Raw genomic sequence first — 125,911 nt, forward strand, 5'->3', positions numbered from 1 at the left:
CAGAGGGAACAGGAGGCTTGGGAGAAAACCAAGATCTTGGCTTGCATACCAACACATCAGCTTTCTCCTTTCCTAACCCAAGTGTAGCCTTTTGCAGCTCGCTCCTGGCTCAGACGGGAGGAGCTGCAAGCCCTTCTCCATGGCAGGAGGCAGCGCGCCTCCTCTGAGAACGTCTGCTTTGAGTTCAAACCTGTGTCTCCTCCAGCTACGCATCTCTTCTCATCGTGTAGCTAACTTGAGCCTTCAGAGCAAACCCAACTGTGAAAATCCTCCAGCTGCGAATGCCCCCACGGCAAAGGCTCATCTGAGAATTTTTCTGGTTTGTGAGAACAACAGCAGTTTCTGTACAGGAAAGACCAGGAAAAGGAAAGGTCTAGAAGTCCAAACTGGACCTGGCCACTTGGTAAAGATGCACAGACAGTGGCTTGTTTAATGCCTACAGTAATAAAGTCCAAGCAAAAATACTTTCCAAAGGAGAGGCAGGGTAGGGAGATGGCAAGATGTTTCTCTCTCAAACTTTTTTTCAGTGAAGTAGAAGTCCCAGTGAAATTTCTGTTCTAAAGGTCAAATTAGAAGGCTTTCATCCCCAGACTTGTAAACTATTTGTGAAATTGGTGACTTCAAATATTATTCATTAGAACCTCAGCTCTTAAACTACAATTCTATTAAGCTCCGTATCAAAGGGGGTTTTATTCCGAGCTGCGTAGCCTACTGTGTAGTCTTGACACAGCAGCAAGGACATTGGCAGAAGAAGTGTATTTGTGAAAGGGATGACATAAAACCCTGCTTTTAAAAAGTCAGGCACAGGTTTTATAGAGACAGTGTTTAGAGATATTAGAGCCATAAATATCAGGAGGCAAATCTTGTCAAGTGTTTCGAGAGCAAAAAGCTCTAATGCTTTTGTGGGTGCTAGTCATCAGTTAAAGTGCTTTCAGCCTGCCTTCCTATAGACGGGCTATGATTTCTTCAAGCCAACGTCCTCTAAAATCTGAAATTGATTGAGATGCACTACAATCTCATCTTCAAGATTATTTTATGGGCCAAATTAGCATAGTTTATAGTCTACAGCCAATGAAGTCATATTATTCCATGGGCAGTGATGCAAATGACTTCTGTCTCCATCTGGTTGTGTGTTTTGTCCAGGACATGAAAGTATGCTGTGTTGTATGTGGAGAGTAACGCAAATGTGATGAAAACAATTTGGAAGAGGGCATACAAGCTGTCTCTTGGTAGAAGGTTCTTTATTCAGTCTGAACCAGGAAGACTTGGCCAAAATCTGGTCGCTTTTCTTTGTTCAACAAGGTGTCATTGCTAACCTATTCAGAATATCCTTTAGATAAGTCATATGGCCTTTAATAAGAAAAATATGCCGTTGACTTTGATTCAAGGACTGCATATGACCTTAAACATCATTCTAAATCTTAAGTTGCTGGGATCATCTGGAAATTATAGAAGGGTTGTGAGAAGGCAAACCCCATTATGCTCCATAAATCTCTTTAAGTCATGCTAGAAAATTGACTTTAATTTCTTGGCTGTATCTGTGTACATAACTGGATCGTGGTTTTCACATACATGAAGAGGTAACTACCCCTTGCCTCATGACTTTAACTTCCTATCGTATGGGTGCTTCGAAGTTCATTTAATATACGTAGTAAAGGTCAATTCTTACCAAATTCATTTTTAGCCACTCAAGTTTCTTGTATCCAAATTACAACCAAGCCTCAAGGGTGAAATACCAAACCAAAGACGCCATGCAATTTACAGGGGCTAAAAAACCCCTTTTTTAAAAATCCTGATCAAAGGATTTGTTGCTAATCTACCTGAAGTATTAGTAACCTAATGGAAGATGTATTTTTAGTAGAGTTACGATGATACTAAGGCTAGAGTGCATAGTGTCTAGTTACTGCTAATTCCCGGTAATTACACCGTTGCAGCGGTGCGCGCCGTCTAGCATGTGTGGGTACAATTGACCCTTTTCCCTTCCTGTGCTCCTCCCGGACGTAAGCCGGGCAGTGTGGGCCTTCTCAGGAGGCAGCGGTTACAGCCCCTTGCCTGCCTCTGACGTTGCGTTCTTTGGAGAGCATGATGGTGTGTGTGGGGGGGGTTCTTCCCCCTGGCTGGGCCTGACCGCGGATATTTTTACACATTTGCTACCACTGCTGTATTAACTGCTCTTTCTTCATTGATTCCTGCCTCTGTTATGTCGGAGTTTTACTATACGTGTTTTATATAGGTTGTGTTCTTGCTTGTGGTTCTCTGCGTTCCACCTCAACCCACTTTTGCTCGCTCCCGGGTTGCGTTCCGTTGGCGGGGAGGAACTGCGGGTTGTGCTCGCAGCTTGGAGGCATCTCTTCCCATCCCGCGGCTGCACCAGCACGGCCTGTGCGGTTATCTTGTGGTTGGATTCTCAGGGTCCCATGCTACAAGCCCTCGTTTTTCCTTCAGGCACATATGTCCTCTGTCAGGGTTCATTGAATAGCTCACTCTGTAGGGATAATGATCCACTTGAAGATAGAGATAGACACACAGATACAGGTATTATGCTTTGGGAGCTACTTGCTATTAACATCGACTCAATAGAGGAATATCAGTGATGTGTTATCATATTCGTTTTACAAAAGTCTCTAGAGATAGACTTTAAGTAAAATATAGCAGCATAAAAGCCACTAACATTTTTTTTTCCTCTAAGCCTGAGTATTAGTCACGTTTTCTTTTGGAAATTAAAATTCAGTGGTGTATAAAGAAGTTATTGATGTATGTATGTTTTTCTTAGAATATAGTAAAAGGAGGAATAGTTTCATATCAGTTGAACAAGAATAATAGATAAAAATAGCATTGACACTGCTTTTCTCATCATCATTAAAAAAACCCTTAAATGTAATGACAAAGGGTTCACTAATGGTGTATGAGTTTTTGACAGTATGCCATTCAAGGCAATGTACAGCAGTGCTTCCTTCGACATGGCAGAGTCACATAAATTGGCTTTCTAAAAGACATGCAGACACCTGTCACCATCCATTTGAATCATTTACTATTCATGCAATTTTGTATAATATTTTGGGGTTTGTTTAATAGTTCTAAAATAGCCCTCTTGCATAGAGAGTTCTCTCTTAATTTCAGAACTGGCATAATTACGGATTTTGCATTCTAAAAATATGCTACGCATTAAAAAAAAAAAAAAAAAGCAAACCATGGAAACCCTCCTCCGGCAAACAAAGGCAGGCAAAACAGAGCTTAGCTCTCATAAAAAATAGGGATCTCGCTGTCAAATCACCAATGACCTGAGACTCGCAGCCTCCCGAGGGAAGCCTCCTTGTTTCGGTCTGGTTTCCAGGGCACGCCAAGTTCGGCAGCTGAGTTATTTCCACGTTGCAGCCAAGGACGGGACCCAAGCGGGCCTCGTGTACAAACGCTGTAGCCACTCTGCTTGGGCAGAGGGCTTAACAACGGAACGAGCAGTGGAGCTGTAAATGAGAGCGGGTGTAACTACAAAAAGCAGACGTCAAATCTTACGCTGCCCCGCCAGTGGGAACTGGCGGGCAAGTGAGCTGATCTGGTCTTGCTTGCTTGTACTTCCATGTCATCTGTGAAATATTGCTTTTAAAGAGCAGACTTTGGTTTCCAGGACTTACCTAGTGGTCACTGAGAAAAAGGATTACCAAATTTGATAAATAAAGTACAAACGTGAGTAGGTCCTAATAAAGGATAGAAGGCTACAGCTCTTCTGTTTTGCTTAGAATTGAATCTTCTTTGCTTTAAAGACTGATTTTTTTTTTAAATTACATAAAACTTGAGGAAATTTTTCATTACTCTAGCCAAAGTTGGTTAATTGTAACTGCAAAAAGCCATATGTTTTTGATTAAAATTTCCATATGCCATTTACTGAGACAAACTACCCAGTCTTAAGGGGCTTTGGATCGTTTCATTTTGTTTAAGCTTTTATTAAACCACATTCGAGGTTTTGGAAGGAGGACATTCAATGCAGTACCCTACCCAAACTGAAAAGCTGATGGGATTGACAGCTGCTGCTGGCACATTCTGGGCTTTTGAGCGTTTTTGAGGAATAAGCATCTGTATCAAACTGGCATCACTTACCGGTACCTGCGTAAGTTGTGTCAGTAAACATCCAGGCAGAGTTTTAATGGAGGCTTCAGAAAAATCTAGTAATGCAAGAAAAGACGTTCAAGTTGCTGTTAAAGGGTGGGTGTTAGTGTGCACATGCTAATAGCGTATTGCACTCTGTGCGTTTCAGCATCAGATGTCAAGGTTCTGTGCAAATATTAGCTAATAAAGTCTCATTTGAGACACACAGTTTAAGTACTCATCCTTAGAGATGTGCAAACTTTGACACAGAGAACTTAAATGACTTTCCCAGAGTCATGCAATCGCTAGCGCAGTGGCGTCAGTGGTAGAAATCGATGTATTTTTCACAGGTTAAATGCTTCATACTCACGTGGGTCTGTTAAGTCTGGTTTAGAATTGATACTGTGGAGATGATGAAGATTAAATGGCGCCATCACTCATTCGTTAAATAAGGTCTGAGTAACAGTGTTAATCATGATGGCCTGTCTGCGTTCCTGTTAAACCTCCCTCTTGTATTTTCTTCTTTGCACTGAAAACATTACTAATCGCATCCTCAGGTGATGCTGGAGTTACTGGAGCTCATACAATATTCTTCTGTTTTCACTGGAGTCATTGGTTTAGTATTGTGGGCTCCTAATAAGCTTTGGCAGGACATTGACCTCCAGAATTGGAAAGCATTAATATTTTCCTCCTCAGTGGTTTCTTGTAATCAATTTTGACAATTGCTTTCTAAATAGAGAATGTCCAAGTTAAACAGGCCAAAAACTAATACGCAAGTGTATTCTTTTCTTAACAGTCACACAAATATCTGATCTTGATTATTTGAAATAAGGCATTTAAAATAAAAGCCTGATCAGCGAGTTACTCATTGGTGCAAGTGACCTAGGATTTCTCGCGCAGATCTATGCTGCTTTGGTTAGTTAGGCAAAGTTTACATCCTTCTTGCATCCGCTATCCTTTTTGATTCTATGAATGGAAACGGTATTTTTTTCCACAGCCATATACTGCCTGGTGCCACGAATCCCTGAGCTGGTGCCGTATTTTCACCAAAAGCATGTGCAGGGATCCTGGCTCCAACAAGAAGCAGCTTCTGTTCCTATAAGCAATCCTCAATTCTGGTCATGTTTTGTTTGGTTCATGTATAAATATTTTTATTGAAATTAAAGCTCCTTTCTCTTTTGATCTGTGCAATGATGGATCACTGTAATTGAAGCAATTCACACCCTAAAAACTTTAATTAAGTCACGAAGATGCCTGCATGCTAAAACTTAATGAACTTATCACTTCCAGGCATTGTTTTGCTTTGTCTTGTTCTCTCTCTTCTGTTTACCAATGCTCATTGCATTATATCTTAACATTTAACCATAAACTCCTTAAATGACCGTGTCTTTTATTTCTATCGTAAGGTATTTAGTACCCCACGGGGTACTTAATTAATCATGATGTGATTATTTTCAGATTTCTTACATACTATGTTGCCGGGTCCCAGGAAGCAAAGCTCTGGCATCTCAGGTCTGTTAGTGGGCATCAGGCCACCAGACTGTCACACTGGCTTCCAGACCTCCTCCTCCTTCCCAGTATTTCCTGCATCTGAAGGCTAGATGGGTGCAGCGCTCTGTAACGTGGCTTCTTGTTTATCACGGTCCGTATTTGCCACCAGTTTATCCCTAACTGAACCTGGCTGCTTAAGTGTGATTAAAACACCGTTAGTGTTTGTACATGTTCTCGAAAGGTGGTCTTGATCTCCAGGCACCAAGGAAGCTGAACCCACTGCTCTCTGTTGTAGGTTGTTCCAGCAGCTGATCATCATCACTCATAGTAAGTGTAATTTCTCATCTCTGTTTCCATGACTTTACCTTCATACCACTGGTTTTTGTTACGTCCTCCACTGGGTTAGCAAACACTCCAAGAGATGGCATTGTCTCCTCGTGATGGTGCTTCTACAAGGAAACCAGAAATGTCTCTCTTCTGTTTGAGGAAGTAGTGACCTGTTTGAGGCTTTCGCTGCCTCCTCCCAAATCTGAAATTGTTTTCTTTTCTTTCAACCTACATCCTCAGCTGTTTTTCAAGAACTTGTGGGGCGTTTTTGTTGTGGGGTTTGTTTTTCAAAATACAAAAAAGTATTTGTGTTGGGCGTCGGTGATCTCATGGACAACATGTGCAGGAGAAATGGATGAACAGTAAAGCGTGGAAGAATATAACAAGGAGTAGGAAACAAACAAAAAAAAAGGTAAAATATGGTGCAGTGAGAAACACGTGAGTAGAGGCCAGCCCTGTAGCAGCACACGCAGAAGAGCCATGCCGTGTCGTGGGGGTCATCTGCTCGGGCGCAGTGGCAGGTGCAGCAGCCGGCCACCTGCAAACCTCAGATTTCCAAGGTCACCCAGTTCTGCTCAGGTGCAATTTCTGGTGGAAAGAGAGCTGGTATCGAGGGAACATGGAGGTATGATAGTCCTGCTTCAAACCTTCTTCCGAAACAGTAAGTGTGCCAAGATATAGTTGAGCTTGCTGGCTTAATAAGTCTTCTGGCGTTTTTGTGGGTTTGGGTTTTTTTTATTGGCAAATAAGAACAAAAATCCTCGTACGTTAGCCAGGGTCTTGGGCTTGGGGGCAAGGCAAAGTGGAACTTAATGCTCTCGTCAGGGAAGATGCAAACAGCCAAACCATTTATGCTGCAATTCGGAGTCATTCTGCAGCTGTGAGGGTTTTTTTTTTTTCCTTCTTCTTTTGCTGTCACATTGATTTCTAATGTCAAAAGTATAGAGAATAATTTCTTACCTACTCTCCGAGCTGGGGTAGAGGGGCACTAGACAGCTGTGTTTCCCTTGGAGGAAGATAACGAACATGGGGAAGGAAGTGTTAGAGTGTTACTTCTGTGTTAAGCTTCCCGCGGGGTGGTTTTCAGCAAGTGTGTGTAACTCTTGTTTAGCAAGTGGTCTTACTCCATGTATGGGGAGTTGAGCGGTACAAAATTTCAGTGCAATATTCTGCACCCACTTGAGCAGAAGTTTATAGGAACGGGTTTTGTCCACTTTGCACAGTGTATGAAAGCAGAGAAGAACCTCTCGAATCCACACATCGCTAATCTGTATGCTTTGTAACCGTTCAACAACACTAATATTGTTCCTAATTTCTTGGGAAAGATTGCAAGGTGCTGTTTAAATGAAGTTTCTTATTAATAAAATCTTAACGGTACTATTGTTAATTCAAGTTACTATTTAGGTATCTCAAAAATAAATTCCAAGTGTGGATTTCAAGAATGCATGAGCATAATCAGCCTAATCAGTTTGATGAGGCACTAGCCTTTCTTATAATTATCTTAATCTTGTTGGTTTACTCAGAGCCAGATTTTAAGCGCATGCATGGGGCTTTTCAGAATTGACAGTTGACTTTCAAAGCTTGATAGTTTGCGCTACGAGCAACAGTGATGAATGCTCTGCTTTGTTTGCTGCCTCCAATTGATTTTCACCATTATTCCATCATTTCCTGTTGCTCATCCAAGCAGAGACTTCTTTTCTGGGTAGCAGTCCTTTTCTTGTCATAAATACATAGCTATCTGTTTTGTCAACAAATAGGGTTATTTCCTCCTTGCAAGAAAAGCTAGAGGACTAGATTTGCATTTAAACCATTGAGTCGTGCACTTTCTCTCCGTACTGTCGTAATCAAGAGTTGCTGGGTCACCAAGCAGGTGGCTGTTTCTTAGGATTAGTAATGAAAGACCTTTCCCATTCCCTCCCCTGTGATTAAGAGAAGAAATCCCTAGAGCGCTGTATAAGTAGGCTTAAACACGCAGGCTCGGAGTTGATGCAATTTTTCTTTCCTGTGTTCCAAAGCAGACCTACATATGATTTTTTTTAGGATTCGGGCCTGAAAAGTGGATTCTATATAATCTCTAAAATATTTTGTGTATGTATGGATGTGCATATGGCATCATGTATTAGTTCTGTCAACGTGGAGGAAGATATAAATACTAAATAGAGATCATGAAGAAACTTCCATCATATATGGTTTGAGAGTCTTACAAATACTTCTCCAATTTTTTTCTAGCGCATCTATATGTGTATGTGTGTGTATACATGTATAGAAAGCATCTGCTTTGGTGATCAGGACTTGTTTCGCTTTTACTTTTTTATTTATTGGAAATAATACTCATATAAAAATGTTTCCTAATACCACATTTATTCCTCCAGGCATCATTTTGGTTTTAGGCTGTTAGTCCTTACGCAACTGTCCTCCGTGAGGATGAGATCCAATCTTGTGCCTCTTGTGCAGTCAAAATATATTTAAATCTATGGGACTGGCAGGTGGCCAGAGGAGCGTAATAGTGGTTCCTGAGAAGTGCCATTCCACCGTTTTTATAGAACTCAGGACAGAAAAATTATATCTCTCTATTTTCACTGATAATAGGTTTTCTTTTGGTTTCCTTCTGTCTTTTCTCCTAGGCCAAAAAAAGACAGAAGGACAAAGAAAATCGCCCTGCTCAAAGTTGTAGACTCAAGACTATGACTTGAGGCTGGGAAACTCCATGCTTTCTTGTCTCCCTGTACCGACACAGAGTCTGAACAAACAGCTCACACTGGTGAACCTGCTGTTAAATTCATACCTGGGTTAAATTTGGACCGGTTTTAAACTTGGGTGTAGTTTTGAACCTCCTGTGCGAGCCCGTTTTGCCCAAAGGCTGTGATAATGCACCGGCCTCGGCACCTAATGGCAAGGTGGGCTCGGTAGGCGTCGCTTCTGTCCGAGGGTGGCAGGTTTGGACTAGGTTTGTCTTCACAAATAATTCACTTCAGTGCAGCAGGCTTTCGCAATATTTATCCACCAAAATGTAAATCAAAAAACTGAAATAATGTAATCATAAGGTCCTGGAACTGATGTAACGTACAGCGTAAGGGTATGGCTGAACTGTGCTGGAAATTGCACAATGACTGCTAGCACTGCAACAAATTGGTACTCGCTACTTCCACTGTAGTTCCCCTTTTGCCTGGATTTTGTCCTGAATTTGGCTTTAGCAGGAAGGGTCTGTGAAGATTGTTTCTAAAATGAAGCAGTGACTTCTTCTGATTTTATTTATTTCATTTTTTTTAAGTATGCATGCCAGTGCTTCCAGAAAACATTTCCAAGAGAGGATAAAAATCAAGGCTTAATTTTTCATCCTTGTAACCTTATAATGATGTTCCTACTAGTTCCTGCTGTTAAATATTTATCACCTGTGTGTTTTCTGTGGTTCCCAACTGCACTGACAACAGGTTTGTAATCACCAAACCATGGCTCAGCTACACTGAAAGCAAAAAAAAAAAAAAAAAAAAAAAGAAAATTGAAATGCAAGGGACTGTTAAAGATAAAAGGTTCAGTGTATCTGAGCTCCCGTGTAGCAGCCACTGGTGCTGATCAATACCTGGTGCCGCTGTTCGGCTCGCAGAGAGGCACCTCATCACTTCATAGCAACTTTCTTGAATTCGGTGCGCAAGGAGAGAAGAGAGGGAGTTGCGTTTTTGCAGTGCATGGCCCCTGAAGGAGAGGAAGAAGAGAGAGGTGGAAGGGGAAGTTTAATTCAAGCGCTGCGTGGCTAACATACAGCTACTACAAGAGACTTCCTTATGGGAAAGGAAGGGTTTCTACACATGGGTTGCAAGGGCATCCGTAACAAGTCTCCGAAAGGGAAACAGACTGCGTTATAGCATAATTAAGGCAGTAATTCTTCATAAATTCATAAAACAAAGCTCTATCAGCATTACAGGTTGCTGGAGTTTTCTCTGTCCTGGGTAAATCAGCACCTTCTCCCCCTTAACAGCCTTGCAGCCCGTGGAGACATTTACTGATCCTTTTGCTGCTTCTGATGCACGCCTGCCTCCCGCTGCCCTGCATTCCACCCAGCTCCCACCAACCCACCCTCACTTTGTTTCCGTGTCATGCAGCAAAGTCCTAATGACCCTTCTGTCCTTCTCATGAGGAGAAACCATTAAACTCCCTTTAACTGAGTTCCTTCTCTCTTGGCAGATCTTGAGAATTTCAAAACCAGAACGAGAAGCACGGTGTCCGTCCGCCAGGGCCAGGGCATGGTGCTGCTGTGTGGACCACCACCGCATTCTGGAGGTAAAGCAGTTTCTTTCTCTTGCTTTCAGCACTCAGCAAGAATTTTGCAAGGTTTTCCTTCTCAGGGTATATTTCAGGAAGTTTAAAATGGCACACCTTGGAGGGGAAGGCTGTGGCGGTGCCAGCGGTGACCAATGGGTCACGCTGGCTGGTCCGATTGACTGAACGCACTGGGAGATCTCCAGTTGGGTATAAATGCAGAGAAAGAGCCTAATTTTACCGCGTACAAGTATGCACTTAGGAGATGAACTGATAGAAACTAAAGGAACGTGTGCATATATGGAAGACATGGCCAAGGTCTTGTGCAACTTTTAGAAGCCTTTCTCTATGTGGCCTGGGTGTGTCTTGTGCAAAAAGGTTGAAGATCGCTGACAGAGCCACTTCTGTGCATCATCTTTTCAGGGTTTTTTTTTGGTTTGTTTTTTTTTTTCCAAACAGTCATTGTCACTATTTCTGTCTCCTGCGTACTTGGGATCCGTTAGCAATTGTCCAGGTCTCATACGGTGATTTATTGCTGGAACGGCAATACATATTCTTCCTACTATTTTTATGGAAGGGAGAGGCAAGGGACAGTGTTTTAGGAGCGGGGGAAATAACGTGCCAGCAAGTTACGTAGGGATGCTGAAGACACCACTGTATTTTCTGCTGGTGTTCACACCTACGCCTAGTTTTCTGGAAACCGTAATCTGAAGGTCCAGATGCAATGATGGAGAAACTCTGCTTCCAAAAGTCCCTGAAGGTTTGCCACTGTGTGCACTATTGGTTTTGTCTGGCGATACATGTAAATCTGTTGTTATTACAGAGATGGGTACTAATTGTAACTTGGGGTTCTTTGAGTGTCCAGAAATACAGACTGTGCAGAAAAGGACATAACCTGTCTTGACAGTCACTGGTATCTCTGACGCCTCAGAAAGAGGCAGATTTCTGACTTTCATGGAGAAATGGAAAAGCTGTGGTAGCAGACAGGGGACAAAAAAAACCAGCTGTGGTGTTAGAGTGGTCTTATCGGTGTGTAGTCTGTAGAGCATACTATAGTTGTATTATAAAATGATTGATCCTCTCTTAAAATCTTACTAATTTGTCGTTTTTGCACCTGTCACATGTTCTACTCGCTGCTTAGAGCAGAGGCAATGGCATGGATGTCCCCGTAGGGTTATGGAAACTGGCACCCCTGGCAGTTACTGCATCTGTCCCACCCCGTGCCCGCCCACGGCGGAGCTGTGCAGGTATCTTTGCCTTGCGTTGCTCCTGCTCCTCGGTCGCTGGCCCAGGAGGCACCTCGGGTCTCAGACGGTGCTGGAGCAGGTAGGAGCTGGGGAATGTGCTGCAGACACCCAACCGGCTCATCGAGCGTCGCCTGCGGCTCAGCGAGGGGTATAGGCTTCAGACCTAGCCAAGCTGGGCTGGATCAGCCCTGAATCTATGATCCTATGAATCCTTCATGCATTTGTGTCACACTTGTCTGTATTCCCTGGGCATTTTCCGTAGCCACATTGCTAACCTATGTTATCCTGGGGAGCGGAGAGTCAGTGCACAGTGCACCCACCCAGGGGAGGGAGGGTTGGGAGGGAGAGGAGGTCAGCTCTCATTGACATGAAGGATATTTGCAACCTTTTACTCTAGATTGTCTTAAGATTCTAAGTACAGCAGCAGGACTGTACTATATTCACATAGCTTCTGAATTTTAACACCAAAGTGTTTCGTGTTCTCTGGATTCTCACTCTATTTCTTCATGTTACGAAGTAGTTATCGAGATGAAGGGGAAGACTACGATAGCTGCTGTCCGTGTCTGCCCTGCAATGGTCTCTTCTGGCAGCGCATGGTACCTGCCAAAGGTCCTTCTCTGAGAAGAGCCAGCATCATTGGCTCCGGTGTTCGCGTGAGGGGGTTTACGAGTGATTTGTATTAATGGCACTAAGAAAGACAGCATTTTCTCAGTGGCAAAGGCAAAATTTGGTAGGAAAAAAGCCAGATTCAAAGGAGAGCTTACAAGTAGCCAACTGTAATAAGTATTGTAACAAGTACTTTGGTGCAGTTCGCTTCAAAGAGGCTGGTATAAATGTTTAGAAAATACAAAACAATTCTTTCAATTTAGCACAAATTTGTTTTAAATGCGCCAGTCCTGCATTTGTTGGCTGACTTCCCGAACATGTGTTGCACCGTTATATTTACATTAAAAAAAAAAAAAAGTTAGAAAGGGATTCAGGCCATTAGTCGTCTTTGCCGGACGCCGTTTCAGTCGCGGCCCGTGTGTGTCGTGCCGCTCACCACCGCGATCGACAGCCAGCCGTTGCGCTGGCTTTTTCATCGGGGGGCTGTTTGGTACGTCACGAACAAGCGGTCGTCTTTTATGGATCTGTGTCCTGTTTAAAGAAATTGGCAATCCTGCTTTGAAATCTGTCTGTCCTCATCAGCGGGATGAAAATTGCCTGGTGGGTCGTTTGCGGCTAGGCTGCTTTTACTGCTCGGATGGGAGGAGACAAGTGCTTACGGAGCTGCTTCTGCTTGCGTCTGAGCAGCCGGAGGGCAGACCGGCAGGAAACCTTGCTTTTACGTGCCGTGGGGAAGGAGCTATATCGCAAACGTACCTACCCGCTTAATTTATTCAGCTACGGCCTCTCTCACCTTTTGGCTTCAGATGCCATTTTTCCTTTTAGTGCAGAGATTATCATGAGAGTTTCAGTATCTCAGATTTCCAGTGTTCATTATGTGAAGGTGATTCTTGCACCTGCCGTATCAAGCTCACAAAGTTAGTCGTTATCACAGCGTCTAACTTTTTTGAGAGTGGTTCCTATGGTGTTAACTATATCCCAGAATTACGTGCCCTCTGATCTGCATGGGTGGAGCTCACCCCTCAGCCCCTGAAGGGTCTCACTGTCATATCTGATAAGGACACTGCCAAAGTTAGATATTAAAAACCACTGAAGATGGGTTGTGGATCAGCCACGAACTCCTTTGCAGTCTGCAGTGCTATGGGTGAAGCATCATTTTTAGTTTCATTTCCATAGCAAAAAAAAAAAAAAAAAAAGGAGGGGAGATTTGGAACAGAAATGATTCATGATCCTTAAACCCCATTCATCCCAGTGCCTTGAACATGAGGCTGAAGAGCGGTGCTCGCCCTCATCCTATCCCAAATTAATTGTGCTGCGCGAAGGCGGATGGTGTCAACATGCTGAGCTCAGGAAGGCCTGGGGTGGCTGGGTACCGAGCTGCACTGCTCTGAAGCGCCAAGGCATGAGTTTTGACGCCCTTTTCCAGCTAGAAGAGCTAACCCCCCCCGCACAGCCCGCTCCTGCTGGCACCGGTGGCCATGGGGTGCTGCCTCCTGTTTCCCCCCCAGTGAGTCTCCTCGACGGACACAGGGAGTGCGCAGACAGCGCAGAGGTGGGGCAGGAATCACGCGCCTTTGTCTCCTTAGCAAAGCTTCGCTCTGTGCTTTGAGAGTTTTCTGGTTTGCCATAAGAAGCCTTTGCAGCATGGACGCCTTGCGTGGGGATGCGGCGGCCGGCGGTGGTTCGTGTAAGCAGCGAGAAGGAAATTGTGGTACGTTTGTTCAGGTGATTCGGGGGAAAGTTTTGGTGTGGGTGTATGTACTGATGATATAAAAACATTCCAGAAAGGTGCTGGCACTATTTCCAGTTTGGGTTCAGTATGTGGGAAAGAGCATCTTATGGTGACCGGGGGGTAAGCGTGTTTCTGGTGGCCAGGAAGGCAGAAAACTGAAGGGTGCCACTTCCCTCGGTCATTTGGATGAGAGATGACTTCCTACATGACCACCATCTATGACCTGCTCTATTCCAGCTAGAAAGTGATCTTAATTGTAGCCAGATCCGCAATTAGTCTAAATTGATACTATTACAGTCTTGTAACTAAGCTGGGCTGGAGTCACGCTGGTTGTTGTTTTCTGGTTTGCATAGAACATATTTAATGGAAAGTCAAACTAGGTCCAGTTAATTCAGAGTGAGACCCTTGTTCTGCAGGAATTCATCATCTCTGTGGCAATATTTTCCTCTACGTTTCCTTCCTCCTAAGGTGAGAACGAAGGATGAGTTTTAAAAAGTTGCAACTGCGACGTTAATGCTTTTCAGTCGTGTGCCTCGCCTTTCCGTTAGCCAGCTGCATGTCTCCCAGCGTAATGGAAGCTATTTGGTCTCTAGCAGTCGCTGCACAATTACCACAGCTATCTCCTCTTCCAGCTCTGGGCAGATGGAGGTTCATAAGAGAATATCAGATATCGCTGGGAAGTAGCTGCACGTCAGAAAACCGCCGTGTTTCATGGGCAGCTTCCATCCCCAGGGTCCAAGGCCGTGTTTGCAAAGCAAAGCTGTAGAGATCGGTTCCTTCCAATACCCCACTATGCCACCACTGGGATGTAACATTGCAAGTATTTAATGTTGTAGTGCAACAGCAAAAAAACGTTCAGGTTAGACGTGAAAAACAATACATCTCGTTGAAAGTGCGAGTGGCGTTAAGATAGAGAAAATGCAATTACTTATTTTGGAATTTGATTAGGATAGAAAACCTAACTTCATCATCCTTGCAAAAAGTGCCTGGGGGCATTAATGACCAATGCTGATGCATAGGTCTGTCTGGGGGGGGGGAAAAAAAATATTATCATTGGTTTTTACTTTTGTTTCTGATCTGCATTGAAAATGAAATCTTAAAAAAAATTGTTTTAAAAAAGCAAAACTATTCAATCTGAGAATAGCTGTTGGTTTGATGATGAGGATATTCACTAGAATAGTAGAAGCCTGGGAAAAAAAAAACCATCCAGGCCAGTTCCTGAGCACAGAGCTTAGGATATCCTTCGGGGTGTCGGGGACACGGGTTGAGAATTTTTGCCTGATGGGGAGGACTTCCCAAGTGCCTGAGGAGTGCTCAGTGCCAGTGTCTCCTCCATTTTGAGGTGCCTCAAGTGGCAAGGCTTAGACCCCCCCTTAACTGAAGAGATTTGATAAAAGAAAAATAGTAAATTAGAAGGGAATTATTTCCTGTCCACTGTTGTGTCATTGGTCGTCTTGGTCTTAAAAATTGTGGATCTGACTAAAAAACAAGTCGATCTGCATCCAGACCTTTATCCTTTCAGCTGTAGTTCACTCTAGTACTTTGCTACTTGGAAACATCCATATTTAAAGAGCTGGCAGCTACAAGTGAAATTACGTTGGCCTACATACATTAGTTGTTGAGGGTTTCTTTTTTTTTTTTTTCTTCTTAATGATGCCAAATAAAGCGCTTCCTACTGTTCAAATGTTGCAAGTAATTCATTCTGAAAATGAGTCCAAATGATTAACAAGTATTTGCAGCATCGTAAAATGGGCTGCGTACAGCTTGCACAGACCAATTTGGGCATCACCGTATATTGTCCCAATTTTTAGTTTAGATGAGTTGGAGATTCAGCATACGAATCTAGGCTTCCCCCCCTCCAGTCCCCCAAGATGAAAATGAAATGTGTATTTCTTGCAGCATGGTTTCAGCAGGGAGTCGCCATTTTGTCAGGTCAGTGCGTCCTGGTGTTACATTTTGTTAAGCAGCATAATGATGCAATTGCCTCCTGTGATGAAGTGCTTGCTGAGTGCTGGAAATTTGGAAAATAAATGTTCATCTGGAGCTCAGGAAGTCACTGGACTGAAAACCAGAATAAATGCAAATCAAACATTTGCTTCTGTCGTATTTTCTGCCCTTGGAGCAGTGAATGCCTGAGCCCCCAAAGCCAGTCCTGCCTTATTTATGGTGCCTTATCTGTTAGTTTTCAGTTCTTTTTCTTTTTTGTTCTTTCCCCTTCCCCATTTGTTCTCTTACTTGCACTAAATCAGTGTAAGAACTAGTAGAAACCTACCTGGCTTGTTAGCGTTTTTCTGAGATAATTACCCTGCGCTTGAAGGGTTTTTCCTTATTATTTCCACTGCTTTTTTTAATCAAAGGCGTAATGATGAACATGCGTCGACCATTCTGTCTGTGAAACTCTACAGAAAAAATAATGTAAGAGTGAACATTGCTGTGGGGACATGGCATTCGGGGCCATGTAACAGCACGATGAGCAGCTGTAGGTATTTAAGTGGGCAAGAGAGAACAGTCAAAAAAAGTATGTACGTAGCTAAAATTTGGCTTTGGTTTTGTTGCAACAAACACACAAGGGTCCCCATCGCAGCCGCTGGCCGCTGCCGCAGTGTTAACTGGGCAGTAATTGAATGACAGTAACAGGTTTGGAAATGGGAGGAGCATCAGAAAAGTTTTCATGACTTTTTGGATGAGACTAGTTAAGGCATCTCGGCATGTCTTAGGATGAGCTCTAGCATTTGGATGCTGTAAAACCAATGCTATCTTGCTTTACATTTTCAAAGCCCTGCTAGATCAATACCATCTGCTGTCGCTCTTCGGAAGAGCTGGAGGAGTAATCGATTGGGGGGGTGCAAAATGAAAAAAAAAAAAACCAACCACAACCTTTGGTTTGTCCGACGTATTTCATTCCATTGTATTTTTAAGCCTTTTTATTACATTTAGATATCTTTAGAAACCATGAATCATTTCAGAACATAAAATAGCATTCAATTGAAGCTGTTGGGGAAAAATGTTTTCCTTTTGAGAGGAGCTTTACAGGGCAGTCAAATTTGGCAAGATACAGTTAGTCCAAAACAAACAAACAAATATCCCAAAAAAATTAAGCAAGCACTCGCTTGTGTTTCTCAGGGCTCTGAATATAAGTTGTCTTCCATAGGGGATATGCCTGGGAAGTATTTGGAGGTCGCTGTCCTTTTAACTTTCTTTCCAAATTTTAAGACCAAAATATTCCTTTGTGCCAAATAGTTCTTTTCTTTTATGTTTGTGGGAACAGAGTCATTTAACTGCCACTTGTACTAGATTTATTTGATAGTCAGGGCAGGGTTGCTTAATATTTTAACAACTACAGTTTCCAAATACCTTCTAACATCCCTGGCATTGCATTGTGAGTCTAGAGATTAAAAAAATACAATCCTAGAAAGGTATGCACGTTTCACTTGATGGGTTGGTAGCACACCCATAAACATGCAACACAAACGAGTCTGTAAATGCTTCCCCCCTCCCTTCTTTGGGAAGATAGATGAACTTTCTTAGCATTTCCTTCACTCCCCTACTCCCCGCCCCGATTTGCTCTTGGTTCATCTTTAGGAAGATCTATATACACGATGTTCTCATGACACTTGCCTTCCTGCCCTCATGGGAAAACCCTATAGAGTTAGAGATTGAGATTTCCAAGTGCTGTGAGAAATGGTGAATGTACACAGAGAATGTGAAAATGATCTCTCAAGTACTTGATTATTTAAATTTCACGTTCCCTTTGCGTTCCCTAGAGGTATGTCTTATTCTGAGATCTCTCTGTCCATAGCCCATACCACCACTAATCACATCCGTAGCGTATTTAGTCTCACTCCTCCTAATTTATCTCAGTAATCTGTGGAAGACACAAGTCAGCTGATAGCTTTTTTAGATAGCAAAGTGCTTAGATACACAGATGGAAACCTGCTGATATTTCTACAGGACGTGTCTCCTCCTGCCCGCTTGCTTAGGGCTACCAATGACGTTCCTGGTGACCCAGGAACTGAACCTTCCCAACACGATTTCTAGTCATGAACTTCAGTTCCCTGGACACTTTGTCCCTCTGCTCCTTGCTACAGTCAGGCGACCTTCCTGAGCGTCTGAGACCCACGTCTCTGACTGAACAAAGGCAAAAGTTAAAGGAAAATAAGTTTTCTGTCTCTCTGCAGTGCCCATGTTCTCAATGCGCTTGTAGAAGTCCATCTTCCCGAAGAGGAGGGGATTCATTAAAGCTCAGTTGTTCAAATAACTCTTTCCCATCTGATGCCATCACTCCTGTTGGAAACACAGCCGTGTAGTCTGTGTCTGTGAGCTGAAATGTTGACAGAGAATTATTCTCCCATCTTTTCACATAATGGATGTGTTCAGTTTTTCTCATTCTCTCCTGCCTTTTTTTTTTCCCAGTAGCTGGGAGAACTTTTAGTTCTGTTGCACAGCTTAATCAAGTAGAACTAACTAAATTTTAGCATTTGACAGAAGCGATGGCAATTCTGATTTCATCTCAATCTCAGCCTTTCATGCTGTATGGTAGGTAGTGAAGTGTGGACACCAGACATGTTTTCAGAAAGCACTTTACTGATTACAGTGGTGCTAAGACCGCTTCTGTGCTCTGCAGACAAATGATTAGTGCGTGCTTACTCGTCTGGTCAGTTTTTCTCTCCTTTTATTATTTTTTTTTTTTTTTTTTAAAGCGATGATGGGCACTTCATGGGCTGGAAACAGTGAAAATGTTTTGGCTGTAAGTGCGGCTGATGGCCTCTATTACGTGATGAATGGTTTGAGGGGTTTGTCTCGTAAATAATCTATCACATAAATCACATCTCATATTCTGTCGTGCTTATACAGGCCCCACTGCACAGTACAAAGGAGGAAGGGGAGAAAAACTGGGAAAATTAGTCAGAACAGCGCAGAAGGAAAAAGGCAATTATCAGGCATTTTCATGCCATCAGAGGATCAACGTATGGGGCTTTCGTCCCCCGAGCAGCGCTGCTCAGCAGGGAGTGCTTTGGAACAGAGTTTTCTTTAGTTGCTGTCAAGTATTTGTGCCCTCTTACTCCCCGTCCTGTAGTGCCAACCTTACAGTTGTTTGCGTCTCCTCTTTGAAAACTGTCATGCTGCCTTTTCATTTGTCACTTATGAGGAATTAGTACATAAATACATGTTTAGAGCTGTGGTTGCAACAATGGGAACAAACATTTGTAATACTCTCCTTTGGTACCCTTACAGTCAATGTTAAGCAAAGTTTTATATTAAAGCGTTGGAAAAAGTCAGCCTTGAAAGATGTAATGGAAAGGGAAGAAATTACTCTAGAAACAGCAGATAGCCAAAGAGGCCAAGGACGTTTCCACCTAATATCTACCTAAAACCAGATTGTTTCATTCTGTCCAGGCAGCATCAGCCTGTTCTGCCTACTCGGCAGCGTTTGTGCCGCTGCGTGAATGCATCCAGCGTTTCTGCTGGATGGCCAGTTCAGAATGGCTTTGGGCAAGAGCCGTGAAGCACATGTTCCCCTAAGTGTTACGTCAGCTTCTTAGTACCAGCTCTTTTTCTTATGGCGTGTTCCCATTAGTATGAAATCTTTAGAGCAATGGATAGTTGAATCCTACCAGTTCTATTACTCCTCTGTATTTGTTAGGATGAGAATGCTTCTCCTGCCATATTTCGTACATAGCAGGTGACCTGGAACATTTTATGTCCCCACCCCTCTTCACTACAGTAACCTTAATATTTGGCCTTTATTTTCCTGCAGTTCCGTCCAGTGTAGTATGCCCAGAACTTTTTAAAAACATGCTTCTTGCACAACACATGTGCCCAGGGCTGGGCAGTTGCCTCTTGCTGAGCAGATTGCCAAAGCGCTGAACTACCCCTGCCTTCTCCTTATTGAGGCATTAATAGTTTCTCCTCTTCCTCTCCTATCTTAATGTCTCCATAAACCTTTGCTGCTTGGTCAGATTTGGTTCCAATTAGTGAGAAGCTAATTTAGAGACGAGTATCTCACAGATGGGTGGGCAACGTCGTTGTAAAAGTTCCATTTCTCTAGGAAACGAAGCAAAAAATCTGCTAAGCTGGTTGCAAGTTGGTTCAACTATTTGTCAAAATGCTGCAAGGTCATTGAGCAGCCTTTCATGGATCGCTCCAAAGGTTGGAGCAAAAATATGAGCAGGTGAGCTGTCCCTTGGAGCTGGGAAAGGAAAAGAAGAAAGAGTCAGAGAAGTGTTTTGCGTTACCACTTGTCAGCAATGCTCTCAGCGTGTTTGAATGCGGCAATGGTGCTGGGGTCGGTGTTGGCAGACATGGTACGTGCAGCACCAGGAGGTGGTGCAGACCTCTCTGGGTCACGGGGCAGGAGTTAAACCATGTTCTCCGCAGTTGGTTCCACTTGCAGGGTGCGGGGAATGGCGGAGGGAAGGCTCAGTTTCTGAATAGACTGGAAAATGCCACGTTAGGGTGGTGTTTCCCACGAGCGGGGGCTCAGCAGCTCACAAGTGTCTTTCCTGGAATAGGAAAAAATTAAATTCAAACAGGATTTGTCTAGGTATCGCTCACTGAAGGAGGATGCATTGCATGTATTGGAGATGCGTGGGAGATGGAGAAGCGTGCAAGGAGAGCAAACAGTGTAGCATCAAAAACTATCTGAATCTATTATCAGTTTCTCCTCCTAATAGTGACTGCCACTCACACATCCCCTTACAGTAGCCAAATTCCCATGTCCAAAGAAGTGTGAACATTTTAAAAGTGGTTTCCAGACCATAAGCTGTTGAGCTTGAAAAGCCTCCCAAGTGACTTATCTCAGGCCAGGAACCAGAAAATAGCTTCCCCAAACCTGCCAGTTCCCCGCGCCTTGCAGCGTAACTCCGAGACGAGGTCCTCCGCTCACAAGAAGTGGAGTGACGCTCCTGAAACCTGCGGCCAGATCTAAGCCGCCTGGCAGCGTTTCTTCTCGACAGCCTAAAATTCATTCAAGGTATTTCTTTCCCTGGCAGCATTAGAGAGAGCAGGTGAGTCAGACGTGGGGCTTCCTCGCCGGCTCGGGGGGCTGCAGGAGAGCGTAGTTCTTCTGCGTCTGGTTCCACGTGTTGAAGATTATTACGGTTCAGCAAAAATGGGTTTCATTAAACTTAAAGTCAGGCATATGAAACTCTCATTTAAATAAGAACTGATTGAGAGTTGTAACTTCCACCTAAAGTGCATCTCCCATCATTTCTTTTTTACACTATGCCACAGTCACTGATTAAATTATTAGAAGGAAGAAGTAAAAAGCTGCTCAGGAGATAGAAATGGATTAGATTAAAATTAATCTGACATAATCCTTTCTCTAAAAGTGCTGATTCAGTTTGTGCACAAGTTTATCTACCTATTTGAGGGTAAAGGGATAAGGATAAATTCTTCCCTAATTTGGGAATGCTTTGGCTTGATATTTCTGGCAGCACAGAGAACACGCAGCACTGTTTTAATTGAGAAATATATGAAGTTACAACTATTTCCAATAATACAAATGCCAAGCTCATTTTACATTGACACTCATTTAAGCGCCAGAGTTGATGTATGTGACCTGCCTCGTTTCAGCAGGGCTGGGTTTTGTGAGCAGGAGTTGCAAAATAAGGTCGCAGTCCAGAACGGACTTTGGCACAGGCGTTCAGACCCAAATTTTCAACTGGCTTGTGTCATTTATCACCTTCGGCGTTGGCACCGCTGCAAGCTTCCTACCAACCACCTACCATGACACGTTCGTGCCCCTGGGCTGTTGCGGACAGGCAGTGAGGTGGGACATCTGGGGTTTGTAACGCGTGCTGCCCTCCCGCAGAACTGGAAGGGAAGAGGCTCAGCTCTCCAGTAAAGACCTTGGAAATACAAAAATAATAAGGAACATGATGTTAATGGATTTTTTATTTATCAGTGACAGCCCATGACATCTTTAAGAAGAAATCATCTGCAAGCTAGTCATGTGGTTTATTCCCCTGTTAGTTGCAGTCACCACTAAATGAAGATTGAAATGGTATTGAAGGGGGGTAGAGCCGGCAGGGGCTGGCTAAAGATGAGTGAAATCTGTCGTCTGACAGAATTCAGTCAATAGGCATTTATCAAAAGTTGAAACATCGTGTGATCTCTTCATAAAATAAATTAGAGATCTGAGTCTAGCTCCTAGGCTGTGCTAACTGCTTTGCAGCCGCCCTGACCCTCCAAACCCAGCCTTAGCTGGCCTCTGCGGACTTCCCTTCGGAAGTGTCCAGGGAGGCTGATCTACTTTCAGCTCCCTTGAGATGGTCATAGCAGAAAGTGCGTTGTTGACGCAAACACAGCGTTGACGTATCGCCGCTTTTGCAATCAAATTTGGGTTTCTGGATCCCTGAATGCGTACACTGCTTCGTGTAAGTCAACAGTCCTGGCTGCATGAGCACTGCTTCCTATGGCGGTGACGTTTTGTTGTTGGAAAATAAATGGAGATATCGGGTTCGGTATTTTCTGTTGCCTGATACGTATGTCTAAATGTGCAACCGTGATGTTGTTTTCAGCTGATATATATCAAAACACTGTTTATCTATGAAGTATGTGAACAGAATGGTTTTTTCCCCGTGTACTACAGGCCAGTGCTACGGCATCCCGTAGCAGTGCCTGTCCGTGCAGAGATCTCCCCTAAAGGACATACCACCCGCGCTGCGTGGCCAGGTATTTCAACCTTGGAGTTGCTCGTAATACTAATTCACTGCAGTAAGAAAATTCTCCGCAACCAACTTTCTTTTTTTAACGGTTTGATCTAATCTCTTATACCTACAGTAAGAGCCTGATCAAAGGTAGTGAAAGCTGGTATTAAAGGATTAGCTAGGTCACATTGAAATATGTTTTAAAACAAGCCCAGGGACCTTTAGCTTTACTGAAGCAAGTGCACAAAAAAAAAAAAAGCTTTTTAGGCTAACTCTGTCTGACTTTAAACAGAAAACAAACTGACAGATTAAATCTGTGAGTCATTCCTTAAGGTGATATGTGTAGCACTTTACATAGAACAAGCCTGGAAAATATAAGCAATGATTGACTCTCACAGAGCAAAAATACAGTGCAGAATTAAAAATCACTGTAAGCATCATTTGTGCGCGTGCCCAGCTTACAGCGTATTTATTCTCATTTGATGTTTGCCCATAAGTAATTAGCAGCATCAGTCCAGCCCCCTTTATCTTTTTTTCTGGCTGATCTCTCCTCTCTCTGCTTTCCATTTGCTACTGACAGTATCTGCCACGCAGGTGCTTTATCTCTGGCTGTCAGGTGAAGATGAGTGTTTCTTTGGAAGGATGTTGATGCCACTCTGTGGACCGTGTCAAGCTATTATTCTTTTTTTTACTGGAATTTCCTCATTGAAATCAACTTACAAACAGAGCGCGCATCATACAGCGCAACCACTGTACGTTGCTTGGTGGGAAAAGCTGTGAAATCATCTAGGCTTGAATCAGTGTCACAGGAGACCAAGCATGCATCTCCTGGCTTCCAGAAGTACAGTGTTGTGTGATGAGTAGGGGTAAAGGTTGTCGCAAATATATAGCTATTTACCCACTTGTGAGCACTTTCTGCATTGTTGCTCTTTTTTAAGGTTGGCTTGATGTAGTTATATGGCACAATACATTGCATGCTCGGTAAGATTTTTCCATAATCTTTATTTCACCATGAATCAGCTGCCACGACTACCATGGGAACTCCTTTTTGCCAGGGGTGGTGGTGTTCATTCCAGGATTGCCCATTTGGTAATTTCCCATTCCTTAGCAGAAATAAGCTTCCAACTCACAATTTTCTTCCTCAGTGGACCAGTATCTCTCTTGGTGGGCCCAACAACCCAACTTTTCGAGTGTCTGGAGCATCATCTTTGGTTGGTGCAGTTCCAGGTTGCATCTCCGTTGGGAAGGGGCATGGCTGGGGAAACTGGCCCTTTCCACAGAGTCCAAGAGCAGCTGGGTCACTACTGGGTTGAGCCTGACTCCAAAAATTTAAATTTAAACCAGACGTGCATGAAACTGGCATCAAATCTAATCCTGGGCAAGGTTCACCAGTTTAACTAAACACCGAACTTGGTTCCCCAAAGGTATCATAAGACCTTTTGACGAAATACAGGTTGGGTTGGGTTGTGGGTTTTCTTTTCAGGCAAGTCCAGGCTGAGGTGTAAATTTCTATAAGACGGTTTATGAAGTTTGTCAGGCAAAAAAACCCATATAGTTTCTTCCAAAACCTGCCAGCCTGCATGCTAGACTGGTGGGGGCATGGGAGGGTGTCTGCTTCCCATCAGACATTTTTGAAATAGGTTTTTGTATTTAACAGTAGTAAATACAACAGCACGGGTCTCTCCATCTCGTAACGTTTTCCATTCAGTCATAGATAAAGGCTGCTGTTGATTTTTCTCCCTAAGGGAACTTCAGGTTAAAATTTCATCAAAATCCCCAACGGCACAGTGCAGTAGTCATTAATGTTCCCGGTGCCACGGCAGCTGGCATAGCCAGCCATCGACTGGCTCTGGAAGCTGTTTGCAAGAGATAAGCCAGGTCAATTGTGTACAGCCATCAAATATTTAACTATTTTAGAGATACAGAAAAATGGAGATGCAGCAGATGCAGGTGATTATTGATTAGGCTTCAGGTAATGAAGACCTCTCACCTTTTTAATTACCCATACAGCAAGCTCTACATACTGGGCGAGCATGGTGTCGAGGGGCTGGGAAGCAACCGCAGCCCTGCATACATTGCAGATTGCTGTGAGGATGAGTCTGACACAGAACTTGGCTGATTTGTACATCGTCCGCATTCTTACACACTTCTGACTCATTCATGTACATGCCATGTACATACCGTGTACATGTGTATCCAGCTTTTTTTCTGGTACCGTAAACCAGCGTTAACAAACACATGGGCACGGTTACGTTTACAAGACTAATGATCCCCCCCAAGTAGAAAGGGGCCACTTGCCGTTCCCGTTAGTGCGTGGTCAGGAGATGCCAGCACTGCAGCCTGTGGTACAGTCCCATTCCTCCGCTGGTGTGTGTTGCACCCTGTTAGACCGTATCAGAAGTTGTACACTGTCATCATTGGAGGTTTGTAAGAAAGTTTGAAAAACCTCAGAGATGTTGTAGTTATCATGCCTCAGGTTGGAGAGATGACCTCTCCAAGTCTGTTCATTGCCTTCCGCCATTTCACATCGTTACGATGATTGCTGTCGTCACCATATTGCCACTGACAACACTGAATAGTGGCACTTCCGTACCGTTCTAAGTTAAATTCTGCAAACCGAGTCGCTAACGTTAGCAAAGACGAAGGGCACGTGCTTTTTCCCCGTCTCATCTGCCAGGGAGAGCACATTTCTTTGGGTGCATATGGTTGACTGGCTGGCTGCTGAGTAACTGCATTGTCAAGTTTAGCATAGATGAGGGTTCATGCAAAAATGAATTATTAACTTTAGATTAATCTTGTTCATTTTTCGTTATTCTTTCTATTAAAACTTGCATTCGAGGCACAGAAGCTGTGGGCTGATGTAGCTGGGCAGCCCTCTGTGATGGAGAGGGCAGAGCACGGAGTCAAGGGGAGAATCGCTGAGTGATTGCATCCAAGTTGATTCCTTTAAATTATTCGGCAATTATTTAAGAAGAGAAGATAAAAAATTGATCCAAAGTGCTAGCAGGGCAATGCAATGGTCTGTAGGCCCACAAAAAAATGTGTACAGTGCATAATTCATGTAGCTTTACTATTAAAATAAAACTGTGAAAGAGAAAAATGGTCAAAAACTCCAAAACCCGCAGTGCACTTGCCAGCAGACAACTGGTATGGGTGGAGAGGAGCCTCGGGGGCTTGGGTAGGGCCACGTACATGGTATATTGTGCCAGGAATTTGTCTTTCCCTGATAATCCTCTTTCCTCTTCCCCATTGCCCTCTCAGACAGCATGTTGTGCTGTATTGAGCCTCCTTTCCAGCTCGTGTTATGTTATTCATGGGGCTACGGATGTTGATTGCTTAATCAAATCAGAGTGAAATTTGAAATTATGAATATCCCCTACAAGCAGTCAGCAAAATTTAGTAAGCAAGATGAGAATACAGAATGAATTCACAGGACACTCATCAGATAATCAGTTATGCTTTATCATTGCCCAAATTTACTGTAACCATCAAAACACCCTGTTAGTACCACTTAAGAGAAATTTGGACACTAAGGAATGCAAGCAATCTGAGAAAAAAAAAAAAAAAGAGAAGTCTTCAAATTATTCACCAAAAAACGGTCTTTTATGAAGTTTATACAGCATTGCTATTGACAGAGCCATTACCCACTCAAGCGCCTCACGGGGTGCAGTCCCGGAGGCGTACGAAGGTGGTGTAACGGGCGTTAGCTGCGTGTGCCGGGGCTTGCACCACAGTCGTGTTCTGCCAGGGTGAAGTCTTGCACCAGGCTTCATCACAGGCGACTGAAGCTACAGACGGCCAGGTTCTTCCCTCACTCCATGCAGGGCAACGTTATCCTAGAATCATAGAATCGTTTAGGTTGGAAAAGACCTTTAAGATCATCCAGTCCAACCATTAACCTACTCTACCAAGTCCACACTAAACCAGTCAAGGGTAGGCTAGACTGAACCATGTCCCCAAGTGCCACGTCTGCCCGTTTTTTGAACACTTCCAGGGATGGGGACTCCCCCACCTCTCTGGGCAGCCTGCTCCAATGCTTGACTACCCTTTCCGTCAAGAAATTTTTCCTAATACCCTGTTTCTGCATAAGTGAAAATTATGTCTTGGCCAGATTTAAATATGGCATTGCAAGGTCAATGGTTTGTATGAACTGGATGGTGGGGGGATATGGGGTATGGCTGGGGTTTTGTACAGCAAAATGTTGTTACAGTGTCTGAATACATGAAATAAATAGCAGGCGTGAACGTTTGGCGCTTCCTAGCCTGGAGCGCAGCCAATGCTGGAAGAAGGGCTGGGCTCACGCATCCCTCAGCTTCTCTAATGGAAACCTGGATTGCGGCAGGCACGGACGGTAACCCACACGGTAACACACACGGAGCCAGGAAACACGTGTCTCTACTAAATCATATAAAAGCATAATGCTACGTCCAGTTCCTTGCTGCCACCGGTTGCACTGCGGTAGCTGAGGGCTGAAGGGAATAGCTCCTCTCCAGGAAAAGCTTCCCATGACTTCGCTGTTGCTGTATCTGGAAGGGCCCCAGCTGTGACAGGGAAAGCAGAGGTATGGAGTAAAGTAGATAGCAAAACTTCAGCACTTCCCGTAGCTAAGGAGAAATTGCAGTTGAAAAAATAAGAAAGCAGTCGTAATTTTATAGAACTGCATGATCAAAGAAAGTGCAAACCTAACTCATGGAGCTGTGTTCACCACATCTGGATTTAAATTGTCGTTGTTTATAACATACCGGGATGAGCCTCACCTTTCATTTCAAAATGTCTCCAAATTATATACTGCTCTTCCAAAATGCTCTACTACTCCAATTATAGTTTGGGTTGCTTGGCACTGTTACAAAGGGAGGATTTTCTTTGTTTCCTTAATTTCGTATTTGTTTCTTGCCATGCGTAATGAAGCCTAATTTTTGTGCATCAAGATTTACAGGAAATGCTGCAAATCTTTTGTTTCACACTGAAAAGCAGTTCCCGCCTCTCCAAGTTGAGAGTGACATAGTAGGTGATAATATAGAAATTATAGGAATCATTAAAGATTGGATTAATCTCTGTAACTTTCAGTAAAGCCTATAAAAAATAATAGTGTATTGTACCACACTGTTCTTATTAAAAATGATAAATGATCCCCATTTTTTGGCTAATGCTAATTTCAAAATTTCATTCTTCTATTCAGCTTTATGGTTACCATAATCTTGATGTTTTAATAGCTTTTCCCATAATAGCTACAGAGACCTTTTTAAGTGGCAGCCCTGACTTTATGGAAGGTACTTTTAAAAAAAAAAAAAAAAATCAAGAAAAGAGTTTCTTGAACTAAAAGGCAAAGACAAGGCAAAGACAAAATAGTATGCATGTGACAAGACAGAAGACCAGAGAACATTATTTTGGCAAACCATGTGGTCTAATTATAATAATTACTCATAGCAGAATTTCTGTTCAGCTTTCAGTAACCTTTTTTCACCGCTTGCTATCATTCAGACGAAGTTTAAAATCTATAGTGTCTTTAGCTTTGTTTCTTGTCTTGAGCAGAGTGTTCTGGGGGCAGCACAGGAGAGACTTGCGCTTTAATAGAGTTTATCATCGCACGCTTCAGAAAAATGACGAGATCTGACTGTGATCAGAAAAAGCAGACCCAGGAGGGCTGCGTGCTTGGCCAAGCAAAAAAAAAAAAAAAGAAAAACGCAGACAAAAACCATACAACCAGGCAAAGCGATGCAACTTCTACTACTTTGCGTCTCTCATTTTGCCCGGGGTGAGCGAAGGTGCCAGGCTGTGCAGCAGCACCCGGCAGGCTCAGCTTCTCCAGAAGCTTCTCCCTGCGCGGCACAGGGCTGCCCGGCTGCTCTGCTGCTGCAGAGAACAGTTCTTCTCGGGAGGAAAAAAAAAAAAAAAAAAGAGTTTGTCTGCACTCTGGTAATAAAATTGAAAAGGCATATCTTAAACATTCAAAATCTATATTCAGGTGGCTTGAATAATTTCTTTCCTTTTTAATTGCTAAACTTGATGGCAACTGCCGGCTTCTCTAAATTTTGTTAAACCATGATATTTAGCCATGCAATAGTGGCAGAGGTCTTGGGTTCTGTTTTTAAAAATTCATTGGTATTTGTATGTGATACAGGGTACGTGTTTGTGGTTAGTACTCTTGGTCCTGACACTCAGAGCTGGCCTGAGCTCAGGGTTGACTGTAGAGCATGGGGGGAGCAACTGGTGTGCGAGAGTCTCTGAAACGGGTAAAAGGAGCGAAGAAAAAAGGCTTCAGGCTTCTTTTTTGGTATTACTGCCGGACACATCTAAGTAAAACAACTTTGCAGATAGCAACCTGAGTAAAAGACTGTCAGTGGAGCTTTGAATCAAGACTGTTGCTGTCTGATGCTGCATAGGTGGATGTAGTTAGCGATAGGACGAGAGGAAATGGGCTCAAGCTGCGCCAGGGGAGGTTTAGGTTGGATATTAGGAAAAATTTCTTCCTGGAAAGGGTGGTCAAGCATTGGAACAGGCTGCCCAGAGAGGTGGTGGAGTCCCCATCCCTGGAAGTGTTCAAGAAATGGGTAGATGTGGCACTTGGGGACATGGTTTAGTCTAGTCTACCCTTGATTGGTTTAGTGTGGACTTGGTAGTGTAGGTTAATGGCTGTCCCTTCCAACCCAAAGCATTCTATGATTCTATGACTGGATGATCTTAAAGGTCTTTTCCAACCTAAACGATTCTATGATTCTATGAGGCGTATAGCCTGCCTGCCACGTACGCCTGTCACGTTCTGCCAATCGCTAGCCCAGAGACATAAATATCAATTGTCAGTGTACAGTGTTATCTCTGTGCACTTGAGCTTCTCCTGAAAGTATCTGCTGCAGTGGCAGGGGAGGGAGCATGGAGAAGAGGTTAATGGTGTGCTGGTGCGCGGTGGGCTTTCCTGCCACGTGGCTGCTCTGGGAGCCACTCGCAGCTCTGCATGTTTGTGTCCGTCGTTTCCACCATCCATCTCAGCTGAAGTCAAATCAAGCTTCTGCTAACATGCCTGTGTGCTTCCCACCTTGACCTCTGCTGCTCTTCACGAGCCCAAATTTTCCATAGGCTCCTTTGCAATAGGTGAGTGATGCTCACTAATTTAGGACTTCCCTGTCTCTGTCGTCTTTGCTCTGGACCAGTAGAGCAAACACTTAGCAACTTGGGAGCTTGGGCACAGAAACCTGCATTCTTTTGGCAAAAAGAAATCCACTTCCCTTCTTTTAGCATGTGCCTGCGGTCGTAGTGTGGGTATTCCAAATACCCAAGTGCCTGTAACCTGTCAGCATGGGTTTGTGTAGAGAAAAAATGCTCTTTATGTAGTTGGTAGAGCAAGGAAAGATTTGGGGTTGAATGGCTTCCATCTGGTCATGGCTTGAGCCAGGGTGCATAGACCATCTGTACCAAAAATGTACAAGTAACTTCTCCATCCTCCTGTCCTTGCTGATGATCATTACAGAAGTGAAGATTTGCCACCCAAAAATCTTCATCTCATTCTGATCTATCACGGAAACCCAGGCCATCAGGGCAACGAAGAGAAGTGCAGAATCAAAGTACAATAGCGGTCTTTGCAGTGGATAGCCGGTGCTCTGCTGCGGGCGGTGGGATTGCAGCTAGCGGAGTTTCTGCTTGTCTTTAGAAACAGCAAATGTGGGTCAGAAATCTTCTGATAATATTCTGTGTTTGAGAGACCTACTTGAATGTGCTTTAAAGGGGAAATTAAAAGCGTTGTACATTAGGCAAAATTACATGAAAAGGGCCCCAAATTAGAAAGAAGAAGTTTGTAATAAATTCCTCAAGGATGTAGAGTCTAATGTGTAATTAGAGAACCATGAATTGCCTGTTACTGCTTGTTCTTTGTACAGGAAGATTCTGTGTCTGTAACTTTGGTAAACGTTTCAATCGCGTGCCGTCACCAGGAGCCATCTCGGGCTGTATTTTAAGTGTCTGTTTACATGGTTGTTACAAATTGCCTATGGGATGTGAACTGTCTATCACTTCCAGAGCAATTAGTATGTGCAACCTTATCAAAAGAAATCCGTCAAGTTTGAAAAGCCATAAATATTGCACTAGGATCTCTAAGGAAATCAAAGTGAGTTTGATATAGTATTTATTTACATCTTGCTACACAAGCAAATGCACTTACAGATGCTCCAGTCTGCCTTATTCCCTGTGCTCTATATTCCATCAGTCCCATGTTATTTGAGAGAGAGAGAGAATTATCCAGTTGTGTTAAATATTTTACAGCAATAATGGACTGCTCCTAATATCTAAGGCTATGTAAGTCGGGCAGTTGTATTTTTCTGGACAATGATTTGTTGTAATGAAGGGAAGGCAGAGCTGTAACAGCAGATCTTCATTATGTTCCTCAGTTTTATGTATCCATATTAATAGAGTTTGAAGATGGCTTTGGGCGAGATTTTGATGTTTCGTGCTCTAGAAATCGGTCTCCTTTAGTACCCCCTGCGTCGGGTTCCTCTGTGTGGAGGAATCCCAGTTCATCACCGTTTGGTGCTCTCTTTGATCAGACCTCTGTGCTACGGCACAACTTTACATTTGCTTTCTGCTCTCCTGTGACCTGCTTACCCAGGATTTCCAACCTAGCGCTCGGCTCAAATGGCACAAATATTCAAGACTTTTAACTGAGGCAAAGGCTAGGAAAAGCTACTACAACGATCGTTAAGATTGGAAAGCCTGTCTTGAAAATGAAGGCAGAAGGGCTCTTGATGGCTCTCACCAGCGAAGAGGCAAGAACTCTTTAAGCTAAAGGCATCATTAGCCCAGAAGCACATAGCTATAGACTAGTAATGAAAATATTTAACCTGGAAATAAGAGGGTTCTTAGCAATTAAAGTAATACCAACTTAGAAAAGTAGGAGCCAAAAACCTTGCTGCTTCTAGGGTACATTATGAATAGGACTACGTAACCTCCTGGGGAAGGATAGGGTGGGAAGGGGGTTGTTGATCCAGAAAGACCCTCCCAGTTCTGTGGTTTTCTGAGGAATGTGTGGTCAATTCGCCGCTCCACAGTCAATGCAAAATGTTGTCGTATTGCAGAGCTCGGGCAGCTTTGGTGGAAACCTGCTGTGTGAAGATTCACTCAAATTTAAATGCCTCTGTGCATTCCAGGGCAGTGATGTTTATTTGCCTATTGCTGGATGCTTCTGGAGGAACAAGATAATTGTTCACCAAGAGTAAATTAAAAAAAAAAAATATAACTACTTGCAGAAAATAATAAGCCAGCTGAGAAGTGGTGCCTTGTTTGCTCTGAGTATCCTCTTGACATCAGCATGAGGTTACTTATAATTAGATGCACATGTGTAAATACGATGATTAGATATTCCCACATAAACATAATTACCATATCTTCCTAAAAGTCTAAGCAGGCGTTTTATAATCCTGTTTTAAAAATAAATAAATAAATTAAAGCCCACAATCTGCATTCAGCCTCTTATATGTGTAAACAGTGAAACATGAGGGCAGAATATATTTTCCGAAGTACCTAATGGTAGTTGAGGTCAATTACAGTTATGACTCATTAGAGTATTAAACTAAGAATACACTTTTTAGTATAATTAGTGTTCCCTTAGAAAACTACAGGAATCTTGTATTCACTTTAGTTCTTCAAGCGTTTTCAGGGTGTTTGGGCATTAGTCTTAGGCAAATATAATAGGGTTATATTGCATTAACCTCACTTACAAACTCTGCGACCACTTGCGGCATTTCTCTCGCTTATTTTTTTTATGGCTCAAATAACTTCCAAAGACGCCTTATGAAACACAGAGTACTATCTAATTAGTCATATAGAAGATTACAGCTGCTTAATTTAGTGTTCAGTTTTTTGCTGATTCAGAAATTCCAAAGGAATGAAGCGTACAGTGTGTGATAACATGGCTCAGCAGATCCTCCTCTGAACTGTCTTTAAGGGAAAAAAAACTAATAAGAAAGAATAAAAGAAAAGTCATGAGTCAGGCTGAAATGTTCATGATAAAAAGGTGAGATTCTTGTAAAATGCATTATATTCTGGGCTGGAAGGACTTGAAGGAGCAACAAGAATATTAGATCCCTGTGCAGGCTTGGAAGTGTCACAGCTGGAAATTTATATTTGTAGCCGTAAAGATGAGATCTTGCAAAATGTTAGCCTTTTTGTCATTTCGTGGGCTGTGATATATCCAATTTCCCTAACCAAAGGGGGCAGGGGGGAAATTATTTTCAGGGTTTTAGCTCCGACTTGAGATGGAGCCCAGCACCAGACAAGCCCCATGGGGATGCGCACCCTGTCGCTAACGCTGGTGGTACCTTGTGCTTCCAGAGCTCACCTACGCCTGGATCTTCAACGAGTACCCGACCTTCGTACACCAGGACAATCGCCGCTTCGTTTCGCAAGAGACTGGGAATTTGTACATCGCGAAGGTGGAAGCTTCGGACGTGGGCAACTACACGTGCGTGGTGACGAACACGGTGACCAACAGCAGGGTCCTGGGTCCCCCCACCCCGCTCGTCCTCAGGAACGACGGTAGGACTTGGAGGAGGGGTATTGGGGGCTGGGGTTGGAGAGGTGGTTTTGTTTTCTTTGGCTGTCACACAGAAATTCAGAAGTGGCCTGAAAGATTTATATCGGAGCAAAGGGAGAGAGTTTCCCCTTCGCAGAGGTTCAGTGAGGCTGAAGACCTCTGCTTTAGCTGTGGTTCAGTCACAGACAGTGGTGGGGTTGCTGATGCTGTGCCCAAGGTTGCTCTTCCCACCACTGGAACCACTCCCAGTATCAAGCTATAATTATAAAAGAAAAACCTGGCGACACTTGGCCAAAGACAGGAAATACAATAGATTTTAGAGTTTGGATATACCATCATTTTGCTCATTTAATGCAGCCCAAAAGTGAACAAAAGCACTTTGTTGTTTCGGTAACTGTTAGCTCAGGCTGTATTTCCGAGCAGAATTAGTGCTATTTTTAGTAGTCTGTGGAATGATACAAAAAAGCGAGAAGAAACCAAAAGAGGATTTCTAAATTTATACAAACAATTGATTTGTATCGCCGTCATTTTTGAGTAGATAAGAAAAATAAATTTGCATGTTAATTTGCCATCAAAATTAATTAAAATTTGTCTGTTTAAAGGATAACAGTTAGGACATTTGTTCCAGGAATAGAAATGCGTTATTAGAAACTTCTTCTAGAAGAAGATCCATTGTCACCTAGTGGTATTGGACAAAAATTCCTTGCTTGTAAAATACGGGCTCGTTGCTGCCAGCCTCCTGCCCGTAGCCGTCCCCTTCACACGAACACGGTTCCTGCGGACGGGGAGCTTGGAAACGCTGTCGGCGATGAGAAAGCGGCGCGGTTAGGCTGGGAGGGGTGAAGATGACTGCTCTTCCAGGTCTGTGCCGGATCTGCTCTCTGTTACGGGGGAGGCTGCATTTCTGTAAACACAGTGGCAGTAAATCTGTCCCTCTGAGTCCCGAGTAAGTCATCTAACGTATGAAAGATAAAGAGGAATAGTTAAATTTGTCTCATACTAACGTTTTCAGCCTTGAAGAAGAAATATTTTTAAGTATTACATTAAGAAGACTTTCACGCAAAGCTTACCTAGCTGAGAGTGCTTCCATTTCTCCCAGTCAGGCTCGACGCCTGCTGTTTGAGACGGGGCGGGCGCTGGGGTGATCGCCCGGCAGCCTGGTTGCGAAGGCTTCGCCCCCGCGCCGCGCTCCTCCGCGCACTCCGCTTTATCTACAGGGAGCGATTGCCTTCCCGAGGGGATTCGCAGGAGCGCTCTCCCATGCCTTTGAAGTGCGCTCTGCTGTTCATTAAAGATACGGAACTGTAATTGAACCTCTGAGGGGCTGGGGAACACGTTGCTGAGTTGAACAGGAGACATGCTGTAGGATCTGTAGAGCCAAAGACGGCTGTACTGGAAAGCCGAATATGGGCTAAATGTGTGTTTTAAATGGGATTGCACTAAATGTGGATTCTAAAATGGGATTGCACTAAATGTGTGTTTTAAAATGGGATTGCACTAAATGTGTATTTTAAAATAGGATTGCACTAGTATTACAGGCAAGCTTCATTTTAAAAATCAGCGGGTCTCAATTTTTCATGCCACATAGAGTAACCCTATAAAATCCAAACATAACGCACCATCACACTTGAAAAGAGAAATTACATATGTTGCTTCAGAAGCAAGCAACGGAGCAGCAGAAGTAAAACGCGAGGCCTATCATATTTCCGCTGGCAAAGTTGTCTTGTTTATCTTTCGTATTCGTATGTGACATGTCCACTATATCTTAATATATGTGACATGTTATTCTCCTTACAACACTTTATCATTAAATTAGTAGGCTCGGAGGCTAGCTCATCAACAATTAATGTTTCAGTTCCATTTAATTTCAATTAGTGAGTTAAGTGGGGAAAAAAAAAAAAATCATAATGTACCTCTCCCGATTGATTTACATGTACCGAGCTGCTCCTCTGGCTGTCACCAGGGCAGGCGGTGAGGAACCGCGGCTGCGGGGGCCTTTGTGCAGCTCGGAAGGGGTGGGGGGGTCCCCGTCCCCCTGGCAGCTCCCGAATTACGGAGGGGTTGATGCAGCTCTGCGGCCCCTCAGCCCTGGGCTGGAGGGCTGGCGTCCCAGCCGCGACAGTCCAACCTCCTCCAATTCATCCTTCATAAAATTGTCTGTTGCTAAAAGTTTCTAAGTTATTGCCTGGTTGGCTTAATGTTGATAAACTTCTTGTGAATCCTGAAAACATCCAGGTACTTGACAGCAATCTCCTTGGGAAATTTCTGGCTTTCTCAAAAATCAAAGTTATTTTTAAATTGCAAAACATTTTTCTGTCAAGGACAATTAATTATGGGTCCCTGTAGTTTATACATAGCCCCATTACTTTGAAAGGAACAAGTAGTGGAGTAAGATACTGTCCAAAAGGAATACTGGTCCCACAGAACTAAGACTAGCACCTATATTTGTTTTTTAATTATTTCACACTGAGTTGAAAAGCAAAAGAGGAGAATCCTTCCTTTTGTGCTGATGCTAAAAACTTTAAAAATTCCCAATTCTGGAGCTGTAGGAAGAAAACAGAGTTTGGATGCTCACAGTTTGGCTCACCCTATGCTGTTCGATATCGGGAATTTCCATTTTTTTAACAGATATGTGTACAAATTACGTGGTGGGTATTCTTACTGTAGCCACCGTTCAGACTGCCCATGGAGCTCAGGAACAGTCCTCGTTCCCCTGGAGCAGCTCGCCGCTGCGGATCTGGGCGTGCAGGACAGCACGCACTGGGCTGAAATCTCACCCGCGAGAACCCCGAGGTTTCTTTTCACATTCCTTCTTCAATTTATGGCAGTAATTTTTCTAGACTCGATTGTGAATCATTTAGGCTTTTTATGTCAAAATACCTGCCATCTTTGTTGTAGTTATTTTACTTGAATGTAATCATCCCAGAAAAACAGCTTTTCAGCATGTTTTTTTTTTTTCAAGTGCGGCTTGCTTTACAATGCCAGGCTGTTGAGCTGTAATCTGTAAAAGGAAAAGATACAGGTGTAGGGGATGAAATCAGATCCTGTAGGCAGATTGCTTTCCCCACCTGTGCCTTTTGTGCCTCTCTTTTGCTTGTTTTCAGCTGCGAGGTTGTCGGGGTTCAGCCCCAGGCAGGAGCTCAGCCCCACGCAGCCATCGCTCACTGCCCCTGCCCCCATGGGATGGGGGAGAGAATCGGAGGAGTGAGAGGGAGAAACACTCCTGGGCTGAGATAAGAACAGTTTAATCATTGAAATAAAGTGAAATAGCAATGATAATAATAACAGTATAATAATGATAATAATAATAATACACAAAGCAAGTGCTGCCCAATGCAATTGCTCACCACCCGCCGACCGATGCCCAGCCAGTTCCCCAGCAGCGATCGCTGCTCCCCGGCCAACCCCCCCAGTTTCTATACTGCCCATGACGCCGTATGGTATGGAATGGCCCTTGGGGCAGTTGGGATCAACTCTTCTGGCTGTGCCCCCTCCCAGCTTCTTGTGCCCCTGGCAGAGCAGGGGAAGCTGAAAAGTCCTTGCCTGGCATAAGCAGCGCTGAGCAACAACTAAACCATCAGCGTGTTATCAGCGTTATTCTCCTACTAAATCCAAACCACAGCACTGTGCCTGCTACTGGGAAGAAAATTAACTCTATCCCAGCCAAAACCAGGACAGAGGCTCCAGAGTTACAGATCTCCTGATGTTTGCAGCAACTTTTTGTAACCCGCAGTACCCGCTCTTGTTGACAGAAATGGGGTTCCTTCCCCGTCGCTGTGCTGTGGAAGCAGAAGGTGCCTCTTATCCCATTAGTTATCCTCAGACAGCTTTTACTTCTTGGAGAGATAAATATCAAAGAGGGTTATGGGGCGGTGGTAGGAGCAGACGGTGCTGAGGCGGCTGGCGCGGTCACTGAGAGCTCAAGCCCCCTGCTTCTGCGGACAGAGGTTATCTGATGGTGATAAACACGCTGTACGAAGCACAGTGTGTGCTGGGAAAAGGATATTTTTCCTCTGTCCCTCTTAAAAATTCCCTGCCACAAACGCATGCAAGCACCCCCTATTTAAATATTTTCACGTAGGTGTATGGATTTGTGGCAGCGAGGATGCTTGCAGTGCAGGTGGATAAAAGATTTAAATACAATACTATGGAAGCGCAGCAGTCCCCAAAACCACTCATTTATGATTTGGGACCTGTCCTCCTGAAATGCGCACCCATATTCCAGCACAGGGCTTCAGGAATGACAAGCAGCTCTCCCTTTCGCGTTGTGTAAGTGCTAGTGTAGAAAAGGGAAAAATAAAAGATGTTACGGTTTTCTGGATTTCCCAAGGTATTGAGGTTTGGTTTCGGCTTGGGTTCTGCAAGGATGGGAGTTGGTCCTGACGCTACCAGCTGGTACGTCCCATTGTGGAGACAGGGCTCTCTGAGCTATTTTCATGTTGGGAAATATAATAAATATCTAAATGTGCATGGCACTGAAGAATGAGAATCATCTTAAAGCCTGAAGTAAGGTGTCCACTAGGATTGTAGCACTCACTGCAGCTCAGAAGAAAAAGGATTTCAATTTGAATGCCGGGCAAGCCTTCTGGCAGCTCGCTGAGGGATATGGACTGCAAGAGAGGAGGAAAGGGAACAAACCTGCAGCACGGTCTCCTTCATTTCATAAAAACACGTCTGGCTGCTCCTGGCTGCCCCATCCCCATGGAGGCCACAGTCTCCGCACCGTGCCCCCCGGAAGGGCAGCGGGTACCCTGGGTGCCATCCCCACCGCAGCACCTTTGGGACCCTCTGGGCCATCCCCACCCTGCAGCCAAAGCCCCGTAGGAGCACCCAGGTGTCCCCAGCCGCCACTCCTGCAGTACTTTACCACTTCTCTTTAACATGCACTTTGGATTTTTTACGTCAGAATTAAAACAGTAGGAAAGAACTGAAATAGTCCTGGAATAAAATTACCATCAGCAGCAGCTGTATGGGCCAATTAAACTTTAACATTTCACAGGTGTTGTCAGGAAATGCATATCATCTCCTCAGACAAATTAGCTTGCTTCTGAATTCCTGGGACTTTCATCCAACGGCACGTTTTTAAGCCTCGAAATTGGAAGAAAAATGCGGAAGCCTCTGAAATGCAAACACGCAGAGCATCTGAGGTGCCATGACACTGGAAGCGTTCTGCAAGCTACAAACCCGGTGTCTATTTTAGTCTTTTATTTTCTCCCCCAGCCCTTCCACCTGCGCGGTTATGTTAGATGTTAAATCGCCCAGGAACAGCAGGAAAAATAAGGACTGTCTGCGTGGAAATGCTCTTGGATTCGGGATGGAGATATCTCAGCTGCACTGATGTTTCTCCTATAAAGCGCAGACGGCAGGACTCACAGCACATCCTATATATATGTATATATATATGTAGGTAGGTTATAATTGCAGTGGCAGCCTTGAGATTTTTCCACCGATACGAGTCCTGATTTTTAAGCGGTTTGAGTTTGCAGTAGTGTGGGTAAAACAGCTGCCCTCGCGGTTTGTAGGAGGCGGCAGCGGCTGCCAGCGCTGCGGGGCCGTGGGTGACGGTGGCTGGAGCCCATGTGCCGTGGCCGCAGGTAGCTTGCCCAGCCTGGGCTTTTGGCAGCCGTGCGATTACGCCTCTCCAGTCCCAGCCCGAGGCAAGGAAACTGGAACAATGAATGGAATGAGTGACAAGAAGGCAAAAAAAGCCATTTTTCCTCCCTCCCATTCCTGTCTCCTGCTCTGTCAGGTGAAGAACGTATTAATAATACATTCTGCCTTAATTTCCTAAATAGCCCGTTAGTGTCACGGGGTGCTTTACAGCCTGCTCTGCCTACGGGCACCGAGTTCCTGCTGCAGGAGCGGAGGCGGCGCAGAAGGAGGAACCGTTCCCGTGGATTTTGCTTGTTGAGGACTGGTTTGTAGCTGGCCCGTCGGCGGGCAGGTGGCTCCTCGGACCGGCTCCCTTTCTCCCATGTTATTTGGCCGACGCGTCATCTCCCACCCTCCGGCTGGCTGCAGGCAGAGCCTGCGGAGTGTTTTTGGGGGAGCCGCATCCCCTGGGCTGCGGTGAGGTGGGGGGTGGCTGGTGCCACAGGCACCGAGGAGCTCTTCAGCCACCTCGGGGAGGGTGACGGAGACCTTAACTTCATAGAATCATAGAATCGTTTAGGTTGGAAAAGCCCTTTAAGATCATCCAGTCCAACCATTAACCTACACTACCAAGTCCACCACTAAACCAATAAGGGTAGAGTAGCAACCCCATGCCTCCTGGCTTGGTGGCTGGATCATTTATAATGAAAGTAAAAACTAGGAATCATTAAGGTTGGAAAGGACCTCTAAGATCATCAGTCCGACCATCACCCCAACACCCCCATGCCCACTAAACCATGTCCCCAAGTGCCACCTCTGCCCGTTTTTTGAACGCTTCCAGGGATGGGGACTCCCCCACCTCTCTGGGCAGCCTGTTCCAATGCTTGACCACCCTTTCCGTGAAGAAATTTTTCCTAATATCCAACCTAAACCTCCCCTGGCGCAGCTTGAGCCCATTTCCTCTCGTCCTATCGCTAACTACATGGGAGCAGAGCCCAACACCCCCTCCCTGCCCCCTCGTGTCAGGCAGTTGTGGAGAGCGATCAGGTCTCCCCTCAGCCTCCTCTTCTCCAGGCTGAACACCCCCAGCTCCCTCAGCCGCTCCCCACCAGCCCTATGCTCCAGACCCTTCCCCAGCTCCGCTGCCCTTCTCTGGACACGCTCCAGCACCCCAATGTCTTTCTTGTAGTGAGGGGCCCAAAACTGGACACAGCATTCCAGGTGCGGCCTCCCCAGCGCTGAGTACAGGGGCACAATCACCTCCCTGCTCCTGCTGGCCACACTATTCCTGATACAGGCCAGGATGCTGTTGGCCTTCTTGGCCACCTGGGCACACTGCTTTTCTCCAGGTAAGTCTCTGATCTGAAAACCAGTGTCTTCCCAAGTGAGGCAGCAGCCTGAATCCGGTCAAGCTTTCGTGAGACACTTAGCCTCAAAAGCTCTTCCTCTGCCAAATTTGCAGTCTTCGTTGCAGAACGTGGAAATACTCTTCTCGGAAAAGATCTCAGTAAGTCCTAACATCAGCAAAACAGTGCTGCTGTTCCCAGACGTTCACAGCCAGCCTTGCCCTTGGACACCGCTGGGCAGTAGCTGTTCTTGGCTTGGCTGAAGCTCGCCCAGCAAACGTTTAGCATGGAGTCTGGAGAAATTTAGGCAAGACTGCAAAGATTTGGCAGTCACAATTGGGAGAAGAGAGGATTTTCCATGACATGAACTGTAACAGCCCCTTCCAGCCTTGCAGGGCCGCCGTGTTAATGTGCAGAGGACTAATGAGTGCCGTGCCCCCTAATTCTTGTTTGTAGAGTATGTAAATGCTGGAGCGGTGACACAGACTCGTGGGTTTCCTGCTATATGTGCTGGCCAGGACACGACTGTGGAGGGAGTATTCGTATCATTCGTAAATGCATTTCATTTTGGTGACTGATGTTGTGCAGCAACTGCTTTTTACATAATGTAGCAGCAATGCTTATTTGCAATTAATGGGTTGGAAGAAAGATGGTGTAACCTGCTGTTGCACCAGAACAGGTAATGTACGGGTCAACAAGTAAGGGTAGACTTGATGTAAGCCTGACACGGAGCATTTGAAACTCTTTAAGTGTGAAAAAGTAAAGAAAAGAAGGCTTTTCTCGCATCCTCTTTGCAAAGCAGGGGGACAGAAAGCAGCCCTGCAATCACGGGCCGCCCTAAGCCGCCCTGTCTTACCTGAATATCCCTGCGAACCCGTGCTCTCTCATTTCGGCGTTACTCGTGCGAACTCCTGCCCGTATTCGCGCGTACCGGTGGCATTCATCCGTCTGAGCCAGCGCCGCTCCCGCCCCGCAGCCCACGCCGCGCCTCGCCTGCCCCGCGCTTGGCCGACATCCAGGAAGCGCCGCGCAGTTAAGATTTAAACTGCAATCATCAATTAGCCGATAATCACTATTGGTGAAATTATATGTGCCGGTTTTAAGACAGTACAGCGACTGGAAATGTAGCCATTTATCATTAATGTAATGGCCTTTTTATGTGCACAAATTTTTAAACACAATTTCATAAAGAGGGCTGCCACGATACGTGATTTACTGGGGCAGTAAAAATAAAGAAATTACCCAAAGAGTATATGATCTCTGCGCATCTAAATCCTTGAAGTTAATAGAAGCCTTGATTAGCTCCAGTGCTTTTAAAACTTTTTCTAATGGCTGTTTGTTCCGCATTTCATTTTCTAGAAGGTGCTGAACCTCCCTTATTATTGCTTTCCTTATTTCACAAGTTACCTGCAAAAACCCTGAATATTCAAAAGCAAAAAGGAACAGAGCCATGAAGAAATTTTAATCTTGGGCAGATGGTGTGGAGCACTGGTTCAGATTTTCCTCTGGCAGTAAATGGGAAAAGAGCCCACACTACACGGCTGTTAGAAACAGGCCGTGTTTAAAATGAATGGATTAATTGGGCAAGTAATGATGTATAGAACAGCTCTGTGCTAGCACGGGAACAGTTGCGGATTTATTGCGAAAATTCAACCGAGCCTTAGCATCTATTTTATGTTCACAGGGGTGATGGGAGAGTATGAGCCGAAAATAGAGGTGCAGTTCCCAGAAACGGTTCCATCTGCAAAAGGAACAACGGTGAAACTGGAGTGCTTTGCCTTGGGGAAGTAAGTTTTGATCCGTTATTATCATTCCTCCAGCTTCTCCCTTTCCTAGTGCTGTGTTGTAGAGTTTGCAGACTTGCTAATCCTTCACTGGCCTCAGCAGAAGTTACTTATTCCGAGCGTTCATAACAGACAAGGGACTTGGGGAGCAGGGGCTTTGCTCACCAAAAATATAAACTCCCAAGGAAGAGAGAAGATGTAACTTATTTTGTAAAGATGTGTTTGTGCATCTCCTGTTCTGAGGTCTCATGCAACACTTAAAACGCATCTCTTGTTTCTAAAGGAAACCCTGGCAATGCTTCCAAAATCAAAATGTGGGACTGGTAGGAAAATGGACTTACTGTCACAGCAGAACCCCAAATTCAACTTTGTCAAAATGGCATTTTTATAATATAGAGTCTCGTGCTTTTAAGACTATGTGAGCGATACACCATTGGTATGCATATGTATATTTACATTATATATAAGCCACACATAATAAAATTGCTCCAGATCCTACACAGAGTCTTCAGACTGACCAGGTCCTCATCAGCCTCAAACATGAAACAGTGCTATGTTCGTCAGACAAGAGCTTATCAGGACAAGACTCGTAGCTTTTTGTACGACTCTTATTTTGCTTTATTTTTCTTATTTAGCCCAGTTCCTACAATTAGCTGGAGGAGAGCGGATGGGAAACAGATACCCAGAAAAGCCAGGAGGCACAGATCGAGTGGACTTCTTGAAATCCCAAATTTTCAGCAAGAAGATGCTGGGCTCTATGAGTGCGTAGCTGAAAATGTGAGAGGGAAAAATGTTGCACGAGGACAGCTGACATTTTATGGTAAGCAGTCTGCTTGCTTTCAGGGGGTTTTATTGTATCAAGTGCAATATGCAGTAAATATTTTGTGAGAAAGTAATTTTGGGGGGTATTTTTAAAATTACTTTCTTTTACAAACAGCACATCTCAAAAAGGGTATAGTTTGCTATAAAGCCTGGCTGAATGGTGCATATTAATTGAGAATCAGAGCAGTTGGAACAAAAGCACTTTGCTGGGAGGACATTGGCATGGTAACATGCAGAAAGCACTTGCAAACAGCTCATTTGCCTTCTCGCGGCGGTGAGGGTAACGCAGGTATTCCGGTGGAGCATCATTGCAGTTACGACTGGGGATTTATTATGTATGTGTTGCCCCAGCTTGAGTTAATAAATGTTAATTGCTTATAACCAATTAAGGATTGCTTTCAAGAAGGGTCAGTGGTTGCACAGCCTGGTAAGTTGGGATTTAACCCTGTTGGAGCTGGCAGAATCCTCTCGCTCAAAGACTTTGTGCACCTGTGTCGTGGTTCAGCCCCAGGCAGCAGCTCAGCACCACGCAGCCATCGCTCACTGCCCCTGCCCCAGTGGGATGGGGGAGAGAATCGGAGGAGTGAGAGGGAGAAACACTCCTGGGCTGGGATAAGAACAGTTTAAGAATTGAAATAAAGTAAAATAGTAATGATAATAATAACAGTATAATAATGATAATAATAATAACAATACACAAAGCAAGTGCTGCCCAATGCAATTGCTCACCACCCGCCGACCGATGCCCAGCCAGTTCCCCAGCAGCGATCGCTGCTCCCCGGCCAACCCCCCCAGTTTCCATACTGCCCATGACGCCGGATGGTATGGAATGGCCCTTGGGGCAGTTGGGATCAACTCTTCTGGCTGTGCCCCCTCCCAGCTTCTTGTGCCCCTGGCAGAGCATGGGAAGCTGAAAAGTCCTTGCCTGGCATAAGCAGTGCTGAGCAACAACTAAACCATCAGCGTGTTATCAGCATTCTTCTCCTACTAAATCCAAACCACAGCACTGTGCCTGCTGCTAGGAAGAAAATGAACTCTACCCCAGCCGAAACCAGGACAACCTGCTCTTCTTAGACTCACGTTACAGCCATGGATCCGGGCGCAGTACGAATGTAAAACTTCAGCTTCATAGGCCTTCTGCGTTAAGTAGAAGGTGCGTTGGTGCCTCTAATCCCGACACAAGTGTCTCCCCACCTCCAAACTTCTGCTGGGAACAGCCCCGTCTTGCAAAGCAAATTAAATGCTTCTAGGAAATGAGCCAAGCTTGCAGGGGGAAATTTTTACCTGTTCTGAGTAACTGTGGATTTACCTGCGTGGAGGTGAACGAGAGTCACACAGAGGGGGTTTAGAGGTACGAACGGGCTGTTGGTTTGGGACTTTAGTTTCTGTTTGATGTTTTTTGGAGGGGAGAAGACTGCAGGTTACATACCCCACACACAGGCGTGCAGAGACCTCCCCACCGTCATAAAAATCTTTCTTTTGCTGCTGCCCTGTTATCATCTTCAGGAGCATAATAGAGTCGTTCTTTATCAAACACGTGGAGAGATATTCAGTGTTTTCTCCCCCAAATGCTCCTGAGGGCCCGGCTTCTGTCAGCAGGGAAGATTGGGCTCAACTCCAGAGATGAGAAGAATGTTTTTGATTTATAGTAAATTTGCCACAGAAAAAGAGTGTGGGAACTAACCCTCCTGGCAAAACTGCATTCAATTTGGTGAGTAATGTATTTTTTTTTTAAGGCATATAGAGGGGTGTTTTAAAATCAGAAATATTTCTAAAAGAGGTTTCATTTAAAAATCAGAATTTTGGGGGCTTCCATTTCAAATGAACACTTCTCCTTTTAAAATTGAGTAAAATATAAAATGAGAAAACATGAAAAAGGAGTGAGATAGCAAGAACAAAGGGGAAAAAAAAAAAGAACAAAAGGAAACATAAAAGTTAAGGAAGGAATCTGGTGTTGATTCAAACTGGTTTTTTTTTTTAATTAAAAGATTTGAAGATTTCTTTTTCTGTTCATCAGACACTGCACATTTCTCCTGATTTTTCCCATGTGGACAGTAAATGAAAAGACTCAGCACTTGTAGAGTTTTGCTCAACCCACGGCCAAACCTGCCTTCCTTGCAAAGCAGTAAATCGAGCCTTCGGTATACTCCCACCGTAGCATATATTAAGTTATAATCTAATTACTATAATGATTTTACCAGTCTGGATCCCATTCCTGGAGGACTGCAGATCCTACACAAAAGCTGCCACCATGCCTAGTGCTGGCTTTCACACTTAAGATGGGATTTCAGCAAAGCAGCTCGAGATTTTATGGGAAGAGGAGCATCCTCCTCTCGCTCTGTGATGCCGGGAACTATCTTTGCATCCACTTTCCTTCATGTGAGCAGAGGAGTTCCTTACGGAGAGGTGTTAGCCTGCCACCTCTGCTGGTTACTGGTTTTAAAGATAATTGAAATATCATCCTTGTTGTCTTGAGGATGACGAGTTACTAGTTTACGAGTATTCAGTTTTCAAGGACAGCTTGTGGTAGGCAAGTATTTAGTACTGAAAACAGATCTCTCAAAAAAACCCTTGCTTTCTCTAAGCTAAGCTCTGGAGTTTCATGTGGCACTGAATATTTTTTAGGGAAAGTAACTTACCGTAAACGTTTAATACAAATAGTTGAAACTGCAAGAAAGTCATTTGCCTTAATCGTTTTTCTTTTTAAAGCTGCGAAGTGTTATGTCGTTACTGAAATACAGCTGTAATGTTGGCAGAGCTTCTCAGGTTGCTTTCGGCGGGTCGGGGCTGGTGCCCGGAGAAGGGAACGCTCCGGAGGATGCGATACGGGTGGTCGGACATGCCGCCTACGCAGGGTGACATGCTCCGTCACGACGCGTGCCCTGGAGATCGTAATCTGGCTCTAATGGCGAGACTCTTTTAAACCCAGTTATCTGCCTCTCTGCATGGTATAAAATAAAAAAAAAAGAAGAAAAAGAAAATGAAATTCAAATTTGCCTGCTCAATGTAGATAACCCAGCATTGCTTCCATTGTCAGGTTCTTTCAGCGCTCCTGGAAGTTGTCAGGGAAGGTTGACTTTTGCTGTATTTCATTCTTGTATCAATGTTTATTTTTTCCTCTGTTAGCATATCAGTGACACTGAAGTTGTTTGACATGCTCCTTGCAGCAGGAAAGGTTAATTAAACGTGCAAGATCTGTTCTTCCTCTGTTTTCTGTGCTTTGAGCTCCTGCAACAGGCTGTGTTTTATTGCTCTCCAAAAGCATTTGTTCTGAGCGCTGTATGTCCTAGTTGATAGATAGACCAACACGGTAGAAAACATGTTAATGTTAATGCAATTACAGTGACTTATACCTGTTTCCTTGACTATTATAACTCTGAACGACATTTCGCTTGTTTTCTTGCCGTAAGTCGCTTGTTCTGTCTGTGGTTCCTAACCGGATACCACGTACCTCAAATTAGCTCCTGAGAACTAGCAAATTAAATTGCAAAACCTCTTCTTTTCCACCCCCACTGAGCAGCCATAAATGCATGTCGCGCTGCGTTCCTGACTTTGCAGCTCGTTCCCCGCAGACCCTGCACGGGAGATCCCCGGCGGGAGCCGGCGTCGGCATGGCCGCAGCACATCGCTGCCCCGGCGCTGGCTGCACCCGCGCCTCTGCTGCCAGTGCTGCTTCTCCACTGAGCTCGGCAGCGAGGGCCCGCCACGCTATCCATCTGTTTTGATCCCCAGCATTTCGGAAGCACTCCCATCGACCTAGTTCTATTTTTAATCTGGCGGCTCATAAATTTTAAATTTGATAACCCTGCATGAGGGCTAAGGTTTATAACCCGAGCTAAAAGCAACACTAGCAATTTTTATTTTTTTTTTTTTTGGCAGAAGTACAGTAAACAAATTACCTTAGCTAGCTAATTTTAAAAGAAACTGCCTTTTCGTTCATAAAACCAACATCAAGGAAATGCTTGTTCATTATCATCATGGATGTTGCTTCATTCATGTTAAGTTTAGACGCTGTTTCAGTCAGATCTTCCTTTGTCAGACAGACAGGCGCAGCCCAGAGGTTGTCCTGAGCATAGGACAAGAGGCAGATAGACGCACGAGCACGACGAACTCGTAAGGCGTTGTTGTGGCTGCTCATCCCTGTGCTCAGATCCTTCCCGCGACGGACGAGAGCCTCGCACCCCTCTACAGCTCTGCTGATGTGCCTTGGCCGGGTTCTCCCTGCTGACCGTCATCAAAGGTCTCCGTACCACCACACCAGCATATTGTTTGTCTGGGCTTTTTTAGAAATATGAGAAATATTTTTTTAGAAATACGAGAAATATTTTTTTTTTATGCAGCGTGTGAAATGAGATCGTTGTGCCGGTGCTTACTGCTTGGGCTCCACTTCAGCGTGCGTTTAGGCTTTCCTACAGTGACTCTGGTGAGATGATGCCGCACCTCGATATCCCCCATCCCAACGACATGTATAGTCTGAATAACAGAAAAGAGGAAAAACAGCTGTCAGTCAAGGTGATCCAAATATAAGCACGTTCAGTGGGGCTGGCAGCGGTAGCAGTAAGGAAGCGGCACCGGGGGAGGCTGCTCCCCAGTGCAGACGGGGAACGGGCACCCCGGTACAGGCAGGGGTGCTTGGGGCTGAGGAGCTGCACCACCACCGGCAGCATTTGTCTGCCACAATTAGGACCAAAACCGTGCAATTTGGCATTGGCCTTTGCAGTCAGATCAACACTGTCTGACATGGCCTGGAAGAGAGGGAAAATATCCGAGTACCGAAACGGCTCGGTTTTGGCCGGCACGGGTGCGGGTGCTGACTCGGCGTCACCTGTGTTGCTTCGGGGTCCTCCAGCATCTCTCTCGCCCGAGCTCGTCCGCTCCCTGCCCAGCACCCCGCCGGCAAGCCAAGGCAAGGAGGAAAAAATTGCAGTTAAAACGGTTTCTAGAAGCGTCAGCGCAGCAGCATCCGCATTAGCAGACAGACAGACTTATTTGTAACTAATTACAGTTCTTTGCAGCGTTTTGTGAGATATACAGCAGAAGCCGTGTAATTGGCTGGACCGCTTTTCAGATTAAATACTTCTCAAATCAAAGTCCCACCAGGAATTTATGCGGCTCCTTAATTTTGCGGTGGACAGACTCCCTCTTTCATCAGCGGGCCTGTGTTTTATTTGTGCAAAAGCTACTTTATGCCGCTCTGTAAACCGACCTCAAATGTAAATCATATTATGCTCTTCATTATGATTAGAGGTCTAAAAAGGAAATTTGCGTAAGTGAAAATCAAGCAGTTGTATGTCTCTACTCCATTGAGGTCCCAGATCACAAATAATTTGCTGAAAATTCAAAGCTGCTTGAAATAAAATGAGTTTCTGGACTGATAAAAATATAAGAAAATTCACATAAGTAGGACAAGTATATATTTTTATTAATTCTAATTTACATGCCTCCCTAGAAAACCCAGTTTGCTACCTGTTATGCAGATACATTGCCAATAGATTTCTCGCCTTCAAGCATCTCCATGTTCCTTTTATTTACAGCTCTCAAATCCTGTGCTGTTTCAGAATACTGTGCCAATTTAACTCTTGGTTAACCACCACTTAAACACTTGGCAGCAGGCAGATCCGTCCTTCCAGAAAGGGGCGGTTGGCCTTGGGAGCAATGGTTGCAGTGCCCAGTCTCAGCTGGTTACGCTTGCCCTGGGGAAAATCCCTGCTCGGAGGGAAGAGGTTTTGAGTCCTGCCAGTGGAATATGTATTTTCTCAGACTTCAGCGCAGGAGGGAGTAACTGAGTTTTGAATAATGTGCTGCCCAAGGGAAGTCTTGCATCCAGAACAAGTTTCTGCACAGAGAACGGGCATGTTTCTCTTCCACTTTTCCTTTTCCAAGGGATTGCTGGAAACCTGCTTATAGAGAAATCAATTTTTAGGAGATTGAGAAGAATTGCTCAAATTATTATCATTTTGGCTTGGAAAGATAGCTCTCTAGCAGGAGAAGCAAAAATACAAATAGGTATGAGAAAAGCAGCGGGAGGGCTACTTGTAGAGCACCCCACACCCCCCTTACTCCCCTAGGTAGCTGCAGTCTAGAGCGTCAAGGATGAAAAATAACTAAATCCCTGAGGACTGGTCTTTACGAACGTGCCTGTAATGCCTACGGTCCTTTGGTGCCCGGTGTAACTGGGGAGAAAGTCATGTAATGGTGCGGAATAGCTTATGGAGCAGGAGGTAGATAAGCGGTAGGGACAGTTTAAGTGGTTTAAGCTAGGTTAACTCCTTCAAATTTGCTTTTGAATTTTTCAGATGTTTCATTCAAATGTTTCATTTTTCAAATGTTTCTTTTCCTCTGATATTTTAGTCCCAAGCGGAACTCCCAGGCTGGTTTATTATGGTGAGTCTTGTAGAGAGGCAGAAAGGAGACGTCCTGCCCAAGCGGCAGTATCTGGTGAACTTTCTAAAGACGCAGACAAATGGAGATCATTTAGGTGCAACATTCAAGCAAATGACTTTGGCGGAGGGTTTGCACAGCTTTGAGAGTTGTATAGATTTCACATAGTCCTTAATTGGCAGTAGAGGTCAGGAGGAAGGGATTAACAGGAGGAGAGGAAGAGAAGAGGAAAAGCGATAACTTAAAGTCTGGTTTCATATTCCTGTGATCATTGGGAAGGATAACAAATTAGGGACATATGGGTTTTGTTTACAGAAGCTTTATCCCCATTTGGACCAGGATGACGTGTGCATTTGCCTGCACAAACCTTATACACTCGCCGCATTCTTTATTTTTAATTACTCATGTATTTTTCCCATCTGTTTTTCTTACTTCTTATGCTTGGCTTTCTGGTCTTTAGACTTTTCTGATCCTGGGCTCAGTCTCAATCTCCTTAGAATAGATATAGTAATGGACAAGTCATTCAGCCTTTCATCTGCCATTAATGATGAATTACACAGCCTGCACTAGGTCATCAGCTGCTATAAATTGGCTTAGGAACACTGAAATCAATATACACCGACCGAGAATTGGATTCTGTATATGTATTAGTACCTCATTTGCTTTAGTCTTTTTGGTTGTTTTGAACTCACAGACGATTGCAAAGTCCTACAGATTTATTTCTGGTTTATTTCTCACATTGCTCCCATAATTCTTTGGGTTTGTTACTCATTTCTGATGCAATGCATCATCACCAGCTGTGTCATTTCATTTTCAAATGCCGTTTAGGACATGATTTCTGGTCCAGCTTTCCCGTGCCTACTTTTGCCTTTCAGTTTATTACAATGAAGGACAGATTCATTCTGGATTTTTTGGTCTTAGAGAAGTAAGAGTATATTTGGGCATACTTTCCTAATCACCTGGTTTAAAATGCCCCACTTTGCATTTGTGAAGACTGGAAGGTGATCAAAGGTAAACGGGTTTTTTTCTAACTGCTGCCATCATTTTTCTTCTGTCCCCCTGAGTACAAATTCCAGACAGCTCTCATCACCTAGGAGGAAGATATATTTTTCTTTAAAGCTATCCTTATGTAAGAGTCATGCTGATATTTCTAAGCTTTTTCTTCTACTTTATAGATTTAGCATATGATTTTTTCTTGCAACTCAGATGAATTCTTAATCAGCTTCCGTGTAATTTTTTTCTTTAGTACCAGATTTTTCCTCCAGGATGTTTCCAAGGCCAGTAATATCCAAGTACTCCAAATAGGGCCAAAATATTTCCAGACCCATCATATGAAACAATTTGTCTTCGGTCAGCGCCACTGAAATGATCCAAAGGACTTTTTCTAGAACACTACTACCAGTCACAAATTAAACCTTGTCATTATCTCAAATAATGTCGCTATACCAGAAAATGTTGTGACGTGGAGCTGGTTTCATATCCTTATTTGAATTACTTTAATTATCGTGCTTGAAATCTTGTGTCACGTTGCCGTGTCTTGGTATGATCCCCAATGGGAGGCTGTCAAATTTCATTATATTATGGCGACTCTCATTTGGTGGCGCAAACATATTTGCTGCATGAACCAACCCTTGTGTATTATTCAAGATTAAGTCAAGAGCGTGCCTGCTATTCTCTGAAATGAACTGTTGAAAGGAGAGGTTGACCTAATTAGAAAAGTCTCCCAAAGAGCAGCAGAGAGCTAAGCTCCTGTGAAACAAAGGACTCCTCCGGTTTTCGCTGAGATTTGTTTTTTGACCTCTGATGCTCCTTCTGTAGTTGTCTGCATCATGAATAGCTTTAGGACAGAAAGCTTAACCGGTTAAAGTAAGTGGAGGGGGTGAAGAGCGGCGCCCGGTGCAAGGCTGCGGCTCGCGGGTGCCGCACCAAAGAGAGTGACGTGAATAGCGGGGGTGGCAGCTCCCAGCACTTCCAGCACCACATGTTTAAAGCTCAGCACCCTTACTTAGAGCAGGAGGTCAGATGTGCGACCTGCAAAGTACAGCGGAAGGACTGGACAGGTGAAGTCTTCTGCTGCGTTGGGTGAGAATTGTCCCTATTTGGGGAGTCTGCCTGAAATAAGGATAAATACTGATTTTCCTTTCCTCCTCACACAAGAGTTATCTTCCTTTTTACATAGCATACATTTATCTGTTATCGAGCCCACCTTACTTTTCATGGGTTTTCTTGTTTTACAGGTTACTTTTAGTTGGTTTTGTCTGAATTTTTTTTGTTTTCATGTGGGAAAGCAGTAAAACAGTACTGCAAAAAAGGCAAATGGATCTGTGTGGTTCTATACAGCTCTTTTTTACCGTATTATAAGACTCTCTTCAAAATTATGAGTTAGATGCTGTTAGAATAGTAAATAAGTGAATTCATGAGTAATTTGCAAATGTCCTTGAGCCACTGAACCCGTTGCGGTTGCGCAGGGTGTCTCAGTTCGATGGAATTGTTCAAGTTCTTACTCCAGATGACAGAACTGACTTTCATCTTCCTACATTTAAAAGCTTTCCCTTTCATATCTCTTTAGATACAGATAATAAACAAGCTTAAAATACTACAGAGGCAGGAGGGACAGTCAGAGAAGTAAACAGTGCTTGCCTCTCCTTTTCAGCTGCTGCTGTTGCTTCTGCGTTGTCATTACATTCCGTTCACCTTTCTGCTTTTTTTGCAAGTCCCTTGGAGTTAGGATGCCGTGCAAAATTCTTCAGCTTTCTTCTGTGCTTTGTAGGCACCGTGCGAAGGGAAGTGTGCAGTGCGGTAGGTTTGGGATTAAGCGCACATCTGTCACAGCCTGAACACAGTTTTAAAACATACTCAGCTCTCTGTGTATATCCAGCATCGTGTCATGGTAGACATAGCAATATTTTAGGTATAATCATACCAACTGTATGTTGATCTTACCATTTTGATATGATTTTTTTTAATTTATCCTTTCAGACCTTTCTCTGGCCCATGTCCCTATCCAAAGGAGATACGTAAAGTTGTTACCTGTCTGAGTAATCTTAATTTTTTTTTTTATCTGATTACATGGGAAAAAGTATTAACCAGGTTCTTGGAGACCTCTGCTGGTAGTATCTTCCTGCTAAGTCTCTCAGATTTTCTTACGTCAAAATAGGGCAAATGACCATTAAAAAAATCTAAACTCACTCTCTTTTTTAAGGGGACTTTCTGAAAAGTATTGTAGGTATTATCTAGACAGATGGGGTTTATGAAGGTAATGTAAGAAAGTCAGAGGTTTTGTATGGTCCCCAAAACACATGGCAGTTTTAGCAGAATTTGATTTGCATGTGGAGTCTGGCTAAACTTGAGCTGTATTTTAAAAAAAAGCCAACAAACAACAAACTCTGATAAAAATATGTGAAACACAGCTAAAAAATATAATCTCTAAAGTGTCTGAAAACTGCCAATGCCAGTTTTCACCAAATTCTACCAAAATGTATCTTCAATATTTGCTTTTGGACTTTCTAGGTTTGTTCAATGTCATTAATACAATTATTGAGTCCAAAGATCTTTCATACACATGGGAGATCTTCCTATGGCAGTACTTGCAGATATGGCCCTAATCTAGGAAAAGACTGAGAATTTGGACCTGAAGGTAGTGCTTACAACCACGCAGGCCTAAGTTACTGCATAACCTTATTTCAGTGCAGAGGCAGTTCTAAATTACAAGTTTTGAAGTTGAATGCTAAATTTTAGAGCTTTGACGCCTAAGTCATATAGAGCCTGAAGAAGAAAACGTCTCTATTTGAAGGACCAGGGGTCTAACAGTGCCATTTATTCCACTGGTGCAGCACGTGGGCTGTTGCTTTGTTTTTGTACGATGATCAGGATTTCTGAAGATACTCTTTTTCATTAGGTGTTTTTATTAAAAATACAATAAAAACAGGTTCTGATCTTGGATGTGCCACCTTCAGGAAGCAGAACTGGACTTAGGGAACAAAATTAAAAAATAGCAATTATTAAGCCTGTTATTAAACCCAGCTCTTAAATGTGTTAATAAAGGAATGGCCATTTGCTTGCACCTAGAGAGCGCGCTGTTGGTTACAGACGCAAGGCTTTAGTCATTACTTCTGCATTGCAGCTCAGCCCAACTGGATTCAGAAAATCAGCGATGCACACGCAGCCATAGAGGAAAGCGTTGTCTGGGAATGCCGAGCGAGCGGCAGACCGAAGCCCTCGTACCGCTGGCTGAAGGACGGGGAGCCGCTGCTGCCCCAGGTAGGCACCGCTGGAGCCCTTCGCCGCGGAGGGGGCTTGCAGGCTCTGCCAGTGCTCCCATGCTCCTGAAATTTCCCTGAAGTGAAGGAGCCATGACACAAAGCTAAGGGTGGAGAGACCCTTGTGAAGAAGAGGGAGTGCCCAAATGGGACTATGAAGCCTGCAGCCAGAAAATGATCGCCCCAGATTAAATTTTTTTTTTTTTTTTTTTAGTTTATGATGTTTGGGTGAACTTCAGCTGCTAATAAGACCTTAGCGTTTCTGCCGGACTTTAGCAGCGTTCCCACCCCTCCGGCCAAGCTGTGTCCCTGTGCAGGCAACCAGGAGCATGGCCTGCCATTGCCAGGGGTGTGAAGAGCTGCCTAAAGAAGGGCGATGCACAGGAGCTGGGGAAACGCACCCCCTCCCACCGCCCTGTCTGCCCAGCCCCTCGCTGGAGGGTCATCGCTCAGTGCCATGATCCCCCCGGTGTCACCACAAACTCAAACCAGTCACCAAAGCATTGGTTTCATGGTAGCCGGCCTTTTTTTCCCTTTGCTTATTGTGATAGGATATGGCAGCCCAGATTTGATCAGACCCTGATAAAGGTTGCGCAAACATTAAATTTCTACCCTAAGGCCAAGTAGAAAGCCAATAGCTCTTTATGTTACTATTTTTTTAAATGGTGAAACTCCTGGGGAGGGAGGGAACACTTTGCTGTATTTATTAAAATTGGTAGCACAAGTTTCATATCCTTAGGCTGACAAATGATACCCTGGTCTTTTGTTCCACATACTAATTTTACTTGCTTCACGCTGGTCACTAGCAGATGGTCTTATACTTATCACGTTAGTGGCTGATATGAAGTACAGGATCATTAAACTATTAACATCTATATTGTTTTCAGTAAAATTCAGAGGATTTTAAGTATTTCTCTTTGTGCTAGCTAAGATGGCAACCAGTCTTACTAGCCTTCATTGCTATATGTACTTATAATACTATTGTTTTAAATGTTTTAAAGAATACCGTTGGCTGTGATATGCTGCTATGGAACAAATGTGCGTTTTTGATTCAAGTTTATCTCCTTGAAAGGGATATTAATCTAAATGGTTTGGGTATTAAATCAATGAGGAGTCAAGTGAAAGTCCTCCAATTTAAATTGCATTTACCAACTAGTGTATTGCTTTTACCATTTAGTGTCTAACCTGACATAAATTTAGCTGGCCCACAAATAGATGGGAGCATGCAAATTCTTCCCATTACTGCTACTTTTTTTTGTCTACCTTGGTATAAAATACAGCACAACAACTGCTGGGTTTATGCTCCAAGGAGGGATCTCCTTATTTACTTCTTTTTATTTGTTTTACTGTTTCCTACAGGGCAGAGTTCAGCTAGAGCAGGGCTCGCTCACGATAACGAACGTCAGCCTGTCAGATGCCGGCATGTATCAGTGTGTAGCGGAAAACAGACACGGCATCATTTTTGCCAGTGCAGAGCTGCATGTCATAGGTAAGTTTACTTTCCTGAACGCTGCAAACCTTCCAAAATCAGCAAAGTCTTCGCCCAAGCTGGTGTTGCCAAGTTTCAGGATCTGAAGCAGAAGGGCTACTGAGGATCTTGGACAGGTTGTTGTTTTTATGAAATGTATGGTATGAAGTGAAAACTTGAGAAAGCACATGGACAGAGAACGGAATATTTTACATCATCCCATTTTCCCATATTCATCCAGGTGACTGAGCATGGAGAACAGGCAAGTTCACTCAACCTCTTGCTAGTTAGACACATTTGTGGAGAAACCTGAGTGTTGCAGTTCAGAGCATCAACAGTAACTGCCTGCTGATGGGCTGCAGAGGCTGACTCTCTTGAGGAAATGTTGAAAAACCAGCTGTCTGAATAGACCTTTCACCATTCTAATGGCAATCGTAGTGCTCCCGTCCCAAACCCTCGCCAGGAAAATCAGCTTCTGCCCCACCTGTTTTGTGTACACCTACTCTACTTAGAATCATAGAATTGTTTAGGTTGGAAAAGCCCTTTAAGATCATCCAGTCCAACCATTACCCTAACATTACCAAGTCCACCACTAAACCAATAGGGGTAGAGTAGCAACCCCATGCCTCCTGGCTTGGTGGCTGGATCATTTATAATGAAAGTAAAAACTAGGAATCATTAAGGTTGGAAAGGATCTCTAAGATCATAATTCCAATCATCAACCCAAGACCATCATGCCCACTAAACCATGTCCCAAAGTGCCACATCTACCCATTTTTTGAACACTTCCAGGGATGGGGACTCCCCCACCTCTCTGGGCAGCCTGTTCCAATGCTTGGCCACTCTCCGTGAAGAAATTTTTCCTAATACCCAATCTAAACCTCCCCTGGCGCAGCTTGTCCCAGTTACTGCCAGGAGAAGCTCCTGTGAATCCAGGTGGTTAAATACCTGATGGGAGGGAGTAGAGATTACAGAGCCAGGCTCTTCTCAGTGGTGCCCCATGCCAGGACAAGAGGCAACGGGCACAAACTGAAACACAGGAAATGCCATTTAAACAGAAGAAAAACTTCTTTGCTCTGAGGTTGGTTGAACACTAGGACAGGTTGCCCAGGGAGATTGTGGCATCTCCATCCTTGGACATACTCAACACCCAACTGGACATGGCCCTGGGCAACCTGCTGTAGCTGCCCCTGCTTGAGCAGGCGTGGGACGGGGCCATCTCCAGAGGTCCCTGCCAGCCTCGGCTGTCCTGCGAGTCTGCACCTCATTCACAAACGTTGCTCTTGTACGAGTGGCAGGCCTGGAAACCGATGTGTCGGCATAGATACGTAGTTTCAAAGGTTTAAATAGTATTCATGATTACTGAATAGTGGTTTAGTTGTTTTCAAAGCAAATGCTCAATAGCATCATTCCCCACTTTATCCTGAAGAACAAAGCATGAGGTCTTGTCTGATTATGGCATTTTTCAATTATCGGTCATTTTTTATCAGCAGCGATAGATGCCTGCATAGAAAAAAAAAATTATTTGAAAGATTGTCAGTGTTGCTGTTCAAGAAAAGTACAGTAATGCTCAATAAATTAGACTTCACAGTGCTAAGATTTATTGGACGTGTTCCTGTGTGAAAGAAATCGAAATAAACCCACTGATGCTTTACCTGTTTATTCAAAACCCTGGTAAAAATGAGCCTTTGGGAGGAAGGCAGGTCTTCTTGGAAGACAGAGGCTTAGCCCTTGTTGGGGGATACCTCCAGTGCCTCCCCGCGCCCAGCAGCGCCCGGGGCCAACTTCGTGTCTCCACAAAAAGCAAAGACCTTGGAGAGCCTGCTCTTAAAAACCTGCCAGATAACTTGTATTTGGCTGACTTCTCCTGTGGGTTATGCAATCTTGCTTCTGTATGTCACGTGAAAAGTGAACGGTGTGCTGCAGATTAATTTCTATAGATCTCTGATTTAATTTGGCATATTTTTAAAGAAAAACAGCACATTTTCCTTTTCGCTGGAGTTTTCAAAGGAGGTCAGTATTCTGAGCTCTCGCTGAGAAATGTTAGCTTTTAAACAGAGCTTTCTGAGTATAAAAGTGGTTATTTTAAAAGGTCCTGCAGTTAAGTACTTGAAGTGATTAAACACCACTAATAGCAAGCAAGACTTATAGCCAAAGTAAGTGGAAAAAAAGAAATGGAAAATTACAGACAGAGCTTTTCTCAGAGTGATTCTTCTCTATTAGTGTTGCCAATTATATTGCCTGGAGTCTTCAGCTAAAACCAGGATTCCGTTGTGCTGGGCATTGTAAAAACATATAGTAAGATGCAGTCATTGCCTTAAAGATTTTTCAGGCTAAATGTTTTAAAAAAAAAAAACCCAAACATAGGAAGGGTGGGCTTAGAGTGAAAAAAAAGTAATTAAAATCCTCATTTTACAAACACGGTGTGAAGAAATTAAATGCATTACCCCTGAAGTGGCACAGGGAAGCTGTGGTAGTGCTGAGAAATGAGCCCAGAGTTTCTAAATGCCAGATGACAACATTTTGAACAGCACAGAATAAAACCCATATCATGAACTCCTCTACCTCATGCAGGACCAAGAAGGAAATAGCAAATGACTTGTAAAGAACCCAGTCTAAACTGTTCACTACAGAGATGGAAATAACAGGATTATTCAGAAATCTCTTTTGCTCATAAATTTTGGACAATCATCTGAGAAATTGTTTCCAGAAGTGATAATGTATTAATTATGATAATATGATATAAATAATAATCCATCTGGTTCCGAGTGCATTCGTCCTCAGGATGCCTCCTTTAATTTTGAAATATTTTACATGGCCGGTGTTGGTTTTCAGATGGCTCTTTTATAGTCTTTAATAACATACACGTTTTCCTCTATGCTAAAATGAAGTCAGCCATCTATGATTAGACATAGAAGGCAAGACAGCTCAGAGATTAGTGAACTCTGATTCATGAAAGTGGAAGATGAGATCTATTCGATCATAAAGCATTATCAGTGCGGTATTACGCTTTATTCAACTCTTTTGCAACAGGAATGATATCCAAAAGAACTGAGGCAGATGAGACGCCCTAAGAAAAATGAATTGGCTTTCTGTATCACACGGCAGGGTTTGTCTCCCAGCCGCTTCAGGTGAGCTTTAGATCATTTCATGGAGCGTCAAGCAGATGCAATGCACAATGATCTAAATTCTCACCTCCCGGGGCGCAGCAAGAAAGTAAGCCGAGGAAAACGCTGCAAGCTCGGGGGATACAGGGATGGGGCGGGAGGCGCAGGGTTGCAGGCAGACGGCTGGCAAAGGGGCTGGAGAGAATTGCAGGGGACTGGGCAGAGTTTGCTGCCACTGATCTGTCAGAAAGCAAGCTCTTGTCAGCACAGACGTAGCGAGCAGGGCAAGACTTGCTCGTAAAACCCTTAAGCTGCCTCACCTATTTGCTCAGAGCTTTCCATATTGAAAAAATTAATTGTCCTACTTTGATATAAATAAAACCTTCTAGTCACCTTTGGGGAGTTCAGTGCCAGAGTCAGTCTAGAGGCAGCCGCCTCAAAGCTCTGCCTGTCATCGGGTCCCATCAAATAAATCATTAAAAATCCTTTGAGGCAGGAATCCGAAGCCAAACCATCTCCTCCCTCCCAGGCCTGCCTCGCAGCCAGGCTGCAGACTGTCTGCAGGGCTTTGGTGTTTGCTCCGATGAATATCTGACTGTTTTTCACAAAGCAGAAGAGTGTGCCCTGAAGGGACTAAGAAAGACGATTCGAGAGTACCTTGTACGCCGATGCCTACAGGGTCTTGCTTTGTTTTGCTTGGTTCAGGACCTGGCCGTGTCAAGGTCTCCCACCCTTACAGCATCAAAATAAAAGACCCTGTTTATGCAACAATTGTGAACATAAAGCGTAAAAATGTCAACTTTTCTGGAAATACTAACATTTCTGATTAATTGTATGGGTTCTCTGTGGTAATCTTCCTGTATGCTGTTGCTCCGCACATAGCAACATTCGACGAAATTATGATCACGCTGTTACGACACAAAAAAGGAAATACATTATCCAGTGCACGCAGGCGTAGTTCTTAGGGGTGCTGCCCCGAATAAGATGCGTGTGACACCGAGTTTCTGCTGCCTGCCGAGGTTACGGGTTTCTGAGGTTTGCAGCTGCACATGCATTTCTAAACAAGTAAAGAGCTGAAGCATTCAGGTGCCTGTTTGCCCCATCCATATGTGTGCACAGTTCATAAAGTCAGATCATTTAGGAATTGCAGGTGAGAAGCAGCCCTGGAATATTGTAATGTTCAAAAGAGCCTGACTGTTTTTTTCCAGAGGGAATTCTGATCTGGTGTTGTGGTTTTTTGGTTTTTTTTTTCTTTCAGCCATCGGTCCAGACTTTTCCAAAACACTCTTGAAAAAGTTAACTCTTGTTAAAGTGGGTGGTGAAGTAATCATTGAGTGTAAGCCGAAAGCTTCCCCCAGACCTACTTATTCTTGGAAGAAAGGAAAAGACATCCTACGAGAAAATGAGAGGTAATGTCTTAAAGTAACCATTTCTTTCATTAGCTTGCTCCAACCCAGGGGCTTTCAGCAGTAAGAGCTAAATTTGTCATTAATAGCTTCCCAAAATTGACTTGCAAATAAATGTGAAAACAGCTAGTGTTCAATCTCAAGGAGCTGGGGGTGAGATTTCTATTCCCATTGTGTTCATCCCCATCTCTGTGTACTATTAAAGCATCCCTGCCAAGAAGCTGATAAAGATACATTCTAAAAAGCAAATATTTTGCCTCTGCATTGCTCTAAATAGCCATTGTTTTTCAAAAAATTTCCCAGGAGATAAAACCTCCACTGCAAATTACGCTGTTCTGGTACATTACTCAGTGTCCCGCAAACAGGAATGATTTGGGGTCAGTAATTAATTTGGCAATCCTCCTGACTTGGAGACAGCTTTTTCAGTCATTTTTTCAGTCATCTTTTTTTCTTTTTTTTTTAATTCAAAAAGAGACCATTAGTAGGAGGTAGGAGCCTACCTTTCAAATTTGCAGGCATGGTTTTGCAGTATTTGTTGTTGACGGTGTAGGGGTGCAGTTGCATTACCTCTCTCCCTGAGAGCTGTCCTCGACAGTCCTCCAAAATACGACGTGCCACTTGGATTGATGGGAGAAATCCTGTCCTGTTAGTAAAGGTCAAAAAGCCAGACATTACAGGAAATGGTTATTTTAAAAAGCCTAAACCTGTTAGAGCTGTTCTTTTATCTTGGAAAGCCTTGCTCCATCCAACCTGCCTGCCTGTAATGGACTTTGAAATACATACTCTGGTGATGTATACGAGTATGCGAAAAGCTATAGTTCGTTTACAGCCGGATGAGTAAAATAACGAACAACCTATTCCTGACTTATTTCTCTCCTGTTACCCGGTCTTTACAAAGCTATTGTCTATGGACCGTTCGACTTCACCTCTTGGGATAAAAAGAGTTGGGTGATCAATTACACGGAGCTTCCTCCAGCAGCCAGGGTACAAAGCTGTGCGAGGTCAAAGTTATAATAGATCAAGGTATATTGATTTTTAAAACTGAAATAACTTGTTCTTCTGGTGGCGGTTGTGCAAAGGATGGGAAGTATTAAATACTGGAAGTTTTGGAGTGTCAGCCCCATGAGCTTCCTTCCATCCGGCTCCCCGTCCTCGCTGGCACGGTCCGTAGCTGAAATGTGCTGTTTTCTCTGACACTGTTCTCCTAGGCATGGCACAGTCCTCATTTCAATTTAGGAGTGAGAGAGAAAGCATTAGTTTATTTGAGCAAGGAGTTAGGAAAGGAAAGAAATGAGAGTGACTGTGTTTCTTGCTTGGTCACTGCTGTGCAATGCTGACAACAAAGTGATTTATTTTTATTTAGCACTACTTTCTCATCTGCAAACTTACCTAAAAGTTGGGTGCTGTAATACAGCAGAAAGCCCTGGGTCCTGATTTCCCAAGGGAATGTGGCTCATGCACCGGTAGTGTAAGGCTAGGTGACAGCTCGGGTTGCCTGTGTGTTTACTTCCAAATAACTTTTGAACTGGTTATTTGAACGGGCTGTCGATGTTTCAGCTGGTTTCCACCAAGGTTAAGAGAGGAAGAGATACACCTCAAAAATAACAGGTTTCTTCAAAGCTTTGTGAAAATAGGCAACTGGGAAAAGGAGACGCTATTATTTCCTCTCAGTGAAACCCTGTCACCCAAAGTCACGCCACGGTAGACATGAGGGTGCCCACACCAGAGCACCCTTGAAGGGTGCACGCGTCTGTGTGAGTAGCGTAAGGCTCTTCTACAGCGTTTTCCTGACCGACCGCCTCCTGAGGCATGTAGGCAAGAGGCAGGTAGAATCATAAAAACTTGCTAAATAGTATATACCTTGCTGTCTGCTGGTCACAGTCCCCATGCCCAGGCAGGCTTTAGGCAGCGGCTGGCAGGACGGGTTGCGGGTACGACACTGTCCTCAGAGCAGCTCAGCGTTGAGCTCAAACACAAACCGCAGCAAGGCGGAGGCGTCGGTGCTCCTGGCAGCGGCAGGCTCGCTGCCGCGCTCCTCCTGCTCCTGCCGAGCACGCCGCGCCGGAACAGGGAGCCTCCCACCCGGGCACCAAGCCCTGGATGGGAAACCAGACGTGAAATGTGCCCAAGCAGGTGTGAAATTTTCTGCTACTTCAGCCCAGGGGTTTTTCCGCCAGCCAGATCATCCAGCGGGGCCTATCTGGCAAAATGTCTTAATGAACACCGCTCCGTTGACTTGGCAGTTGGACCTATTTAGTTCTGATATGCAGTTGGTTGCATCTCCCGTGGGGACGAGGGTGTTGAATCCTCGCCGTCGCCTTTATCAACCATACCGTCCTTGCAGTCTGTACCTGGAGACTGTGTGAAATGCGCAATTAGGAAACTATGTTGTCTTATATGCTCGTGGCATTGTTCATCAGCACTGTCTGACTTCACGGGCGGGAGAGGCCAAGTGCCTGGTCCTCCGCTTAACGCTGCTGTATTTTTGGTTTCTTTGGTTGCTGAAACGTTCTCTCCTTTCTGCCATCCCAGGGGACAGCAACATTGACTGGAGTCCATTCCTACTACCTCCCTACACCCACGCTTATGTGTGGGCTTCAAACAAGAACTTTCTTGGCTGTTAAAAAAATCTGTTGAAATACAGGAAGAAAGATGCCAAGAAAAGCTGTTGCTGAAATCTCTTCATCTAGGGCAGAAAACAGAACTTTTAGACAGGCGTGGGAGAATAAACTTAAATGAAATCTCTGGCTAAACTGACGTTAAAGAGTCCTTCGAGTTTCAGAGAGGTGCCTGAGCATCTGGATACTTCTCCAAACTGAACTCGATCATGTGAAGGTTAATCAATATAGACAGTCCTTCCAATTCCGGGTGGAGTTAAAAGCAATGTTAATGTGTCAGTCCTTGCTTTGAATTCTGAATGTACAGCCTGACGGCTACCATGGCAATCTCTCAAGCATTTCTCCTGGGGCTTGTGTGGCTTTTCAGACGGAGTGGAATGTTCGGGACTCCTTGCTGGAGACAGAAATAGCGTGCATCAGATTTTGCTGCCAGGACTCTTGCTCTGGAGGCTACTGCTGTCCAGGAGGCAAAACTAAGTGTGTTGTTCAATGTTTGCCCGCAGGGCAGAGACTACCATGGAAAAAAAAAAGAGCTTTATTGGTTTAGGTTTCATATTCTTTTCTGGAGGCTGAGGTAGTGTGTACTGCACCCCTAATGAATAACATGCCCTAAAGGTATCTCTTACTGGTGGTTGAGAACTGTGCAATTGTGTTATTAGAAATTCTGCCCTCGGGTACAATTATATTATTGCAGTCATTAAAGGCAGTTCATCTCCATAATAATGGAAATCCTGCCTTGGAGGCCTAACTGAGTCAAAATAATGTTAGTAGCCTGACTCCAGAAGGTAAATTTTATATAGAAACAGCTATAGCACAGATACAGATATATTGCAAATGCTGCTTGGAAACAAAGACTATTTCTATATGGGTAAAATACAGAGATCATTTTCTATCCTTGATCTTCCCTTCACATTTCAGTGCAAAACGGCTGTTACACTCTGTGGGAAAGGTCTTCAGTCCTATTAATGCTGCTCTGTACAGATCAGCCTCACAGGGCCACAGGTGGAATAAGAGCAGGTGAGTCTGCTGCCTGCCACAGTATCTCCCACCTTCCACGCCACTGGGACAGGAGACGTGACTGAAAAACACATACCCTCTGGGAAACCCTCGCTCAGGAGCAGGGGATGCCTTTTAGATAGAAATGGTCACCATAAAGCCGTGCAGGCTGCCGCATCAGAGAGACAGTCGTGGAGAAGCAGTGTTTGGGACCCGCTTGCCCCAGCACATTCCTCAGGCAGAAGTCATTCTGTCCTTTCAGTGTACACTGTTGCACGTATAACCTGGAAGTTTGAGCCAGTTGTGGAGATCTGTAGGTGGTAGGAGTCGTTCCAGAAGCCAGCAAGCACTGGGAGCTCAGGGTGGAATTGGCGTCTTCTGGTCAATATTGCAAAACTGCGATGTGTCTTTGGGACATGTCAGATCGTTCATCGGACAGGAGGATTTGAGTGGAGTTCAGGTTTTTCACTTACCACTTGGTTCTCCTATGTTCATCTCTCCAGATACGTTCAACCTCCAGTCTCTTTATTCTGACTCAGCAATAGGAGAAAAGAGATTTTGGAGAGCTGGGATCCCATTACACAGGTTCTCTTTTCTCATGTCCCAGCTACGTCAGTGTGACTCAGAAGTGATGCTGGACTTAAGCCTGTGAGATCAAGGTGGAGAGTGTTACTGCCCAGCTGCCTGAGGAGGGCCGGCATTCAAAACCAGGAAAAAACTCCTCAGGTGAGGAGCGCACAGACTGTAGAAGCCAGAACCTATGATTTTTATTTAAATCTCGGTGGCACTTTGGTTTTAAAATCTTCCGTCTTCATCTCCCTGATTGTATGAAATAACGTCGTCAACGACAAGCGTGGTTTTGGATATAAATACATAGCATCTATAGCATCGTATACATCAGATATAGGCATCACACAGGCATTATATAGAGACATGGTCGTTTGCAATTATTATGCCATGCAAAAGACAGATGATTCGAACTGTGCCTATACTTCGCTCCAAAGCTGTCTCAGATACTAAATGAAGCGTTTCTAGATGTCAGTGGGAGTTAGAGAGGTAGAGGGTAATTTTACGTGAGATTTACCAATATAAAACGGAAATCCATAGTTACCCATAAGTCTAGAAAAACTTCTATTAATTGGTGGCCCCTGTATAACACTGAAGTGAATGAAAGCACGTCCTTAGCGGAGAGTCTTTGCTTCAAACTCCTGAACTCCTAAAGCCAAGCATCCTCCAGTCCGCAGCGTTTCCCATTTGTGACAATTATTTCCTGGCATTCCGTTGTATATGTTATTCATCGGCAGGAGTAGGAGGGGAAGTCACGGCAGTCAGATTGTTCTTGCAGGATTTTGTTAATCCTCTCATAATAATTCAATTACACCTAATGCCACGACGTTAGATAAATTTGTTGCTGAGACTAGTGCTTTAAAACCTTTATTTTCGGGTGATCTGATCACCGAAACCTTTCAATTTCTTCATAATTATGGCACGGCTCCCGCGGAGAACTGCGCTCGGTCGCAAGTGTGAGCGCTTCGTCCTCGCGGTGGTGGAAATCAGAGGTCACGGTAGTCGCCGGCTCGTTCGTTCAGGTTTCCTGGGTGCAGGAAGGAGAATCAGGCTGTGCATGATTAGAGACAAATCCTGGAGCTACGCAGAGCGCTGCCAGCTGAAATTAAAATAAGCCTCTGTCACAGCTGCTCCCACGCTCCAAACTGTTGGAGGAACGTCCTGCACTGGAACTGTAATTCTCTTTGAGCTATGGATCAGGATGCGTTTTTAAAATACTGTGAACCAGTGAATTCAGCAGTTAATTTAAAACGGTTCATTTTAAAACAATTCGATCTCCCTTGATTTTCGTAGGGTTTTCCGTAGCCCACGAGAAAACAATGTCGCAGCCTAACAAATCTGCAGGTGCTGTCACGCAGGTGCGCAGTGTCCGAGGGCTCAGCCGTGGGGCCAGGGTTTAACGTTAGCGCTGAGACGGGTCCCGCGATCCGCATCGACAAACCGGGGCGTTGCGTCGCTCCGCTGCACAGGTTGAACTGTCTTTTAATAACTTACCACCAGAGGCCATTTTGTGGAGTATCTTAAGAAAATTTCTCCTGGAACTGGTCAAGGGATGTATTTTGCTCTTGACGTGGAAGGATTTTGCTGGGGGGGCGTTGGAAGGGGTTGTTGGGCACTGCTTTGTAAGGCAAGATTTGCATCACTTTCCCTGCAAGCCTCTCCTCTTTTCTCAGGTGCTTGTTTTAGACTTACGGAAATGACACTTAATTTACATGACAGAATGGTAATAATTACATTTATTTACTGCTCACGGAGTGTTTTGGTTTAGGTATCAGTCTGTCAGAGAGACGTACTGTCATGTCCCAGAGGCGAAGCTGTAGCCTTGTGTGGTTCAAGCGCGGATGAGGGAGATGTCGTGCCTTGGTCTCTTGGTCTGCCATGGCTGCGCTCATTCTCCTTCGCTCCCCAACTGTAGGCTGTGTGCAGGAAAACCAAGATAGCTTTTATTTAGGGAAATACTATATTTCTGCCAGTCTTTTGGTTTCTTACCAGCCCCCCGCTGACGTGTTGATGCGCCAAAGCATGGGGACAAGCTGTGGTACAGCAGCGGGGTGAAGCGTTTAGGTCTGGGCTAGCGCTGGCTCTAGGGGTTGCCCCGTGTCGGAGAACCCGGCTTTGGGGTGCTTCGGGGCATCGCTGCGAGGAGGGGAGCATTGTCAGGGAGCTGGCGGCGTTGTCTGCTCTCTCACGCGCTTGGTAAGAGCTTGCACACGTCAAAGTCTAACGTGTATTCCCTTGAAGTAATGAATGTTTAAAATACGTGCACAATGGTCTTCATTCCTAATGTTCTCCTAAAGCTATTGGAAGTCACATTTACCCTGCCACCAGATGTGTACTCAGTCCAGGACAGAAAAATAATTGTACTTTTAAGCCTCAAAACAAATTGCTCTTCTCCCATTCTCGTTCATCTAAAGCCCTTACATCCTTAGAGCTGTTTCTTTTCTATGAATATACAGTGCATGCATTGTTTATACAGTTTAATTGTAAGGAAAGAAATTCATAAAATACAAATGATGTTCTGTGCTGGTAGCAACTAATATGAAAGCATCCAATTAAACAGCCACTCACTATGACTTGTATAATAGCAACATCTGTTATCTTAATTAAACAAGTTTCTGTATAGAGGGACCCTCATAGTGCACTTTGTTAGAGCAGAATCTGACCTAGATACTCCAGGCACACTCACTATCTTCATAGAAATTTTCCCAGTTGGTCCCATTATCTTGCGTTCTTGACAAGCTTCATGATATATGAGCATGCTCTTGCGCACACAAAGCCATACGGCTTAAAGCCTGAAGATTTTTTTTTTTTTTAGCTGAAAACCAATAAAAGTGCAGAAAAGCAGCATATAGTGGCAATTGCCCATTGCATTCAGTCACAGCAGCATTTGGAAGCGTAAGGAGTCCCCGGTAAACTCGGACCTTGTCAAACAATGTTCAGGAGAAAGAACTGCACTTGTTGTCACGATTCGTTTTCAAAACTGGCTTATGTGCTTCAGGATTTAAGTAATTTAGGTCCAGATTTTTCCAGGTATTTTACTGCTGCTCTCCACCACAGCCTAGAGTCAGAGACGATCTAGAAGGGTAAGTTCAGTTTTAAAAGTCCTGGTGCCCTGGTCGCTTCTGAAAAGAAGATGAGGATTTGCAAGGCAGGGAAGGAACAGTGGGAGGTCGATGAGCACTCAGGCGTTTGTACCCATCCACAAACAAAAAGCCAGAGCTTCCCCGAAATCCCAGCCGCGTCAGAAGGAGATGCAGCCTGCTGCTCGGGGCCCGCTGGGAAGACCAGGAGCCCCGTGCTCGGGGCTGTAGGACAGCAGGCAGCTGTGGCTGAAAAGCCTCTTGGATATGTTAATACACAGCTGTGCCTGTGGGCTTATTAATATGGGCAGTGAATGTTAATTTGTTGGTAAAGAAGAACACCGCCCGATGCAGCCGCTGCCAGCTGCTTTGGAGAGGAAGCTGAAGTCTCGTCCCGGGGAAGCCGAGCCTCTCCGTCCCGCGTCCTGCCCTCGGGGCCCAGGCCAGCACGAAGTGGGTGGGGGTCACGGGGTAAAGCCCAAAGCAGCAGTCTCCTGCCAGGAGCTGGAGTGATGGTCTCTTCTCCCATGTAGTTAGCGATAGGATGAGAGGAAATGGGCTCAAGCTGCGCCAGGGGAGGTTTAGGTTGGAAATTAGGAAAAATTTCTTCACGGAAAGGGTAGTCAAGCATTGGAACAGGCTGCCCAGAGAGGTGGTGGAGTCCCCATCCCTGGAAGCGTTCAAAAAACGGGCAGAGGTGGCACTTGGGGACATGGTTCAGTCTAGTCTACCCTTGATTCATTTAGTGTGGACTTGGTAGTGTAGGTTAATGGTTGGACTGGATGTTCTTAAAGGTCTTTTCCAACCTAAACGATTCTATGGTTCTCTGATTCTATGATTGTGGCCAAGGAAAAGCAGAAAGTTCTCACCTAAGTTTTTTTGTTGTCTTCTGCACTTCAAAACTGTTCGGAAAGACTTTTCTCTCTGACAGAGGTTAGCCATGGTTTTCTTGAGAGTTGACATCCTCTTCACAAAGGTTGTTGATTTACAGACCCCCTCAGTTAGGTATTATTTTTGTAACAGGAATTTTAACATACTCACTTTGATGCTATGTCATTTTGAGAAGGAAAAATTGTGAAATAAGACAAGAAAAGAAAGGCTTTTCTGTTACTTTTTCAGTGTGTCTTTGAGATTAAACAGTTGTATAAATACCGATTTTTTATTTGTTGCCTCAAACTTCCCTATGAGTTGTTAATTCCTTTAAACAGCCAGAAAGAAAATGGCAATAGGACAGACAGCACATCTTTCCCAGTCTGGTGCCAGGGTACAAACCATGGTAATATTTTTATACTGATTACTTGAGAGATGAATTGCCAGCAGTGGCTTTTCGGCACGCAGTCTAGTGACACTTCAGCAGAAAATAAAACCTCAAAGGATGCTTCCTATCATTGTTTTGCATTAATTGTGTTGACTGTCTTTTTTTTTTTTTTAAGTAAAGCACCTGTGCAATTTCTTTAAGGCAGACAGGTAACCAAACCATCAATAACGTGTCGGGTTTTCATTACATCCTGCCTAGGCAAAATGAAAAATGACACCCTGCAAATAGCTTTTTGAAGTTTGAATCGACAATGCAGCATTCATCTTAGTTTTCAAAGACAATGGCAGAAGATGGCTCTACTTCATTGGAACATCTGAAATAACTGGCGTGTCAACTTACTTTAACCAATTTTCTGCAAAATAGAACTAAAATGAACCAGGAAACCACTTGATTCAGCGGTCAGAGGTCTTAGAAAGCAGTCGTTCTAGGCTTGATGGCCTCGTGTTCATGGGCTGGTTCCCAGCAGAAGCTGGGTTTAGCTCTGTGTTGTTCTGAAGGATCACAGCGTGTTTTAACATAAGCTCGCCGTGGCTTTGGGTCTGTCAACACTAAACACTTGTAGTTTAGTGCATGCTAACACTAAAAACCACTGACGTGTGTGAAAACCACTCAGTTTTGCCATAGTTCTCCTTAGGAGCGGGTCACTAACTTTTCCTTGCTTCTTAAGGATAGTTACATGGACCTGTTTTCTTTCCCTTGTGTGTGTCTGGCAAATACAATAAATCCTGTTGCTTTTGTAGTTTGAGATATCTGTTGTATGCTTGTATGCATAACCCTATAAATAGCGTCTCCACAAAGCTTAGCTGTCCATCTGTTTCACTTTAGCAGCTTTTTGATGACTAAACCTTTCTTCAGCATCGATAGTTAAGTCGGCGACTCCAGTTCATTCTTGCATTGTATTTTCCTGCTCTTCTTGAGTAACTGTTCCTAGCCAAAGGTTATCTGAGAAGGGTTAGAGAGTTATCTAGAATCCAGATTCAGTGCCGGTTTATTTTATGTGTGTAATTAGGCTGATCCCTAAAATTTGCAAGTTCATTTATCTGCTCCTGTAGAGCTAGAATATTATTTCCTATAACCAGCCACAAACTGTTGTCAAGTGTACTTGAGATGCCGATGAATGTACTCCCAACCTATGCCAAGTTTCAGCTGGTGTTCCAGAAATGAGCCTCTCTCTCTCTCACACCTTGACACAGTCTCCTGTAACATCAGCAATCTGTTCCTGTTTTCCCAGCAGATTATTTTCAGCATGTTGTTATTGTAGTATTCAGTGGTATGCATGTAGGACATCATTGCTACCACTGCTGCTGCTGGAATGAGCTTGCGACCGCAGCCCAGCCAAGGTTTGACCAAACTCCCAGTGCTGCTGTGACCCAAGGTATTTAGAGAAGTCAACAGGCTTTTACCTTGGGGCTTGCGTATTAATTATAACAGTAGAGCCCTGCTCGCAGAGGCGGGCAAAAGGAGAGGAGGAAGCATCTGGAGAGCCCCGTCTCAGAGGCATCAGACCCCCAGAGCACAGTGAGACGCGTCCCATGTTTACACATCCTTAACAGAAACACCGTCACTCAGTGCGTGCGGTTGAACAGCTGCTGCTTTTCCTGTTTGATATCTCATCTTTACGATTATTAAATTAATCTCTAGGTACCGTGCATACAGCTACAAATTATTTCTCCCTCTCTGTAAAGACACTCCAGGAAAGAGCAAGTTCCTCCCTGCAGTGCCGTTGTGTTGGAGGTGGCAGGATCTGGCTCCCAGCAGCGAGGCAGGTTTCTCTCCGTTGTGAGCACACGCTGCAGCCAACATTTTCAAAAATAAATGCCTGTAATTAGTCTCCTAAATGCAATTTGAAACTGATTTGTGGTTCATACTTGTCCTCCGGTTGAAGAAAATAGTAATAATGATTTTTGGTGAGTCTGTAGCATTTTGAAAGAAAAAAATATTATCAAATATTTCTTCTCTTGGATATTTTCATGATTAAGAGCAAGATGGTAATGATTTTACAGTTAGGGCCACCCTTTAAGAAACGCATGTTTAAAATCCAAGGAAATAATTATATGTCTACAGGGGAAAAAGGGTTCCTAATGAACTTTTTAGACAACCTACCAGACTTGGTGATATTTTTGATGATTATTTAAACATAATTTTTAAGTCATGTAAATGCGTCTTTGGGTCTTGCAAATCTATGTTAATGTCAATTACAAGTGGAGTGGGTAATTTATCTTTGTACCGTGGGCACTTTTTGTTGAAACTAGAGGAAAAGATGTGTTATCTTTGAAAGACTATGCCTGTAGGCTTCTATTCGGGTGGTATCAGCTGGAACAAATAAGCTGAGAATGCATATACTGCTTCTGCTCTAATCTCATGAATGCTTCCAGAAATGGTTTGTGTCAGCAGCTGATGCACAGAAAACCTTGCACGGATTTTTTTTTTTTCTTGTAAGAGAATAATTTTTATGAGCTTCAGTGGAGTTCCCTCTAATGCTCATGTTCTCCAGACCTCTGAAGTATTTGCTATAGGTAGAGGGTGATGGCTTGTCCTCTCGGGAAAGGAGTTGCTGGCGAGGGTGGCTGGAGGCTGCGCTTCCAAATTTGATTCCTCAGACTTCCACTGTCCCTCTTCATAGACTGGGAGAAGTCACTTCATCTCCGTGCCTCTGGCTATAGGCACTGCCCTGGAAGAATAAGCATAGCAAATATTTCACTGAACATTAGGTAGACTGAATGCAGCAGTGGCTTCGCAGCACCTGCTGCTTTCTACGCAAGATTCACCTCGCTTCCGAGCGGGAGAGAATACTTTGTGGGGAGCAGCATGCCTCTGGGTGGGTAATTGTGCATAAAGGGATGGTTTAGCTTTTCACAGGGCTTTTTGCAAGTGTGCTTTGCCCCTCCACCACCACCAGTGAGAGCCGCTCCGGGAGAAACGTCCTGGGGCTGCCGGTGCACGTGCAGAGCATCCCCGTCCTTCACAGCGTCGTTGTGGCTTTCGCGGCTTACGGCAGACGGCGAACTTAGTCTGTAGAGATAAACTGCGAAGTTGAAGAGTTGTGCCAAAAGGGCCATTTCCTATGGGGGATGGTTTTCATTTCCCACCAAAATCAATGAAAAATTGGCTCTTTGCACCTTTGAACCCTTCCAGATACGCAGAATCTTCCCATATAGCTCAAATTATCATTGCCTCACGTCCCAGGAATGAAAGCTGTAAAAATGAGCTTTCCTTTGCTTTACTCAAATCTGCTTCCTCAAATATTTATTTTCATGACATGGTCTTTCTTACTGTATTTATTTTAATTTTGTGTGTAGTGAAAAAAGAGCAGTAAGGGAGAAAAGGCAAAAGGTTTCTGTTATTTGAAATTCACCACAGCCTACTGGTTTCCTTCAGGGTCCCTAGCAGTGTTTGTGTTTGGTTTTCATTTGTTTCTCCCCATTATCAGTATCCCTTAAGAAAGATATTTTGTAGAGAACTGTTCTTCTTAGATAACCTAGGGATATTTTTATATTTGAATTATGACTCTAGGCATCTTTAAACAATTTATATGAAGTCTCTAATAGCTGTAAATGCTCCCTTCTTTCCCTCTCACTGCCCCACTCCTTCGGGATGAGGTTTTGTCACTTCCAGACTTGTCTTAAAAATTTACGGGCAAAAAGGAGGATGAGGAGAAAACACAGCTTTTGTGTTTATAGATATTAAGATAGGCTGGATGCAGTATTATTTATTTGGACTGCTCTGTCATTGAAGATAAACAATTTGTTGAAAAAGAAGATTGTGGGAGAACTTGGGATGCCAGATCCATGACTGGTTTAAGCTGATATTGAATCCAGTGGAGTTATGTTGTTTGATGTTGCCAAAGGAGCCCCTACTATTTTCTCAAAAATATTTATCTGAGCAAAATATGTTCTATTTTTTTTCCTCTCCCCCTAGAAAAATATTTACAGTTTTTTACAATAATCGGAAAGAATTGCAATTTATACTCTCCTCACCTTTAATTCTTCATACTTAGCAAGCCTGTAAATGAAAAGCCTAAAATGAAAATGCATTTAGACACAACAGTTCACATCCCTGGAAGAAGTGTTCTTAGCATTTTCTTGGAGGTCAATATCAAGAATTCGCCAAGAAAAACAGGAGTAATACCCTGTATTTTTCAATGCAGCAAAGTAAGAGCAGCTCTTAGCTAGGAAGACCTTCCAAAAGATTCGTTTTAATTCTTTGTGCTTTCCTATTGTAGTCCCAGAGCACAGAAAATGCCAAATGAACCCAAATTCTGTGCACCATAGATGTCTAGGTGATGTTCCTCAGTGCCTTCTCCAGCCGGTGTTTTTTACTTGAACAAAATATATATATTTTTTAGAGATCAAGAAGCACTCCCACGACAGAGACGCCCGCAGCCCCACGTAGTTGTGCCACACACAACCTTTGGAATTCAACCACTTAATCCTCAGGCTCTTTACCTCCTTTTAAAATGCATCTCCAGCAAAGCTTGTCAGAAATGTTCTATTGAACTCAGTGGAACAGGATTTTACCTCGGTTTATTTTCAGCAAATATAGTTCTTACCTGAAAATTAATTATAGGGAGTTTGCTGTTAAGAGACCTGCCAGTTGTCATGGATAAGGACGGCCTTATCTAATGCCTGCTTTCACCAAGAGAAAGACATGCACTAAATTAAATGGGCTTAGACTGAGGCTCTAAATTAGCTCAGGCTTTTCTGTGAACCACGAAAAGACAAGTAGTTATAGACAAATAAGTACTGAAGCAGCTGTAGGTGGTTATCTAAATCAAAACTAACAGGTCCTGGACAAGAACTTGCATATGCGTAGAAGACTGCCTGTGCAGTACGAGTGTCCACAGCAGTTGTGAGTTTAGATGGATGACCGAATGGAATCCACTGTCACGCCAATCCAACAGAGAGTATCGTCCTGCGTTTCACTCGGACTTATCCTAACGGCCGCCAGACATGGATCCAACTCATCCTGTCCTCGCTCGTGTTGCCGTCCTGACCGCAGCCCTCAGGATGCGTTCATGTCCCACGTTGGCGGCAGTGCGGATGCCATCCGTTTCACACCCATTTTCAGAAACGTCTTGGGTAACAGGACATGGGCAAAGCCCAAGCCTGGAAAGCCCTGTCCGCTTATGGGGGAATGCTGAGCATTTTTGCCCGGTATTGACGTAGGGTAGGAAGTCTCAGACGGCGTGACAAGGGACTGGGTGGGGGTTAGGATCAGGGCTCTCCCCTCACCCTCTCCTCCCCGCTCACCGGGGACCATTGAGGGTGTTGAGTGAAGCCCTGAGAAGTTGGCTTTGACCTCGGCGTATACTTTAATGGGAATTAATGTTACGAAGCAGAAAGCTCTGACCTTGCTGTTATTTATTTACGCAACGTAAAGGTTGTAGTCGCACACGAAGACAGCATCCCAGGGCCACAGAAATTATTAGCTGTGGACCATACTCCGAACCAGCCCATTCTTCAAGTGACGAGCAGGTACTCGTGAGCGGTGTCCCTGATTTTGGGGTGGGCTGTGCTCTGAGCAGTAAATCCTCCCTCTCAGCCAAACCTGTGAGTATTTCTAAATTTCGATGTGTTTTCCTGAAATAGCCTAATGGCCAATACTGCTTTTATGAGATCATTTTAATAATCCCAGTCACTGCCTCATTGCATGGGAAGCATTACTAAAAAGGTAATAAACTGCTACAAAGACATGTGATAGAAACAGAAATAATTTGATAAATAATGCAATTGCCCAGAATCATTTACATTTGCAGTAGTCTTGTGGCATGAAGCAAAGATGCTGTTAGGCTAAAAATTGCTCCAGATATTCCTGCCTGTGAACTGTGGGAAAAGGCTGAGCAAATACACCGCTGAGATTGCAGTCTGCTCTGTCTCCTGCTTTTGCTTTCTTCCTCTGCTTCCAAGACCCCAGCCCAAGCAAGGCTCCGGAGGATGGACAATAGGCCATTCATCATGTCCCCTGAAATACACTGTTTTTCACAGGTACATTTAACCTAAATCCTCTCTCAGAAGACGGATTATCTCTTAGAAGAACTCTGGCACAACAGTCTCTTTTCAATAGCCGCGTCAACCGCTGCCACAAAGGCTGTACATGAAGGGATCAATGGTAGTTTTATCTCAAATTGCACTCAGTGTGTGTTTCTTCCAGCTGACATTCATTTAAATGCTTGCTCTAAGACATCTTTTCTCCCTGTAATAGAAAAAGGATCAGACATCCTCAGCATTGTTTCCTGGGGAAGAAAAAAATTAAAATATTCTCTTGGCTAAGCACAAAATATTTTGGATGCATGTGTTTAATCAACAGTGAAAGCGAGTGTAGTTACGCTTGTATTTCGTAAATTAAAATGCTAAAATGATCAGATAAGAAACAACATACCTTATTTCATTGCAGTGCTAATAAAAAATTTTGGGGGGGGGGGGGGGAAGTCACTTTATAATTATGAGCACTTTGCTCCAAAGAAACATTGGAGCTCTAATCTGCAGTCCCGTAGTTCTGCTGCCTGCCTGCGTGCTGCGTCCCTGGGGAAGATAGCCGTTACCGTCACACACGCGACCTGCCGCGGGCGCTGCGTTTGCAGTCCGTTCATATTCCACGTTTCCATCTGCTGAACGGAAGAATAGAGGGCAAGCTGAGAAGAATATACTGAGGGATGCCTGCCGTGTCATGTCTGGTGCAGATCTTCTGTCGGTGATGTGTGTACTTTGTGAGTTAGAAAATAATTCGCAACGAAAAGGTTAGCGCGCGGACCTGCGACTTATCCCTGCAAAGGCTTTCGCCTGGCCACTGCAAGGTGCGGGTGAGGCTGAACAACCCCTGGCTCTGCAGCGCTGATGTATTCCGTTCCTGGACCCACATAGATTTTCTTTTAATTAAACAACAGAGCAAGATGTTAACAGTAGATACTCTAAGTCTGGGATTTCTAAGCAAACATTCTGTCAAAGCATGAGGTCAAACCTGAGCAGCAGGTCCTAGGCATGTTTTGGTAGATGCAAGGGATGCAGTCAGATACCCAAAGGTCAGATTTCCTTGGAGCTGGGCTGGAGGTAATTACTGATACGCAGTTTTATGATTTGCTCTGGGAGTTTTGCAGTTTTCAGTCATCGTTTATATTCCAAATAAGGGCTTGATCTCGTTTTCAGAAAGTCAGTGATAAAACTCTTAGTGATCTCAACAGGATGTATTCTATCTCTGAATGCATATGTTACTGACTGAGAAATATTTATCTGTTCCTGGGAATCCTGCCCAGCAGTGGGGAATGCTGCGGTGAGCTACATGAGTCAGATCTATTGTGCTCGATTCGGGGTTGGAGGTAACGTAACCTGCTGATGGGCGACTTAGCAGACATGGCAGAGGTATCGTGAGCTGAAGAATAAGCGCTAATAGATCGGATCAGAATGATTATGCACTGCTATTTTTCCTCATCCTGCTCCAGGTCTGCCTGAGCTCTTCCATCCATTTCCAGCAGCCGCTGGAGACACTGGGCAAGTTAGTATTGCTGTCCTGATCCAGGCAGCTGGCCGTGCTGGTGCGGCCACGACGCCGAGGTGGGTCCTTTCTAGGTAGCTTGGGTGTCTTTGAATTGCAGCAGGGCTCTGTGCAGCTGTAGCACACGCGTAGATGTTTTTCATCCGTAAAGATGCATCTTTCTCCTTCACGTACTTTTCAAGGTTCACACCAACCAAACAGAAAAACGCCTTAAGACGCTGTGTTCCTGCAGAGCTGGCAAAGGGCACGCGCAGTCATCGGGCGTGCGGCATCAACAAGAAGCTGCTGTGGAAACTCTGTGCCTGTTGGGTTTGGAAAAGGCTTCTTCAGGGTAATGCAGAGTGTTCAGCTTGCAACTTCTTATATTTGCTGCTGCAGTGGCAAAAAAGATGGGCAAGGAAGGCTAGGGAGGAATGTTCTCAGCATTTTTAAAGGTCCTTTGTCCCCAGAAGAGTTTTGATCAAAACACTGACAAGGTCAGCTCTTCCTGGGGTAGAACCCAAAGCTTCGGTTTAGGAAACAAACAATCCTTTTATCTCCTAATTTCAGATGTCTCTGCTCTCTGTGGACCTGAAATCTCCAGTTGACAACGCAGACCAACAGATTCTCTCTTACAAATGCTATGTTTAAAATAGATGACCTTTCTTTATATAAGGGTGCTAAACTATCTTATATCGTCTGTATTTTTTCAAATGGATATTTTTATCTTCTTTGGTTTTTCTCTGGTAGTAGCAGTGACTATGAGCCAGGTTATCAGTAGAGCAGTTGCATTAACCTGTATGAGAAGAGATTTACATTTTTAATTGTTGTTGCCACTGTTGTGGTTGGTAGTATCAGGGAACCCAAAATATTCAATAGCAAGTCAATAGCTCATTTTTGGGGTTTGTAGTGAGGTGTGTAGTCAGCAACCAGCACTCTGTTCTGAAGTAATACACGTTTATTGGAAATGTGGGTTATTTTTATGTCTTCCTAAGCATCTTATTAGAAAATAGTCTGGGGGTGTATTTCAGAAGAGGAAGAAAGCACAGTCAACAGCGCTTCATTTAATTTGTGTCTTGAAAGAAGTTTTTCAACCAAACTGCTAAACGTGGTTGATGAAGGGATGTTTGCTTTCAAGCCAATTAGCAGTTTGAGAGCCCTCAGTGGCCTGAAATGAGGCTCTCCTCTCGTTTAATGCGGATATGTCTGCAAAGAAAATTTGTGAATTAGCAAAATCGGTGGAAGTCCTTCCTACTTACTCAACTAACTGTAACAAATTTCAAAGTGTTAAAATAATTACTTGTTAACTTCTAACACATTGGATTCAAATTAGAGGACAGAACATTCAGTGCAGAAAAGCACCTTCAGCAAAAAAGAGCCACATAACTGTAAGGCTGCCTAATCAATGAGTCACAGTAAGGTTTTAATGGTCTGATTTATTTAAAAAAAAAAAATTCAGTTAACTTGCACAATTATTTGTCAGTTTTAATGCTGGTCATTTACAGGAGTGTGCAGGGAATTACATAGTTACCAGATGAGAATTAAACATGCCTGGAGACTCTCCGGGGAATGAGTTTGGAGAACTCCGTGCAAGTCCCACCTGCACTCTTGGCAGCGCGTTACCAGAGTTAAAGGATGCCCGTGCACTCAAATCGTAAAGGCAGCTGGCCGTGGCTTTCAGCTTAGAAATGGAAGGAAACACAGACAGCACTGGCTCCCTGAGATGTGGCAAAGCCAACAGTGGATTGACTGTCCGCATGCAAAGGCTGTCTCCAGAGCGATCCAGTCCACGTTAACGACAAATTAATTTTACATTGGGAATAAAGATGACTTAGAAGGACATGGAGCTGCTGGAGCGGGGCCGGAGGAGGCCACCAAAATGCCCCGAGGGCTGGAGCCCCTCTGCTGCGGGGCCGGGCTGGGGGAGCTGGGGGTGCTCAGCCTGGAGAGGAGGGGGCTGCGGGGAGGCCTGAGTGCGGCCTGGCAGTGCTGAGAGGGGCTGCAGGAAGGGGGGGGCAAGCTTTTTAGCAAGGCCTGTTGGGACAGGACAGGGAGTGATGGGTTTAAACTAGAGAAGAATAGATTTAGACTGGATATAAGAAAGAAATTTTTTACAATGATGGTGGTGAAGCACTGGGACGGGTTGCCCAGAGAGGCGGTGGAGGCCCTGTCCCTGGAAACATTCTATGATTCTAGAAGGGAACCAACAGCATGAGAAAGACAGAGACAGAAAAGGCGTTAGAATTTGAAATTAAAGCTGGCTTCATGAACAGATACAATTAAAATGATCTATGGAAGAGATTATCCAGTAAATAGGTTTCAACCATATGGCTAAAAATAAAACATAAATAAATAAAAAGAAAATCTCAACTGTACAGAAATCATCTAAAACATCACTTTTTTCTGGATTTCTTGGGATGGCAAAAATGCTGAGGGAGTAAGTGCAGAGTCTGGCAGGGGCAGTGCCGGAGCCGGGTGGTCCTTCTTGAGCTGGAACATATTGCTGAGCGTGTTCTGTCATTTATATTGATTTGAATTTTAATGCATGCCAAAGGCACCTTCAGCTTTCAGAAAGGCACTACTGTTTCCGAAGACCTGAAATTGATAACAGCAGTAAATAATTCCTTGGGAGCTCCCGGTGCTGCTGCTGCCCAGGCTCCTGCACTGGAGGCCAGTGTGGAGGCACAAGTCCTGTGCTCCAGTGCACATTTAATGTAATACACGCATTGATTTGTGCCAACATAGTAGTGAAGATAAGAGAGGAGTAGCTATATACTACTCTCTTCCAATTATTGAGCTGGAGCAACTGCTACAGAAGCAAATATATGGCACTGGACTCCTGCAAAAATAAATTACAGTAGCGAATGTTACTGACTGCAACAATTTGGAAACCAGTTGAGAAACTTCTATTAATATCACTGCTACTGATGTGTGAAATATAACCTCTGTCCCTGGTCTCTGCCAGCTGGCCTGCATGTTGTTGTGCTGCTGCAAGAGCAGGTCAGGGAGAGGCTAGCCAGGACGGAGATTTGGTGGCTGCTGTCGGAGCTTCTTGCACCGTTCCTCCTCCTCGCTCGGCACCATCGGTGTAAAGGCACTCGAACTGTCCCGTTCTTCGAAGCAGGTCTGTGCACGTAGACTGAGTAGCCCGTGTGTGCCCATCAAGAGAGCGCGGCATGATAAAAGGCACCCGCACCGCCTCCCTTAGGTGAGATGATGTCTCCTGAGTGTCACTGGAGACCGTGTTCAGCCCAGTGTTCATGCCTTGTCTCACGCTGGTGCTTTATTCAGCTGAAAAGAAAAGGCTCGTGCTGATTCGTGCAGTCTGTTTCTTAAAGCCTTCTCAGGTGGGAAGTGCCATCTGAGCACTTCTGCAATGGGGCAAGTATTGTTTGCTAAGTTTCTTTCCTCCTAATTTCTCAATCCGGTAGTGCAGAGCTTGGTTGGTGTTAAGGGTGCAGGAAGGCTTCTTCATTTTCTTTCAAATTAGTTAAATTGAGAAATAGTTGAGCAGGAGAAGGCCGGAATTAATACAAGATTTTCAATGCAGGTCTGAAAGTGGCTGAAGGGGAGCGAGCAAGTGCTGCAAGACATGATACTGAGCAGACAACCAACTATTTTGCTAAAAGAGCCGATATTAGGCTGGTGGAAAGGTTCTTCTGGAGTCTCGTTAGATTATGCGAGGGCCCACGCAGGGCACAAGTCATTCATGTTTTGATGGGATTTACTGGGCAGGATGAGGTTGTCTGTTTTCATTGACTTAGAGCAGGGCAGAAGAAAAGGGAACAGGAGACAAAGTGAGAACAAGGCAAGCCCCAAGTTCAAGAGGAGGGTCGGGGGTCACCCCAGGAATTAACGTGCCAACCCCGCCTGCCTCCCACCATCCAAGAGACGTGTACTGCTGCAGATAACAACGCTGGTTTGACGGGTAGTACGTATGTGAGGAGGGCATGGGAATGAAATAGGATATATATTTTTTTTTTTTTTAACCTGCAAGTACAACTGCAGATAAGCCCCGCAGGCTGCGTTACACTGCAGGCAGAGAGGTGGAGAGCGTGGAGGGAAAGCTTGGCAGCGTGGTACCCTTGCTGAAAAGCCATCAGCATTCTTGAAAAAAAGCAGCAATGAAACACCTGCTTCATTGCATCTGTTCAGCAGAAGCTTTTACATTGTTAAGCAGCAAGCGTGGAGATTTTTAGATGTAGCCTGTGTACCACATGTTGCAAGGGTTGTCATGGTGAGTGCTGAATATCAAAGTACAGACACATGTAAAACCTACATAAGCTGCCGGTGTGTAAATTAAAGTTGCCCTCAAGTAAAGATACAGAAAACCCATGTAAATGATGCATTTAGTATTTATGAATTGCGTCCTGAGAGATTTCCGTCAGCTAAACTCCCTCTGTAACGGGCAGCGGACTGTCTGTTGTTCAAACCATCAATAATTAATGCAGACTCGAAACAGTTTTATGTTAACTTAAAAAATATGTAACTTTTGTGTCTGCTGTCTTTCCAGAATCACTGTTTTGGACGACGGGAGCCTCCGAATTGTCAACGTCACCAAATCCGATGCGGGAAGTTACACCTGCGTGGCCACAAACCACTTTGGGACAGCAAGCAGCACAGGCAGCTTGGTTGTGAAAGGTAAATGCAGTTTTTATTGCACATGACTGATGCTTCATTTTAGCACCTAAGAGCATTCCAAGCAGCCCCATGCATGCTGCACCTTTCCCCTTTGATGCTGATGCAGGTGGAGCCTGGGGGGATTAAAGTGTCTCTTGCATCTCAGAAAGTGGCTGAGCCTCGTGGGTCGGAGACAACGTTAACAGCAAGAAGGTGCCTGTGGTCGCGCTGACTGATGGTGCTTACAGCAAGTTAATGCATTTGTTTTCACACGTAGTTCAAAATTATAGTGCGAATGATATGGGAATTGTAATACAAAGCTAGGTCCCTGGTCTGTATCGTTGTACAACTTGTTTCCAGCAACGGCCAGTAATCATGCTTGAGAAATGTTTGCTGTCGCTGCAGCCAGCTGTGTCCTAAGATTCAGTTTTGCAAAGGACGTGCGTAAAGCCGTGGCGTACCTGTGAAGAAGCGTTGCCCTCAGCATGCTGAGAGGAGGTGGTGTCCTTTAAAAACATGCCTTATCTAGTTCAACTTCATTTATTCTTGTTATTCCTAAACTTCTGTTACCTTTTTAAAAACCTTCTGAACTCTTTAGGACATCTTGTCTTGTTGCAGAATGATGCAAGAGTCTCACCCTTACAATTCAATGTCATAATTTTTGAAAAGATGCACAAACTCTGATTTAATTTCATTATTTCTTATCCACGGCCGAATTTCCGCATTTCAGGAATTCAAAGTGTTTATTCATGTGCGTTCAGAATTTTTCCGTCAAATATTTTTTTCAAAAGCAAAAGCTATAATGTTTGACAGAAAAATTTAAAGTAATAATTTGATAAATAATGAGACGAATGTCTTTAATAATTTTGGCCTGCTTATGAGTAGCCCGATGTCTGATGAGTTGTTATAGGCAATGAAATTTATGGGTTATTACACTTATAATCACTCTCCATCTCCTTCTTATTTGGGGAAAAACCTATACTGGATAACAAATCAGGAAAGATTGATTACAAAGCCGTAAATCAATCACAAAGCTCTAACGCTGTCAGTTTTAATTGTCCCATATATGACATTGATGGATAGTATTCAGTTAGGGGCTCTCCTCATCAGTTATTTTTACGGTATATAGGGAATACTTTAAAATGTTTCAATGCAAGTTTTAATCCGTGGTTTTTATAGCACATTTCAGCAAGTAATCTCAGGACCAGGCAAGTGCTGAGAAAGCTGGCGAGCCCCTGCTGCAGTCACAAACTGCGGGTGACGGTGGTGCAGCAGCAGGTTTTGCTCAGAGCAAGATGTTTGCCTCTGCCTTAGCTATCCCGTGAGGTACTCGGAGTTAGATGGGATGTTCCTGGGGTTGTGCTTCACCGCACTTGGTCCTTCTGCTTCCCTCACGCCAAGGGGCTGGCGGTGCAGCCCCAGGGTGAGGGCTGTGTTGTCCCCTCGTACCTTCTACAGGTGTTTATTGTAAGAGGAACGCTGTAGCGTATTGACAGCAAGAGTTCTTCAGGTTCGGACTTGATTTGAACAGCTTGTATGGCATTTGCCCACATCCACGTCGGTCCCTGCAAACAAAAATAGAGGCAAGTGAAGAGCAGTATTGGATCTGTGTACGAGCTGACGCTGCCTTTGCTTAATCTGCGTTGTCCTGAGGAGGCACCCACAGCACACAGCTAAGAAAGCAATGCTCGGGGAAAGCGAAAAGACCTGGTCTATTATTAAAAGGGTCGATCGGCTCCTGTCTGCCCCAGAGCAAAACTGGAGAGCAGAATGGTGAATGCAGCCCAAACATCCTTCCCTGGACTCCACAGGGACCACGGGAGGGTGGTGCCTGCTCACGGCAGGAGGCACCAGATTTCATCTCCAGGCTGGGCACAGCGGAGGGTCATCCTGATTTTCAGAGTGCTGCAAGGCATCGAGGGGGTTGAATCGGGGTCTGCCGTTCAGGGACCACTTGCACCGCTGTAAAAAAGCCAATCGTTGAAAACAGGACTGTGTTCCCTTTCTGTTATTGAAGAGTCACGCTTCTGTAATTCATGGCTTATCCTTGCTTCCTCGCAGTACCCAAGGAATAGCCCCTAACTCCGAGCACAATACTCAGCAGCTATTGTACCTGATCTTTGGGTTCACGTGGTTTACAAATCACTTTTCATTGTGGTAAGGTTATAAAGGATTAGCAAGTACTTTTTTCTCCCTCAGCGCTCCGTTTTAACTCGATTCCATTAGCATTAATGGGAGCGACACATGTGCATGAAGCAGAGAATAAACTCTTAAGCCCAAGATGTGGATATTAACAGCAAACTGAGAAATGCAATTTCAAAGTCTACCCCATAAAAAGTATAGGAGAGCAGAAACTATTCTGAACTCCAAATGAACTGTGTAAAATACTGTATTTTATAGTGAAATGCTTGAGTTTCTCTGCCCTAAGTAAAACACCAGCAGGTTTTGAAGGAAATATGACTGAATACCTTATTTTAACTCAGTTTTGCGGTGTACAAAAAGACTAATTTATCAGCTGATGAGTTTTTTGACCTTAAGATATGCTTATATTCTTTTCTAACTCATTTTATGTCATTGAGTAAAAAACTGTGAAGGTCAAAAGACATTTTTTCTAACCTTCCTGTGTTCTTCCATTAATATTGCAGGTTCTCTCTTTTTTTTTTTTCTTTTTTTTTTTTTTTAATTTTCTTTCTCTCTCAGGGAGAGATGCCGACAGTGTCAAAGACAGCGTAGACAGGGTGGGAGGAGGAGGAGAATATCTGTTACACCAGAACCAAGGAACTTAAAATAAATCTCTGGCAAACAACCAGAGAGAGATGAATAAATATTCATATTATGCATGAGTAGACAGCTTAAAAAATATGAAATTCTGACGGGTGCCCATAGGGCTGTGTATTAACATGCTGTTGTCAAAGCTGGTGAACCTCGGTGGTTTTCCGAACCAGTGAGATTGTGGTTTGGGTTTGTTCTGTTGGTTGGTGCTGAATGAGAACCGCGATGGCCTCCGACCCTGAAATCTTGCAAACGTGCATGTACGGTTTGACCTTTAAATTAAAAAGCAGGCCTGAATTTGTAAGGGTAGAGAAGAATCCCGCAGACAGCGTTCAGAGCTGTGTAAAATATGGCATGTGTTTACATGTAGTATATAAATATTAATTTCCCATCTTTCCATTTTTTCCTGTACTTGAGGCTAAATGTTCAATTATTCCAACACACAGAAAGACTATAGACTTTCTCGGTACCGGGGGATTAAATGACAAATAGTGTAAACAGGCGTAGACTGTACAATACGAGGTTTTTTTGTATTTAATGCAGTGATACAAATTGGCTAATATAGCAGCAGCTCTGAAATAGGAAACCAATTTCAAGACGTTGTAATAAAAGCTCTGAATATGGGAAGTGCAAGGAGAGGCTCCTGGTGCCAACGTCCCGGCTTGTGCAACGACCAAGACCCAAATGAAGTTTCTCTGGCCAGCGTTAGGTATGGAAGAAGCAGCACAAACAAGCGAATGACAGGAACGCAGGTGACAATACGTTATCGCCACCGTTTCTTTCACAGGAGGAGAAAACCTTTGTCGTGCAGCTTGTTTCCCAGCAGATAGACTAAATATCTTGATGAGCCTTTGCTTTCGTGACGTTGGAGGAGAGTGGATGGCGGCCCCCACCATAGACACGCGTGGCTGCTTCTTGAACGTCCGCTTGCCTTTTGGCTGTGTTCTGAGCTGTAAATCTATCTATCTAAATATATATATTGATACAAATTTTTCTATAAATTTATATATAAATCTATCTATAAATCTAATCATTCAGCTTGACTCCGCAGCCTGTAGCTTCTGGGCAGACCCCCCCCTGCAGCCCTGCGCCCAGCTCGGGGCCCTCAGCACCAGCAGGACATGGAGCTGCTGGAGCGGGGCCGGAGGAGGCCACCAAAATGCCCCGAGGGCTGGAGCCCCTCTGCTGCGGGGCCAGGCTGGGGGAGCTGGGGGTGCTCAGCCTGGAGAGGAGGGGGCTGCGGGGAGGCCTGAGTGCGGCCTGGCAGTGCTGAGAGGGGCTGCAGGAAGGGGGGGCAAGCTTTTAGCAAGGCCTGTTGGGACAGGACAGGGAGTGATGGGTTTAAACTAGAGAAGAATGGATTTAGACTGGATGTAAGGAAGAAATTGTTTACAGTGAGGGTGGTGAAGCTCTGGAAGGGGTTGCCCAGAGAGGCGGTGGAGGCCCCATCCCTGGAACCATCCCAGGCCAGGCTGGCCGGGGCTCTGAGCACCCTGCTCTGGTTAAAGCTGTCCCTGTCGCTGCAGGGGCTGGGCTGGGCGAGCTCTGAAGGGCCCTTCCAGCCCAAAGCACTCCATGATTCCATGATTCTATGATTCACAGTGCGGTCCTGTGTCGCTTGCAGGTAGGCAGTAGCGATGTGCCGCGCTCCGGCAGGCGAGCGGTCACGGAGGGGAGCAGGGCCGCTGTGGGTGTGGAGCTGGCCACGGAGGAGCGGTGGCAGGGATTGTCCCGCCGCGGAGATGCTCGCAGGTTTCAAAGCGCTCCAGCCTGCCAGAAACAGCTCTTCGTACCATTTATTATCCAGTTGTCTTTGATTGCCGACCAGGATGAGCCAGGCCTTTCCAGTCCCCTTATCTCTGCGGTTTAACAGGCAGAAGCAGCACGGGAATGCTTGGTAGAGTCTGCACATTTCTGTTCTTGTCGGGAAGTATAGCAATTCCGGTCACGTTGTTGCATCTCTGACAAGGGCAAGTTCCGATGACTTTATTTGCCTGTTTCATTATGATGCACCTTTAACATTTTCCTGCTGCCATTAAGCTCGTCTCGTTTGGACTGTCATGGGAGGGCTCAAGGCAGTAAAAGCAAGAGGGCTTTTGTTAGCTGGTATCCATATCACTTTAGCAGAAAAAGAATACAAAGATAATGTCAGTAGGTTATTTTTTCCTCACGCTTGAATAGACTGATAGTCTTAATTTTGTCCAGCACAGTGATCCAAATTATTTTCTATAAAATTGCATATTTTCCATTCCAAGCCTATTCCTTTGTGTGAGCATTGAATTGGTGTATTGCACTTAAAATTGAAACGATTGATTAAATACTGTAAATTCTGGCCCATTATCGAGTAACTTTTCAGAGACTTCAGATGTTACTGCCTTTAAACCTGCAATTCTTACTGTGTTATTCAAGTTCTCTACAAGTAGCTGGGCTCATAGTTCTGTTGCAGTGGTGGGCTGAGCAGCATGGACACAGTGTTCGCGCTGTAAAAACAGCATCGGTGGGACACCATGGTCTTCCTGGCCCGTCTGGCCGTCCGTGGTTTTCTCCGTTTCGGCATCACTTGGTCAGTATTGAACTACATTCTTCGGAAAATGTGTTGTGCTTGCCTTGCATCCCTGAGGCTAGAGTGGATTTATACTATGTGGATTCTTCTAGTAGATAAGGAATAACCATTTTTTCGTCTTCAGAGATTATGAATATTATGCTGCCCATAAAGAACTGAAAAGAGTGAGTTCTCCAGCTCCACAGGTATGCGCCAGTGGAGAGGCATCGCTCTCCAGTGACTGACCATCTGTCCGCTATTGCATGTTCCAGAAGTTTTGGGTTGAACGTGGCTGATAATTCAGGGTTTCTTCAAGTCATTTGTGGCTTAATTTCCACATCATACGGTAAGCTGGTATGTGCTAACGAGCACACATGCAATCAAACAGAATTGCTTACGCCTCCTTTTCTGTTTGTGCATAATGTTCTTTGGCTGGGCTGAGGTGACTTTGATACCTTCGTACCCATTGGCCTCCTGAAGCTGAACGGCGCAGAGGCTGGTCACAGCTGCGTGTGCACCAGCAGCGCTCATCAGGAAACACCGGCTATTGACTTTCACAGGAGTCGAGTTCCAGTTATTTGTAGTTCTTTTTACCTTTGAAGGACATCATCATTAACCCCCCCCATAATTGTGTTGGACAACTTAGTATAATGCCTTCAGTTTGATTTTTTTTTTTTTTCAAATGTATTATTTGTTTATGAACTCAAGGGTCCAGGCAGACTTAAATTAATCCCATGTTTATGTTATAGTAGTCTGAAGAATAAAACTCAGAAAATAGATCAAAATTAGATGGGGAATCATATGGTCTGAATGATCTCCCTCATAGGTTTTCAGAGAATTATTTTATTCTTTTGGAAATGTTTACACATTACCGTGATGCGGATTTTTTTTTGTTGGATATTCATAGGTAAACTCAATCCAGAGTGAATATCCAGAGTGTTACCATACAAGTTTTAGATCACAGGTGTGTGTTCCTTACAAAATTATTTCCGTCCTTAGGATGGTGTGTGTGTCTATTTATATCTTGCTTAATACTTAAAAATAATTTATTTCCATTATCACAGGCACTGATTCTGCATGACAGAGCTAGTATTGCTGATCGTGTTCTTTAGCATCTGCTTTGGCTTCAGTGCCAGCCTTAAATCTAATGCGACAGCCGGTCGCACAACTGAGATCAGCAAATGTTGGACTTGCCTGCAGCTGAGCTAGATCTCCAATAGTGCCATTACTGACTCCATCAATAAAAAAAGGTGGTGTTTAATAAACCTGATTTTCTCTTAGTCAAAAATACAGATAGCTTTTTTGAAATATATCTGCTGACCTCTGCGGAGGTGTTGGGTGCATTAACAAAGCGTCTCTCCTTGTTAGGGTGTACTCGGAATGGATCTGGCTGCAGAGGGACTGTGCAAGGGTTTTACTTTGCAGTTGTACAAAATGCTAACCTTCCAGCAAGGAGTGTGTGTATTTTCGTGAGTGTCCTTTTTTTTGATTGCTTGTTTTAATCAGTGAATACAAATAACTCCAGCGCCATGAATTTTACCAGCTGTGTCGTGGCTACTTCTGAGCAACTGGGATATCAATTGCTTGGGGTGGGGGTTTAACTTTTTTCCCAAGAGGGAGAGTAAGCCATACATTAAGATGTTGGGATTTTTTTACATTAACCAGGGGAAAAACACATCAGCTACTTAAGTCTGTTGACCCATTTAAGCACAGTCCACATTACCAGAAACCCTCTCTATACCTCCCTGATTTGTCCCCCGTCAGCTACGTTGCTGCTTCTGTGCTTGTATGGAAAGCTGTCCCAGAAAGCTATTGCAGGCATTTTCCATACCATCCGTCTGTATGTCGTGGGTTTAGTGGTTAGTCATTTTAAAACACGAATAGCCCCTCCGTCACTCTTCTGAGGTCTGTCTTGCTCCAGCAGTGTTTAAGGTCATGCAAGGTCTTTATTTTTCTTTCCTCATGGTTCAACTCAATCTAATTGAAATTCATGTTGGTTATGCCTCAGCCTTTAAGAAAGGAGCTGGTTAAATGACACCTGGTGTAGAAAGCACGAAATACAATTTAAAAAAGAGAGGCAGAGTTTAAAGTAATAATCCCAGAGCAGCACTTTAGGGCTGTCCATATTTTATGGGCTTTTTATAATCATGCTGGATGGCACACGAGGTTTGTGTTCAGCTGGTATCAAAGCCAAGATTTTCTACACTGACTAAAGACTCAGAACTCTGAAAAAGTCAAAAGAAGTTTTATTATTGTTAAAGGTTTTTTTAGTAGTTGCTGGTGACAGTTTTTATATGTAGTCCAGACATGAATGAGTATTCCTTATCAGGCTTAACACATTGTTTTAAAAAATTTCAGGGAGAAAAAGTCAATTTAGAGTACAAACTGTTGCTCTCCAGAATCTCTAAATCAGGGTCTTATAGGCAAAAAAGGATGTAAGCACTGATTTATGCATGAGTACATGTTGCTGTGTTCTCATGTTTAGGAAATAAAACTTATTTCTAAGTTTGAAAATCCTTCTTGACGTGTAACTCGCAACCAGTAGCAAATGCTTGATTTTAACAATTGACAATGAAGGCAATAATCTTTGGCCGTAAAATTGCAAAGGAATATGTTCACCTCCAATTGCACTATTTCTGCCGACACCAATTATTTCTAGGACACAATTAAGGATCTTTTGCTAGGTTTAAGTAAAATTATGACCCAAAGCAGTACATGAAAGGCCCAATTATAAATGAGTGCGCTGTGCATCCACCACACCTACTCCTCCCTCCCCTCAACTGTGGTCGCCCCAGCGCTCCAGGCTGCGTTTTGCTGGATCTCCTTAACCAACCCTGGGTGGAAAGACTTCCAAGTAGAAGCCGGTTAGGGGGCTGGTATCCAGTAGATACCTCAGGCTCCTTACAGCTTTTGAGGAGCTCTTTTCCATATGGCACTTCAAACACAGGGTTTAATTGAGTATGTTATACTTTCAGGCAACCTACATGTTTATTGCCAGCTGCAAACCACAGTCAAGATTGTTACACGATGCCTATCCAAATTGCCTTCTGCAGCTGTAAGGAGCTCACCTCTGTGTTTCAGAGCTGGCGGGTCCATCTCCTCTGCACGGTTACACCTGGGTCTGGTAAACATTTGGTTTTTCTCCCAGCTCCGTTCAGGTGAGAACCTGAGGTCATCAGAAAAATCATGTCCCCCCGCAAAGCACCCCAGGAGAGATGAAACAGTTGTGTATCATGTCAGCATTTCCATTTTTCTGACAGCTAATCGAAGCAAAAAGGTCGTAATTATTCTGAGATTCCAGAAGTTGCAAAATGAGAAGCAGATGCCTCATCTGCCATCGAGCCTTCCCCAAAGCCACCCCTCCTCGGGTCTGCCTCAGACGCGCCTTTTGCTTTTGATTTCCTTAATGTGAACTTGTCAAAGATGACAGCCATGAACTGTTAGCTGCGTTGTGCCGGGGAGGGTCGGTGACCTTGCCAGGACACCGATGACAATCATAGCAAGCGTCAGGGACCAGCCCGCAGCTGGGCATTTCCATCAGCCCCTTTGGGGACGTGTCGTAAGCCAAGTTTGTGGTCAAACTGTTGAGTCAGACTTAACTCACAACAAGTCGTGAATGAACAGCGCTGCAAGAGCTGTCGGTTTCTTATTTGGGAGAGAAAAAAATCAGGTCAGCTGCTAAGGACAAAAAGAGTAAATGGCAAAGAAACATGTAAATGAAATAAGCTGTAAAATACCAGTGGCTTGCTCTTAGGGCTAGTTGAATGAAGTAAGTTAGGGTTTTTTTCATGTAAACACTTACTGATCATTACAAATAAAACTTGTAAACATAATACAACTGTTAGGCTTCATTAAATTTGCAGCAGACAATTAATTTTTTTTCAGGCAATTCAAAGGGTCTTCTGTAGTACTGATTCAGTTTAATTGAACATATTACCACAAGCAGACAATAAGAAATATATTGAAGTTATCCATCTGGCTTGCACTGAAAACCTCGTGCATTTCGTTTTCTGTGGCTGTCACAGGCCTTACTAATTGCCTCATTTTGGCTGTTTTACAATCAGTGTGATTTAGCCATTAACATGATAAAAGTTGTCTTGGTGAAGAGCTTGATATTAAAAAGCATAGATCTCCAGCCTATCTCTCTTGCCAATTTTGGACTTATCTCTAGCGTTATTAGAGTTATATTTTTAAAAGCAGAAATACAAATATATTGACTCTTACGGAGCAGCTTCTCCAGGTACTTTGCCTATCTGATTCTGTAGAGAGTGCCAGCTGGTGTGAAATATTTGCTCTGGATGATGGTAAATGCAGCAGATTCTTCCCCCCACCTCCCTCCCCACCACTTTCTCCTTTCTCCTCTGTGTCCCTCCAACCCCCAGCCAACCTTCAGGCACGTCAGGGCTCTTAAAACTGGTAACTGCACAGGGTAAATAGGGAAGTCAAGAGCAAGTGGGTGATGCTTATGAATAGACCTGATTCAGCACATAATGTGAAAAAAGCCCCTTTTTTTAGAAAAGTTCAACCATTATGTCTGTGTACCTTGTGGAGGAAAAAAAAATCATATTTTTGTTCTGTATTTTTATCTTAAACCCACAATGTATTGCAGGGTCAGCATTATTGCAACCTCTCCTGACATAAAAAAAGGTTTGGAATAATTCTGTTAAAAGCTCAGCGCTTTCTTTTTGGGAATTTTCTTGTCCTTTCCCAAAAAAGCAAGAGGTTGAGGAGTTCTCAATCATCAATAGAAGATTGGGTTGTTTAGCTCATCCTTGCAGATCAAATCCATATATCAACTGAAAGAGGAGATGACCTATAGGTTAAATACAAACTCTTAATGAGATGAAAGCAGGTTAATTAACACTTTTCATCAACTTGCTTCAATTTATTTTAACATGATCTGTTTCAGAAAGGTTAAAATATTTTTCAGTTTTTGAATACAAATGAAAACCCAACATGGTTAAAATTAAACCATAGATCAAGGACTTCTGATAGATATTTTAATCAAAATAGGCATAGTGCATTTGATTATATGTGTATGTGTTTATGTATGTGATTGTATATAAAACATAAGCAACAAACTGTTTTATCCAATAGTTAATTTCATAAGTGAAGAAGACTAGCCAGAGCTTGTTAACTGGAAATTACTATCAGGCTGGGGACAGTTAGAAATTCATAAGAAAGGGAATATGTTCGACTTAACGTTTTCCACCCATTTCCCAAGCTGTTGCAGACGATTACTTTAGCTCTTGGAGAAGGGCTGCTGCGAGAAGTAGGAAAAGCTGGGGTCTGTAGGATGAGCCAGCATGGTACAACCCGGTTAACGAGGCGGTACAACTCCGTTAATGAAGCAGTACCGCCATGCAGAGCCAGAAGTGAGCTCAGGAGAGTAAATCGGTTGGAGGTAGTTGAGCTGATTGACCTCTCCCGTGCTGGGGGCTCTGGCAGTTGACACTTCATGCTGCTGGCTCTGCACACGTATGGGCTACTCAAGGAGAAAGGAGTCCAACTGGGCTTGGGTATAAGGGGCCATATCTCCGTTCCTGCAGCTTTGTGTGTCTTAGTGGAGTTACCAGGAATTTCTGGCAGTGGAAGGTCTGTCTTCTCGAGCTTTTAGTTTCATGGAGCTATTTAGGTTTCTAGAAAATGAAATATGACAGATGTACTGCTGTGGGCTGTAATCCCGTGTCTCTTCTTAGCTCAAGAAGATCTTGCATTCTGAGTCTACTAACATTATGAGTTTGGTCTTCAGCCTAAAGGAGGATACATACAGTTTGTCCTTTTCCAAAGCATGCTGTGGGATGAACTTCCAGACATGAGTTTCATGGGAATCCCACAAATCTTGGGTAAATTAGGGCCATACTCTAAGAGAAAACAATACAACAGAGAAGACTGAGATCATTGTAGCATATGGTCCTGTTGTGGAAGATGGGAGCAGGTCTTGTTGCTTCTCCCTTGTTCTCTCCACGCCAAAGTAATTCAGTCTGACTGTGCACTTAGGGATGGAGGAGATAATGATCTAAACATGACGCGCATTGAGAAAGTGACTGCCGATCTCCATTTCAGGTAAAGATGAAGGAAGCAGTGTGGGAGAGTAAAGGGGGAAAGTGATAATGACTCTCTTACCCTAAGAACTTCATGTCCTTGAAAACAGTGACTAAGACCAGACTGGCCTGAAGGCTATGTTTTTAACATCAAAGATACAGAGGAAGTGTTTAGAGAGTACATTTTCCGTCGTAGGAGGAAAAACTGTAACGGTGTGGAAGAAAAGAATCTGGGGCAGTACTTGGGGAAATATCACTCCTTTTGTGTATTTTCTCAGAAGCATTTTTGGAAGCAGCTTAGCAGAACCAAACTTCTGAGGTTTTGAGCTGTTACGACTTTTTCTCCCCAAGCCTAGCTGGATTGCAAACAGGTTACTCAAAGTTGCTTATCAGATAATACTAGCCAAGTGGCACATGGATAAAGGCTTGCAGTGATGGGTTTTGATACATCAGAGGGTAACTGAAGCACTGCTGGACGATGATGTGGTGGTTGCAATATTAGGGACTCCTGGGACCTGATCTTCCCCTCTTCTAATGCAACTTAAGTAAGATTATGGGCAATCCCATCAAAGTTAATGGGGAGACTAGAGTCCCTTGTCTTAATCCCAAAATCATGATGGCAGAGAGAATTTAATACCAGACACCACCAGAATAGGTTAAGTTCTAGGTGTACTGTATCCAAGTGCTCAAGCCAGTCATTTGGGAATACGACACGAATACGAATGTTCATGACTCAGGAGCACGTTGACTCTGAAATACAAGGAGGTTTTGCCACTGAATTGACTCGCCATGGCTTGGCTTGGTTTTCTCTGTCTCTCTCTGTCACACGCACATTTGGAATATGAATTTTGCTTTCACGATGTTTCAAGTTTTTAAGCGTATCGTGAAGAACTAGTGATGGAAGTTGTAGGTTTTAGTGCTGCGTTTTCTTTTAGCTACATTGTGAATATATCTCAATAATAATATTTATTAGAGTTTATTTAGAAAGTCAGCAGTATTTCACCACTGAAAATTTCAGTTCCTTTCGTGTCTTAAGTGCACAGTAGAAAGTCTCTGTAAAAATCCAAGCCTGAATCCATTAGTCCTGGTAACTAAACTATTTGGTGCAGTTGAAGATGAACATCATTCCCTGCAGCAGACAGCCACAAGTGGGAGTGTCAGGGAGAAATATTGTAGACCATGGCCGAAGCCCTCGCAAAGCTGTGTGCTCGGGGCCAAACTCGTCCGTCACTGAAACCAGGCTGAAAGGAGGGATGGTAGTGCTGACACGCTATTTGTTCCTCCTCTACGTGTGTCTTTGTAAGTTGGATCTTGATTCTTGTTTTGAAATTATTTACATCAGAAAAACTTGTGGCTAATTTGAAGTAAAATGCCATGTAACGGGAAAAATGTCAGGGACACTTTTTAATGATGCTCTGTGGTGAATATTTATTCATTAGCATAGGAGCTGGGGATTTTGAGCAAGTTATAATGACGGGATGGTCTTGCAGGTTGTTACTTTCATTTCACATGTGATCCTGCCTCCATCCTGCCATAACATCAGGAGCAGGGCTCAATCAACGAGAGAGCAAAACAGTAGCCTGTCCCTCAGAAGAAGGGTTTGCCTTCTCAGTGTGTCACTAATTAATTGGAACATGGAGACACGAGTCACTTCCTTGCAAGAGAGCGCAGGACATTGAGAGACATCTTGCCTTCACCAGGAAACAAATTAGATCTTTGTGGCCCGGAAAGTTTTTTTCAAGGCTTGTTTTGTTGGTTCTGTTCTTACTGTCGCTTGATCTGTTTGGAAATAGGTTTTTGGGCTTCAGTCTTGCCTGTGGTAGCATGGAAGTCTCAACAGGGTTTCCAGAAAAAGTTGATCTTAAATACAAATATCTGCTGTGCACAGTGGTATAAGATGACAAAGCAGTTTGTAATGAAGGTCTTATTTCCATTTTATAGGCTGGGCAAATAAGGCAGCAGAGACTTTTAATGACTTGCTCGAAGTCAGACAAAGTAAGGAGGAGAGCTCATTTTATTCCCTCTCACTCCGAGGTCTGTGCTCATGCTGGCCTTCACCCCACAGAGCAGCCTTGCTCTTCACTCCGTACTCTTCCCCCTCTTTCGCTTATCTAGTTCTCTTTTCAATGGAATTCCGTTAAGCTTAATCGTTCACATTTGGTTGGGATTCAAAGTCTAAATATTCAAACTAGTGTTTAACAGGCTGACCTCCCTGCTGTGCTTGCCCCTAGCAGGAGCCATGTGCAAGCCTGCGGGTCTGGGTACGCTCCCGCTGTGAATACCGCTAAAGAGAGCTGAAATTGCCCCCTCTCTCGTGCTTTTCCTCTCCCTGTTGCCTGACTCGGTTCTTTGGATGCTTGTAAATTCCTGAGGTTTCTAGCTGAGTTTGTATAGATGCTGTTGTGCTTTCTTCATTTGACTTAAACTTGCAGGTACTTTTTGATAATGTATATTTTCTACAAGTTGGCCTCAATAGACTTAAACTTTGCTGTTATTTATACGTACAACTTGAATAAGAATTCAGCATTATAATTATTAACTAGAGGCATTCATTTTCTATTTGAAATAACATTTTATTTAAACAACTACTTCAATTTTGTTTTAAAAGAATTTTAAATGGAAGAAAATTGGATGCTACCTATGACAGCAATATTTTTTTTTAAGTGTTTAGTTTATTAAAAAGTTTGACTTTTTAATTTGAGGTTGACCATTTGACCTGACCTGACAAGATTTTTTTGAAACTGAAGATAAATTATTAAAAGTTACTTGCATAATAGATCGCCCTACCTGCCTGCAGATTGTCATGCCTCGTCCTGCCCACTGCATAACAACTTCTTAATTATGTCTTGTTGTCTGGATGTCATTTCCTGAGGCACTAGAGAAATGCCCAGATTTCTTTTTAGTGTCGCTTGTAAATAGCTTGGGAATTTTAGATCTTTCTTTTGTGTGGTAGAGTCTTTTCTCTATGGGAGCTATTTGCAAGAACTTCTACTAATTATATTCTAATTATAAAATAGTAGGAGCAGATGCCGCTTTAGAGAAATACTTTGGTTGAAGGCATTCACGGGATGGATACAGCAACCCACCCAGCAGATAAGCCATTGTAATAACAGCAGGAGATAAACACTCCGTGGTGAAAATGGAGGTGGTCGTTTTTCCTAATGACAGACAGCCATGAGCTCCAGTGGGAAACTCTCTTACATTGTTCTTGGGTCTTTATATTGAGTTTTGTGTTCCAATGGAGATTCAAACTCTTTAGTAAACAAGTACATTTGGTACTTACTAAAATTAGTGAAACTTGATAGCCCACTTTCTGTCAAGATTTTTTTTTTTTTTTTTAGTCTGGCAAGAGGTGGAGGGAGGAAGGGCAAAAAGGAATCGTACATTAGAAATGAGGAAAGGTAGAATAAGGGAATAAGTCCTGATTGCTCATTAGAGCTCAGCAGCACAGACCCACCGAACCTGAGGGTTAAGGTACCTGGAAGCAGCCAGAGAACCTGCTGAACCGGAATGGGTTTATATTTTAAAAGTAGAGTTGAGAAGTGGTAAAACTGGTAAATGGCAGGAGTTTGACTTTGGAATTGTCCTCGGAGCTGTTTTCATTTAATAATGAGCATATATTCAGTAGGTCCCAGTTCTTTGCCAAGAAAGTCACAGTCGGAGGAAATCGAAGAAAATGATTTAGCAAGGACAAAACTCTCTTGTTCTTTTGTGGTCGTAAGAGTTTTCCCCATTCATGCAGGGTAACCCCTCAGGATACCTTGGCCAAACCAAGTTAACAATGGAAATATTCAGTATATTCTGCTGATGTGCAGCATAGGGCTCATAGTTTCAGATATAACTATTAGTACTGATACCTAAGTTATGTTTCTAAAGTGCTGGCCTTCATAAAGTCTCTCTGGTCACTGTCTGTAAGACAGGTCCTACAAGGGCCAAGCAATGAAGTTGGCAAAGCATGCAAAAAATTGCTACATGTTCTAAATTCCTTTTTTAATTGCAGCATGATCTTTAGCCCCATATGACAGAAGTAAAATCTTAGATCCAGTGCTGCTCTTATTCTGCAGCAAATTGAAATTCTCGGGAAAAGCAAGGCTAAAAATCCCTAAACCCAAATACAAAAGTGACTGGAGTAGGCCTTGACTCGACCAAATTAAAGTGAGGAGGTGCTTCCCTTTGGCTGGTTGTAATGCAGCTTAAGGGCAGTTGTGGGTCTGTATTTTTTACTGCAGCATGTGATAGCCAAAATCCCAACGTAAAGAAGGTAGTGCCTGAAGTAAGTTAGGGACATCCCTGAACATACACAGCCACACATGCATATTATAATGAAAATAAATTTACTTGAGGTTATATGTAGATATACACCAGAACAATACTGTGACATCCTCTACGTCTGTGCGTGTGTGCCTGGCTCTAAAGCAAGTATAGTCTGATTATAGTAGTAAGGGAATGTGTATTACTGAGAAATAATTGTGTTAATTTTGAGAACCAAGAGGTAACGTGTCTTCCTGTGAATTGCATTATTGTATAAAATAGTATTTATACAGATACCTGTATTGCAGCATGTGTGTGGGTTTTACTAACTCTGAGTAAATATATTGATATAGCAGTTTAGCACAAAGGTTTATTTTAACCAAGTGAAAACACATTGGACATGAAATAGAATAATCCTAAATTTGCCCGATTTCTTAGTATTAATGTAGTAGTAAAAACTTTTCCTGTTTTCAGAGGTATCGGTAGGTGCTCCCATGCAGTTCCCCTTACCGATACGAATGGTGGTGGCACTGCGTTCACACCAGGTACTTGGGAAGCTGAATATGTCTTGGGCTGCTTGATAAATGACATATATGCCCAGACTTGCTTATCCCAAGACATTCCTGACACCTACAAGCCTTGATCTGGGTGACATTAAGGATGGGTAAGGGAAACTGGAAAGTCCAGTTAGTGATTTTCGTGCTGTTCTGTAAGTTTGACAGCTCAAGAGGCATCTGTTCCTAATGACTCTTAATTAGGGATTTATTCTTGCATGTCAGCTAATTCCTGGTATCTTGGTCCTGATGAGGAGGGTGGAGATAATTGACATAGAACTTGGATAGGAAAGACCTAGAACACATACTGTACCATAAAAATACAAAGACTGTGCCAGTCACTTCATAATTTTGCAGTTTGAATGCCTGCATATCATATTATAGTTGCTCTGCTTCTCTTTGAAAAAATTTTATTTATGGTCATTACTATTCAAAACATATTTAAAAGCCCCATAAATCAACCGTCTCAGCAGGCTCAACTGTTCAAAGGGGCAAAATGCTGTTGGCCACTGTGAACACGGGCTGCACGGCAAACTCCATGGCGTTACATTTGCACAATTACCTGTGGCTTGTGTTACGAGGAGAATGGTGATTGATCCTTGAATGACTCGCAATTTATCAAAGATTAGATATGATTTCTCCTGTATCTGATTAACCTTCTCTGTAAGATAGCCGTCATTTTTGCAATGACAGTGGATCATTCTGTACTTGAAAAGATGGATATCAGCTAGTTGCAATCAATAGCCCACAAAAGGCGACACCTTGAATTCACTGGGTTATCTATAAAGTGTGTCAGGAACGGTTCAGTCGTTTGTCAGATACACCTGTTTCATTTAAGGCATCTCTGAAGTGAAGTGGCTTTTATTTTAGTCTGCAATGCAAAGCGAGAGGGAAGGGATGTTTGGGGTTTGTAGTGTAATCAGGCACTGTTGCATGCTGCTATAAAGAGCAAGTACAAATTTCTGTGAGTGACAGATTTGATTGTCATTTCCAGACCCCATTACATATGATTTTCTTTTGCACAGTTGTATGGAGAGAGCTTGATTTGGTAAGATTGCATTGCAGTAGGTAAAATGGAGGTTAAAATGAAGTATTGTGCCCTGTTGTTATTTAAGTAACACTCTCTGTACTCACCGTGGAGTGGATATATTTTCATATATTTTGTCTTTGAACTTGCTGTAATGGCACATCCCTCCCCAGTATCCTTTGAAGCAATTCAATTCTTAATGTGTTTTCAGATTTAAATTAACCTTCATTTATTATTCAGCCACACAAAGAATGCGTATTTGAGTATGCAGAAATGCAGTCCCTTGATGGACTGCCCGGTCCCTGTCTGGGAGGTGGGAGGCATTCATTCCTGGGAGGGAGACTCTTACATCAAGTTTAGACAGTTTTCAATCTGTGGGAAGCTCTTTTTCAATATCAGTTTAAGAAATACGTTAATAACTTGTACCTCGACTGCCGTTCAGCTCTGAACGAAGCCGAGAAGGAAACTGCCATTCTTGGAAGTGGATCTTCAGCAGCTAGATGGACAGGTTACTTAGGAGAGCAGTCACAAGGAACAACATCTAAACTCTCCTCTTAAAAAAAACCTTGCCCGCACTAACAGAAAACAGAGGCTGCCTGGAGAAAGGGCCAAATGCGACGTGCTGAAGCACCTATTTAAAAATAATTGCCTGTCCCCCACACCACTGTGGTTCTGATATGGCAAGATTTAAGCCAAGTAAACTGCAAGATAAGGATCCTCTTTCAGGGAAGCAATTTTAGCATGTCCTAAATGCCCAGCTCAACCGAGTGTATTGCTGAATCAGAGTCTCCGCTATTCCAGGAAAGGTCAAACGTTCCACCCCTCCTTTCCTTAATCCCCGTTAAATGCATGGCCATGTATCACTGCCTTCGTTGCCAAAGATCGGTGCTGCCTGATTACGTGGAAAGATCTAGACCACTAACCACGTATATTTCTAAAATCGGAAAAGTGACTTTAGTCCCAAGCCTAAATTCTGTTTTCTAAATGGATAGTAGCCCTTTCGCTTTTAATAAGATTACATTTTATTAGGCTGAGCTAGCACAGCACACACCAGAGGATACTGTAAGTGCTGCAGAATTTTCTGTTAAGAAATGTGCCTTATAAATCAGTTACTTGTCTTGCGAGAGCACATGTATAATAGCTGATTATATGGAACAGAAGAGTTACGTTGGCATAAGAAAGAGTCACGTGCCTGTTCCGGAAAGCATACATGTGACTGATCACAGCTCAAGTCTGTGATGTTGTAAAGGCCAAAATATCGTAAATAGTTGGCCTTTCCCCGTTTCTTTCTAATCTTAATTTTGGCCATGCCCCATAAAGTACTCAAACAATCTGTTAAGATAGCCGTAGTTTGCTATGCTGATTCATACTCTGTGTTTAGTTGTTCACCGGTTATTAATCTCTTTAGCTCGGGGTGGTATTTTCCTCTCTTCAGCATTTCTCATGGTGCCTGATGGTGCCCAGAGCACTAAGAGCTCCCAGAAGTTTAGCCAGTCATCAAGTCTCAGATGCTTTTGACTTTATGGTCTTGGATAAATGTTTCATTCGAAATAGAAGAGGAAGAAACATTAGAGCACATTTGAGTATTTATGTATTGGACTTTGATTCTTCAGTTGTTCATAGAAAACGGATGATTCTACTTCCAAGATTGATTTTTATCATCTCCAGACATGATTTGCCTTGAAATCAATACATTAATGTTAAATGTCATTGCAAATAGAGGACATTGATCTGCAATGCATTTATTAACTCCCTCTGATGAAAAAACAAAACGAAAACGGTAAACACGCTGGTATTCCAGAAAGAGAAAAAGTGAGTCCCAAATATTCAAGTGACGGTTTATCTACAAGAAAAAACTGTTTTAAAATCTTGTACGTGAAATGGTTTATGCAGATAAAGAAAAAATGTAGCTGGATCTTTAACATTGTAACACTAATGGCTGTTTAAGAGAATTAGGTAATTAGATGGTTAATCAAACTTGAAACTACTGCTTATCTGCCTAGGCCCACATAAGGAATATCAGCAACGTGAGTGAAAATTCAGCCCGAGGAAAAGCAGCGCTCTGTCCGTTCTGTCTCGCGTTGGATGCAGCCGCGTGTGCTTGGCATCGCTTGCCTTTGTCTTAGCTGCTTGTTTGAAGCATCTGGTAATTGAACATAAACTCTTGCACTTGAGCATTCATGCTTGAACCTGAAATTACCTTGTCAGCCGCACTGGCTTTCATTAAACAGCTAACAGATGCCCTGGCCTGCTCCTATCGCAATGCGTGATGCAGAGGCAAAGCCTCGTATGCTGAAATGGCTTTGGTCTAGATGGCCTCCTCTTGCCCAGCCTGGGATAAATGTCCTTCTCTCTGCATTCTGCCGCAGCCGCTCTGGCCATTACGCCTCTGAGCTGCTCGCTGCTGTTTAACTCAGCCGTGCCCTCTGAGCGCAATAGGTGGGATGCTAATATTTCTTAGGTACTTGAAGAAAATGTACATATCCCTCAGCAAAAACAAACACTGCTTTTTTTTTTTTTTTTCCATTTAAAGAACCAGACCGTGTTTCTTCTGTCTGTAAGCAGCTGTTGCAGTTTTCACTAGCTGATTTGTATCCATTTGCAACACTTTCCCCTCCAAAGCCATGAATATTTACAACAGACTTTTCCTATTTAGGCAAAAGAGTGAAGGGAAGGAATACTGCAGACCTTCAGTGGAGGATCTTTTACAGAATTTCCATTAGCTTCCATTAACCAAACCTAGCAGCATGAAAGTGCAAACAAATCTTGAATAAAGTGAAATGGGCAAGGCTGGAAGAAGAAAGGAAGGAAGGAGCTTTTGCAAGATCTTGGAAAAATTTCCCTTATAAGTAGAACAGTCTGAAGGCACCATTAAGTTTTGGGGGGGTGAAGTTCTGATTTCTTCAGTGTTTTACCCTGGGTAAATATGTCAAAGCCTGAGTATTCCCTTCTCTTCATTCTCCTTTGACCTCCTCCTCTATGCCAGGATAGATGTCTAAATAAGCATTTAGGTATTAGGTGCACAGGTTTCAGACACCAGCGCTGGAAATGCTGGCATTATCTCCTTTTTTTGAATCTGTCTCTGAGACGCTCAGTTCCACTGATTTGAGGCCAACAACAGGAGCTGTATCTCCTGAGCATGTTACAGTTCAATCTTTTATTATAGTAAAATACTCTGTATTCCTTCAGCAGCCAGGGCTGGCAAAGCATATCTCATTGTTTACTAAGCACTTTGCTGTCCTTAAATGAAAGGCACTGCGGTTATTAGCATCACTGAATCCCTTCTCTGCAGAGCAGAGCACACAGCCTCCGCAGCCGAGCCAAACTGGGAAGGAGCACGTTTGGAAGCGGGATGCCAAGCAGCCATCTAAGGCAGAAAGGTCTGCCTGTCTCCAGGTGGAAAACCCCCCCCGGTCAGTTGAAATCTTGCTGATGGGCACGATATATGCGACATCGCTTCTTGCTTTGCCCTGGTCCTCTTGGATCATTCGAAAGATATCCGCATGCTCTGGACTGACCTTTTTTTTTTTTTTTTTAAGGAAAAAAAAAAAGCATTATCTCTGCGTGTCGGTCTCTGATGCATTTTATGTCACTTACGCCATGCCACTGTGGATTGTGTCCCGCTGCGTCACGTCCTCCAGATCAATATGACACAACATAGCGCCGCGTGAGCTACAACAAGCAAACGCAGCGATGCAAAGCTGTTTACCCTAAACAAGTCATCCTTCCTAATGGACACCCAATCAATAGAAAATCAGGGTGGGATGGTTTCTTTTCAGATTGGATAATTGTTACCCTCAGACCGTACCGGCGACGTCTGCAGCCTGCTGGTCTGCAGCTTGGAAATGCATCACAGCTTCCCGAAATGAGACGCGAAACGCAGGCGGCACTAACAGCTAATGACAGGTTCCCTTTAGCAGGGGACAAGGGACAAAGCGAAGCAATTACAGCTTTCCTGCAGATGGGAAGTGCTGCTCGGCTCCGTTTCCTAATAAACTGAAAGCTAGCAAGAAAACTTTGTTAAGATATCTTGTGATATAAGCCAAGTACGTTGAATCAGTCACAAATACACCGAATTCTCTGCAATATGCTGCAGCAATAAAACTAAGGGGTGTAACGCAGGACAAAAACAGGTAAGAAAAGCTCGGGTAGCCTCCGCGCACCCCAGTCGGGAGGCCGGGGCCGGTGGCGGAGGCGTCCAGAGCTGTCCCGGTGTAGCCGCGCGGGCTTGCTCCAGCTGAGGACCATCCCTGTGAGCTTTCACGCCGCTCAAACCATCTCAGCTCTGACGACAAGCTGCAAGCTGAGCCACTCCGTGAGCTGCCAGCCTGGCTGGCGTGCAAGGAAAACTGCACGTAAAACAAAACAGTGCCGTTTCCGTCATGCGGAAAGCGTGCTCCTGAAAATGCCGGCATGAATGGAAGGCTGAGGGAGCTTCCCCGCTTCCCTGAACCTTCAGTGACACCTACAGACAAGCAGAAACGGGTCTGCAGAGGGTACGTCCCGGCACCCTCCCAAGGCCGTGCGGGAAAGGTCTCCTCTTTCTCTCTAGCAAAGCCAAGCCCAGGCCAATGTAAACTCACTCACGTACGCTGTCGCTGCATTTCCTATACCTACAGGACACCTACTGAGTATGTTTGCCTGCATAATGTCATTATTTTTTTCCCTGTTTCCCATTTGAGACCAAAAACCAGATTATTTTACCTCCTGATGACAGGGATTTCCATCCCCTGAGAGCGTTCCCGCTGGCATGCACTATTCACTTCTCCTCTAAAAACTTCTCAGTAATGCCAGGGGAACTTTCTAGGAAGTGTCCTGGAACAATTTTGCTTGCTTTTTGTCTGTTCTTTCTGCAGGAGAGCTGGGAAGTGCCGGGCGCTGCTTCCCTCTGTAGAGGGCTCAGAAACCTGCAGGCAGCTGTAGGGGGTGATGCCACTAACAGGAATTCTTACCCCTTAATTGCAACTGAATCTTTCAGCCTTATTTTCAGAACTATCTCAAAATGCACCAAAGCTGAATATCATCTCAAAATATTGCCAGAATCACAATTTTTTTTTTTTTTAAATTAACTGTCCTTGGCAATAGTGCCGTTACTGAGCAAAGACATATAAGGGAAATAACCTGTGCTTAGGGGGGACAGGACAGTCACAGAGCATTAAGACCAGCTCTCCCGTATTGTCTGGCTCCCTGGTTTGCCTCTCTTGCCTTGCAATGGGCAATAAATAAAAAAAAATAGCTGGGTCAGGAAAAAAACAATCCTTTTTTTTTTATTTTTGACTTGGATGCTAACCAATACGATTTTGGTATCATGAAAGCACTCGCCACGATTTAAAAAGTGCCTGATGTTACAGGTTTTGCAAATGCAAATGTAATAATTTTGATTACCACTTGGCTGCGTGTCGCCGAGGTGTGCCTACACTCGGCTGCCCTCAGTTGGCTTCTGCGTAACATTTTCCATTTGCTGCTCTGCTAGGGCTGTTAAAGAGGGGGAGGGGGTGTTTTTGTTTTGCAGCTTTCCCAGTCCTTGAGAAGAGATGGGTAAGCATTCTCCTTGGGGTGATTTGTTAAATACATTGCTGGGGCTCGCGCTCCCGCTGAGCACGGCTTGGGTCAGAGCCCTCCCTGCGCGTCGTTTGTCACCAGGCTGTGTCAGCCGTTCCCGTAACGTGCCGTGCTTAGCTGTTAGATTGCAATGCTTCTTGACGTGATGGGATCGAAACCTGGGGGCCTGATTTTTGGAGGCACCAGCCACTTGCAGTTCCTACGATGTCCACAGGAGCTGTGCTAAGCTGCTCTGGAAAGCAGGTTGTTAGCAAACACCCCTGTTTCACTCTTTATATGTTTATAAACTGTATGCATTGCAGCAGGAAGAATTGGATTTATGGCGTGGACTTCTCGCCTCTTGCAGAAAGTGCCGTGGGGGGCGAGGGTTAGCTACAGCAAAACCTCGGTGCTGCCACTTGTTAAGGACCACGGCTTACGCGGATCATTACGGGACTCATGTAGGAGAACTCAGGGCTTTGTGGGAGGCACCCATTTCATCTCGGAGTCAAGTCCTTCATAAATATTTCATACGGGCTTTGAGCAGGGCAGCAGATGAATTTCTGGTGCTGAAAGGCATTTCAGTAAGCGAGTCTGTGCCTGAGCCCCACTGCAGGTGCGGGCATTTCTGTAGCATCCTTGGGATGCTCCAGGTCGTCCTGAGTTTCAGTAGTAGCAGTCCCAAGTGACTGTAAAATCCTAATGCATCAGTTATAATCAAAAACAAATTCATAACTCTAGGCAAGAATTAAATATTATTATAGTAACTTGCACTTATACTGCTTTTCTCTTGCAAAACTTAAAATGTTTTATTTTTATTAATTAGTTAAGCCTCGTAACACCTACTGTGGTTCTGCTAAGAGTTACTCGGTTTTGTTAGAAGTGAAACCAAAGTTCAGATGGATTAAATTTGTTGAAGGTAATACAGCCCAGTCCCTGAGGACTTGATCTGAAGCCTATTCAAGTCAGTGACGAAATCTTTTTCACTACCTCCTGTGCACTTTTGGTAAGGTCTTTGAAAACCCAGGAACAGCTTCGCATCCCCTGAATTTCAGTGAGTAGTTCTGCCCAGTACATATTTTTGTTGCTGTATCCTTATTATTTTTGCAGAGAATTAAGCAGTCGGCCAATAGTCCCTGGAAAAAGAAGTTAAGATTTTGGTTTCATATAGCAGAGAATGAATAATGCCTGTAGTATTTTAGCATGACAGCTGTGCAGAATAGACTTTTGGAATAAGCAAAAATATCTATCTGTATATGATTTTCAGACTTTTGGTCTTATTGTTAAGCAATATTTTTTCTCCTTTTCATTTCCTCTGAGGCCCTGGAGAAAAAAAAAAATATGGCATTTTTGTCAACAGAAATGAGAGACAAATGCTAACGTTAGAGGCAGAGGGAATTCACGGGCACAGATGAGGAGCTGAAGTCTGCATAATGTGTCATGGCTCATCTTTCTGTGCCACCATTTTGTTCATACTGCACCACTAAAGTGAAAAATAGACAATTAAACCAGTGGTAAAGGATCCATGTGAACTCCAGCTGTGAATAAGGGATTAGTCCCAAAGCTCAAGGTGGAGCTGGTACGTGCTGCTGCACATATTTACCAGACAGAACTTGCTACACCACAGATATCCGCCGGTTTTGGGGCTTTCCTTTGCAAATGTCGTGTTTAGGACAATGCGCTTTCTCACCTTTCTTCTGCTTCACCTCCCCAAAATATTTGCTCAGTTCTTGCTCACCATCACAGGTTTGTTATGGCAGGACCCCTCTTGATCATCTACCAAAGGTCATCTACCAAGGGTCAGTGACATCTCATGTAGGACCACAGAGGTCCTAAAAAGTGAGTCTGTCTGACCTACTGCCTGACCCAAAGCAGCTGCCCGTCAGGCAGAGGAGTCACTACAACCCAGAGCCACGTCTTACCCCAAAACCCCTCTGTCTGACATTACTACAGGACTTGGCTTATTGGGGCAGAGTTTTGGTTTCCATGGTGTGAAAGGTTTGGTTGGTACCACTCATTGTTTATACTTCTTCATTGTGTGGGCCCTCCTCACGCGAAGAAAACTACCTGGATTTAAAATGTAAACCCATCCATCAGACAAAGAACTTGGCCAGTATTCTAAACACGAAGTTGTCAATAAACACAACATGCAACAATAATGTTCGTCTAATCTTTCCCTTTCCAGGTACGAGCAGATAACACTCATGTTTTTAATACACCCTTCTTCCAGTTTTGGAGATTTTACATTGAGAGAGTTTTCTCAAGGCAGCATTTAATTTAGGAACCACAAAATAGGGGTTTTTTTATAGCCATGGTGAGCAGTGTATGACTGTCAAACTAATCTTTGAAGTAAAAAGATTCGAATAGAATAATCTCTGATCCCCAAGCTTTTTCAAAAATTTTAACCAAGCCTTTCAGATCTGCCACACTCTTTTCCAGTCTTTTCTTTTCTCCTTGTTCATCAGGATGGTGGCTGGAAGAGGATTCTGGATGATTTATTAATGATGTTTCAATCCAACAAAAAGAGAAAGGTATCGGAGGGTGAAATCAAAGGTGTGATAATTCACTTGTTGCATTAAGGATCTTCCTAAGTGATCACTGAAAATTTTTCAAGTTCTGGTGGCAATGCTGCGCTTGTGGTAGACTGCTTAGGATCTTTTTCAGCTCTGCATCTCCCTCCATTTCTCAGGGCAGGATTAATGCTTTTTTTTCCCCCCTTTGTTTTCTTTGTTGTTTGTAGATCCAACCCGGGTTATGGTGTCGCCTTTCAGCATGGATGTCACTGTTGGAGAAAGCATTGTCTTGCCTTGTCAGGTATCTCACGATCACTCGCTAGATATCATGTTTACCTGGTCATTTAATGGACACCTGATAGACTTTGAAAAAGATGGGGATCACTTTGAAAGAGTTGGAGGGGTAAGTATTAATACCGAAGTAATCTCCTCACAGTAATAAAAGTAGGTAACAGAAAAGGGCTACTAATGGAAGGAATAGATTTGACTAAGTTCATAGTAGGAGACGTTATCTTATGTCTTGTCGGCTGAGAAGGTGAACATTGCCAATACACTACTTCGTTATAGTTGGTGTAGAATTGTCATAATTGCTTAATGACATGACTTAAATCTGCTCGCATAAATGATGTGTTCACATTGCAGTGGGATGTATGTCAGAAGACCTACAATATGTTTTCTCATTGCAATAAAATGCCTTCTCATTCAAGGAAGAAGTCCATAGTAGTTTTTCTCTGACTGTAACAGTAAAAGAAGTGTAAAATATAACAGTTGTAGAACTTTGTATTTATACAGAATGTTGGCACGTTTATCTGTCTCAGTCTGCGTCCTCCTCTTGTGACCACACGCTTAGAATAAGTTATTTTTCCTCTACACGAAAGAACCTGCGTAGTATTATAAACATCACCGACCATCGGAGATGACATTTCGTGTCGGTGTCATGTCAGTGCATGTCAGTGCATGTTTCCTGGCAATGTCACGTTGGTATCTTTGGGTTGTTTGTTCCTTTGTTTATGGGAAATGCAGTCAGTACCCACTGACAATGCCAAGTCTTGCACCGTCCAGAGAGTTGTTTATTTGAAGGTTGAAAAAATCATGTTCATGGAAGTCCAGTGGCTAGGAGAAGCCAGGTGTGAAATGATGGTTAGACTGCCCATTAAATACAGCCCTAGCCGCTGCTGTCGCTCAAGACCATGATCAAATGGCAGGTACGGGAAAGAAAAGGTAGTGAAAGTAGGAATTACTTTCCTTCGTTAGGAGAGGAGAAAATCTGCTTGGGTCATTTGCCATTTTCTGCCTCTCCGGGCAGGTTTAGGACTGGAGAGCCCACAGCAAGGCGAGGGTGCCCGTGATGGTCCTTCCCTGCTTGATTTTCTCTGGTTTTACCTCAGTTGTAACAGGCAGGTTGTTTCAGCTTTCCTAGTAGGTTTAGATTTCCTGAAGATGTTGTGGCATGAATTTTGGGAATCGGAGAGGGTCAGTGCTGTAGGAGGTACCTCAGGACGCTGTCTATGAGAAGGGGGGGTTCACATGAGGAGGTACCACGTCTGTCAGACCTGCCCCAGCTTCTCATGCCATTCTTCTGGCTAAAAATAATTTCCAAATAATTTTTACTGAAAGAGGAGCAGCAATTTCACAGGCTATGTCTGTAAGATGGATAAAAAGTTTGGTTTCCTTTGTAACCATAACATTTTCCTTCACAGTTCAGATTTCATCTAATTTAGCCTCTTGTGTATTAGGCAGGAGTTGGGGAGTTTGATTTCTAATGTATTTGCAATTTAAAAATGTTTTCTCGTCCTCCCTGATGAATTTTTTTCCACTTTTATTGGGTGAAGGTAGCAAGAAAAAGAAGGAAAGAAATGCAACAAACTTTCAGCAGCGGGAGAAAACTAGAAAGGGTTTTGCATGTTGCTCTCAGGGAGGTTTTAGAGAGACACATGCTCCGCTGGGTTTCAGGCAGGCCGGCAGTCTGTGTTTACAATCTGTCAGGAGTGAAATTTAATGCTGAAAGGAAAAGGAAATACAATTTACAAGCCTTGCTGTTATCCCTAAAAAAAATCATTAGAAGATGCACTTAAAGATTGATGCCTAGGGCACCCAGCAGCAGCGACAGCTCTTCCCGTTGACTGCGCCTGATTGGCTTGCAAAGCTAAAATTACAAACTTTATTAATATTCTTCAGCCAGAAAGCCACAATAACAAGATTACCCTGAGATTTCTAATGTATCGAATGCTTTGTGTCTGGAGAAGAATTTAGAGAGAGTTTTCAGCTTCCTATACATACAGAAACCTAATTAGTTCTATTCAACAGTTAATCAGACATGCACTTGGCATTTGGAAAACAAATTACCGCTGTTAGGTGATGCAAGATTTCCTTGGAGAGCGCTGTTCTCATGATCTTTAGCACAAAAACGCCAGGCAATCAAAATGCTGGCCGTAATACAAAGCTGTGAAACTATTGCAGTTGTCTCATAATTTGGGCTGGTTTTCACTTATGAAATAGATGTAGACGTAACCTGGGCATCTGAATGCCAGAGAGGCTATAAATCGGATATCCAGAGAGGTAAAGGAGGAATTGGAGCGAACCTGCCCTACGTAAGCTTTGTCACATTGTTTTAATGGGGAAACTGCTTAACAGACCCAAACCAGGCTCCCCTGCCCCTTGTAGGAGCCATAATTTTAGGAACACTCCCACTCTTATCTTCAAGGCAGACTCACATAATTTTAATAGGCCACGGCTTGCATTACTAATGTTTTCATCAGCCAGTGTAAAGTAAATCCATTAGTCACAGTGTCCTTTATGTGATAATGATGTTTAGCGCTCATTAAAAAGTAATTGTAACCACTTTTCCCTACTTTATCAGCAGGATTCAGCTGGTGATTTGATGATCAGAAGCATCCAGCTGAAGCATGCTGGGAAATATGTCTGCATGGTGCAAACAAGTGTGGACAAGCTATCGGCTGCTGCAGACCTGATTGTAAGAGGTATTTGAATTTTGCTACTGTTGTTGTAAAATTTCTTTTTTTTTTTTTCCCCCCCCATCTTCTGCTGCCGGTAAGACAACTCCTGGGCTTGGAGATGTTCATTGGGATCCCAGCATCTTGTAAGGGATCTAAGAAATAAGCTCTAAGTACACGCTGGGGTTCACAGTACGTTTTCAAACAGTGCATATAAAGATTCTTTCATATATACATACTCCTACAACAGACACACAGCACAGATAAACACGCTAGTACGTGTTCGTGTCCTGAATGCAAAACTTGCACCGACTGAGCTCATTTATTTGATGAACTGTGCAGCAGAAACAGTATCCAGCTTATTCACTGCATTTCTGCCCAGCAATATTGTTCCATTTCTGGAATAAACGTGATTTAGTAACTTCACTGATATTTCAAGATCTATTCATTACGATACACAGGTGATTTGTAAGTATGACTTCAACAGAGATTCAATTAGTTAACCTGAGTCTGGATCCTTACAATAAATAGGATATATATTTTCCTGCTCGTTAGCTTTGAGGAAAGCAAACTTTGGTGCTGCTCTGTACCTGCTATCCCTCAGTTCTTGTAGACCCCAGCAAAATCATAGTTTGCGTGTTCTCCATGTAACATAAGTTCTCGGGCAACTCAGTGAAAGGAGGAGACCGTGAAAAAGAAACAAGAAATAAGAATGCCAGAGTAACAGTGTGCGAGATTAGGCCCTGAACTTCCACTGAGAAATGTGCCCTTGCCCGTAGCTGGGCATTTCTGTTATCCTCAGACTATCGTTATGCTTTTTACCGCGCTTCCCCCGTAGGAGCACGAATGCAGGCGTTCTTAGCCATGCGCTGTACGAAGAGCTGGGCCCCTGGAAGCAGCAAAACCGCTGCTCTCCTCCCCAGAAGGTTGCTCCCCAGTACACCGACTCTCCGGTTTTTGCTGCAACATGATTTCAGACGAATTTTTTTTCTTTTTGCACAAACATTTCAAAACAGCCGGCTGATGGGCGCCTCGGTTAGGTAATTTCCTTAGGGCTGACTCTGTAAACAAACAGGAGGAACATTACGTTCTCACAAGAAAATGACCCTTGATGGTGGTGAAAACACTGATCTTGTTGCTCCCTAAAAACATCAACAGGGACATCTCCATCCAGGCCAGTGGTTCCACGGCTGCGCCGAGAGTTGTGCTGTACCGTCTCACCGACTGCATAAAAATTGGGAAATATCCCTGGGCTGTAAGACTGGAGGGGAAGGTGACTAGCTGGTGCATAAATAGAGCCTTCAGCATAATTTTGAGAAGTTTTTTTAAATATTGGGTTATGTCAGAATAGTAAGAGATTAGATACTAGAATAAAAATCAATTATTTATGTCAGAGAATATCAAACAAGAGCGTACAGGAGTAACCCCTGGCACTGGTACACACAGATCAGCCCGCTTGTTCAGGATGGGATTTTTGCACGCCATCAGAACAGGAGAAGTATGTCTCTGTCAGCAGCCCAAAACCAGTTGGTAAATCAGTAACTGATATTTTTTCCCCTCTCTTGCCCTCCCATAATCTGCACCCTGTGAAGAAGTATATTCTGAAATCTTGGGAATAACCATGGTTATTCCAGGACATGAAGTGAAGACAGTTTGTTTCAGCCCCTGCCAAGCAGTAGGAGTAATTTGTGAGAGATCCAAGGAAACTTCGTTTCTCTGGTGTAATTTGCGGTGGGGGACCAAAGGAGCTGACTGCTCCATGAGGCTGCGTTGCCTGGCTACTCCCCCCAGCAAAACAATTTGAAGTTCTAATTTCTGAGAAATTAAATCTGGCTAGACCTGCTGAAACTTTCATTTTAAAGACAGGTTATTGGAAGGTTGTAGGGTATTTTAGATATTTAAACATGTCTAGCTCTCTGAATATCATATGAGAATAATTTTAGTCCAAAGAGTGAATTGCATGAGGAGAGTTTGCTTGAGATGGTGCTTTTGGGGAGAGACTTCACCTCAGGTACCACTGCTGACAGCAATGGCCATATGATACAAGAGGGATGTCCTCTCGGATCAGTACGTCCTACAGTGCTTTACTGGTTAAAAGCAACGCAGCAGCGAAACAGAAAATACTGTCCACGCTCGGGCACAATGCTGATGACGGGCAGGTCCTTCGTTCTTCACCAGCCTCTGGGTGCATCCAAGCTGCAGCCAAAAATGGAACTTGTACACAGGCCAGTCCTAAAGCAGCAGCCGTGAGATGGCAGAGCGGATCCCGAGTGCTGCGGCGAGCGCCTCACTGCTCCGTCGGGCAGCTCAGGGGCTGCGGGGCTCAGCGCTGCTGCTCACGTGGAGGCACCTGGGGGCTGCGGGGTGAAGCTGGTGCTCCATGTGTTTGTCTATCCCCCCGTGCCTCCCAAACTCATCATAGAATCATAGAATGGTTTAGGTTGGAAAAGACCTTTAAGATCACCCAGTCCAACCATTAACCTACACTACCAAGTCTACTCTAAACCAATCAAGGGTAGACTAGACTAAACCATGTCCCAAAGTGCCACCTCTGCCCGTTTTTTGAACACTTCCAGGGATGGGGACTCCCCCACCTCTCTGGGCAGCCTGTTCCAATGCTTGACCACCCTTTCCGTGAAGACATTTTTCCTAATTTCCAACTTAAACCTCCCCTGGCGCAGCTTGAGCCCATTTCCTCTCGTCCTATCGCTAACTACATGGGAGAAGGCAATGAAAGCTGCTAAACCACAGCTGGGGCTGTGGTTAACTCCTGTGCAGGGACTCAGTTACCTCTGTCCTGAGCAAGGGAAGAAGACCAAAGCGCTCCTTCCTCAAGTCACGGCGAAGCTCCAAGCACCCTTCTCCTGTAATTCTTCCAACAGGTCCCCCAGGTCCACCAGAAGCTGTGACAATAGATGAAATCACCGACACCACCGCCCAGCTGTCCTGGAGGCCAGGAGCAGACAACCACAGCCCTATTACAATGTATGTCGTACAAGCAAGGACCCCCTTCTCGGTGGGATGGCAAGCAGTGAGCACAGGTAGGTCCATCGCCTGGCCCCCGAAGAGCTCCGCCAATGGAAAATGCATCCATCGGGACCCGCGCACAGGCCGAGTGGAGCAGCTCTGTGCCCTGAAGTGAAAAGTAATTTCACTGGCTGCAGAGCACTGGTCTTATTAACTAGTTTCAAGTTTGGCAACCCAAAGATTTAGGGTCCAGTCAGTGCTATTACTCATCCATTTTTCTCATGAAGGTTTAAGAGAAAACAGAATGAATTCCTATCTTTTGTTGCCACGCTGGAGATTTACAGCAGTAATTGTGGTCTATAAAGACATCCCTCAGGGACAGACCATGTCATCTGGCCTATCTTTAAGTAGAATTATTTTCCTGATAGGGGGAAAAATCCCATGATGTAATTGCTCATTCCGTCAGAGGTTAATTTTGTTCCAGTAACCATTAAATAGAGGGAACACTGTGTTTTAAAAAGAGAAAAATAAAAACCCTTTAAACCTGTTGTCTTGGCACTTTGTTTTCAAAAAGTGGCAATTTAGGAGAAACTCTTTAATAGCAGCAATTTCTGTGCTAAAAGCGCAATGTTTTAATGCCACCTCTTTTACTTCTTTGGCAGTTAGCAAAACGTTAGAAAAATCCCGTTGCCAGTCCTTATTCACTTTGTATTTACGTTAATCCCTCACTTTTAAGGGTATCAGATAATGACCTTTTCTCCGCAGTCTTTAATACTTCTAGTGGTTTTCGTTGCGCTCCTGACGTGTGGTTGTCTCCTAGTTCCAGAGATCATCGATGGCAAGACGTTCACAGCGACAGTGGTGGGTTTGAACCCTTGGGTCGAGTATGAATTTCGAGTAGTGGCTGCCAACCTGATTGGGATTGGAGAACCCAGCAGACCTTCAGAGAAGAGAAGAACCGAAGAAGCTCGTAAGTAGCGGTGGGCAACTGAGTTAAGTCTTGTTGAGTAAGTGCTCGTCAGCACTAACAGTGCGTTGCACTGGAGGAAGCTGAGGAGCCCTTTCTGCGCCTGTTGCTCTTCTCCCTTGTGGCATGTTATTTGCGTGCACAGAGCAGGCAGTAGAAGTTGTGGAGCTCCTGATGGGCTCTTACGCTCCCTCCATGACTGGAGAAGAGGAGGATGAAGGGTGACCTTATCGCTCTCTACAACTACCTGAAAGGAGGTTGTAGTGAGGTGGGTGTTGGTCTCTTCTCCCAAGTAGTTAGCAATAGGACGAAAGGAAATGGCCTCAAGCTGCGCCAGGGGAGGTTTAGACTGGATATTAGGAAAAATGTCTTCACGGAAAGGGTAGTCAAGCATTGGAACAGGCTGCCCAGAGAGGTGGGGGAGTCCCCATCCCTGGAAGCGTTCAAAAAACAGGCAGAGGTGGCACTTGGGGACACGGTTTAGTCTAGCCTACCCTTGATTGGTTTAGTGTGGACTTGGTAGTGTAGGTTAATGGTTGGACTGGATGATCTTAGAGGTCTTTTCCAACCTAAACCATTCTATGATTCTATGGCTCCTGGATGTATAGGAAGACTTTATCCCCTTTTCCTGCAGAAAGCAATGATTTTTAAAAAAAAAAAAAGGTATTTGGGCAAGTTTTTTGGAAAACACTGCCCCGTATCCATTGACGAGAGAGGTGAACTCTGTGAGCAGTCCCTCTGGTTTCCCACGATCCATGTGATGGAAACTCTGGAGCACAGACTACAGTACCTTGAGAGCAGGAGTTTGAGCTTCACAGCTGGAGAGTCAGCAGGCCCCTGGTGCTCGTGGCTTCTGTGGTTCTCAGAATAACTTGGACCTCACCCCATGGGCCGTCAGCGTTAGAGCGACCACCCTGGGCTGGATCATTTCGCAGGCTTACTGAAGGTCTGTCTTCTGTGACCCTCTCCCGGCCACGCCACTGCCTCGTGGAACCACGCTGCATCTTCAGGCTGCTGCAGGCAGAGCTTAACGGTGATCTTCAGCAGTGCCTGTGTTCAGGGATTTCAGCCCAAGCTATAAGCCTGGAGAGCTTTAATGCTCCTTGATGCTGTCCCTGTCTTTTGATCTGGCAGAAGGGGGTCACGGCAAGAAGTAGGCTCAGCGTGGTGGCTGCAGGGATGTGTGTGTCGGTTGTGGGAAGCGCCTGGTACGTGGCTCCTCTGTTCTGTTTTAGCCTGTAATGGAGCAGAGTATGAAATACGAAAATAAATAAAAGCCCTTTTTTATGGAAGATAAATGTTTAAACTAAACAATTAGTGACTGAATACACAAGTTAATTGACATACTTTTAATATACTATTATTGACATACTTTTAATGTGCTGTTTGCCATGGCAAATTAGTCATTTCCTAATAGCATTTCTGGTACCCAGCAGGGAAAGGCCAGCAGAGTCCTGTTGCTGCATAGGTCTGTTTCATCTCAACACATTTTTCTGGTTTCAAAACCTCCGTGTGCATCTTCTGCATCTGTTTTTTTGCAGTTCCTGAAGTGACCCCGGCTAACGTCAGCGGTGGTGGAGGGAGCAAGTCTGAGCTGGTCATTACTTGGGAGGTAAGTGGAGTCCAAACCAAGAGGAAAATTAATACGGTCCTGATCTAGATGCGCCCTTTCACCCCAGACCCCAGTGGAGCTTCTGTAGATTTCAGACGGTTTGCGGTAAAAAAAAAAGCCCAGATTGTGTGATAGAATAGCCCAGGTATTAAAATTGAGCTACACTCCGTCCCCCACCCCAGGCCCCCGTGCAAGGAGGCCAGCAGAGAAGCACTGTGCAGGGGACCGCAGGGAACGGCCTGCGTATCGCTGCTTCGACACGAGCGCAGCTCCCCTTGATTCTCGGCACACCCGTACGCATACGGCAAAACGTGGACAGGCAGAAACCACCGGAGGGATAAAACAGAGTTTGTGAGGCCAGGCTTGGCACATCCTGACCTGGCTGAGAATTGCGGCTGGCTCCGAGCCGTCAGCCCTTATCGCTGTGCCGGGTTACCTGGCAGCAAATAGTTAAGAGTTAGCACAACGCGTTGCATGCTGGCTTCCGTTGCTGCTAACGAAAGCCAGCAAGACAAGATACAGAGATGAAAAATGTTTAATATTCCTTAAGGCAGTCGGGGTTAGAACTTTAGTCATTTGTCTGCTCATATTTTCATGTTATGATGAGATGCAGCTGGCATATTTTTCCCAATAATGAACTTCACCAGACATACTAACACTTCCACTTAGCACTATTTCTGACCAAGCTGGCGGAATGAATCGCCAGAGATATTTTTAAGGTTATTAAAAAACTATAAATGGGTTTTTGTCCTTACCACACGGCTCAATGTGCTAATTTCCTCCTCCGTTGGACTAATTAGCTACGCCGTGTCTCCTAAAGACACTGCAATATGTTTCAAAAACACACATGGCAAGAATGTCAGCTGTGACTTTGATTCGTAATTTGCACAGAATATAATTTGTATTTTGATAGAACAGTCAATTTACTCTTTTAAATGTCCGGAGACCTTTTCTTTATGGTCTGGTGTATTTTTTGAGTCTTGCAATACAGAGTAAGAAGCAGCCACCAAAAGGAACCCCTGCACGTGCTTAAGCACCGTGGACAACTGTGGGAGAGTTGCCCTTAATTACAGATTATTTTAATACATTGAAGCTTTGGCTTTTGATGCAGCTTTTAGGGGGCCACAAGCCTGAGAGTAGGAAGCGTCAGCGTGTCCAGAGGTGACCTGGAGGTGACAGGTTGTTTCTTGGACCTTTCCAGCACCAGGACCTGGGGGTGCTGGTTGACAGCTGGCTGAACATGAGCCAGCAGTGTGCCCGGGTGGCCAAGAAGGCCAGCAGCATCCTGGCTTGTGTCAGGAATAGTGTGGCCAGCAGGAGCAGGGAGGTGATTGTGCCCCTGTGCTCGGCGCTGGTGAGGCCGCACCTGGAATGCTGTGTCCAGTTTTGGGCCCCTCACTACAAGAAAGACGCTGGGGTGCTGGAGCGTGTCCAGAGAAGGGCAGCGGAGCTGGGGCAGGGTCTGGGGCACAGGGCTGGTGGGGAGCGGCTGAGGGAGCTGGGGGTGTTCAGCCTGGAGAAGAGGAGGCTGAGGGGAGACCTGATCACTCTCTACAGCTGCCTGAAAGGAGGGGGCAGGGAGGGGGGTGTTGGGCTCTTCTCCCAAGTAGTTAGCGATAGGGCGAGAGGAAATGGGCTCAAGCTGTGCCAGGGGAGGTTTAGGTTGGAAATTAGGAAAAATTTCTTCACAGAAAGAGTGGTCAAGCATTGGAACAGGCTGCCCAGAGAGATGGTGGAGTCCCCATCCCTGGAAGTGTTCGAAAAACGGGCAGAGGTGGCACTTGGGGACATGGTTCAGTCTAGTCTACCCTTGATTGGTTTAGTGTGGACTTCGGAATGTTAGGTTAATGGTTGGACTGGATGATCTTAAAGGTCTTTTCCAACCTAAACGATTCTATGATTCTATGAATCTATGATTCTAATGCTCTGTTTAGGACAGTAGCTTTAGAAGGACCAAGAGCAACAGCCAGCGTGCAGACAGACAGACAAATGTGTGCCATTGCTGACAGTGCCATTTCTCCCGCTATCTGCCTGCCCGCAGACAGTGCCCGAGGAGCTGCAGAACGGAGGTGGCTTTGGGTACGTGGTGGCCTTCCGCCCCTACGGCACTGTCAGCTGGATGCAGACTGTCGTGGCCTCCCCGGACGCTGCCAGATACGTCTTCCGCAACGAGACCTTGCCGCCCTTCTCCCCCTACGAAGTTAAAGTCGGGGTGTACAACAACAAGGGGGAAGGCTCGTTCAGCCCCGTGACAGTCGTCTACTCGGCGGAGGAAGGTAGAGCCAGGAGCCCACCCCACCGCCTCTCCCTCCTCCCCGCCGGTGGACACGGGGAGGTTGACTGGGTCTGAAAGGGTTTAGTATCCACCTTGACATATCCTTTGATACCTAATCCTCGCTCTGATTTATAATAAATGGCGAGCCATGATTAATTCTTTTGATAGTCATTAAAATAACATTAATCGTAATGAAATCTTTTGATACTAATGGAAAAGTAATATGTAATCTGGAAAGAATTCCGCTGAGATTTAGTATGAATTAATGTCCACTGATTAGAAAATGTTCCCTCTTGTCCTAATTACAGTACATGGTATCCTGGGTTGAGTTTAGTCATGACATCTTATTATTTCTTAGGCAGAGGAGCGGTGCCGTCTGGCACAGGCTGACAGGCCATCGTTTTGAAACGCGGAAGTTTGTTTTGATGGCATGCCTCTTTTCTCCTGCAACGAAGAAAATAAATCCCTTGAAGTTTGGGACTAATTGAACATAAATTTGAAAATTCTTAATTTTATTTTTAAATCCTCTACCCAGAGCCAACGAGAGCCCCAACCACTGTTCTGGCCAAAAGTCTTTCTGCCTCAGACGTTGAAGTTTCTTGGGCTCCACCTCAGGAGAACCAACACAAAGGAAGAATACAGGGATATGAGGTATGGAAAAACAACGCGGCGCATCCTTTCAGTAATAAGCGTTGAGGAGACATGGAGATACATCCTGGGCAGTCGTTGCGGTGCTGCTCCTGCCTGCCGTGGGGTGGGTGGGTTCCTGTGGCGTATTTGCTTCCTTTTGTCTCTTCAGGACACGGAGGTTTCTGTCACACAGTAGACAATTATAGATCTTTCTCTGTGTGATCTGGCTGAAAACGGAGAGCAGAGCTTGCTGGGGGAAACCTGCATGAACACGCTTCCATGGCCAGGCAGCCTCTGAGGTCCTGGGGAGGGAGCGCTGCAGGCCGGCTGGTTTCTAGTGAGGAATGAGAAAGGATTGTAACAGGGTGCAGGATCTGTCCCGGTGGCACTTGCGCTTTGGGTGGAATTGCCAGAGTTGGCGCTGGAAACGGACGGGTGCTGCCAGCCCGTAGCTGGAGGTAAACACGTACCTGCTCTGCTCCTCAGGTCAGATGTTGGAGACACGACGAAAAGGAAGAAAACGCAAAAAGGATTCGAACGGTTGGCAATCAGACATCTACGAAAGTCAGCAACCTGAGAGGCAATGCGCTGTATCACCTGGCAGTCAGGGCGTACAACACGGCTGGGACCGGCCCCTCCAGTGCCGCGGTCAACGTCACAACCAAAAAGCCGCGTGAGTGTTTGCGAGGCCTGGGGGCTCTTGCCTGGGAGGGTTTCTGCCCATGCTTCCCTCTCTCGTTTTCAAGCTTTCATGAGTCTGAAGGAGCTGTTAGACTTTTCTTTGCCGGGTTTTTGGGTTTGGTTTTTTTTTTTTTTTGTAAGGCTCTTCCCCGCGTTAAGTAAGCAGAGCGTGCAAAACTGAAATCACAGCTGTGCAGGAAAATTAAATATTTATCTCCTCGTTCAAGAGGGCTTTTTTCTTCTGGTCTCAGGCATGTTGAGCAACTGACTGAATCCTTTTTTCATTTAGAGCGCTGTGTTGTGTCACCCCGCCTGTGACCTTGAGGACACAGATCAGTGAAACAGCTCGTTAGCTTTCCAGAGCGATCGGACTCTGGGCACGCTCAGCTGTGCTGGTGGAAGCCTCTTTGGGACTGGGAGGGATCCACCTGGGGAGCGGTGCTCCTTAGTAATAACGGCGCTGTGTGTATTTTGGTATAGCACCGAGTCAGCCCCCCGGGAACATCATATGGAATTCATCTGACTCCAAGATCATACTGAACTGGGACCAAGTGAAAGCGCTGGACAACGAGTCAGAAGTGAGAGGCTACAAAGTGAGTCGTTTGCCAGGGCAGGGAGCCGGGCAGCACTGCCCCGCACCACCCCCTGCTCCCGCAGAGGATCCTCACTAAGCTTCGCAGTCGCTGGGTTCTGGTGTTGGGCTGCAGGGAGCACGTCCACGAATCCAGGGTCGGGTTGGGGTTTATAGTAAGACCAGGCGAGGTGTTTTTCACGGTGCTTGCGTGGTTTTCCAGGTTCAAACTGGAGCATTCCTCCAGAAACAGAAGCCACACCTGTGGAGAGTGAGCCCGTTCCGCTGGCTGCTCGCCCCAGCGATGCTCGCCCTGGCGGGGCTCAGTCCACGGACCTTCACCTCCTCCTTCCCTCCGAAGCTCCCACTGCAGGACTGCTCTCCTGCATTCGGTGGAAACCTTCCAAAGGCTGTAGTCAGCTCCTTAATTGCAGATAAATAAAATGCTTTTTTAATAGCTCCCATTTTCTTCAGAAAGCAAAGCCAAAAGGAAAAGAAAATATCCTCATTAGAAGCAGTTTTAATAGGGTATAATTTAACTAGAGAGAAATCTTGGGAAGAATTCAGCTCTATCGCCTTACACGAGGGTTTAATTTGGCCCAAAGAAGACATCGGTGTGCAATTGCCAGCCGATGCCTTGAGGGTTGAGTTGTGCAAACGGTTTCCACCAGAGCCTGAAACGATGAAGAACCTGGACGCGCTTCATATTTTGTTCGCAATCTGGAATGCCGGCGGCGGCGGCAGCTTTGCGAGCCTGCGCCAGCTCTCCTGAATTTCTGCACTAACTTTTAAGTATCGTTGGTGCACTATATCAGATTGTCAAAAATAAGTAATTCCTCAGGGTTTTTAGTCAAAACGTCAGCAGTTTGGACCAACTTTTCCCTGCACGTTTCAGGTTTGAAAATCAAATTAAGAAGTCAATGGAGAGAGGGTGAGAGAGACTCCTCACCCTGAAAAAGCAAACTCCATCTGTCGGGTGTCTAAAAAGTCCTCTTTTAACTTACTGTTAGGATAGCACAGGCAGATGGATTTCTTTCCTGAATTATAGCAAAACAGTTCCTGTTTTTCTTCTTTTTTCCTGGAACTCTTACATTTTATGTCACGATTTGTGATCAAAATTAGTAGAATTCCCAGATCTTAGGAATAATGCAAAAAAGCCAGTTATTCTGCAAAGCCATTTGCGGCCCTGCATCAAATACCCCAACTCAGTTTCCTGAAGGAACGTAATAAGTTTTGGCTTCTCTGCATAAGCCTTGGCATTTATTTTAGCTCCATCAAGCTAAAGATTTCACCGAGGGGCTCTGCCAGGTACTGGGGCTGTGTTTCGTGCTGCACATTGGCATCGCCCTCCTCCCAGTGTCACCTCCCCATGCAGGGACCGTCGCCGCTGTGCTGGCGTGGGTCCCCAGCAAAACCAAAAACCCCCGGGGGAGTCCGATTGGCCCCTCTGCGACAGCAGCGCGCATCTGCGTATCCGAGGCAGGACGAGAGCAGCAGCAAATCTGGATGCCTTTCGGGCAGCGGGCATCTCCGCCCTTTCTGCCTCCTCTTCTCTCTCCCCTTCGCTGTAGGTGTTGTACAGGTGGAACAGGCAGAGCAGCACGTCCGTAATAGAAACGAATAAAACTTCCGTGGAGCTCTCCCTGCCGTTCAACGAGGACTACATCATAGAGATAAAGCCCTTCAGCGACGGGGGCGACGGCAGCAGCAGCGAACAAATCCGAATTCCAAAGATCTCAAGTAAGGAGGGGAGGAACCGGGGTGGGTGCCCGCTCCTGCTGCCGCCGAGCCGCGGGGAGCCGGCGTCCCTGGCCCCTCTCCGCCTCAGTGGCTGGCGGGCAGAGCTGCCTCGCCCCGGTCGCCGTTTGCACCCACAAACGGGGACGGAGCGGAGCCCCGGAGCGGAGCGGGGCAGGCTGTAGGGCTGGCCACTTCCCAGGCAGGGAGCTGAAACCCAGCCTTACCCAGTCGCTCCAGCCCGAGTCAAGATTGCACCCTAAGAAATGCCACCGTAAGTAGTTATATTTGTATTTAAGATTCCCAGACGCTTTCCCACTCTCTTACTTCCATATATGTTGACTATATTGTTTCACTGCAATTCACTCTAACAAAATACAAAATGCAGTGTTCGGAGGCTTTTAAATTTATAAGGCTACTGTATAGCCATATTCCATTGTGTCTTGGATGCATAAATATTTATATAGGGAAATGAGGTTGTGTAGAAGAACAAACACAGAAGAGAGTATTTTATTACACAACATTGCTTTTGCAAAATCTCCATGTCCCGTCTTCCATTAATAACGCCACAGTTTATACGCTGCATTAAATCAGGAGCCTCTGCAATGCAGGAATATGGCATTAAAATTACAGCAATGTAAAAAAAAAAAACCCCGGGTGAGATCAGAATTGTCTCCGCCGTGGTTGTACGCGGCGGCTCTATAAACCGTACGGAAGAATGTCATCAGCAGACACGGGAGAGCGAAGGAGAGCAGGAACGCGCGCCGGTTCGCATTTGGCTCGGCGCAGTGGGCCACGGAGCAGGTCCGCAGCTCCTCCGGGACGTGGATCGTGCCAGGCTGGTGCCATAAGTAACAGCTGCAATATAGTAAAAATGTAAAAAAAATAAAATAATAACTAAATGGGTATGAAGGAATGTAATTGTGAAAGTAGCCTCAACGCAACAGCGGCAGGAATTTTAAGTTAAACCAAAAATTTGGTTAGAGAGGTGAAAGCCAGTGAAGAGGAGGAGGGGACCGCGCGTGGGGTCCGACCTCCCCGGGAGCCCCCTCGCCTCCTGCCGCCGCCGCGCTCCATCAGAGGAAACAATTAAAATCTGGGGAGGGGAGAGGTTTGGGTTCATGGACGTTAAGGTTAATGTTACCTTCTCCCCGCCTCTCCTTTGCGCAGATGCGTACGCAAGAGGATCCGGCTCTTCGACCTCCAACGCCTGTACGCTGTCGGCCATCAGCACAATAATGATATCGCTCACAGCTCGGTCCAGTTTATGACAAAAATTACATAAAGGACTTCTTGTTTATAATATAAGCAACATTTAGCTAGTTGTTTTGAAGACACCCAGTACTAAGTAATATTGTGGTTTGAGTACATCTTACTACTGGAAAAAATGTTTATGCTTCTTTAGGAATGGCATTATACAGTACTTCCTCAAAGCAAATATAGCTTTGTCTGAAGTTTCCTTGGAAACTCTGCAATGCACTGAAAACATCTGTAATATGATGTTACCAAAGCAGTTTACATATGTCCTTATATGCATATTTTTTATTATATATTTAGTGTTTTATAGAATTTTTTAAAGTTAACATATGATGTAGATATTAATTTTTCCTCTGCTATAAAATGCTACGGATGACATTATCATGAAAATATTGTTTGGAATTTTTTCCTTTATGACGGAGAGCTCAAAGTTGTTCTTAGTAAATTGGCTGCGACTTCGCTGTACAGTTTTACAAGGCTACGCCAGGCAGAACTGCGCCAGATCCGGTTCGTGATGCGGCTGTACTGAAGTGGCGGTTACGATGATCCTTGTGGTAAATCAAGTGCTTATAACACACGAGATGTTACGTTTTGTTCAGAGGTCTAAGCAAGACAAACTTGAAATACTCGGTAAGAACACTACAGGCTTGAAAACAGACATGAATGTCGGTTGTTTGTGGACTACAGGACGTGTAGCTAATATTCTGGCCTCGTGCAGTAAGGGTCCGTTTTTACTGTCTTGGAATAGCTTTGTCTTTATCATAATTAGCATTAAATTGGGTAGGAATGAAGATACAGCAAAGACGCCATCTCCGCCTCTAGTGACAAAAAGGGACAGGCACCCGAAGGAGCGACCGCTGCGGTTCTCGCCTTTGCGTGTAAACCCAGCTAAATCCGCCGCGCTTTGGGGGGATTTTCTTCCAAGGAAATCAGAAAACAGCGACTCCGAGACCTACAGCCACCCCGGGTTCGTTGTCCGAACACGCTCTTGCTTTCCACGTGCATCGGAACATCACTCATCACCCTTCGTAACTCCACCGTATAGAAAACGCGTAGGAGATGCGGTCCGAAGGGAGCGCGTCGGAGGAGCTGTGCCGCGAGGCGGGAGCTCCCGGCCGCTCTCTGCTAGGAAGTCTGCGTTTCTTTAGAAACTCTTCGTAGAGGCCTGAAGGCAAACGAGAGTCACGCCGGAAAACGACAATATCCACAGCAAAATAATTCTTCTTAAGAGAAGGACTGTTTGTTACTACGGGGTAATTTTGTAAGCTCACTCAGATGGGATAACGCTAGTAAAAGGCAACGGAATTTTCTATAAAATTTTCAAGTTTAAATGCGCTGCAGTGGTTTATTATTTTTTTTTTTTCCTGATAGCTTGAATTTGCCTGTAACTTGTCTTTTTTGCTTACAAAATAATACAGTTAACTTTTAGACCTTCTAAATATATTTATTCAGTAACTCATAATCAGGATTCCACTTGTGTAAAAGTCAGGGGTGTTGACCAGAGAAATATTGTCAGTATTTCAAGCTGTGTTCCTTTCTTAGTTTGATATGGTTACTTCTATGTAAAAAAAAAAAAAAAAAAGAAAAAGAAAAAAACCACAAAACCAAGAAAAATGGAACAAAAAAAAAAAGCTGCTGTAGTTTTCTCCCCAGTGTAAATGATATTTATCAGTGATCTAGCAGATGTAATCTTTTTTTAAAGGTATTGGTAATAAATATTCCGTCATTTGTAAAGATACCTGTCTTCCAGGAGCATTTTTCCTCCACATTTACGTTCTACCCGGTGACAAACTTCACCATGGCAATAGGCAGCGCCTGCTGAGATCGTCACTGTCGTGACGATACAAAAGAAGAGTTGGTATAAGTCAAAACTTCGTGGAGGCAGGAAAAAAAAATGTATTTATACATCTCTGGTCTAATTCTGCTTCCAAAACAGGCCAAAAAAAAAAAATCTGCATGGGTGAATTTGGGATGATAATGTCTCTTTATGTAGGGTCATAATCTTTCCAAGCTCGTGTGGGTTGGTGCTGTCGGAGTGGAGCTTGGTAAGCTCGGAGTGAAAAAGAAACTGGAAAAACCAAACAAAAAGATGGAACCAAACCCCTGCTTCTAACGCTGATTTTTAGGGGTGGCGGCGCAAGAGTCGTACGATCGAGCTCTGCGTTTCAAAGGAGCAATATCACACTGTGCAATCAATGAAGCTTGAAAACATAATGGCCCGGTAACATGATTCAGCTTTTAAAAAGCAAATTTAAAATTGCCATCTCTAGAGGCGGGCGAGGGGCACGGCCCTGCGGCTGCTCTCGCAGAGGCGGCGGGGAAAAGCTGCGGCGGGAGGAACGTGCTGGGTTTAAAGAAAAAAAAAAAAACTCAGAATAAATATTTTTGTGCGCTCCGGGCGCAAAACTCGTAATTCTGATCTAGGAGTTTGGGGACGGCTTCACCGGCGGCGCGGGCTGGCGTTAAGAGTGGCAAAAACGTGCCGCAGCCCTGAGCGCGGCCTCTTCGCACCTTCCCCGCTGCGGAGCTCGCGAGCGGCACCGGGAGGGAATCGCCTGGGATGTGCTGCACGTCGCCGCCTTTTCTCTCTCGCTGCCCGCAACGCTGACGGACTGCTCCAAGCGCAAGGACGGCGAGGAGTCGGCTCCGCCCGGAATTGCTCTCCTCGTCCTGCGTGGGTGGCTCTTGGCCAGCACAGGTGAGGTTCCCCCGCCACCGGACTAACAGCCTGGCTGGGGAAATGAAGGTAATTCCTGCTGCTTTCCACCAGCTCCGTTTTCTGTTCGCGAGCGTAACGCGTACCCGCCGGCTTTCAAAGCCATCAAGCCCTGCCCGTCCCCGTGGGAACTCATCCTGAGGGAACGCCTGCCCGCCCTCGCGGATCAGGTGAAGGTCCACACGGGTTTCCCCATCGTCGCCGGCCCGTTGCAGTTGTTCGCGTTGTTTTCCCGTGACGCTGAAAATCAAAAGCGTATTTTTTTTCCCTGCCCGCGGTCCCTGGGAACGCCTCGGCTGCCTGAGGCTGCCGCCGCCGTCGCTGGGAAGCGCGGAGCGTTCACACGCACGCTTTGGCGTGGCCAAACGTACGGCTCAAACGCAAAATACACTTAAATATATTGCATTAATCCCTGCAATATCTTGCCATTAAGGGGAATGGAATTCTATTTAGAAATCTTATTTATTAGGCCACTTGAAGGCGTGACATAAAATACATTACAGTAAATGAATTCCCTTTCGTCTCATTTTTAGGATTTTACTAATGAAATTCTGATTTCAGACTGTTAAAGCTGGGCACCTCAAGTCCATTAAAATCACATGCAGGAGAGACATTTGAGGCATAAACATTGTTATATTAATGAGCTACATTAATTTTGATGGAGCCATGCTATTTCACCCAGATGAGAACTGGCTCATTTATTATAATTATTCTTAGTCTGTAGCACCTGGGAACTCCATTACGTTAGGCACTTTTCAAACAATTTACCTGCTGGGTCATATCTTTCTTTTTAGTCTTTGCTAACGTGCTTAACCCCACCTCTGGCCAGCTCGATGGAGAGGAGGGTTCTTGGAAGTAGAAGGGACTCTGCAAGACCAGGAGAGCTTCGCGCGCCCGGCCAGAGCGGTCAAAGCCCGAGTTGGTCATGCGGTTTCAGGCAGGAGGTTTATTTGGTAACTCCGGTTGTGGATGACACAATGTGAGTAAACAAATCACAAACAGAAACCGGCTCAGCCCCAGTTCCTTTGAGATGGAACAGCAGATCGCTCAGAGAAACAGGTTGCGGTACGGGGCTTGGATTTTCAAAATTCCCTGAAGGCAGCTGAAGTTGCGCGCGAAGGAGGAGCCCGGCTCCTTGCAGCTCAGAAAGCCTCTTAAGAGCACCGAGAGGTCCTTGGCGCACTTCTTTAATTACTGAACACTTGAAAACTCTGCATTCCCAGGCTGTGCTGTGTTTTGTAGGTGCAATCCAGGAAGTTTTATCAGTTTGTGCCATTTGACTTATTTTTTTACTTTTTTTTTTTTCTTTTTTTCCCCCTCCTTAAGCTTTAATCTCTTCTGCCGGGAAGCCCAAACCATCCCTTCTGGTCCTTTTGCAGATGCTGCCAGCTGATGTCAAAGGCAAGAGCCTGCAAAGCAGCCCCAGACCAAAAACGAGCCGCCTGCGAGTCTCCCGTGCCTCCCGCTGTCCCGCAGCCTGCGCCGAGCACCCCGGCAGGCAGGTGCCCTTTCAGCGCCCACCCATCTCTGCAGCATTCCCTCCTTCGGGAGAAGGGAGCGTAGGAAACACAGGTGAAGCCCTTGTTTCGTGCCGAAATCAGGGTCTCGCAGCAGCCAGGTTGCGATCGGCCGCCGTGATCCACGCGCAGGCGTCAGCCATCGCAGCCCCACCGGCTTCACACAGCCAAAAGCTGGGGATGTTTAAGCCCCAGGGAAGCCAAGATACTAAAAACGCCTACTTTGTTCTGCAAACTGTACGGATTTTACAAGAAGGAATAAAATAACCCGAAGAAAAAATAAACTTCCACAAGCCAGGAGAGGCATAAACAGCAAGAACTCCTCTGCGTGCCGGACGCTCGGGACACCCAAGGAGAGCGTGCAGCCGGCGTCGCGTTAGTCAAGTGTCTTTGTCCTCTCTGCAGCAAAACTGCGTGAGCTTAGACATTTTTACCAATAACACGGAACTTCGCAGGAAAAATCTGAGCGTAGGACTGCTCCCCTCTCTGGGTCTCACCGTGTGCCTGGCGCAGCCGGGTCCGGGCTGGGGGTGCGGCGTGCTCGGAGCTGGCGAGCTCAGAGGGGTTCTGTGCTCAGCGCCGGGGCCGGTGCTGCGCGGGGGCTGCCAAGGGCTCTTCAGTTGCCAGTGGCTCATGAGCGGGAGACTCCTGTCAGTTTTTTTGCAGTGTTTCGTAGCTGTTTCCCAAAAGAGTTTTCAATTCCGAGGCTGTGAATTTACTGTAAGTTTAAACGCGGCTCCTCGCAGGCCTGCAGCGCATGCAACCCATGCAGCACCCCGGGCCATCTGCAAAACCTGCCAGGCATGCAGACACTGAGATTTCGGGGAGTTGTGCCTGTGGCAGCAAGGTGCCAGCCGTGCGCACAAATAACGAGGCAATGTGCTGCCTGTGTGCGCAAAGGTAACGAGGCAAGGTGCTAGCTGCGTGCCCAGAAATAACAAGACTCTTGTTGTACGTCAGCTGCATAAGCAAACTAATTTTGTCTTAAATAGTCTATAAAATCCAGAGGCTTTCGGGGTTTGTAAAGTCCAGCAACTGA

At 44.5% G+C, this 125,911-nt stretch overlaps 1 protein-coding gene across 1 annotated transcript; it reads left to right on the forward strand.

The window, feature by feature from the left end:
* Positions 1-1,189: 1,189 nt before the first annotated feature.
* Positions 1,190-120,653, forward strand: CNTN4 (contactin 4). Its single transcript, XM_075714550.1, has 20 exons — positions 1,190-1,229; positions 10,066-10,179; positions 32,712-32,915; positions 41,536-41,638; positions 42,271-42,455; positions 52,962-53,098; positions 54,457-54,586; positions 58,931-59,081; positions 79,638-79,765; positions 105,216-105,391; positions 107,852-107,969; positions 110,825-110,983; positions 111,730-111,879; positions 113,418-113,488; positions 115,530-115,764; positions 116,299-116,414; positions 116,880-117,066; positions 117,555-117,667; positions 119,217-119,385; positions 120,553-120,653. The coding sequence occupies exons 1-20, from the start codon at positions 1,190-1,192 to the stop codon at positions 120,651-120,653; spliced, it is 2,787 nt and encodes a 928-aa protein (XP_075570665.1).
* Positions 120,654-125,911: the final 5,258 nt, after the last annotated feature.

The sequence above is a fragment of the Pelecanus crispus genome, chromosome 7 (genome assembly GCF_030463565.1).
Source record: "Pelecanus crispus isolate bPelCri1 chromosome 7, bPelCri1.pri, whole genome shotgun sequence".
Classification (NCBI taxonomy): Eukaryota; Metazoa; Chordata; class Aves; order Pelecaniformes; family Pelecanidae; genus Pelecanus; species Pelecanus crispus.

Bases quoted from the DNA above. Each gene is read 5' to 3' on its own strand.
- CNTN4 (XM_075714550.1), top strand. From the start codon at position 1,190: ATGAAAACAATTTGGAAGAGGGCATACAAGCTGTCTCTTG. The intron at 117,067-117,554 runs GTGAGTGTTTGC...ATTTTGGTATAG, and splicing joins CGTCACAACCAAAAAGCCGC to CACCGAGTCAGCCCCCCGGG. The intron at 117,668-119,216 runs GTGAGTCGTTTG...CCTTCGCTGTAG, and splicing joins CAGAAGTGAGAGGCTACAAA to GTGTTGTACAGGTGGAACAG.